Genomic DNA, 144,179 nt, shown 5'->3' on the forward strand with positions numbered 1-144,179 from the left:
GGTAAGTGGGCAGACCGATCCAGACAATTCAAACTAGACCCGCAATATTGGTCCGGTCCAATGTGTGAAATGTAAGGCAATTGACCCTATCGACAAATGGATCAAACTGACTAACATTAAACCGACTGGACTAATTGGTTTTACTTTCAAAGATTCATACCATTTTATACCAAATAGATGCGATCGTAAGGTCAAAATTATTTTGTCTGATCAAAGGTTCTATCACAATCAGGAGCAGACCCGTGACTAACATTTTTCACCTTCTTGGTTACTATAGACTTATAATGTAATTGGATTCAATGTTTCCCACCGGACTTAAGCAAATCTCAAAATTTTAGTCATGTGGTTAAGAATCAAACTTTCAGAATCAATGGTTAATCTTGGTGTACTTCCACTCAAGTGATAATTGGTCCCAAATATTCTAAACCTCCATCTGTACCATTTTGGGTCCGTGAAAAAGTCATATTTCTATAGTACCATTGCCAAGTAGTCAGTATTTGCCACAAAAAGAAACGAGTGCCATGGATGAAGCTGCGCTCCGTCAGATTTTAGAATTCTTTTCAAGCACATATTATTACTTCTATCCAAACACAAATTGAATCCCTGGAAATTTAAAAGAAAAAAATAAAGCTATAGAACCTCAGGCTATGTTTGACGTCGTCGAAGACAAGAAGATAATGAATTACTTGTTGACCCTATCTTAGCTCATCGAATAACTCAGGTTGAAACTACTGTGAAGAATATTAAAGATCCCGACGATCTTACTCTTGGATTAGGGGCAATGACCTTGTTTCCCACAGTCCGTCTGCTAGAGAAGTTCACAATGCCAGATATAGAGAAGTTTGACGGGATTGGATGTCCTAGGAATCACTTGTCAATTCCTTACAAGTGACCAACACCTCTTTCGCACTATCTCCTCAAGCCGCTCAGTCCTCAAAAAATAGGCCGAGGGGATAATTTTCCAATCTTAAAATGTCCCTTAGTGTTGCCTATCAAAAATTAATGAAAAATGGATTGTTGACACCACTGCAACCTAAGACTTTACCTAATGCCCTCCTTCCAAACTTGGACAATAGGCAATTTTGTGAATTTTATCAAATGCCCGGTCATGTTCTTGATAGGTGCATTACTCTCCATTATGTTATCCAAGACCTTATTGAGCAAGGAAAAGTCATCATACCCGTTCCTACTACTCTCAATGTTAGGACTAATCCTTTGCATATCTTTCAAAATCAACCCCCTCCTATTCTGAACCTAATATCCATATCCAAATTTGAATCAGTTGACCCAGTTTCATTCATTCACCCAATTGGTCCTAATAATGCGTTTGCTCCATGCTAGAATGAGCTTAACTACCCTAAGGCACTGAGAGAATTAAAGAACAGAGAAATTATTGAAGCAATGAGTTGTTCAGCATATGACATGCTCAAATTAGAATATGAAATTGTAGCAAAAGCGGACAAGTTCAAGTCACACATCGAAGATATCCAAAGTGGCAGAGACCTTAGAATTGTATCCTTCCATTCAGAATGATATCCTTGTTTTAAGTCTTCTTTTTTAACTTCAGTTTTCTTTAGTCTTTAAATTCAGTTGGTTACTTCAGTTACGTTAGTTTTTTCTTAATTTTGGATTTTAATCAAGTGTGTCAGTCTATGTTTTTTTATTTTCAATATATAAAGAAGCTTTTGATTATCATGCGTGTAATAATGATATGAACATAAAATCTAATATGAGGAATGACTCAAAACTCATTAATCAAACTTGATAAATATGGGAGTTAAAGAGCACACTCAAGAAGTACAAATCGGTACTACATTATCCTCAAGGGAATATGAGAGAATAATAAACTTACTTGAGAAATTCAACAATGTTCCTTCATGGTCTCATGAGGATATATTGATAGATTGCACTCAAATAGATCAAGACATAAAGTCAATGATGATTTTTAAAATCAAAGATTATCGATTAAGAATCATGCAGTTGAAACCATCGACAAAAGGTGCTAAGACATATAAGTGGATCTACTATGCTTTTCATTTAAGAGAGGAGAGTTCTCATTCATAAAAGAATAAAAGATTTTCTCAAGTTTTAGAAGAGTTGAATAGTCGAATGCAGAAAACTTGATGATACTCGATTTCACAAAATAAGACTGAAGAATATTCATTTTCAAAAAAAGATCGTACTCGACAGAGCAATCAAAACATCGAGTTCCTAGAATCTTGACCAAATTAATTAGCATTTCACCAAAGGATGCCTCCTTTGGTCGAACCATTTCCCTGTCTTACCAAAAAAATAAGATAACTTTCTTTAGCCTCTAAAAAAAATCAAATAGCCTGTTTCTTTCTAAACAACACCAACCAACCCCGGAAGGGAAGTCTAAGTATGAATTACGTTTTGACCTGATCCCAAAAGAAAAAGAAACATTTGGGGTACGTAGGCAACCTGAGAAGTTACTTCAGGCCCGATCACGCAAAAAAATGTGTTCTCTTAAGAAAAGTGTCATCCAAAAAGAAAATTCCTTATTGAAAGGTTCAAAAGAAGATAATGCCAAACTAGGGGCATTAGAAAAAAATTGATATGAAAGAAAAGCATGTCAAACTAGGGGCATTAGAAAAAAAGAGTCAAAAGAATTTATAGAAAAGAATGACAAAAAAAGGGAATACTAGACTATGGGCATTTTGGGAAGTCGATCATTTTACCATTTCTTTCTAAACCATGTCCTAAGCCCACCTATTAAGTCCTCCTGAATGCTAATTGACTCGGTTAAGGTGTAGGGAACTAAGAAGCTATCGAGTTGAATATTCAAGATCATTGAGAAAAAAAAAGAAGCCCGCTAAGTAGAAAATCCGAAAATGCAACTTAGGCAAAAGTTATGGCATAACCATAAAAAAGAAAGCTTGATAGGTTGAAAACCTGAAAAGATGAGCTAGGCAAAAATCAATGCATCTTTAGAAAAAGAAAAGAAAAACCCGCTAGGTTGAAAACCTGGAAAGGCAACCTAAGTAAAAATTAGGGCATCATCAAATGGGAGGAAAGGTCCATCAAGAAGAAAAATTCAGAAGAAAACTTGTGCATAAACTAGGAAATACAAAACCATTCAAGCCACAACATTCGTTTTTCAGCCAAGAGCTCACATCCGACGAAAACAATGTTGAAGTTGAAAAATTAAAAGTCATCTTGAACATTGTAAGATCTTTAAGAGTATGTTTACTTTTTCAAGTGTTCGCTAATGGAAGATGTAAAATCATCAATCACTTTGAAAAGAAAGATCTTATATTCTAATATTTATCAAGATTTTTTAAGTCCAACTTTAGCATTTTTTAAAAGAAATTCGAAAGAAAATGATCAATTCCTTATTGCATATATAATAATCTTTAGAGTCTTAAATTTAAGGGAATGTCAGTTCTTTTATCTGTCATATATCAAAGTCAATATTTTTCAAGCGTAATCCATTCCATCAGTTTCGTAGTCAAATTCTAGTTAAAGCCAACCTTGAAACTAGGGACATTTTTGAAAGTCATTTAATTCTAAAGTTTTATTCTTAATCATACGATAAAAAGGAAAATCTTACTTAAAAGTCGAATGAAGTCCAATGATAATTATGAATCTAGATGTATAATAAGCCAATAAAGATCAAATCTTTCAAATTTTGAGTTCGATTTTGAATCATAGAATGAATTAATAGGATTGTTTAAATTCCTATAAATCTAAGCCCGAGAAATGTGGTTTAGTGAGTTCGAGTTCGAGAAATGAGACTCCAACTTTTTTTGAATCATAGAATGAATTAATAGGATTGTTTAAGTTCATATAAATCTAAGCCCGAGAAACGTGGCTTAGTGAGTTCGAGTCCAAGAAACGAGACTCCAACTTTTTTTGAATCATAGAATGAATTAATAGGATTGTTTAAGTTCCTATAAATCTAAGCCCGAGAAACGTGACTTAGTGAGTTCAAGTTCGAGAAACGAGACTCCAACTTTTTTTGAATCATAGAATGAATTAATAGGATTGTTTAAGTTTATATAAATCTAAGCCCGAGAAACATGGCTTAGTGAGTTCGAGTCTAAGAAACGAGATTCCAACTTTTTTTGAATCATACAATGAATTAATAGGATTATTTAAGTTCCTATAAATCTAAGCCCGAGAAACGTGGCTTAGTGAGTTCGAGTCCGAGAAACTAGACTTCAATTTTTTTTGAATCATAGAATGAATTAATAGGATTGTTTAAGTTCATATAAATCTGAGCTCGAGAAACGTGGCTTAGTGAGTTCGAGTCCGAGAAACGAGACTCCAACTTTTTTTGAATCATAGAATGAATTAATAGGATTGTTTAAATTCCTATAAATCTAAGCCCGAGAAATGTGACTTAGTAAGTTCGAGTATGAGAAATGAAACTTCAACTTTTTTTGAATCATAGAATGAATTAATAGGATTGTTTAAGTTCTTATAAATCTAAGCCCGAGAAACGTGACTAAGTAAGTTCGAGTCCAAGAAATGAGACTCCAACTTTTTTGAATCATAGAATGAATTAATAGGATTTTTTAAGTTCTTATAAATCTAAGCCCAAGAAACGTGACTTAGTAAGTTCGAGTTCGAGAAACGAGACTCCAACTTTTTTTTAATCATAGAATGAATTAACATGATTGTTTAAGTTCCTGTAAACCTTATCCCAAGAAATGTGGCTCTAATAAGTTCGAGTCCGAGAAACGAGACTCCAACTTTTTTGAATCATATAATGAATTAACAGGATTGTTTAAGTTCCTTAACCTGAGAAGCGTGGTTACAATAGACTTGAGTCCGATAAACGAGACTCAAACTTTTTCGAACTCTTAAAAAAAATTTCAAATAGGATTTAACGAAATTCCTAAAATGTTATGACTCCAATTACCTCATTGTTCAACCTTGCCTGATTACTTTCGTTGCATAAACACATTTCAATCTTGAATCATTATTGTCAGTGAGATAAGATCCCTAGGACCTGACACATTTTTACTCAGTAAGCATCACACCATTGCACACACGTGCACTTTTGCATTAGTCAGGGAAATTTTTTTAAAATTCGAGGATCTGACATCGTCAGTGAGAGTTCAAGATCGAGGACCTGACAAACTTGTTTGGAGAGAGTTTTACCCTCAAGGATCCGAACATCCCGACGAATTGTTAAATCAGACTGCAAAATGAACTGTTACTAACTTTGGCATTCAAATATCGCACTATCTACGAAAATAGATTTGCTATTTAGTTTGCTTCAACCCACTGCCAAAGTGGGGCATCTATAGCACCCCATTTTTGCACTCGCCTGATTAATCAACTCGTCAACCCGATTGAGACGGTTCCCAATGATGGATGGTTATTCCAATGCTTTGTTTGTTACCAGATATATTTCAGAAATTCGGATGAGGTATCTCAAGCAAACAAAATTGTAGAAACCACGCTACGCTAGGAAAATGTGCCCAAAAAATATAGAAATCATCATTTTTCAGACAAAAAGAAGTTTCACGATAAAAATTACTAAAAAATGATCAAATTACCAAAATACCCTTGACATCAAAATATCCCTAGAGCCTATATTACACTTAGGAAAATCCTTTTAAACATATAAAACAACAAATCAAAATCAAATAAACCATTTCGCCAATTTTCACAAAATTTGATAAAATTACAAAAATGCTTCTCCTAAAGTTCACAACCATTTCGCATAAAAAATTTCATAAATGATACAAACCAATATTTTCATTGAATTCCTTACGAAAAAAATCTATTCCAAAATATCTTGGAATATTGAAAAACGACTTAAAACGTAAAAAATCCTCTCCGAGGACAAAACGGTAATTTTATAATTTTAATAATTAAAAATTCTGAAATTAATAATTAGAACATTAATTAATGTAAAGTGAAATTTTAATTAAAATTAATTTTTTTTTAAAGTCAAGTCAATCAAGTAAGACTTAAGTCAAAATCCTAAAATCTAGTCAATTAAGTGAGACTTAAGTCAAAACCCTAAAATCAAGTCAATCAAGTAAGACTTAAGTTAAAACCCTAAATTCTAGTCAATCAACTGAGACTTATGTCAAAACCTTAATCAATCTAATAAGACCAAAGTCAAACCCTAACCCTAATAGAATTCTAATTAAACTCTAAAACTATCTAAAAGAAAGATAATCTAACTCTAACTCTATCTAAAAAGTTCTTAAAAAAATCAATAAATAGGGGTCTCCACATCCTAATCTCGTAGGTCAAAATAAATCCTAAGAAAAGTAAGTGAAAAAGCTTCCCTAACCTCCTTCAAATCCTAATTTTGAAGTCCTAACTCCTTACCTAACATCCATACCCCAACTTTATCTCAAAAAACACCTAGAAACCCTTCAAAAACACCCAGAAATTCATAAACAAATAAGAAAGATTCAGATCTAAGAAGGAGGTGCTTCTTCTTGGAGATCTGAAGCGAATCCGTTGATAGAACGAAGCAAAGAATATTAATCAAGGGGATCTCTCCGCCAATTCTGAGGGAACCACTGTTGCGATCATCAAGGTAAATATTTTTTATTTTTTATTTAGGTCTTTTTAGCAATGTAGTCTTCTTGGGAAATAGTAGAGACCGGCGTTTGCCAGGCGGGGTTGGTGCCTAACACCTTCCAACCCCATAACTTGATCCCCAGACTTAATTTTTTTGGTAGATTAGTTGTTTTATCCTTTTATAATTGATGTTCGGTTCCTAGACTATAATTACTAGGTGACGACTCCCAAACCTCAAAATTCAAAAGCAGATTCGCGAACCCCCGGATTGAGGGCGCTTTCACCACCTCACTATGATTATCCGACTTTCTCCAATTACCTCTTACCTCCCTCAGATTAATTCAAAAGAACCATTCTCTTTAGAAGATGAGGCTCCTTACTTGTTGACTGAAAAATACAAACTCTCTTTCTTGTAATGAATTTGAACATGTGACTTGGGAAGAAAGAGTTATTAGTCCCTCGTATAAGACCATGGCTAAAGACCTATTTCATCATTACAAAAAGGTATGGGGGATTTCAAATATTCACCATAACTTGAAGGGGAATGTCTAAATTAACTTTTTTTTTGTTGTTTTAAATCCCTTTTATACATTTATCCCTGGATTATGATTTTAAATCAATTTTGAAATCGGGACGACTCAAGCAAGTAATTTGTCTTGGAGGCAACAGAACAAGAAAGACGATATGAATCAAGCATTACATTGACTCATTTGAGATGTTTGACTTGAAAATTTGTTACAAACGCAAGAAAAAAATTTGAAAATTTTGTTCAATAAAACACTTAAATTTGATAGAAATATTTTTAAGAAAAACAAACTTTTTTGTTAAACTTAGGCAACCAAGAAACATAGTTTAGATTGTAAGCATGAACAAAGTCTAATTCAACATACTAACCTAGAAACCTCAAGATATGTATAACTACTTGTAAAAATCAAGAAATTTTCAAATAAAAGATTTTGGAAAATTTGATCACATGAAAACGTAGATCTCGAAAAATATTAAGAATCATCCATAAATATGTTTAGATCGAAGACCCGATAATAAAAATGAGAGCTCACAAATAACATTTATCAGGTCAACTTATGTTGACCACGATCAATAGGTGAGTCACCTACTTGTCATGAGTCACACCATCAAAACATAAGGTTTTGACCCAATAACCAATCATGTGTCTTTTTTTGATTAAAGTAATAATAATAAATAAATAAAACTTTTGTTTTGGATTCCAAATCATTTTCCATTCTCTAAAAAACGACAACAACTGTTTCTCTGAAACTTCTAAACTGATCAAAAGTGATTTACAAAAAATAGACAGTCTATGATTCTTCAACTTATAACCCATATAAGACAAAATAACTTGCCTGGAACTTTGTCTCTTGAACACTACTCATTATATGTATATATAGGAGTATTCGATTGACAATCTTAGGATGACAAAGTTTGCTGACAAAATTTGTCCTACATGACTTAAAAGTTTTGGGTTGGACTGATTTTTTGTCAGGATGATCTATATGTTGAAGAAACCATCATCACCAAAAATCAGCCTAATATGAAAAATTCTAAGTCTATCAAAAGTGGTTTACAAATATTCAATAAAAAATAGATGGTTCACAATTCTAAAATAATTTTGATGAGGATAGAACTTTTAGAATGGGATGATTTTGGGTGAGGATGATCTCCTCACCATAAAGATCATCCTCACAAAACATTATCCCAATCTGAAACTGTTAATCCACATAGGACAAAAGCTTTGGTAGTGTTTGGTAATCCTAAGTTAGTAAACTGGGGCTAGCAATTTCAGAATGGGCTGGCTTTTTGCGAGAATGATCGCCTTACCATAAAGATCACCTTCACAAATCATCAGTCTGTTCCCAAACTTTTTTCTCATATAGGACAAAACATATTGTTTAGAATGTTGTCTACAAAACCCAACCCTATATATATAGGGTGCATATCATTGGACATAAGTAAAAACAATGTAATTACAATCATTTTTCAAAATATGGGTTAAAAGTTTTATATTCAATAGATTTTTTGTGAGGATGATCTCTATGATGAGAAGATCATCCTAAAAAAAAATAGCCCAATCTGAAACTTATAACCCCATCAAAAGTGATTTAGAATGTGGACTATCGATTTTTACCAATAATTTGTAAACCAGTTTTGATGGATTTAGAAATTTAAGATTAGGCTAATTTTTTTTTGTAAGGATGATCTTCTCATCATAGAGATCATCCTCACAAATAATTAGTTCAATTTGAAACTTCCAACCCATATTTTGACAAACCATTGTTTTTTTTATACTTATGCACCATGATCCGCCCGCATATATATATGGACACCGTTCAGTAAACAAGATTGTAGACAACCTTTTAGAAAAAGTTGTATTATATAGCTAAAAAGTTTTGGAATGGGCTGAATTTTTGTGAGGATGATCTCTATGGTGAGGAGATTACCCCCACAAAAAATCAGCACAATCTGAAACTTCTAACCTCATGAAATTTGGTTACAAACTAACTGTAAAATATTGACAATCCACGATTCTTCAACTTATAAACTAGGGTTAGAAGTTTCAGAATGGGCTGATATTTGTGAGGATAATTTCCTCACCATAGAGAATATCATCACAAAAAATCAGGCCATTCAAAAACTTTTAGCCCACATAGAACAAAACACTTAGTAGACAACATTCTAGACATTTTTGTCTTATAGGGCTACAAAGTTTTGGAATGGGCTGATTTTTATGATGATGATCTCTATGATGAGTAGATCATCCTCACAAAAAATCATCTCATTCTAAAACTTCTAAGCCTATGAAAAGTGATTACAAACTAACGGTAAAATATTGATGGTCCACAATTCTTCAACTTATAAATTAGGGTTAGCAATTTCAAAAAGGGTTGATTTTTTGTGAAGGTAATTTCCTGACCATAGAGATCATCATCACAAAAATCAGGTCATTCTAAAACTTTTAGCCCATGTAGGATAAAACGCTTTATCTCTTGAACAAAGTTTTGTCTTATATAGCTAAAAAGTTTTGGAATGGGCTGATTTTTTGTGAGCATTATCTATATGGTGAGGAGATCATCTTAAAAAAAATGAGCCCATTCTGAAACTTCTAACCCCATGAAAAGTGGTTACAAACTAACAGTAAAAAATTTACAATTCATGATTCTTCAACTTATAAACTAGGGTTAGAAATATCATAACGGGTTGATTTATTTTAGGATGACTTACTACTCATCATAGAAATCATCCTGAAAAACAATTAGGCCATTTCAAAACTTTTAGCCCATATAAACAAAACACTATCTACGAAACCCAGTCATATGGGCTAAAAGTTTTGGAATGGCCTGACTTTTTCAAAAGAACCTTCTAACCCCGTCAAAAATTTTTAGTGTTCTTTTGAAAAAATCACAAAAAATCAGCACAAATATCTGATCCATATGATGAGAAGACCATATGGGTACTGTTCTTTTGAAAAAAAAACTTTTAGCCTACAGAGATCATCACTTTTGATGGGGTTATAAGGCTCAGAATGGGTTAATGTTTTTTTTTTGTTTTTGTTTTGAGGATAATCTTCTCATCATAGAGATCATCCTCACAAAAAAAAAAAAATCAGCTCAATCCGAAGCTTTTAACCTATATTTTGAAAAATTATTGTTTTTACTTATATTTTTACTTATGTTCCTTGAGCACTCCACCTATATAAAATAATAGTTTATAAAACTTAAAAAAGTCAAATTAATATTGATATTTTTCAATAAAATTATTAACTTTTTATAATTTAGATATTTGTGTTCTATAGAAAATAATTATTTTATGATAGAGCATAAATTAAATAAACATTTTTATAACAAATGAATAATTATTTAAATAAACATATTTATAGATATTATTAGAAATCAGGTTTGAAAATAATGATACCATAATTGATTTTTTTCTTTATATTTTTTAGAGCTTCTATTGGCACCTAGCTTTTACTTTTTTCACTCCAATATCTCAAAGTATTTGGGACAATGACTGTGAATGACTCTTTATCCACCGAATATTCCTCGATAAAGAATACGAACCATTTAAGTCCCACTTAATAAAACTAGTAGAGTGTATGTGTGTTGCATGTGAATATTTATTTATTTACTTAAAGTTATATTCATTATCTTTAAAAAAAAAATCAAACCGCAAAACCACATACTTTATATTATTTTATTTTGCAATTTTAAAATTGGTGGAAATGTGCCTAGGGGTGTCAATGGGTACCCATTTACCCGGAACCGAACCGAAACCAAAACCGAAAACCCCGGTTCTGGTTCCCTTTTTATTGGAACCGATTAGAGTCGGGTCTAATATGGAATCAAACCGATAGGAACCGAAACCATTAGGTTCTATCCAATGGGTACCCGCGGGTACCCGTAACCGATTTATTTTGTCATTTATTTTTACATTATACATGATTCAAGGTAATCCTATATTTTAAAATTAACATATATGATATAAAATTCTTCAAATTTCATATAAACTAAATATTTGAGTTTAAGAAGAGTTATTTCTTTTTAAATTTATTACTCGAAAAGGGAATACATTTTAATATTTGAAAATAAAAGTCATTTAATCATCATTTTAGTGGAACAAATTATTATTAAGTTGATACTTTACAAATAATATATTATTGTTTAGAAGAAATTTTTTACCATAATGATTTTGAAATAATTTTTCCCATTCGATTAGCGAGAATCGGAACTGACGGGTACCCATGATTTTTTATGATTCCGGTTCCAGTTCCACTTATTTTAAAATCGGAATCAGAACCGACAAGAACTGAAATCAATAAAATATAAAGGTTATGGTTCCAAATATCATAGGAACCGACCCATTGACACCCCTAAATGTGCCCATGAAAATTCTCAATTTGGATATTTTTTCTTTCAGTATACTCAAGATACATGTAATGTGAAAAAAGAGTCACAATGGGTAAAAGAAGAAGCAAGCAGTCAACTAGTTAAAGATATAGTGTAGAAGCAGATTCTTGTAGCCAATGTGATTAGAAAGTCTTGTACGGCACAAGTTTAAAATTGGTAAAATAAATATCCTCTTATAAGAACGGTTAATATGTTTAGGTGTTGTTACAACTAGAATGATAGCTATATTCACCAAATCCAATACGCAAAGAGAAAATACATCTTCTGGATTTAAATGATAATAGCTTACTTCACATAAATCTAAAATCTCAAGTATTTCATGCATATTTGTCCAAATTTTATGACCTCAATATCAAATCTAAATAAATAAATTTCCAATTGAAAAAAAAAAAAAAACCATTGAAACAAATTGAAATTAAAACTCAAGACATCAAATCTGAAAATTTAAAGTTGAAGAAAAAAAAAAATAAATTAAGCTTTAACCTAATAAATTACAATTGCATGTCCTTGAATTCACGTTGGCTTGTTTTGAAAATTACAAAAACATCCATCCAATTGTCAAAGTCATCCATCTAATCGTCAAAATCATCTTTTTATTTTTTTATTTTTATAGAGAGATTTATTAGGCAAACTTATCTGTTGCAGTTTTATTACAAAAACTCTTTTACTTTATCAATTTTTTTATTGAACAAACTATACTGAATCAGGATAGCATGACTGACATAATAAAATTTTAAATCTTACTAAGGTTGGACCCACATGGATTATCGAATTGGCAATCCAACACCACAACCTTCTAGATTTTACGGAAAAACTCAGAATCTAAAGAAAAAAAAAAATGCTTTTTGAGCTTTATCAAAGGTATTGAAAATGGATGGCAATCGAGCTCCCAAAATTTAAAACCAAAATTCAATGGTGAAAATCATTTTTTTTTCTATAACTTTTTTCAAAATTCTAAGAATTTTTTTCCTTTATAACCCTAAGGCATCACATTATGTTTTTGGATGCCACAAATTGATTCGGTTAGGATCACTCCAAGATATGATAAGCAACAAATTAAACTCATCAATTTGAATTTTATGACATGGATCCCCACTCCAAGGTTTAGGTTCGGTAGGTAACAAACTTCATAAAGCAAGGTTCCGTTCGAGTTGTTAGAACTCCAAGGGAGTTTTTTTAAATAAAAATGCGACAGTTGTCTGCCAGGCAAATCACTCTTATTTATTTTTGAAGTTAATTTTTTCATTTTTCAAAAACCCAGAAAATTGCAATTGCACATCCCTGAACTCATGTTGGTTTATTTTGAAAATGACTAAAATATCCATGTTATCTTCAAAATCATCTTTTATTTTTTTTAAAACTAATTTTTTCTATTTTATAAAAACCCAGAAAATTGCAATTGCACATCCCTAAAATTAGGGGTGTCAATTCAGCCCGTCAAATCCGGGTTGGGCTAGGGCTTAATAATGTCCAACGTGGTCCGGCACTAGCCCACTAGTATATATTTTAGAAACATTCATAAAATATTAATTCGGTAAATATTTTTCTAACAAAGATAAAATATGTTGTATAGTTAGAATTTAGATCTCATATCTTACTACAATTATATGTTAATAAGATATTAATTGAAAAATTCAATGGGGTAATCTTCAAAAACAAAAATAAATTATTGTTTTTCATTAAAAAAATGAATTCTAGACATTTTATTAGGCCCGAATCAAGCCACAGCCCGTTAGGGCTGGGCTAGGGCTTAGTAAGATTGGGCCCGATAGGGGTATTGGGCTGGTTTAGGGAGAGCCAGCCTCTTTAGGGCTGGTTTAAGAATGACACATTAGTTCCATGGCTACCTTGCACAGTTGGAAAACATGATCTCAGATATCTCTGTTGTTTTTCTGTGTTATGCAACAATGACAGGATTTCATAGTATGGAATAAGTAGGGGTGTTATGAGCATAGTTTTCAAACTCGTCTGAGACCGAGACGTATCGCTTGAGTTAACTCGGTATCAGAGTTGAATGAGACCAACTCACAAAGTCATTTTTTGACCGAGATTTACGAGACACAATTCAATTTATTGATTTGTCTCACGAGATGTCTCAAACGTATCGGAACTGAACGAGACGAGATGAAATACAGAGTTTAAAAACCACGGTTATAAGCTCTACCACATCCAACAAATTACAGCAGATCTTATCTCCATGAATATAACGAATGGTTATCTAGAAATAAATGTTGAAAAGATTTTCTATAGTGTTATCTAGAAATAAATTAAAACATTTAAATTACAGAGACATAACTAAAAGAAAAAAAAAAAGGAAAATTACTTAGTTTTCTTGCTAAATAGTGCCTAAGTTTTTGATTGTTGCTTATCAGGACATTTAGTAAGCTTTTCCTTTCTAAATGGTCCCCTTTTCTCATGATCAAAGATTGTTGAAAATGATCGCAATCGCCGTTAAAAAACCTAACTATGTGAAGAAAATGAAAAAAGGGTAGTTTTAAGAATTTCAAATACCTTATACTATGAAATCCTGTCATTGTTACATAACACAAAAAAGCAGTAGAACATATTTTCTTTGAGATGTCTAGCAGTGTTTGGTGGCTTCAGGCTTGTAAAAATAAAGAAAAGGTATTCATTTTGCTGATTGATCAAACATCAATGAAACAAATAGAGAGAGAGAGAGGGAGATCACCATCATCACCACCCTGTAATAATAATAAAACCTTCACTACAGTGAGAACCCTTGTTCAATCTGTATGACTTACCAAGGGAATGACATGTTCGAAGTATTGTTCCATTTCAATCCGTTTCATCTCGTCGGAACACTCGGATTTAAACCATTATCATACTAAAATATTGAATATTTTGTATTGTCACAGAATGTTTTGATTGAGAAAATTTAAGGGGTGTTTTGTTCGGACTCTAGAATATGTTTATGGCTCTTAATCGGATTCTAGAATCCAATGCATCGTTTGGTTCTGATTATCAACCTGATTTTTTCTTAATCACGAATCAAAATCATGGAAAATCAGAAACAATCTCAGATCATTTCCCTTGATTCTCACACACTATTCACTTGGAACAATCTTGAAATACATCAAGCAATAATTACAATATTAATAAATTAATACAAATATAATTAAATATTAATTAATAATAACGACAACAACAATCATAATAATAATAACAATAACAATAACAATAGTAAAAAATATGAGTACAAATATAATTAAATTTTTTTTATAATTAATAACAATATTAGTTATAATAACAAACTACTATTAAAAAAGACTTTCAACATCACTTTTTTAACATAAACAAAATTTTTTGAAAAACGAGACATCCAAAATGCATTTTTCTGAGGTGGAGGTATAGTGTCAAAAAGTGCAAGACTTTTGACATTGATTTATGTTTGATCTTTAAACAATGATTTTGAAAAAACCGGTGTCTAAAAAATGCCTTTTATGTGCATTTTTCATCTAAAGAATAGACATCACTTTTTTCCCCTATAGACATCATTTAAAAATTGATGTCTAAAGTCTTTTCTATAAATAAAAAATCATCATAATTTTTTTTTAGGTGAGCTAAGCCAGCTCCTTAATGTACAAGTTACGTGAAAACTAATATAAAATGACCTAAATGCCCTCTTTTTCAATCTCTTTCCAAAAATCTTTGATTTTTTTCTTTAAAATATCCATTGTTTTGATTCTTCGGGACATTTAGATCTACTCTCATTTTCTATATCAAGATGTGTAATTTAGTATTAAAAAAATTCCACAAAATCTATTTTCATAAATAATGTTCGCCAAATGAAATTTTGGATTCTGAAAATTAGTTTTAATTATATGATTTTGACAATCCATAATCAAAATAGAGAATCAGGTTCTACAATCCCGAACCAACACCTCCCCCTCCCCCTCCCCCTCCCCCTCTTTCCTCCTCCTCCTCCTCCTTAGAATTCTCTCAACCGAAACATCATCTCAAAACAAGGTTTTAAACCTTGATGAACGCATTGATGACGTCTCCAAGAAAACAGACACAAATAGGGGAAGCCCATTTATATCTGCAAATGAGTTGCAGCCTTGCGTCACTGATCTAACCCCTGTTGCCTAGTGTCTCTACAGCACTAAAGCCAATCCCTGTAATCTACCTCAAGTCGGCCTCACCTCAAGTGCCCTAGAAATAATAACAACTCACTAAGACATGCACACACACTCGAGAATGCTCACAACAGGGTTCAGACCTATAGCTCAGTTGGTTTGACACGTTGCAAACCAACTTTGAGGTCGTGGTTCAAGTCCAACTTAACCATCAAAAAAAAGAAAAAGAAAAAAGAATGCTCACTCCATAGTTGTGTTTAACTTAAAAGTTTTATCCACTATTCTAGCTTGTTTAAAATGAGAAATTCCTCATTTATAGACTCGGGGAGGTGATTACAACACTTATCTAAGAAACTCTACTATACCCAACATCCTCTAGAACCTTCCTAAAATATCTACACTCCCAAAATTTAGAAGACTAGACTCCCTTTAGAAAATATGTAGACATTATCTTTAGATTATTCCTAGTAGTAAGAAGTCTCTTACTTTTTCCATGACTTGTTCAAAAGGGGACATCTCAGGTTGCAAGGCTGCAAAACAATTTATCCTACAGTTGTAGTCCCGTGCAAATAATCTACCTTAATCATCATGATAATGCGACACGAAACACTACTAAAGACAAGTTTCCAAACGCCTGTGATGATAAACATAAACACGATCGGGGTTGAGAGAAGAAGGATCAAACCCCTTCCTCTCTACACTACCATGCTAGCCAAAAATCCAAAATCAACTGAACCACTACATCCGTTGCCTCTACGTAGGAGCAACCTGCATTATTAACATCACATAATTATGAACCAACAGCTGTTATATTATAACTGACCTATGTCCTGTCACCTGGGTCAATCACGGCCCTGAAGATGTGCAAACCGAAGGCTTGATTTATTGGGGTGATGACTCGAGGCCTGCTTTTGGGGCTTTATTTCTTTCCTTTCCCTGTTGGAATGACTTCTCTGAATAGAAATGTATATTACCAAAATCTGTTTCTGACTTTCTCTTCGCTTTTTTCTTCAAGAGTGTGCCGTCCATTGCTTTCCTTGCCTCTTCGAGGAAGGCACTTGAATTTCCCTTCACCTTGTCTTGTTTTGGCCTATCTAGGCAAGAAGTGGATGACTTGGACATCCTTCCCAATGACACAAGGGGGTGATTGACGACTGTCAGACTGGAAGTCGTCCTGTTGGGTGAAGTTAAAACTTGGCTATTCTCCATAACCATCCTCTCTGACACGTATCGTGGATGAGCAGTCGAATTAGCTTCTCCACGAACAATATCCTCTGTCCTTGGTGTAGAAGACAGCTTTTTTCTCTTTATCTTTTCCTGATCCTGAAAAATATAATAAAATTAAAATAACATATTATGTAACACTTTTGATTCATTCGATAACAGAACAACTGTCTCAGAAATTATTGCAGAGCGTAGCATCTCAAGCGTATTTGCTAGGGTATAACTACACCTAGTTGTCCTTTTTTAGTCTAATAAGGATGGACCCTGTTTATGATTGACCATTTTTGACACTCATACACAGATGTCAAACACAAACCAATTATTGGTTTAATTTTTTTTCATTTATAATCAACTATTTTAGAAAAATTATAATTTGTCAAATGTAAGAACATAACTGAAATAAAAGAAGAAATGACTTTAGACAGAATTTAATGGAGGAAGAACATTTGTTCAGCCAACCCAAACCTTTTGGGATAAGGCTTTGATGATGATTATTTATCACATGTCATGCTATTAGCTATCCTTCATAGGTGAAATACATGGAGACAAACAGGTGTTGGCTTCAAGAAAAGTGAAGCCTTTATCAGAGATTTTTTAATGACATGGGCATGATGCTTTCACATTTGGTGAACTGGAAAAGCATCCGCATTCCCCAAAATCGGGGAGGATGGGGAGTTAAGAACCTCAAAATCATAAGTTTTGCACTTATTGAGAAATGGTTGATGATGATGATGTCGTGGAGATTCAACAAGGACTCATTGAGAAATTGGAAGAGGACCATTGCGACCAAATATGAGTTGAATCCTTGCCTCAGAGAAGCCTCCCCAGCACTTCAAGCTCTTACAGAAAAAAGTGCCCTGCAGGATTTTGTAATATAGGGGCGAGGACCTATATTTGAATCTTGACTTCAAGAGAAACTTGAACGATTGGGACATCACTTTTTAAGCCTTTCTCATTAGCTGCTCTGGATCCGACACCCCCTCACCAACTATAGAAGATTCTGGGCATTAATCAAGACAATTGCTTCTCGGTGAAGTCTTTTTACGTGGCTTTGATTCTTCTGATTCTGTTTATCACACTCCCTTAGTTTGAGGTTCTAGAATTCCCTCCAAAATAACCATTTTCTGTTTTAACTGCATCCTTAGATAAGATCCCAATGGTAGATAAGATGATAACCCGAAAGAAGATCATAGCTGATTTCTGCATGGTTTGAAGTTTCATAGCGTTACAGAATACCCTCGTCATAAACCAATGGACATTGATCTCAAAACTAAACAGTAGAAAAATTCAACCAAGTATTGATTCTTAAGTTGTAACCAGTAAATTATGATATAGAGAAGAGAAGAGAAGAAGATTTAGTAAAAGAAGATGGAAAAGGAGATGAACTTAGCTGGTTCCACCTCCTATAACATAATATTTATATTGAGTGGATTGAAAATCCTAATTACAACTTACGTGACCACAAAAGGACCAAAGATAACCAAAATGAATAAAAAATTCGACTAAGAAAATAAGGACCGATCGATTAGTGTTACATAGTCGGGCGATCGACCAATCTTGATCGATCGGAATTAATATCAGATCAATCGGATATTAATTCCAGCACTCCCCCTCAAGTTGATACGAAGATATCTATCATGCCCAGCTTGGCTATCAATACGCGCCCTTTATTAATTCCTTTAGTCATAACATCTTACAACTTGCTCTTGGAACTAACATAAGGAGTACAAATCATTCCTTGATGTAGCTTCTCTTTGATGAAGTGTTGATCCACCTTAATATGTTTGCTCCTGTCATGCTGAACTTGATTATGGGCAATGCTGATGGCGGCTTAATTGCCACAATAAAGACTCATCGGTATCTAAACTGTAATACCTAACTGTCCAAGAATAGTCTTAAACCAGAGTCCACATATACCATGTGCCATAGCACGAAACTCAACCTCAGCACTACATTTAACCACTATGGATTGTTTCTCGACAAAGCAAGAACTGAGATTACCTACCACAAACATAAATAACCAGAAGTTGAGTGTTGGTCAGTGAATGATCCAGCCTAATCTGCATCACTGCTGGTCTCAACTCTGACGTGACCATATCTACCATATAATATATCGCAACCAAGGGAGCCCTTGAGGAATCTCAATACCCTTTTAGCCTCAAGCTGAGGTATCAGTGGGGAATACATAAATTGACTAAGGACGTTGATCACATACATAATGTAAGGATGTGGGTGGGATAAGTAGACCAATTTACCTATTAATCGCTTAAACATCTCTGTGTCAGGGAGAGGATCTCTTTCTGAGTTTTCAGATGATGGTTCTAATCTACCAAAGTCCCTACAGATCTAGCACCCAGATGGCCAGTCTCACTCAACAAGTTCAGAACATATTTTCTTTGAGAAATGAAATTCCCTTCGGGGATTGGATGACCTCTATCCCCAAAAAATTCTTTAGAGAACCAAATTACTGTCTCAAATTTAGAAACTAGGAATGTCTTCAGTTGTCTAATCTCAGATGAATATCATTTACATATACAATCAATGCAGTGATACTATCTTGTTTACACCGCCCAAATAATGTTTAATCTGCCTGACTCTGTGTGTATCCAAACCATCTGACTGCTCTGCTAGATCTCTCAAACCATGCATGCAAAGACTGCTTAAGGCTTAAGCCCATATACCTTTTTTCAACTTGCACACACAATCTTGATTTCCTACAAGTTTCAATCCAAGTAGCAAAATCCTATCTACCTCTTCTGTCAAATCCCCATCTAGAAAAGCAATCTTTACCTCCAACTGATGTAGTTGGACGTAAAGACCATAACATATTTGCAACCAAGGAACGGAGCACTCTTACTGAGTTCATCTTGGCTACAGGTGCAGAAGTATCACGGTAATCTATTCCGTAGGTTTGAGTGAACCCCTTATCCACTGGCGTTGCCTTGTACCTGTCAATAGAACCATCAACCTTGTGTTTTACTGCAAAGACCCACTTACAAACCCACAGATCTTTTTCCTCTTGCTCACAAGTTCTTGTGATCCATTTTTTCAAATGCTCCAATTTCCTCCATCATACCTTCTTTCCACAGTGGATGAGTAAGAGCATCTACAACATTGGACGATAAGGAAACATAGGATAAGGCAGTAACAAAGTTCTGATAGGACGGAAACAATGTATCATCAAAAGACAAAATTAGATATAACGTGTTATGCACATGTACAAACACCCTTACGAAGACCAATGAGCAAATTCATATCAACAGAAATACTAAAATCAACAGGAGAATCAATATTTAGGGAAATTGGAGGAATATCCTGATTTGGATTCAAAGGCATACTATTGCGATCAGAATCTGAGGGAAGATAGAGTGGTGTTGGATCAATGATTTGCATTTCCTTCCTTCTCTTGTATATTTTCACCTCATTAGTAGAAGTGTCCATGTCAATAATAGGAGAGATAGGGACTGGCATAGGTTAGGGAATGGAACTCTTTTCACTGCTTTCATGATGTTCCCCTTAAGAGAGGGTTGAACACCAAAGAACTGAACGGATCCAACTATCGACAAATAACAACGAGTCACAGGATGATGACATTTGTATCCTTTTTGAGTTAGAGGAAACCCTAAAAAATGCATTTCAAAGCTGTCAGATCTAACTTGTCCTAATGGGGACGATGAATATGTACATAACATATACACCCAAAGACTTTAAGTGGCACCACAAAAAGTAGGATGATCAAGACTCATAAGGAACAAGGATGACAGGAATCCAAGGACACAAGAGTGCATATGATTGATAAGATAGAATGCAAGCAAGACATACCAAGACCCAAATATTTTAAGAACATGTATTTCAAAGCGGAGTGCAAGCTCAACCTCAAGAAGGTGATGATTTTTTCACTCAGCCTTCCCATTTTGTTGAGTAGCAGTATTGAAAAGTTAATGTACAATCCCATGCACAAGAAATATGACCGTAGATCATCAACCTCAAGAAGGTGATGAATTTTTTCACTGAGCCTTTCCATTTTGTTGAGTAGCAGTATCGGAAATTTAATGAACAATTCCATGCTCAATATAATATGACTACATACCATCATCTACATGTTCTCCCCCATTATTTGAGAAAAGAATTTTAACTTTTGTTTAACACTGGGTACACAACATTCTATAAAAAGTCTTAAAGTTGGAAAATAGTACATCTTTGGTCTGCATAAGATATACCGAAGTGTACCCACTGTAATAATTAAGAAAAGTCGCAAAAAAATGAAAGCCAAATAGAGAGGAAACTAGGTAAGGTCCCAAAACATCCGAATGAATAAAGTGTGTTAAAAGATTAGGGTTAAGGAGAGAAAGAGGAACATAAAGAGGAGAATGTGTAGGTTACTCCCAATAGGGTTTAGCTTCTCTTTTATATTAAAAACATGTGGTTGGTTGTGTGGCCTTAAGTATTTGGCCCACATGACATTAAATAAGAACTCTTAACACTCCCCCTCAAGTTGGAGCCCACAAATCTGACATGCCCAGCTTGGTACAAAAAGTAAGAAAGGGACTCCTAGACAATGGTTTTGTGAAAACATCTCCCAACTGATTTTCTGACTTGATATAGGGAATAGATATATTCTTACCCATCACTATATCACGAATAAAGTTGCAATTAACCTCAATGTGCATGGTTCTCTCGTGGAATACTGGATTACTAGCTATATAACTAACAACCTAATTATCACAATACATAGGCATAGAAGTAAGAACTTCAATCCCCATTTCCTTTAGAAGAATTTGAACCCAAAGCATCTCACATATAGTATGTGCTATCGCTCTATATTCTGTTTCAGCACTAGAACGGGCTACAGCTTGTTTTTTACTACATCAAGTAACAAAATTGCCTCCCATGAAGGTACAATACCAAGAAGTAGATCTATGATTAGTCCGGCTCCCTGCCCAATCAGCATTTGAGAAGCCAGTAATGGATATAAGGGGTGAAAGTCTATACAATAATTATTTGCCTAGTGAGCCCTTCAGATACCTCAGTATCCTAAACACAACATCCCAATGAGTTTGTCACGGAACATGCATAAATTGGCTAACTACTCCCACAACAAAGGTAATAACTGGGCGAGTGACAGTCAGGTAGATTTTTTCCAACTAACCCACGGTAACATACTGCATCATGATAAATCTCCCCATGTTCAACATCAAGCTTAGTAGTGAGATCCATATGAGTATCAACTAACTTAAAACCCAAAGTACCAGTCTCAGATAATAAATCTAGAACATACTTCCTCTGAGACAAACTAATACCTTCTTTGCACCGAGTTACTTCAATGCCCAAGAAATAACGAAAAAGACCAAAGCCTTTAGTGTGAAACTGTTTGGATAGATTAATCTTCAAATCTAAGATATCATTAGAATCACTTGTAGTGATGACGATATCGTCCGCATAAACTATTAACACAATAATTCTACCAAAAGAGTGTCTCACAAACACAAAATGATCAAAAGTAGACTTAGCAAATCAATAGGCGAGAACAACTAAGCTAAATTTATCAAACCAAGCTCTAGACAATTGTTTAAGCCCATAGATTGCCTTCCGTAGGCGACATACTAGTCCAATCTTATCAAAGGCAACATATCCAAGTGGGTGCTCCATATATACCTCCTCCTGCAAGTCTCCATGTAAAAAGACATTTTTAATATCCAACTAATGTAGAGGCCAAGCATAATACACTGCAATAGAAATAAGAACTCTAACAAAGTTCAGGTGAGCCACTGGAGAGAACCCCATAAGTCTGCATGTAAGCCTTGGCTACTAGACAAGCCTTCAACTTCTTAACAAATCCATCGGGAAGATACTTGATTATATACAACTATTTACACCCCACAGCCTGCTTGGTGGAAGCGGAGATAGATCCCAAGTATGATTATGATGAAGTGATGCAATTTCCTCATCCATTGCTAGTTTCCACCTAGAAGAGGATAATGCCTGCGTATAGGAAGTAGGAACAAAAATAACAGACAAGGAAAGTGCAAATTGACGAAATGAAGGTGACATCTGATGAAAAGACACAAAATCAACAATTGGGTGCTTAGTGGAAGATCTAATACATTTTCGTAAAGCAATAGGAAGATCACTAGAGGTAGAAGTAGAGGCTGGTGGATGTGGAGGAATCTCAAGTGAAGCTAATGATGGATTTGGGTTAGTAGAGAAGATGAATGTGCTAAAAAACGAGTGCGTTGATATACTTTAAGAGGCACATTGGAATGATCACCTGCAGGAAGAATTAGAAGGATAGGAAATGAGGAAACTGTAAAACACAACTCCCCTGATGAGAAGACATAAGATCCAAATCAAACGAGGTACCGACATAAGAAAAATAAGATATAGCCTTTAAGACGACTATCACATAAACACTTACATAGTATTGTTTAGTGACATGACAATAACACTGTAGGAGAATCCGGAAATCTGATCTCATAGAATCAGGAAAATAGGATATTCTTCTTGATTATTCTTGATCACTCTTGACTTTCTAGAATATTCCTGTAATCTTCTACAATAGGATAGTTGGTTGATTATTCTAGATTATTATTGAATTTCTAGATTATTCTTGTAATAGGATAGTTGGTCTATAAATACCACTATTGGGGCATTTGTAATGATCATCCAAGAATTCTCAATAACTTCATTTTTTCTATATGGTATCAGAGCACTAGGTTCTGATCTAGGGATTACCTATGGTGAGCAAAAATCTGTGGAAGACGGCTTTAACTGGTGCGATCAACAAGGACTCAACGGCGTCATGGGAAAGCACCGCAAGTTCGAACCTGAACTCCTCCATCTCGTTCAGTGGTTCGAAAGGGTCCATAAATTCGTTCCAATTGAATATCCACAGTCTAAATGAAAAAAACTACACGGAATGGTCGCAAATCGTTCGTTTGATTTTAGAAGGCAAGGGGAAGCTTGGATATCTGACAGGAGAAGTGACAAAACCTGCAGATGTAGATTCGACTCTCAAGACCTGAAAATCATAAAATTCTTTGATTATTGCGTGGTTGGTGAACTCAATGGAACCCGCAATTGGCAAGCCCTTCATGTTCCTGCCGACGGCCAAAGATGTTTGGGAAGCAGTCAGGGATACGTATTCAGATCTAGAAAATTCTTCGCAGATTTTTGGTTTAAAATCCAAACTTTGGCATGCAAAACAGGGTGACCGAGATGTAACCTCCTACTACAACGAGTTGATGACATTGTGGCAGGAGTTAGACCTCTGTCATGATGATGTCTGGGAGTGTGCGAATGATAGTGTTCGATTCATGAAACGACAGGAAAATGATCGTGTATTTATGTTCTTGGCAGGACTTAACAAAGAGTTAGACGAGGTGCGGGACCGAATTTTAGGGAAAACTCCTCTGCCAACAATTCGTGAGGCATTCTCAGATGTTCGGAAAGAAGAAACATGGCAGAGTGTGATGCTTAACAACAAATCGGTTCCTAGTACTACTAACTCGGAAGTAGAAAGTTTTGCCCTTGTAATTCGGGGTTTTCAGGAGGAGGTGAAGAAGGATGGTAAGCGTTCTGAACGGCCGTGGTGCGATCACTGCAAACGTCCGTGGCACACACAGGAAACCTGCTAGAAAATTCATGGCAAGTCTCAAAACTGGAAGAAGAAGTTTGGTGGAGAGGGGCATGCACTTCAGGCTAGTGTCTCGGATCAAGAGCAGCAGTCTTCTTCAAGTTCGTTTCCTTTCACCATAGAGCAGATAGACCAACTGTACAAGTTTCTCGAGTCTCAGAAAAATCCTTCTTATTCTTTGGCTCAAAAAGGTAATTACCTGAAAACAGCTCTCATTGGTATCAACCCTGATCGTTCTTGGATCATCGATTCAGGTGCAACCGATCATATGACAGGGTTGTCAAATCTTTTTTCTTCGTATAATCCTTGTGCAGGTAATCAAAAAATTAAGATTGCAGATGGCTCTCTTTCAGCCATTGCAGGAAAATGTTCTATTATAGTATCTCCATCACTCACTCTTCACGATGTTCTTCACGTTCCCAAACTTTCATGTAATCTTTTGTCTGTCAGTAAGTTAGCCCGTGATCAAAACTGTCAAACTAATTTTTTTCCAACTCATTGTGTGTTTCAGGATTTGACCTTGGGGAGGATGATTGGCAGTGCTAAACAGAGTGGAGGACTTTACTTCCTTTGATGATGGATCTGAATCGAGGCGACAATCTCAACAAATAAGTTCCTGCTTTGAATTTATTTCTTTTTCCAATAATAATATTATGTTATGGCATTTAAGATTAGGTCATCCAAGTTTCAAATATTTAAAACATTTGTTTCCTAAGTTGTTTGGCAATAAAGATCCATCTATGTTTCATTGTGAAATATGTGAATTTGCAAAACACCACCGTACATCTTTTCCTTCACAACCATATAAATCATCAAAACCTTTCACTATTATTCACAATGATGTTTGGGGTCCTAATAAGATAAGTACACCTTCTAACAAGAGATGGTTCATCACATTTACGGATGATCATACTCGACTCTGCTGGGTGTATTTATTGAAAGAAAAATCAGAGGCCGAATGCGTTTTTAAAATTTTTTACAATATGGTGCAGACTCAATTTCAAACTAACATAAAAGTTTTCAAGAGTGATAATGGGAAAGTATTTTAACATGACCTTGGAAAATTTTTTTCTTGAAAAAGGAATAATTCATACAGTTCTTGCATCGAAACACCCCAACAGAATGGTGTTGCAGAAAGAAAAAATAAACATCTGTTTTGGAGGTGGCTCGCGCGTTACTTTTTACAACTAAAGTTCCCAAGTATCTGTGGGGAGAGGCTATTTTAACTGCTGCGTACTTAATAAACAGAATGCCCTCCAAAGTTTTACAATTTCGAACTCCTTTCCAAGTTTTCACAAATTATTTTCCAACTGCTAGACTTTCTACTGATCTACCTCTAAAAATATTTGGTTGTACGATTTTTGTTCATGAACATCGAAAAATTGGAAAACTTGAGCCCAAAGCTATAAAATGTGTCTTCATTGTTTACTCCCCAACTCAGAAAGGCTATAAATGTTTTGACCCGATATCGAAAAAATGTTTTGTCACAATGGATGTTACATTTTTTGAAAAACAACCATATTTTAAGGATATTCATCTTCAAGGGGAGATTTTTAAGGAAGATTCATTTAACTCGGCCGATGTTTTTCTCTCAAATGATGTGTTTCTCTCGCAAGAGTCTGAGTCTAGTATCTCTGCACCTACAGTAAATGGCCAAGATTCGTTCCTTGAAACTCTTCCTACTATGAGTGATGTTTCCCCTTAGTCTAGGCTTACATTTGAAAAACAATCTAAAAATCAGAATTTTGAACAACAATTTTTGGAAATCGAAAATAAGGAACAGCCTACTATAATGTCACAACATGATAATAGATCCAAGGAAGGTGACCGAACTTGGAAAGGGATTGTTTACTTGAAGAAGAATCATAAGAAAATGAAAGACGAATGGACTCTACAACACAACCATGATTCTGAACCAAGGACGAATCAACAATCTTAGTCTGTTACAGGTAATTCTCTTTCTCTTCCCAACAGTCAGTCTAAGTCTTCTGATTTAGACATTCCTATAGCTCTTCGTAAAGGGGTTAGATCCTATATTAGTCATCCACTATCTAAATTTGTGTCATACTCAAAATTGTTTTCATCTTTTGCTGCTTTTACCTCTCAATTGTCCAATGTAGAAATTTCTAACAGTGTACAGGAGACTCTAAAGGTTCCAAAGTGGAAGGAAGCAGTACTTGAAGAGATGAGAGCTCTTGAAAAGAACAATACTTGGAGTGTTGAGGCATTGCCAGCTGGGAAGACCACTGTGGGTTGTAAATGGGTCTTCACTGTTAAGTACAACTCTGATGGTTCAGTGGAAAGATACAAGGCTAGGTTGGTGGCAAAGGGATTCACCCAGACATATGGCATTGATTATTCTGAGACTTTTACTCCTGTTGCAAAATTAAACACGGTGAGAGTACTTTTATCTATTGCTGCTAATTTGAATTGGCCTTTGCAACAACTAAATGTGAAGAATGCCTTCCTTAATGGTGACTTGGAGAAAGAAGTGTACATGGATAGTCCGCCGGGCTTTGAGGAGAAGTTTGGCTCAAGAGTATGCAAACTAAAAAAGTCCCTGTATGGTCTCAAACAGTCTCCAAGGGCTTGGTTTTAGAAATTCACACAGTCTGTCAGAAAACAAGGATATTCTCAAGGACAAGCTGATCATACCTTATTTTTCAAGTTCTCTCATGAAGGAAAGATTGCTGTGCTAATAGTTTATGTTGATGATATTATTCTCACAGGTGATGATGTGATCGAAATAGAGAGACTGAAGAACCTTGTATTAGAATTCGAGATCAAGGATTTGGGAGTGCTAAGATATTTCCTTGGCATGGAAGTTGCTCGTTCAAGGAAAGGAATCGTTGTCACTCAACGAAAGTATATTCTTGATCTTTTGAAGGAAACCAAGTTGAGTGGTTACAGACCGACTGAGACTCCCATGGATCCCAATATAAAGCTTTGGGAAAAGGGAAGTGTTCTTGTTGATACTGGTAAATACCAGAGATTGATTGGAAAATTAATCTATTTATCTCATACTCGACCGGATATTGCCTTTTCTGTTAGTGTTGTTAGTCAATTTATGCACGCACCTTATGAAGAATACCTCGAGGCGGTCTACCGAATTTTGAGATATTTAAAGTCTGCTCCTGGAAAATGTCTATTTTTCAAAAAGACAAATCAAAGGAGTGTTGAGGTACTTACTGATGCAGATTGGGCAGGTTCAGTGAATGACAGGAGATCTACTTCAGGGTATTGCACCTTTGTGTGGGGAAACTTGGTTACCTGACGAAGCAAGAAGCAAAATGTTGTTGCCAGAAGTAGCGTAGAGGCTGAGTTTAGAGCAATGGCTCAAGGGATCTGTGAGGTATTGTGGATATACAGAATCCTCGAAGAACTCAAGATAACTGTGGAACTTCCTCTGAAGCTGTACTGTGACAACAAGGCTGCAATAAGTATTGCTCACAATCTTATCCAGCATGATAGGACGAAGCACATTGAGATTGATCGACATTTCATTAAGGAAAAAATTGAAGTTGGAACTGTTTGCTTGCCGTTTGTGCCTTCTAGTCAGCAAACAACCGACATCTTGACTAAGGGGCTTGCTAGACCTAATTTTGAACATCTGATAAGCAAGTTGGGCATGATTGACATCTATGCACCAACTTGAGGGGGAGTGTAGGAGAATCAGAAAATCTGATCTCATAGAATTAGGAAAATAGGATATTCTTCTTGATTATTCTTGATCACTCTTGACTTTCTAGAATATTCATGTAATCTTCTACAATAGGATAGTTGGTTGATTATTCTAGATTATTCTTGAATTTCTAGATTATTCTTGTAATAGGATAGTTGGTCTATAAATACCACTATTGGGGCATTTGTAATGATCATCCAAGAATTCTCAATAAATTTAGTTTTTCTACAAACACATATACCCTTATTGTGTACGAAAGTAACCTAGAAAGACACACTTGATGGATCTTGGGGAAAGTTTATTCAACCCAGACTCAAATAAATGAAGAAAGCAAATACAACCAAAGACTCTACGAATAACAACAAAAGAATGAACTTAAGGATAAACCATAGAGAAAAGTGATTGACCATTTAAAATTGATGATGACATGCGATTAATAAAATGGCAAACTGTAAGAACAACATCACCCCAATAAGGTTTAGGTACATACATCTGAAACATAATGGTGCGAGCAACGTCAAGTAAATGACGATGTTTTCGCCCAACACCACCATTCTGTTGAGAAGTATTAATACAACTGGTCTGATGAATAAAGCCATTATCTGAACAAAAAGACTGAATAGAAGATTGCATGTATTCTAAGGCATTATCAGAATGGATAATTTTCACAAGTTTGCCGAATTGGACTGAAATTTCTTTGTAAAATGTAAGCAAAATACGAGGTAATTCAATACGATCTTTCAATAAGTAGAGCCATGTCATATGAGAATAATCATCCACAAACACCAAAAAGTAATGAAAACTAGATAAACTTTTTATTCTTGACGGACCCCAAATATCCATATGAATTACATAAAAAAGACTTGATTGACGACTCTCAGTACAATTAGGAAAAGAATTACGGTGATGTTTTCCCAATTGGCAAGCCTCACATTCTAAAACTGATACTGAACTCAACTTAGAAATAACACGACGTAAATTAGAAAAGGACACATGACCCAACCGATAGTGCCACTGAACAAGTGAAACGGAAGCACTAAAGGCAGAAGTAGGCACATCGCGTATTAAATAGTATAATCCATCTTTTTCATGCCCCAAACCAATTATCTTCCTTGTTTTGAGATCTTTAAAGATATAAAAAGGGAAGAAGGTTATGGAGCATTGTAATGATTTTGTAAGCTAACTAACAGAAAGTAGATTAAAAGAAAAATTAGGGACCAAAAATGTAGAAAATAAGGGAAGAGATGAGTTTTGAAAAAACATCACCTTTCCCAGCTACATTACGAGTAGACCCATCATCTAATACAATGTGAAAATTAAGAGAATGGAAATTAGGAAAGAAATGAGATATACCGGTCATGTAGGTGTTGAGTTTAGTCCCACATCGGACACTTATTTCCTTATCTTTCTCCTAATAAGTTCTTGGGCCTCTCCACTCATTGCCAATTGGTTTTGAGTTGGACCCAATTTATCATGGTATCAGAGCGGGCTTTTCTCTTCTCCACATCACCAACGGGATCAAAAAAAGGTTGTATTAAAGTTTCGATCGGTTAATAACATGGTAATTGCCCCTGCCAGTACCGGAAGTGATAATAAAAGTGGGAATGCTGTCACTGGAACGGACCACACAAATAGGGGTGATCTATGCATAGTCATTCCAGGTCCACGCATGTTGGAGATAGTTGTTATAAAATTGATAGAACCTAAAATGGATGAAACACCAGATAGATGAGGACTAGAAATTGCTGAATCAACTGCTCCTCCAGAATGGCTGGTAATACCACTTAAGGGCGGATAGACCGTCCACCCAGTGCCGCTACCCACTTCTACTAAGGCTGGGCTTAATAGGAGCAAGAGACTTGGTGGCAACAACCAGAATGAAATATTATTTGATCGTGGAAATGCCATGTGTCTCTCTCCTTATAAGTTCTTAGGCCTCCACATTCATTGCCAATTGGTTTTGAGTTGGACCCCCAAATTTATCTTAGTATCAGAGTGGGCTTTTCTCTCCTCCACGTCACCTAATTCATATCTCCACGTGTTTTGACCAAGTTCGGCTCACACGTGCGGGGGCGTGTTTTGTTTAATCCAATATCGGACACAAATTGCCTTATCTCTCTCTTTATTAGTTCTTGGGCCTTTACAGTCATTGCCAATTGGTTTTGAGTTGGACCCCCAAATTTATCATGGTATTAAAGCGGATCTTTCTCCTTCACGTCACCCAGTCCATATCTCCACGTGTTTTGGCTAAGTTCAGCCTACATGTGTGGGGCGTGTTTTGTTTAATCGCACATCGGACACAAATTGCCTTGTCTCTCTCCTTATAAGCTTTTGGGTCTCTTCACTCATTGCCAATGAGTTTTGAGTTAGATCCCCAAATTTATCATGGTATCAGAGCACTAGGTTTGTATAGGTCATGGGTTCAAATCTTTCCACCCTATTGGGTAAGGGGGAGTGTTGAGTGTATAAACTCTTGGTCTCTCTCTTTATGATAAATTTGGGGGTCTAACTCAACCAATTGACAATGAGTGGAGAGGCCTAGGAACTTATAAGAAGAGAGACAAGGCAATGAGTGTCCAATGTGGGACTAAAACACACCCCTGCACGTGTGGGCCGAACTGGGCCAAAACACGTGGAGATATGAACTGGGAAACATGGAGGAGAGAAAGGCCCGCTCTAATACCATGACAAATTTGGGGGTCCAACTCAAAACCAATTGGCGATTAGTGGAGAGGCCTAGGTGCTTATAAGGAAAGAAACAAGCCAATTTGTGTCCGATGTGGGACTAAATTCAACACACCCCCACACATGTCGGCTAGATTGGGCCAAAGCACGTGGAAATACGAACTGGGTGACTGGAGGAGATAAAGGCCCGTTTTGATACCATGACAAATTTGGGGGGCCAACTCAAAACCAATTGGCAATGAGTGGAGAGGCCTAGGATCTTATAAGGCGAAAGACAAGGTAATTTGTGTCTGATGTGGGACTAATCTCAACAACAGGTGCTAGCTCCTAAATCGGTGACCCAAAATGGAGACTTGGCAGCCATAAATTTATCATTACCTGTAGTAGTCATAATATCTATGGTAAGGTCAAGAAACGCAACGCTAGATGTAGTCTGAGAAATGGAATCTGTGGAACTTTGATGAGGTTCCTTTTGAGCCTGATTAGTCCAAACAGATTTACCCCATTTATCCCAACAAAAGTGCTCAGTGTGGCCAGTGTAGCCACAATAGATACACTTCAAATCACCACCACGACCACGAGGAGAGTCGGATGAATCACTAGAAATCCATGCTGATGACTTTTTAGGAGTTGTAGACAAGACATTCCCAAGAGAAGCATGTTGAAGATGAGATAAAGCATTGGCAACAGTTGGTAAAGACTCACTAGCAAGAATTTGACACTTCAAAGAAGCATACTCTGAATTCAAATTAGAGAGAAATAATGCAACCTGAAATTCTTCTCGTTGCCTTTTCAGGATCTTAAGGTTTGTACTCAAAGACTGATATTGTTGAAGTTCTTCCCACATACCCCAAAGAGAGCTATAATAGTCACTCAAGGATCGATTTTCTTGTTTAGTAGTAAACATGGCCTCTAATAGATCATATACCATAGAAACGTTTTTTTCTTGAGAGTACATCTCCTATATGGCTAGTCAGATCTGTTTTGTTGTATCCAAATACATCACATTGAAGGCAATAAAGGGTTCCATATTGTTCCACAACCATGTCATAACCAGGGAATTATCACTTTGCCAATCTTCATACCGTTTGTCATCCCGAGGAGGTGGATCCTCAATCAAGAACCTTGATTTCTTCTTAGCACAAAGCAATACTCTTACAGAGTGTGACCATGGGAGATAATTAGTGTCGTTGAGTTTGACAAAGGTGATCTGAGCACCAACACCATCAGAAATCCCCAAATTTTCCATCCGAGCAGGAGTAAACTGAAAATCCGCACAGAAATATAAAAAAAAAATCTTAAACAAATATAGAGCATCCCTTGGGATATTTTATGACATGCGGCTAGGGTTGAGAGGCCAATGAAACAATAATCAGGATAAAATCGCAAAACCCAAACTGAAATCCGAGCAAAATTTCAAACTATTCATCGAGAAGCTGATTTTTTTTTGGAAGAAAACATTGTTTACGTAGAAAACACTGTTCACACAAAAAACACTGTTCACGGAAAACTGTTCATAGAAAACAGTTTTCACGAGCACTATTCATGTGTTATTGTTCATGCGACACTACTCACATTTTGTTTTTAGAACTGAATTTTAGGCTTCAAAATTGTCCACCAATTCTCCAATTATTCATAAACACCTTAAACAAACCCAAACGAAGCCCTAGATAAAAGTTCGATAATAGAGAGAAGATTAAGTTATCATTAATTAGCCCTAATTAGGCTATAAAAGAGTTACATAAGATTAATAAATAAGAAAAAGACTATAATAACCCTAGACTTATTTAACACTCCCCCTCAAGTTGGTGCGTGGATATCAACTATGCCCAACTTGGATAAGACATCTTCAAAGGAAGTTTTACTAACTCCTTTAGTAAGAACATCAGCAAGTTGTTGAGAGGTAGGAACAAAGGGAGTACAAATCTGTCCAGAAACTATCTTTTCTCTAATGAAATGACGATCAACTTCTATATGCTTCGTTCTATCATGCTGAACTGGATTTGCAGCTATGTTAATAGCTGATTTATTATCGCAATATAGTAAGAAGGGGACCGGCACAGGAAGACATAAATCAGCGAGTAAGATTTTGAGCCACAACAACTCGCATACTCCAAGTGCCATAGCTCTATATTCTGACTCAGCACTCGATCGAGAAACTACATCCTGCTTCTTACTACGCCAAGTTACCAAGTTACCACCAACTTTAGTACAATACCCAGAAGTAGACCTTCTATCAGTCACTGAACCAGCATAATCTGCATCTGTCCATGCCTCAATGCGAAGATGACCATGGTTGTTGAATAAAATACCTCGACCAGGACATCCCTTAAGGTATCTAAGAATACGATAAACAGCAGCAAGATGAGATGTTCGAGGCGAGTGCATAAACTGACTTACAACACTAACAGCATAGGCAATGTCAGGGTGAGTCATAGATAAGTAGATCAACTTTCCCACAAGACGCTGATATTGGCCAATATCTGATACACACTCCCCCTCAGAATCAGCCAACCTATGATTCTGCTCAATAGGAGTATCAGCTGGACGAGATCCAAGCTGACCAGAGGCACTGAGTAAATCAAGAACATACTTACGCTGAGAAATAAATATACCGGACTGAGACCGGGCAACCTCAATACCCAGAAAATAGCGAAGATGGCCAAGATCCTTAATCTCAAATTGACGTCCTAAGTAAGTTTTGACCTCGGTAAGGCCATCGGCATCATCGCCAGTAATAACAATATCATCCACATACACAATCAGAGCAACAATTTTGCCTTGGGAGTGACGCAAGAACAAGGTATGATCAGCAGAACTCTGATGGAAACCAAACTGATGCATGGCCTTAGTGAAGCGCTCAGACCAAGCACGAGGAGACTGTTTCAGACCATAAAGGGACCGGTGAAGACGACAAACATGTGCAGGAGAAGCAGAAGAAAGAAACCCAGGAGGTTGGACCATATAGACTTCTTCTTGAAGATCACCGTTGAGAAAAGCATTCTTGACATCTAACTGAAAGAGAGGCCAGCCGCGGATAGCAGCAACAGAAAGGAGAACACGGATGGTGGTCATCTTGGCAACCGGAGCAAAAGTTTCCTGATAATCAATCCCATAAGTCTGAGCATAACCTTTGGCCACCAAACGAGCCTTATAACGAGCAATGGAACCGTCCGGATTATGCTTAAGCGTGAAGACCCAACGACAACCCACAGCTTTCCTTCCAGGCGGAAGAGGAACAATTTCCCAAGTTTGAGTCTTGTCAAGAGCAGTCAACTCATCAATCATAGCTGCTCGCCACTCAGGATGAGCAATAGCATCTGCAACAGTAGTAGGAAGAGAAACAGAGGAAACAGAAGCAAGAAAACTCCGATAGGAGGGTGATAGTGCAGAATCAGAGATATAATTTGAAATGGGATAAGTACAAGTACGCTTACCCTTACGAGTGGCAATAGGACGATCATCACAGGGAACCGACGGAGGAGGAACTGGAGGCGAGGAGGCGAGCTGGTCGGACATAGAAGTGATGGAAGTATCACGGGGACGTCGAGAGTAAACCTGCAATGGAGGAGAGGACGAACTGACGGGGGGTGGAGAGGGAGGAACAGGCATGGGAAGGGGAAATAAAGAAGGAAAAGAATCATCAGGTGAATCTAGAGGAAACCACTCAGATTGAATACCAACGGACCCACTATAGTAAGGAGTATGCTCAAAAAAGGAAACATCTCGAGAAATGAAACGCCGTCGAGAAGGAGGATGGTAACAACGGTATCCTTTCTGGGTGGAGGAATAACCCAGAAAGATACATTTGACAGCCTTAGGGTCAAGTTTAGTACGAGTTGGGGCAAGAATTTGAACAAAGCAGACACACCCAAACACGCGTGGAGGAAGTGGAAACACAGGACGATCTGGAGAGAGTTTAGAGAGGGGTGTGGCAAACTGAAGAACACTAGAGGGGGTCCGATTAATAAGGTAAACGGCAGTAAGAACTGCATCGGCCCAATAGGATTGAGGCACATTCATGCCAATAGAAATGGCACGAGCTAACTCTAGAATATGGCGATTTTTTCGTTCTGAGCGACCATTCTGCTGAGGGGTTTTTACATTGGACATTTGATGCTCAATGCCAGACTCTAAACAAAGTTTCAAGACTTCACTATAGGTGTACTCAGTACCATGATCAGAACGGAAGGTCTTGATGGTACAACCAAATTGGGTATGAATCATAGCAAGAAATTGCTTGAAGATCCCATAAACCTCACTCTTGTGTTTCATAAGATAAACCCAAGTGGTACGACTGTGGTCATCGATAAACAAAACAAAATAGCGAAAACCAAGAGTGGATGTGACCGGGGAAGGACCCCACACATCAGAATGAATTAAGTCAAACATAGTAGGTGTAGTAGTATTCATACTAATAGGATAAGAAGAACGCACATGTTTAGCTAATTGACAAGTTTCACAAGACAAATCAAACAAATTGTTATTATGAAATAAAGTAGGGAACATGTGTTTTAAATATCCAAAGGAAATATGGCCTAAACGTAAATGCCAACGCATTACAAGAGCCTTATTGGACTGACTACGACTACTACTAAGCTGAAGAGCAGAATGAGTGCTAGGTGAACCGGGAACGTCCAAGAGATACAATCCATTTTCTTCATGTCCAGTGCCAATCGTCCTCTTCGACTCCAGATCCTGAAAGACACAATGAGAGGGATAAAAAGTTACACTGCAGTTCAAATTTTTTGTAAGACTACTAACAGATACAAGGTTAGTAGTAAGTTGAGGAACATGAAGTGTGTTAATTAAGGATAAAGAAGATGTAACGGGTAAATGACCTTGACCAGCTATGGAAGACAAAGAACCATCAGCCAGTCGGACCTTGCGATGACCAGAACAAACACTATAGGTTTTAAAGAGGGAGGACGTACCGGTCATGTTATCTGAGGCACCAGAATCAATGATCCATGGTGAGGAAGTGGTAGAAACACTGTGTGCAGATGCAAAGGTACCTGAGTGAGCGAAGGTAGAAACTGGCTGAGATGAAGTCTCTATCTGATTGAAGAATTTTCTAAACTTGTCAAGCTCGTCTTGGGACAGAGAAACTGAATCCGATGAGGAGGTAATAGCTGAAGGAGGTGCTAAATCATTCATTTGCTGAGAAACTACATGAGCTGAAGACCGTTGAGACTGTTGACGATGCTGGTTAGGACGACCATGAAGTGCATAACAGCGAGCCTTCACATGACCTAATTTTCCACAATGATCACACTTATGTCGCTGACGGGTAGGCAGAGACCCACTGGGGGAGTGTGAAGAAGGTAGACGAGCAAGCATAGCAGAGTGATCTCCCGAAGAAAGGGGTATGACAGCTGCGCGACGACTCTCATCAGCCAATACATAGGAATACGCAGTCTGTAGGGAAGGAAAAGGATCCATTCCCAATAAATGAACCCTCGCATACTCAAACTCATCCCGGAGACCAGCCAAAAACTGAAAAACCCGATTCTTATCCAGAATTGACGCATACAATGTCTCATCAGGGTCCTTCCAAGAGTAGTACGAAGAATAAAATGTCAACTCTTCCCACCGAGCACGTAGTTGTGATATATAGGTAGTAACAGAAGAGTCACCCTGCGAGAGTCGAGAAATCTCACGTTCTAGGTTAAAAATGCGAACATTGTTTTGACGTTGCGAGTAAATACTCTTTGCGGAATCCCATATCTGTTTTGCTGTCGAGGAGAACATAAAACCAGCTGCAATGTGTGATTGCATAGATGTAACCAGCCAAGAACGGACCATAGAATCATTAGCAAACCATTGTGAATAAGAACTGTCGGTCAGTGCAGGTTGTTTGTCCGCCCCTGTGAGGAAACCAATCTTCCCTTTTCCACCAATGAACATTTCAACCGATCGTGCCCAAAGGAGATAGTTAGGACCATCTAATTTCACAGTAGTAATTTGAATGCCTGGAAAGTCAGTTGAATGAGAAGGAAGACCACTCGATCCATTACTAAAACCAGTGATAGAGGAAGAGGATGAGTCAGAAGCCATCAAATAATCCGAATACTTTGGTTTGAAGAGAGTTCACGAAGATGAGGGTACGACTTTCTAGGATAAAGTGATCGCAGCACCCTAAAGGTGACAATACACGATCGAAAGAGCTATAACGGTTGATTAAACACTGTTATGGATGGCCCACGTAATCATTACCGCAAGTAATCCTCTTTGCAGCCGGGTTGATTAATAAGTTGTGTAAACAGCCAAAGGTCAAGGGTTCGAGGGTCAGTAGAGAGGTGAGAACAGCCTTAAACAGCACTGGTTGTGATCGAAACCCTTCGTAGATGTTCAAGAACACTGCCGGAACCCTCATATGACCACTATGGGGATCGGAAAACTAAAACATAGCCACCAGCTGAGTCGCACGAACTAGAACAGCACTGATTAGGTTCGTCTGTGCAAGAAACAAGTCGCACGACGTCTAAAAAACCACCTTGGGTGTCGCCGGACCTCAATACAGCCACCTTAGGTGTCGCCGGACCTCAATACAGCCACCGTGGGTGTCGCCGGACCTCAATACAGCCACCTTGGGTGTCGCCGGACCTCAATACAGCCACTGTGGGTGTCGCCGGACCTCAATACAGCCACTGTGGGTGTCGCCGGACTGAAATATAGCTGTCTTAGGAGTCGCAGGCTCTAAATAGCATCGTTGCTGTACGTAAAACTGGATTGCAGCCTTCGAATATGGTTTAACTCCCTATCGCATGATGCGATTAGGGTTTGCAGCAACAGAGAACCCCCGTAGGGGTGATATAGGTTGAAGACAAGTAGTGTAGGGGTGTACGAAGTTGATTAAGGTCTGTTACAGGTGAAGAAGGAGGAGTTACAGGTGAAGAAGGAAGAGTTCGATACCAAGCTCTGATACCAAGTTCGATAATAGAGAGAAGATTAAGTTATCATTAATTAGCCCTAATTAGGCTATAAAAGAGTTACATAAGATTAATAAATAAGAAAAAGACTATAATAACCCTAGACTTATTTAACAATAAACATATAGGTGCAAACAAACAAACCTCAAACACCTAATCCCTTTTTGGAACTGAGGCTAAGGGATTTGGAAGTACCAACTTGAAGAGGGTAAAGAAAGGGAAGAAAAAAAGAGAGAAATCAAACAGATTTAAAGGTAGAAGTGTTCTGATACCATGTTAGAAGATTAGGGTTAAGGAGAGGAGGGACATAGAGAGGAGGAGTAGGTTACCCCCAATAGGGTTCAACCTCTCTTTTATGTTAAAAACATGTGGTTGGTTGTGTGGGCTTAAGTATTGGGCACACACGACATAAATAAGAACACGGTGAAAGGGAATTTTATTTTTATTGGCAATAATTGAAAAAGTAGTATGATACTGTTTAACGAGTTCACTACTTTCAAATGAAATTAATCAATAAAAATAGACAAAAAAAATGGGAAGCAATTGATTCAAAACACAATAAATGGCCCAGTTGATTATGAGATAGTAATAACTGATTTTTATTGGCTCGACTCTACTACTAACTACTAATATGAGACTGATGTGTAGATAAAGATGAGCTATCCAAGAGGTACAAGTCATCATCCTCACGATCACTATCAATTGTCTGTCTCGTTTCCAAATCCTAAACAAACAGTGAGATGGAATAAACGTGACACTACAATTCAAACTTTTAGTGAGAATATTGACAAATAAGAGATTAGTAGCAAACTTTGAGACATGAAGAACACAAGATTAGTGATGGGGGTGCATGAGCATCACCTTTCCCAGAGACAGGAAAAAATACCATCAACTATCCAAACCTTGTCACAACCAGAACATTTCATAACTAGTAAGATTGGGGGATATACCATTCATGTGATCAAATGCCCTTGAATCAATGATAAAAAATAGACCCTGCTAGAGTTCATATTTAATGTCGTGTAGGCCCAATACTATCAAGAAATGAATGTTTTAAGGGCGTATCTGGCAAGCCATATAGGAGATGTACTATCAAGAAAGGAACGTTTTTAGGGTATATGATTTATTATACCTTTCTTCAGGGTATGTGGTAAGAACTTCAGCATTATCAACCCTTGACTATAGATCTTGAGACCCAAAAAAGCAGTGAAGAATTTTAGATTGCATTATTTCTCTCTAATCTAGATTCATAGTATGTTTCTTTTAAGGGTCAGATTCTTACTAGTGAGTCTTTACCAACTGCAGCCAATGCCTTCTCTCGTTTTCAACGTGCTTTTTTTGGGAATGTCTTTTTCACAACTCCCAAAGAGTCGTCAACATTTGTTTCTAGTGGTTCATCTGACTTTTCTCGTGGTCGTGGTAGAGGAGGCTGTGATGGTGATTTGAAGTGTACCTATTGTGGCTACACTGAGTTTGTTGGGATAAGTACGGTAAACATGCTTGGGCTAATCAGGCTCATGGGAAACCTTATCAAACTACCATTGATTCCACTTCTCAGACTACATCTGGCGCTGCACCTTTCAATCTTATCATACAGTTGAGATAAATTCTTCAGAAGTTGACTACTTTGACTGTAGGACTTACTTTACCCACAATTACTATGGCTAATTCAGCCAATCCCACATTTCTAGCTGCTAAGTCTCCCTCATCTTGGGTCATCGATTTAGAAGCTAGTGCTCACATGTATGGTATATCTTGTTTCTTTTCTAGTTTTTATTATCTTCATTCTCACATTGTACTAACCGATGGGTCCACTCGTAATGTAATTGGAAAAGGTGATGTTTTTCCAAACTCATCTCTTCCCTTATCTTCTACTTTTTTGATCCCTGATTTTCCTTTAATCTACTTTACGTTAGTTAACTTACAAAATCAATGTAATATTCTACAATCTTCTTTCCTTTTTATTGTGTCTTTCAAGATCTCAAGATGAAGAAGATGATTGGTTAGGAGGCGTGAGAAAGATGGATTATACTATTTAATGCGTAATGCATCTGTTTCTGCCTTGTATGCTTCGATTTCACCCCTTTAATGGCACTATCGGTTGGGTCATGTATTTTTATCTAATTTACATCATGTTATTCCTAAGTTGAGTTCAGTGTCAGTTTTAGAATGTGAGGCTTGCCAATTGGGTAAGTATCACCGTAGTTTTTTTCTAGTCGTACTGAGAGTCGTCAATCTAGTCTTTTTATATAATTCGTATGGATATTTGGGGTCTATCAAGAATAAAAATTTATCTGATTTTCATTAATTTGTGGTGTTTGTGGATGATTATTCTTGTATGACAAGGGTCTTCTTATTGAAAGATTGCACTAAATTACTTTGTATTTTACTTACTTTTTATAAAGAAATTCCAGTCAAATTTGGCAAACTAAAGTATCATTTTTTATAAAGCCTTAAAATACATGCAATCTTCTATTTAATCTTTTTGTTCAAATAATGGTATTATCCATCAAACTAGTTGAGTTCATATTTCTCAACAGAATGGTGTTGCTGAGTGAAAACATTGTCATTCACTTGATGTTGCTTGCACCATTATGTTTCAGATACACATACCTAAGTCTTATTAGGGTGATGTTGTCATTACAACTTATCATCTTATTAATTGCATGCCATCATCAATTTTAAATGGTCAATCACATTTTTCTCTAATTGCTCCTCAAATTCATCATTTTGTTGTTACTCCTAGAGTCTTTGGTTGTGTTTGCTTTGTTCACTCATTTGAGTCTGGGTTGGATAAACTTTCCCCAAGATCCATCACATGTGTTTTTCTATATTACTCTCATACAAAAAAAAGATATAGGTGTTATTGTCATGTCACTCAATGGGACTATGTAAGTGTTGATGTGACATTCTTTGACGTTGTGTTTGGATTGAGAGAAATGAAGAGTAGAGAAAAGAAAATAAATGAGTCTCTCTCCATTTCTCTTGTTTGGATTGTTAAGTGAGGAGAGAAGATAAAAGAATTGGAAAGAAGAGAGAAACCCTTTAAAAATATTTTATATTTCCAACTCTGCCCCTAGCTCTCTTTTAAGATATTTTAAAATTCCAAAGTTGTCCCAAGTTTTCTCTTGTCCTGCTACTAAACTTGATGCTGAACAGGGAGAGATTTATCCTGATGTAAGGCATTACCATAGGTTAGTAGGCAAACTAACTACCTAACTGTCACTTGCCGAAATATTACCGTTGTTGTGAGAGTAGTTAGCCATTTTATGCATGCTCCACGACAAATTCATTGAGATATTGTGTCTAGGATACTGAGGTATCTAAAGAGGTCACTAGGCAAAAGATTATTATACAGACCTTCACCTCTTATATCCATTATTGGTTTCTCAGATGCTAATTGGGTAGGGAGTCGAACTAATCGTAGATCTACTTCTGGGTATTGTACCTTCGTGGGAGATAATTTGATGACTTGGCCCAATACAAAATAGCAAATTGTAGCTCATTCTAGTGTTGAAGCAGAATATAGGGTGATGGCACAGATTGCAAGTGAGATGTTTTGGGTTCAGAGTCATCTAAAGGAGACAGGGATTGAAGTTCTTGATAACCAGGCTACTAGTTATATAGCTAGTAATCTAGTATTCCACGAGAGAACGAAACACATTGAGGTTGATTGTCACTTTATTCATGATATGGTGATGGCTAAGAAGATATTTACTCCCTATATTAAGTCGGAAAATCAGTTGGGCGATGTTCTCACAAAACCATTGTCGAGGAGTTCCTATATTACATTTTGTACCAAGTTGGGGCATGTCAGATTTGTATGCTCCAACTTGAGGGGGAGTGTTAGAGTTCTTATTTAATGTCGTGTGGACCCAATACTTAAGCCCACACCACCAACCACATGTTTTTAATATAAAAGAGATGCCGAACCCTATTGGGTGGTGACATACTCATTATCTTCTCTAGTTTCCTCCTCTAATAGACCCATGGGCTAGGTGACAAAGAATGCATACCCGGTATTTGTGTGAGCAAAATTGAAAATAGAAGCTGACCCACTGAGTTGGACCATCATGCGACGAAGTCATTCCAATTCAGAAGCGGAAAAGTTCTCTCTCCCTAGAGGATGCAATCATTGAAGCTAAGATATAGTCACGAAATTAGCAACAGGTGACCCCTGACGAGATGTATTATCTTTTTGGGATCACTACCCTGTCTAGAGGTAGAATTACTAGAAAGCAGGCGAAGATGTAGACCCCAACAAGTATCTCGACTACGGTTCTGACGACTAAAATGATCATACTACAATCTTCGACCGTGTCTGTTTATTTGTCTATCTTCACCAATTTTTTTCGAGCCTATGGTGAACTCCTTTCGACCAACATATACCTAGGACAGAGTGTTAAGTACCGATTGTTGCCTTAGAATCTATACTCTAGCACTCTTAAAGCTAGGATTGAGACCAACAAGGAATCAAAAAACCTTAACAACTCAATTTTAGCCTGGTGAGAAGTTACATTGGCAACATACACACAAGTGAAATCCTCATAATGATCATCTCCTGCCACTTACTCAGTAAAGCACCAAAGTAATCAACCAACGGTTGTTCCCCTTGTCGAATTCCAAACAACTCTTGTTATAACTGATAGAGCTTACAAAAGTTCCCCACTTGCGAATAAGTGTAAGGCACAACATCCCAAATCTCTTTTGTATTTTTTTAAAACATGAAACTCTTGCTAATTTGTGGTTGCATAGCGTATCAACCATGAACTCACCTAAGGTTCTCCCCATGCCACTCATTGTAGGATATATCTATCGTAGAAGGTTCGAGAAGTTGTCTAATGAGGTAGTCATCGTAACCTTATCCCCAATATACATCTTAGCCGAAGTTTTCCACTCTAGGTAGTTCGTCACATCGAGTTCTATAATGGTGATGCATAACTGAGGGTTATGGTTTGTGTAAGTGCTATGGATACCGAAGTAGTCTCTGATAGTGGATCTAAAGAGGAGCACTAGATACTCCCTTAAAAGAAGACATCTCTCAAACAAATGAATCCAAACAAGAGGAAAAAAAACGAAATGGAAGGAAAAAAGAAAAAAAAAAACCTTGAGTAGATCTAGGGTTGGATGATTTTTGGTGGACTAGTATGTGACATCCATTAGAACTTTTTCAATCAATGCAGTGGATCTAGGGTTTGACAACTCGTCTTAGATTCCCTTGATAGACATATGACCACGGTCTGATACCATGTTGAATTCTTAGTTTGTAACTAGTAGAAGATGATTTAGAGAAGAGAAGAAAAAGATTAGGAAAGTAGAGAGAAGAAAATGATAGAAAAGAGATGAACTTCGTTGGTTCGACCACCAACCATATTATATTTATATTGATGGGTTAGAAGCCCTAATTACAACCTATTTGAACCCAAAGAACCAAAGACAACTAAAATGAAATAAAAAATCGACTATGAAAATAAGGGTCGATTGAACGGAATTAATACCCAATTGATCGGATATTAATTCCAACACTGATGAGGACATCATAATTTGTTAACCAACCAACTACTCTGAAAGATCGATTTGTTGGAGAGGGGGAGAACTATAGATATAAGAGGGTCAGGGGCTTAACTGGGGTATGATACACCTAAGGGTGGAGGAAAATATACACTCCCCCTCACCCAATGAAGAAGAGATCAAGCATTCAGAAAGAAATAAAACAAAAGAATGCGAAAAGAAGAAGTTTTATAGGTGGAATTGTAGGTTTTAACGAGCGTTGGTATCATATTGGTCCAGCCCACAATACCAATCTTTTTTCTAAGACAAAAGTTAAAAATTCTCCAATCCAAATATTTTTTATCCGTATCAATAATAGAATCTTCACTTAGATAATCACTAATAACTTGGGGTTATATTCAGTTAATCAAATAAAAAACTACTTTTACAACATTATGTGTCAAATGCATTATTTTGACGTTCTTATGATTGTTTCAAAGCATTTCTAATGTGTATCAATGTGAAAAACATTTTAGTTCTAACTTTCATTTTAAACCCTTAAAAACGGTTTTCTAATAATCTATTTATGAGAAAAACAAAAATTTAATGATTTAAAGTAAATGCTTCGATTACATTTCATTCTGTTTTGATTTTTGAATAAACAGAAATGTTCCAAGTCCATTTCATTCTGTTTTGATTCCATATAGAAAACACAATCTTTTAAAAATGAAAAGCAATAAAAAAATTTAAACAGACTATACAAAAATTTAAACAGACTGCAATGCAACTTTGAGGTCTTGGGTTGAAGGCCAGCTTATCCCCCCCCCAAAAAAAAAAAAAAAAAAAATGCCAAAGAAAACAGGATTATAGAATCTATAAACATGGTAGAAATAGAAAATATCAGTACCTTTTTCCTATTATACAGTGTCCTTTTCCGCTCCTTTGCTCTACAGACAGCACTTTTGATACCATGATTGTCCATGGATCCATTTGGCCATAATTCTGCAAGCTGGATGGGAGATAGAGCAAGGATAACCAAGGTCAGAGAAGACTACTCCAAATAACTGAAGAGCCTATACAATTATTTGCAAGTAATAAAAGAGTGGAATAAGCTGTCAACGATGGCTTTTATAGAGAAACTCTCAAAAAGGACAAAGGCTGGTAAAATAATACAAGAATTACATAAGAAACAAAATTGGCCAACTTCCATTATTAAATTATGAATGACGGATATTCAAGTAGCTTCTGAATGATATATATATATACATATTGGGAAGCGTTCGGAGGCCCTAAAGAGAGCCATAAATCAGCTCATTCCGAAACTTCTAACCCTAGTTTACAAGTTGAAGAATTGTGAACTGTCCGATTTTTATAAACCACTTTTGATGAGGTTAGAAGTTTCGGAATGGGTTGATTTTTGGTGAGGATTATCTCCTCATCATAGAGATCATCCTCACAAAAAATCAGCCCATTCTGAAACCTCTAACCCATACATTTAAAAAATGTTTGGCACAATGGTTGGCTCTCTTCAGGGCCTCCGAACGCCGCCCATATATATATATTTTTTGTGTGCATATATTGTTTTAAATTTTAATCATGGTCTAAAATAGCATAATGTAATGGAAATAGTGGCTACTATATGATAACATCTGAAAATTTGGGAGTTTTACTATGCATACTGTCCATTATTTTATTTTTTTAAATAACTGCCACTATGAAGTTTCCTAACTGTGTTATTTTATTCAAAATACCTGCTGTCATTTATGTTTACACTTCAAAATTTTAAAAAGGATATCAAATTTTATATTCAATTTCTTTATGAAATACATTATTTCAAAAATATATTAATATTCTTTAGGCCGATCACCATTATGTTGAGGTTATAATAGTAATAATGGTAATTTCTCCTGACAATTACAACAATGTAGGGCTGTTTGATAACCATTCTGATAGAATTAATTCCATTTCTTTAAAAAATTCTGTAAAAAACCATTCTAGAAGAAGCCATTTTGAAAGAATATTACCAAACAATTAAAAGTGATTCACGTGAAAAATCTTTTACATAGAATAAAATGTTTGGTAATATTTTTATTTTAGAAATCTTTGTTTTATCATGAGTCAATCAGTCACAAGTTTAAGTAGAACCACCCCCCCATCAGGTACTTAAAAATCCCATCATCAATTCATTGATTAAAAAGTATTTTTCCAACAAAATACATTTGCTACTAAATATTACCCTCTTTTAACTATCTGATGGGGATATCATAGATCATGAACCTATCATATTTGGGCCATAGTTTAGTTTTATTGTTTTACTAGAGTTCGCTTTTGCCTACATCACGGACATCCTCTCTTGGGTTAAGGGGGTAAAAGAGTAAAAAATAAAGTTGGAGGGGTATTATTGAATTTTTTTAAGGTTAAAGCGGCAAAAGATGGAAAATAATCAAGTGGATCAAAGGGGTAAAAAAGGAAATATAAAAAAGTTATAGGGGGTGAAGTGTAAAGGAAATAAAGTGGGTCGCACAAAATTATAGCTTGACACGAGGTTTATCCCTACACACACAAAAATGTAACACTAGGCCCTAAAGTTGGGTTAAGGGTGGTAAAAGCGGAAAAAACTGAAATTGGAGGGGTATTACTAAAAAAAAATTGAGAGTAAAAGGGTAAAAGATGAAAAAACAATAAAATAGATTAAAAGGGTAAAAGAGGAAATATAGTAAAATTAGAGTAGATGAAGAATAAAAGATATAAAGTGGGTCCCAAGAAATTATAGCTTGATGGGATGTTCATCTTACAAAACTGTAGGTGATGGGGGGTTTATCCTAATTGGATTTGTCTCTCACAAAAGTGGACCATACCATTGTCATTAAATTTTTTTGAGGTTAAGAGGCAAAAAATAAAAAAACAATAAAATGAGTTAAAGAGAAGAGATAAAATTAGAGGGAGTGAAGAGGAAAAACAAGAAATTCTGGTGTAGGTCTAATCTATGAGACATTTGAGGGGACATTAATCCCTAACTCAAAAAACACAAAACTATAGCAACTCAGTTGTATTTTATTATATAGATTTTATTTTAGTTATTGGGCTCTAGCTATGGGCCTATTTAATGTTTTGGATCATATTTGTTTTAAAATTAGATTACTATGTATTTTGAATTAGTATGAGAGTTTTTTTCGACTGAGAAAATTTTCTATTTTTGGAAAGTTACCTTGAAGTGCAAGGTAGAGTCAAATTAGAAGTCCATTAGGTTTTAACAAAGTAACTTTTTTATTTAAACAATGTAATAGATTGTTTTAGGAAGAATAGAGTTTATGGAATAAATAATTAGTTTCTATCAATGAGTTTTATGTGTGAATACTTTCCAATGGAGTTTCTTGGTGTCAGTTCTCCATTATCCGTGAGTGTGACTCCAAGGTTCTACCCTTTTATACCTTCTCTCCAGATGCAGAGACATGATTTTCTTGTAGTGGGGGGCAAATTATAGTTAATGGTACAATTGAAGAGCTTGAAGATGAATGGTTTTGGAGAAAAATATTGGAAGTAATTTAGTTATTTTAGTCCTAGTTGTTTTTAAGTAATAGCCTTTATTTTTCTATTTCTTATGTGTAAGGGCATTTTAGTCTATTTACTCTTTTATAAATATAAAAACCTGCCAAGCTCTTAGAAAGAGACTTGACAATTATTCTTCTCAATTCTTCTTGGTATTAGAGCCAAGGAATTTCATCCCCCCTCCTTGATTCCTCTCTTCATTTTTTGCCCCTCCCTCGTTTTCTTCTCTTCTTTATTCCCTAGACCTTAATATCTAACTTAGAGCATCTTTGTTAGACCCACTCCCTTTCGGGGGACTTTTGTTTCTTTTCGTTTCTTAGTCCCTTTATCGCATGTTGCAATAGGGATTTAATCACATGCTACAATAGTTTTTCTACGTTGTGTCTTTTACCCTATAATAAGGTTTCTGCCTTTGATAGGTTTTCTCAATGTTTTTTTGCCCTTTGTTAGGGTTTCTCTCCAAGGTTTTCCAGCTTTTTGTGTCTTTGGAGAGTTCCAGCAGCAACTACAAGAGTTATAAGATCTTGGAACAGCACCTAGGGTGCCTTTGGGAACCTGCGACAGCAATTACAAAGCCTGGGGAGGCTTGTGACAGCAGCAGCCACATCCAGCAAGTCTGTAGGTCGCTTTAAAAGGTTGCGGCAGCAATTATAAAGCCTGTGGAGGTTTGGGACAGCAGCACCTGTAGGTGCCTTTGGAGGCATGCAGCAGCATCTGCAAAACCTCGGAAGGCTTGCGACAACACCTGTAGTGCTCTTGGAGAGCTGCCATAGGCAGCAGCATCTAGGTCTAGCAGCACTTGTAGGTGCCTTTGAAGGCCTGCGGCAGCATCTGCACAGTCTAAGAAGGCTTGCAATAGCACCTGTGGTGCTCTTGGAAAGCTGTGATAGCAGTAATAGCATTTTTTGAGGACTGCAACAACAACTGCAAAGCCTTTGGAGGCTTACGGCAGCACTTAGGGTGCCCGTGAAGTTATGTGATTTTGGTACTGCAAGTTTCTCCTTTAGACCTCCCTTCAAACCAAAGCAATGACTTCGGAAAAACCAATTATGACCTCAATCACCCTTCTTGGGTCTAATTCTTCAGCCCAACGTATTACCATTGCTCGTCTCGATGGTCGGAACTTTCAGTCATGGTCTCGATCTGTGCGACTTTATTTGGATAATAGAAGGAAATATGGATGGTTCTTTGGCACTGTTACTAAATCACTCCTTACTGATCCTAAATTTGAATCATGGGAGATCGACAATTGCACTAGCCTTGGGTGACTATTTAACTCCATGGAGCAGCGCATCTATACTATGTTCATGTACCATGAGATTATCTCATCTTTCTGATCAGCACTTACTCAGACATATGCACATACCAGAAATGACTCGAGAATTTATGAGCTTTATCGAGACATTGCCCAGGCTACCCAAAAGACTCAGAGTGTGGCTGATTACTTCGGATTTCTTCCATCATGTTGGGAGAAACTTTCTCATTATGAGTCTATGACTGAATTGTCTTCAAAGGCAGCCGTGGTTAAGAGGATTGTTTGATATCAGACTTACCAGTTTCTTATAGGTCAATGTCTTGAATTTGAGGCACTTCGGACACAGATTCTCAACACCACTCATTTATCTTCTTTATTTAAGATATTTGCGACCATTGACAGTGATGAGGATCATCGTCGTATTGCTCCTTCTCAAACTCAGGATCGTGATCGTGACATTCTTTCTGCTCCAGCTATAGATCAGATGGCCTTAATTGCCAACTCGAGTTTCTCTGATTCTCGTACTCCAGGATCAAGAAATCGTGGCCGTGGCAACCGTGGTCATGGTTAAGAGAGTGGCCTTACTTGCAGTCATTGTGGGAAAACAGATCATGAGAAGGCCCGCTGCTTGCAACTCTATCCTCATCTGATGCCACGATCTCCTTCCATTCCATCTTTGGGTCAGTCTGCTCCTTGTGTTGCTACAATGGAGTCATCATCCATTCCCCTCATTGTACGCTATAGACTCAGATTGCCACTATTGTCCGGGGTCAAATCCATGCTCACACTCACTCCTTTTCGACTGTGGCCTCAGTTAATATGCCTCCAGGTCAGTCAGTTTGGCTCTACTCCTCTAACATGGGTTATTGATTCTAGTGCCTCTGATCACATAATCGGTAGGTCTAGCCATTTTACTTCTACTTTTCCTACTACTCATAGGGAGGTTCACCTTATTGATGGATCTCTTGCACCTATTCACAGCAAGGGTATCATCCCCTTATCCTCTAGGATTTTCCTAGATTTTGTGCGTCATGTCTCACCTATCTCTTAATCTTGTCTATGAGTAGTATTACTAAATCTATAAATTGCTCAGTTACCTTTTTGTTTTACTCACTATAATCTTTAGGACCTGACTTCGAAAAGGATTTTTGGCAAGGAGTATGAGAAGAATGGGCTGTACTTACTTGGATCTCAGCCTATTGTTGTTCCGACTTCCGTGCTTCCTTCCTCTGAGAGCCACACATTTTCATCTCAAACTCAAGATTTATAGCATGCTCGCTTAGGACATGTCAATTTTCAATACTTATGTTACTATTTTCTACTTTAAAAACTACTTGTAGTGGAAATAAATTTCAATGCTCTGTGTGTGAACTTTCTAAACACACACGTACTTCTTATATTCCTTGTATGCATCAATTGAATGCAATATTTGGTTTAGTTCATTCTGATGTGTGGGAGTCTTCCCTTGTTACTGCTTTTAATGGTCATAGATATTATGTTACATTTATCGATGACAATTCTCGTTGTACTTGGATTTATCTAATGCATTCTCATTTTGAGGTGCTTTATATTTTTGTCAATTTTCTTAAAATGCTTAAGACTTTGTACAATATCCTGTTAAATCTCTTCGATCTGATAATGGGGGGGGGAATTTATATCTGATGGGATTTGCTCCTATCTTCATGAGAATGGTATGTTTCACCAGTTGACTTGTCCTTATACTCTTTGAGCAGAACGAGGTGGCTGAACGTAAGAATCATCACCTCATGAGCATTGTTCGATGTCTTCTTTGAGGAATGCATATTCCTAAAGCATATTGGAATATAACAGTCCTCACTGCAACTTTTCTTCTTAACTGTGTTCTGAGTCGCACCTTAGAGGGACAAATGCCTCTTCATATCCTTCAACTCGATAATATACTTTTCCTCATTACACCTCAAGTCTTTGGGTGCACGTGTTTTGTTTAGGACAAGACTCCTGATTGCACAAAATTGGATGACAAAGCTATTTTGTGCATTTTCTTGGGTTAGTCTTCTGTGTCAAAAGGATATCGATGTTATGATCCAGTTTCTCATCGTGTCATACTTTTAATGTTGCTTTCATTGAAAATGTTTAATATTTTCGTGCCACATCTACTTTGTAGAACTCTTTTACTTTGCAGGACCTGTCTCCTATAGTGCTGCCTTCTCCAATTTTTTTTCCATCTTCGGCGACGCTTAAGGTCTACACTCATCGCCCTCACCTTCCTCCACCTTTGCCAACCTCTTCCTTGGATTCAAGTAAATCCTCTCCTACCTCTATACATATACCTATCCTTATCCCTTCCATTTCTGACTCTCACTTGTTTATTGCCATTCGCAAAGGTAAGCAGGGGTGTGTGACTGATCATCCTATTGCCCAGTTTATTTCCTATCAAAGTCTTTCTTCCTCTTATCAAACCTACCTTGTAGTCACTGATTCTATTCGCGTTCCTTGATCTGTATTAGAAGCTTTGTGAGACCTTCAGTAGACTCTAAAGCTATGACTATTGAGATGGATGCTTTGTAGAAAATAATACTTGGGAGCTCATTACCCTTCCATCTGGGGAGAGGACCATTGGTTATACATGGGTCTTCATTATGAAATATCTTGTTGATGGGACTGTTGATCGGTATAACACACGCCTAGTTGCTAAGGGGTTTACACAGATTCCAAGAAAAGATTTTGGTGCCACGTTTGCTCCCATCTCCAAACTTTCTATTGTTTGACTTCTTATTTCTTTAGTTGTATGTCACTCCTGGCTACTTTACCAATTCGATGTGAAGAACGCCTTTATGAATGGTGATTTGATTGGGGTTATTTATATAAACCCCATCCTGCTTTCGTCTTCAGGGGGAGTATTCTAGGAAGGTATGCCGCCTTCTTAAATCTCTGTATGGCTTGAAGCAGTCCCTACGAGCCTGATTTCAACGTTTTTTCCGAGGTTATTTTATCTATGGAGTTTTCTAGATGCCACTCAGATCATACCTGTTTTGTTCATTGAGGAGTAGATGGTTGTTGCACAATTTTCTTGGTTTATGTAGATAATATTATTGTGACTGGTGATGATGCACAGTGAATTTATAGAGTTAAGAAGTTATTGGACCGTGTTTTTGGGGGTTAAGGACTTGGGTCCACTCAAGTACTTGGGGATAGAAGTGGTTCACTCTCGTCGTGGTATTTCGCTAACTTAGTGTAAATACACTTTGGATCTTCTTTAGGACACTGGGATGCTTGGTTGTTGTCCTACCTCCTCCCCTGTGGATCAGAATCATCGTCTGCATGCTAAACTCTGGTGATCTTTTATTGGATCCTTCTTCTTATTAAAGACTTGTAGGTTGTCCGATTTATCTAACACTAGACCGAACTTGTCTTTGCGGTTAGTGTGGTCAGTTAGTTCATGCATACTCCGCGTACTTCTCATCTTGATGTTGTTTATCGTATTCTTCATTAAATTTGGTTAGAAATTTAAGAAAAAGATGTCATTTTTAATTAGTCTAAAGAGAAGGTCCAATAAAGAAGCAATGTCATCTTCAAAAAAGTTGGGGGGAGGGGGGGATTGGAGAGAGGCAAGGGGGTGGGGGGGAAATAGGGTATGTAAGTAGTTGAAAATACAATGTATCTCAAACGTTTGTGGGGGCAATTGTCCCCCAGTACCTCCTTACTAGATCTGCCCTTACTTCTCTTTCTCTCTTCTAATCTTATTTCTCTTTTCTTGATTTTATTTTATTTTTCTAGTTCTTGATTTTCTCAAATTCTTAATTCCCCAAACTTATTTATTTTGTTTTCTTTATCTTAAACCTTTTACTCTATAAACTCAAACCACTAACCTTAATTGAAAAACGTCGCAATTAAACTCCACAAACCAAACCATGTTGGGTTTAACCTATATGATAACCCTACAGTAACCTAAATCCAAACCAGATTCCCTACCCCCTGACATATCTTCTTCCTTACCGTCTTGCATAACTACCCAAAATTGGAATCACTCTGCTAACACAATTGCAACCTATCATTCCCAAGAGTAACACCAAATAAGATCTCACTAGCCCTTTCAAGACCTTAACTCAGCCACCAAGTCACCAAAGTAACCTTTCCAAGCCTCAAACGTAATGTTCTCTAAAAATTAAAAATATGCTTTTGAATAGACGATCTCATTGTTCATAGTTCATGCAAAGTATGAACTATGAAAAATATGATCTCACAAGCCCTTTCAAGACCTTAACTCAGCCACCAAGTCACTAAAGTAACCTTTCCAAGCCTCAAATGTATAGTTCTATAAATATTAAAAATATGGCTTTTGAATAGACGATCTCATTGTTCATAGTTCATGCAAATGTTCTTAGAATAGATGTAAGTAGGGTTTATAATATATATAGGTCGGGTTCCGTTGACTCAAGAAATGACACAAGATCTTGACCGTGCAAACACAAAATCTAACGGTAGCATTTAAAGTATTTCTACAAAGAACCTAAACAATCACAACAATTCAAACTACAATTCAACCATCACTCTCAAATGAGTTGTTTTGTGTTTCTTGTTTTTTTTTTTTTTTTTTTCTGCTTTTACAATGATATATTGTATTTCTTTTTTCATTGTAAAATTATTTATTACATGCTATTTTACCAAATTCCATCAACAACTCTCATAATTGTATTATGAGTTTGATACCTCATAATCCATTATGAAAATGGTTACCAAATGGTCACAAGACCTTGGTTTTTAATTAAAAAGTAAACAATTAAGAGATCGGTCCGGTCCAGCTAAGCCCTCGACCATGGACAATTACATAATTAAGACAACAATCAAGAAACAAGTATGTATGAACTACCTCCACATAAAGTTTTCTGATTTGCGGACCCTTGTCTTCATCCATCCCCTGGAACCAATCAACAAATAAGATACCAAGAGAACAGTTTATAAAAGCAAGGGCTTTTTAAAAAAAAAATAAAAAAAAAATCAATAATTAGAGACCTCCCTAATGAAAATCAGTACCTCAACATATAGATCATAGAGATCGCATATCTTGTCCTCCACTGCGTCATCCATACTATGCCTTCCTTCACTAACTTGTGTCTCGTCCAAACCAAGTACTTCTTGAAAGTCATCAGAAGCTCCACCTAGTTGCTCTGCAACCTATGAAAATGATACACGAAGGCATTAATTTGCAGAGCAGTGGTTCGGATTTAATTATTACATAAGATAATGGAAAAAAAGAAAAAGAAAAAAACACATTTATGGTCACATCAAAGGAATGCCCTTCACAATATAATAAACTAGAGTTTGCCCATTCCCTTGGGGGTTAAAGGGGTAAAAGAGAAAAAATAATAAAATGAGAGGGGTATTATTAAAAATCTTTGGGGTTAAAGGAGTAAAAGAAGAAAATAGTAGTTAGAGGGGTATTATTGAAAAAAAGGGAGGGAGGAGGGGGGAGGAGAGGAAAGACAATAAAGTTGAGGGGTGAAGAGGTAAGGTAATTAAGTGGGGCTCACAAAAAGGGGTGGATGGGACGTTTATCACCCATAACAATAGCAACTGTGGGACCCACAGTTGCGTTTTATTATATAGATTAAATCCTCCAAAATGACCTTCAACTTTCCAAGTGTTGTTAAAGCTGAAATTTGTGAACAATCCATAAAAGAAAATAATGTTTTCATCCATGACCTACCAACATTAAAGCATAATAGAAATAACTTTGTTCATTATCTACCTCGGACTTTAACAAGGGGCTCCGTGTTCTAATCATTTCGACAACCTCTTTTTTTATTTGTTGGAACCTATCATCTTTCTCTTGCTTTGCTGACAATCCCAACTCAACCATCTCCTTCAAATTTCTCTATGCCAACAACATGTAAGGTTAGTCCATGTCAAAGCATTAAGCAGTAGCAAACCCATAATCTATTAGAAGTTGGTTTTATCCCTTGGGGAAAACTCATTAAAAAAATATTAATAACAGAAATGAAAAATAAAGTGGAAGTTATCGATGAGCCATCAGTTCATTTCTTGTAATAGACTACCTTCAATGTTTTGAGCTGCACTATGTGGCCAAGTATACTCATAAGGTGCTTAATTAGCTCATCTGATATTTTTCCTTGGCTTGACTGCTGCAACGGCCAAAAGAAATGGCTTAAAATATTTCCAAAGACTTCATGTGTAGAAGAAATAAACTCCGAAAACAAATCCGTGAGATCCTAGAAACAATATCTTAAATTGAACTTGAAATACTCAATAAACCACTTTCCAGTACCGCTAGTCTAGCAACTTTTGCAAGCTTCAGTTTTACTTCACGAGGCAATCTCCTTTTGACTGCTTGGGATGAAGTATCAGCATCCTGTACTTCCAAAATCTGTGGTCTTGCTGTAATGAAATCATTGTTTCATACATAGGAGAAACTAATTTACATGGAAATAATCCGTAATTAAGGATGATTATAAATTCGCAATTATTTCAAAACTTACATTCTGCAACTATATTTTCCAATTCCCTAATGGCTCTTTCAAGCATTGTGCCTTTGGGCCTAACACTAGAACCTTCCTTTACATGCATGGATGGAGTCCTCTGCAGAAGATAAGATTAAAAATTAACACCAACAATATAGCTTCCAAGCCACAATAGAAGGCATTATATAGACAAGTATCATAGTAACAAAATTCGGATTTGGCAATTATTCGGTAAGGGATCAATTCTGTTAATTCAGATAAATTTCGGTGACTTAAAAATGAATTTTTTTTTAATGTATCTTTCAAATCAGTTCATTTTTCATGTATTTCAATAATTAAATCCAAATTAAAGAATTTATCATAATAATAAAAATAAATTTTTTATTGATAATATGTAAGATATTAATAGTTAGAAGTTTAATAGGAGGATTTAATTGATCCATCTAAATCATTTGAATCTGAAGAAAAATTTCCTGGGTAAGGGGCATTAAGACCATTTGAATTTTTATAAGGGGCATTATGAAAAAAAAAAAAGATTTTCGTGGGTGAGGCAATAAGAAAACATTTTTCTTTTTTCCTAAGTAGTTAAGAAACTGCTAGCAATGGCATATAAAAGGAAGTTCGTACCATAGCCTACAAGGTCTATAAAGTAATTGCCCCTTAGTTTCTTACCAAGAGAGAAGAGCATAGAAGCGTAACATAAGCCGAATTTACCAACTATTGTTATAAATCGGGCGAATTAAGGATTTAATTGGTGATTCAACTACTAGTACGGTTAATCGCTGATTTAATCGGTCGACCTTTAATTCTGCGCATTTATCCGAATTTTATCGGAAGTTCGACGAATTTTGTGACTATGACAAGTACACAGTTTTAAGTGGAAAAAAAAAGGGCATACATTTATAAATTTCCAACTTGCCGGGTGTGGACACCGGAATTTCGTCATTTCGAAATATCCCTCCACTTTGGGGGGTTTTGGAGTCGCCACCTTTGAGGGCCCAATGCAATTTTTACAAAAATTTTTTAGGCATTTTGCGTCGAGGGCCCGGTCAAATTTGGGTGTTTACACCGGGGGTGTTGAGTAGATTAAAAAATACCAACAATATAGCTTGTCGGAGGCGTTGAGTAGCATACATTAAAAAACTTCCAATGCTATAGTGACGAAGGTGTTAAGTAGATTGATCTCTAGAGTGATCAATATAAGGGCCTTGCCAGGGTTTAGGATTAATGAGGCTAAGCCTTTGGTTTCCCATCTACAGTTTGTTGGTGACACGTTAGTGTTCCTTGAGGAATCAAAGATCAATTGAGATTTTTTAGAGCTCTGTTGTGTTTCTTTGAGGCAATTTTGGGTTTTGCACATAACCTCCAAAAAAGCAAATTGTTTGGGTTGGGGCAACGTCTGATCTCCCAATCTTTAGCAGCCATTTTGGGTTGTCATTCTGAAGTCCTTCCTTTCTCGTATTTAGGTTGTCCTCTATATGCCCCTTATACTAGCACTAAGATTTGGGATCAGGAGATTGAAAGATTAGGGAAGAGGATCAATTCATGGAAAGCGAGATATCACTCGAAAGGGGCCAAGTAAACTTTGATCAAGAGTACATTAGCAAGCATTTCAATCTACTTCCTCACATTATTTTTGATTCCGAAGGCGGTCGAGGCCAAAATTGATAAACTAACGCTGCACTTCTTATGGAATGATAACGATGGGAATCAAAATTTCATCTGGCAAAGTGAAAAATCATTTGCTCCCCAAAAATGAATGGTGATTTGGAAATTAGAGTAGAAGAACAAACAAGGCCCTTTTGGGCAAGTGGCTTTGGAGGGTTTAGTGAGAAAAGATGAAGTTTGTGGAAGACAGTTCTAAGAGCGAAATATGGTGATAAAAAGTTTAGATGGGAGAGTGGGGAAGCAAATTCTTCCTATAGTCATAGTGTGGAAAGGAATTCTAAAAGTGTCTTAAGAGTTCAACAAGGGGATTAATTTTAATGTGGGGAAAGGTAACAGTGTGAGATTTTGGGAGGATATGTGGTGAGGTAACTCGTCTTTATCTCTTCGATACCCTTCTCTTTATGCAGCTACTTTTAAAAAAAACCAACGGTGCAAAATTGTCTGATTCGCAATGGGCATGAATTTTTCTGGGACCTAGGTTTTTGAAATATTCTAATGACTGGCAAATCAATGAGGTGTCATCATTTCTTGACCTTATAAACTCCGATCATTTTGCTGAGAATGAGGAAGATCGCAGAAAGGTGTGTGAGAAAAGACAACAGATTCATTGTTCATTCATTCCATAACGTAAAGCCTTCTTTCAATTTTACATTCCCAGAAGATGCAATTTGGTCTCCTCTTGTCCCATCTAAAATTACATTCTTCATTTGGTTAGCTTCCCTTGGGAGAATTTTTTTTATTTATTTATAGATTAATGCAATTTGTATTAAACGTGGTCGAGATGACCGACAAGAAAGAGTACAAAGAAAGTAGACCAACCTTACAACTAATGTAATCTACAAACCCAATCCGATCTCCCCATAAAGTCCTCAAAGAAGACTCCTTCGAACTCTTCAAAAACTTTACACCAAGAAAAAAAACAAACCTTTGGTAGACACTAAAATTTCCTCGAAAGAGACTTCCTTCCCATCAAAGACGTGACGATTCCTTGCTTTCCAAACACCCCAACAAACAACAAATGGAGTAATGGACCAAAATATGTGTTTTGCCGATGGAAAAAAGTAACCCCTACTCAACCAAGGCTCGAAGAGAAATTTCTTCGAACCGGGAAGGCAACCCACTACACCAAAGAGATCCCAAAAGTATTGCCATAACTCTATAGTCATCGGACAGTGCAATAGTAGGTGGTTCCCCTACACATGGACCAAAAAATCAAAGTGCAAAAACCCTTATGAATGAGCCCATCCAGCGAAAGAATGTTGTCCCAAGCCACCATCCAAATAAAAAACACAATCTTCAAAGGAACTTTCAGCCCCCAAATAGTTGTCACAGGGAAGGCAAGCCCTCCATCCTCCTATAAAGATCTATAATAAGAACTCACTGAGAATAGCCCATCCTTTGATACACTCCATACCCTCATATCCTCCAAGTCAATGGGAGTGGAAATCTTCGTTACTGAACATGTCGAGGAGGCTAACTCATCCACCTCCCTAAAATTAAACGCCCTTCTGAAAACGTAATCCCAGCCAACCATCCCGTTATTTACCACCAAGAAATTAGAGATTGGAGCTCCTTTCATTGAAGACAAACTCAAAAAGAAATGAAAATCTGTCCTTTAAAACAACATCCCCACACCAAAGATCCTCCCAAAACCGCATTCGTCTACCATATTCCACCTTGAACCTGACTATCTGCTGAAACAAATGCAGAGTCTTCAAGGTCCCCTTCCACACTCCACACCCAAAAAAGTCCCGATTCAACCCATTTTCCCACCCGAACTCACTATCCCCAAATTTTGCCGCCACCACCTTCCTCCACAAATTATTTGTTTTCACCCCAAATCTCACTTACCCAACAAGGCTTTATTCATAACCCCTAGCCTATACATCCCCAAACCCTTTTTACATTTAGGAGAGCAACCCCCTTTCCAACGAATGAGATGAAATTTTCTCATCGCGAAGGAAATCCTGAAATCGTTTTTCTAGTCTGGCTTCATCACTGGCGGGCATTTGAATAGAGAAAGGAAATACACCAGGTACTAGATAATGTGCACTTTAGCAGTGTCAACTTACGCCCTTTAGATAAGAACTTCATTTTCCAACAACTCAATCTCTTATGCAGCTCCCAACAATCAGATCCCACAATCTTACTATTATAAGAAGCACCCAACGAGAAGCCCAAATAGGACGAAGGTAAGGTCCAAACCTAAAACCAATGGTTGTCGTTAACTACTCCAGATCATCAACTCTCCTAACTCCAAACAATTTTCTTTTCTGGAAATTAACTGGACCACTTGGGAGAATTTTAACTCTTGACAATCTAATTAAGCGCAGTCTCTCAACTACAAACTTTTGTTTTCTTTGCAAAAATAACAGGGAATCATCTCTTAATTCATTGTCCCTTCTCTGTCGGGATTTGGTCATACTTACATTCTCTTTTTTAGTTGGAGTGGGTGTTTCCAAAGGAGGACCCATCTCTTTTCTTGGATGGACTCATAATGTATTCTCCATAAGAAGAGATTTTTGTGGGCTATTCTTCCCTTCGCCGTGTCTTGGGGGCATTGGAAAGATGTGAATAGAAGGGAGTTTTAGGGTGAGAAAATAGGGTCCCTAAAGAGGTGAACCTGGATATTTTGGTATTATTGTTCTTTTGAAGCAAGTTATGCAAAGACTTCAAAGGAATGTTTTCGTGGATTGTCTTTAGGTGGGAGGCACCATGTAGTGTCTAATTAGTTTGCGGGTTTGACGGCATTTTGGCTTTGTTTTTGTATTTTCTTTTATTCTTTGGTTTTGTTTTGTACCCTTTTTTGAAAAGAAGCCATCTCGATCTCTTGTTTTTTTGTTTGACAAAAATTTACACTCATAAAAAAAAAAAAAAAAAAAAATTCCAACTTATCCAAACATTTTTGAATTTTCAAGAAATTAGGAAAAATATTTGAAGTATAACATTAACATTAGGAAATGCACATAAACCAATATAATCAGGCATTCCAGCTGGCCACAGAACATCACAGAGTCTACCAATGAACGTTTTCATCTACCCTACACAAAATAGATTTTTAATCAATAAAATATATGAAAACAAATCTCCCCAAAGGTTCTAAAGCACAATAAATAAGAATCTCGCTAGAAACACCCAAAAAAATTTTCTCAAAAAGGAGAAATCCTTCTAAATAGCTTTTCTTAACTGAAGACAAAAGTCCACAAAGATGGACGACCAAAGATATTGGGATTTAACCTTCATCATAATCGTCCTTAAGCAGTTTTCCTTATTCTTGAATATCTAGCTATTCTCAAACTTAGATATGGTCCAAGCACACAAGAAAGGGAAGAGCCTTCCAACGTTGCCTTTATTTGAATATGTTATGTTTAGTTTTATGTCTTTATGTTATGTTTCTAGATTTTTCCCTGTAAGGGCATTTATGTCCATTCACTCATTATTATAAATACTCTGCCGAGCCCTCATTGGGACTTGACAAGTCTTCTTTTACAATTCATCTTGGTATCAGAGCCCTAGAGGCTCCATCAACAGCCCCTTCTTGGCTTTTCCTCTTCGGTTTTGAGATCTTGAAGCATCAACTCCACCCACCTTTCTTCTCTTCCCTTCCTTTCTCTCATCATTTTTTTAGACCTAGAGACTAAACCAACCTAACAGGAGTTTCGTTAGGGTTCCCCCTTCGGGTTTTTTTCCTTTTTTTATTCTCCTTGGTTGAGATCTCTTCATCGCACAATGCAATAGTAATGCAATAGAGGGTTTCTTTTTTATCCTCGACAAACCTAGGTGGCTGCGATGATGGCTGAGATGGGCTAGGCTGGGTTGTGCAATAGTGCTGCCAGCTATTTTTGTGAGGTAGACCTGTGGTCTGCAATATGGCTGAGGTGTGCGACAGCAGCGGTGGCTGCTTTGGATGTGCTTGACTGTATTTGCGATAGGGATGAGTTGTGTGGTGCTGTTTTTTGAGATAGGGATGGGGTGGCTGATGTTTGCGAAAGGGCTGGGATGTTGACAACAAGATTGATTGCTGGTTTTTGCATCTAATAGGCAGCTCATTATCCCTCCTTGATCTCGCATCATGACTTGCTGCAATTGCTGGTTTTTGCTCCGGCTTCTATGCTTCCTTCCTCTGGGAGCCATATTTTTTTTTTTTTTAGTCTTTAGATTTGTGGCATGCTCACTTAAAACATGCTAATTTTCAACACTTATGTTCTTTATTTCCTACTTTAAAAAATTCTTCTAGTGGACACAAGCTTTAGTGCTCTCTGTGTGAGCTTTCTTAACACACATAATTTTTATATTCCTCGTATACATCAATTTAATACAATGTTTGATTTGACTCATTTCGATGTGTGAGGGTCTTCTCCTATTATTGTTTTTACTAGTCATCGGTATTATGTTACATTTATAGATGACTATTCTCGTTGTACTTAGGTGTATTTGATAAAAGTCTCGTTCTGAAATGCTCCCTATTTTTGTTAATTTTCTTAAAATGACTCCGACACAGTACAATATCACTGTCAAATCTCTTCGGTTTGATAATAGAAGGGAATATAATTTTTATAAAATTCGCTCTTACCTTTATGAGCATGGTATGCTCCATCAGTTGACTTGTCTCTACACTCCTGAGCAGAACGGGGTGGCAGAACACAAAAATCGCCACCTTATGAACATTGTCCGTTGCCTTTTTCATGGAATCCATGTTTTTAAGTTATACTAAAATATGACAGTCCTGATTGAGGCTTTTCTTCTTAATTGTATCCGAAGTCGCACCTTAAGGGGACAGGTGTGCCTCTCTATGTTCTTCGTCCTAATAACACCCACTTTCCTATTACACCCAAAGTCTTTGGGTGCACTTGTTTTGTTTAAGACAGGACCCCTCATCGCACAAAATTAGATGACAAAACCATTCAGTGTGTTGGGTTACTCATCTACCTCAAAGGGGTATCGGTGTTATGATCCTGTTTCTCATCATGTTATACAGTCTCTTGATATCACTTTTTTTGAAAAAATACCCTACTTTTGTACATCTTTGCAAGACTCTTTTTCTTTGCAGGATCCTTCTCCTATAGTATTGCTTTCTCTGGTCTTCTACATCTTTGTTAACGCTACACGTTTACTCTCATCGCCTTCGCCCCTCTCTAACCTTGCTAACCTCCTCCTTAGACTCATGTATATTCTCTCCTACCCCTGCCCCTATCCCTTATGTTTTCGACTCACTTACCTATTGCACTTCAGAAAGGTAAGTGTGGGTGTATTATTGATCATCCTATAGACCAATTTGTTTCCTATTAGGGACTCTCTCCTTATCAAACCTACCTTACTGCCATTAATTCTATTCAAGTTCCCCGGTCTGTTTCAGAGGCTTTACGAGATCCTCAGTGAATTGTAACTATGACTGTTGAGATAGATATTTTGCAGAAGAATCCTACCTTGGAGCTTTTTCCCCTTCCCTTTGGGGAGCGGACTGTTGGTTGTAAATGGGTTTTCACTATCAAGTATCTCGTGGATGGCACCATTGATCAATACAAGGCCCACATAGTAGCTAAGGGATTTACGCAGACTCCAAAAAAAGATTTTTGTACTACATTTGCCCCTATAGCTAAATTTTTTATGATTCGCCTCCTTATTTCTTTAGCTGCATGTCATTCATGGCCTCTTCATCAATTCGATGTAAAGAATGCCTTTCTAAATGGTGATCTAACTGAGGTCATCTATATAGATGACCCCCCTCCTGGGTTTCTTCTTCAAGAAAGGTATTCTAGGAAAATACGTCGCCTTATCAAATCTCTGTATAACCTGAATCAGTTTCTACGAGCCTGGCTTTAACGTTTTTTTGAGGCCATTTTATCAATGGAGTTTTCAGATGTCACTCAGATCATACATGTTTTGCTTGTCAAAGTTTGGATGGTTATTGTGTTATTATTCTGGTTTATGTGGATGATATTATCCTAACTGGAGATGATGCCCAGTGGATTGACAGGGCAAAGATGATATTGGGTCGTGCTTTTGAGATCAAGGACTTGGGTCCTCTTAAGTACTTCTAGGGATAGAAATGGCTCGCTCTCACCGTGGGATTTTGCTATCCTAAAGCAAATACACATTGGATCTTCTTCAGGACACCTGTATGCTTCGTTGTCGTCCAGTTTCCTTTCATAAGGATTAGAATCGTCTTCATGCCGAATCTGACATACTATTATCTAATCTCTTTTCTTATCAAAGACTCGTAGGCCGCCTGATTTATTTGACTAACACTAGACAAATTTGACTCTTGCGGTCAGTTTGATCAATTAGTTCATGCATACTCCACGCACTTCTCACCTTAATGTTGTTTATTTGCTGTTTGAAGTCGCGTCCAGGTCTTGGCCTCTTTTATTCAACCATTGTTCTACTTCATTTGTCTTACTTCACTAACGCTGATTATGCTGGTTCTATTATTGATAGGAGATCTACTTCTGGTTTATGTACTTTCCATGGTGGTAACATAATCTCGTGGAAAAGTAAGAAATAGAATGTGATTTCTCGCTTTTGTGCTAAAACTGAGTATCGAGATATGGCCCTTGACAGAGCTGGGATTTTCCGTTTCTAATTCCTCCATATTATTTTGGGATAACAAGTCTACTATTATACTTGCTTTTGACTCTGTCCTTCACGAGAGAACCATGCTTATTGAGGTTGATGTTCACTTTCTCAGGGAGAAAGTTCGATCTAATCTGTTTTAGACAGTATTTGTATCTACTTTAGATCAACTTGCCGATATGCTTCAGAAGTCTATTGGTCCTTCTGTCACCAACTCTCATCTTGTAAAGCTAGGCTTAGTTGATATATTGGCACAAGCTTGAGGGGGAGTATTGGAATATGTAATAGTTAGTTTTATGTCTTTATGTTATGTTTCTAGATTTTCCCCTTTAAGGGAATTTATGTCCATTCACTTTTATTATTATAAATACTCTACCAAGCCCTCTTTGGGACTTGACAAGTCTTCTTTTACAATTCTTCTACCTCTTTCAAAAAAAAGCCTTTGAGAACCAATCTTCAAACAATTCGACCACTATTCTAAGTTAATCTTCTCAAGGAAAGTTTCAATCAGAAGAAAACATGAGATAGTCTCGACCGAAGCATTCAACGTTTCGGGGTTATTATTCCGTTACAATTTTGGCTGAAATTGGAATGTCCTACTTACACCAAAAAATTCTAAAACTGCATGAAATTCTAACCATGATTGCCATGGCATTGATATCCCAATTAATAAAATTTCTCTTGGTATCCAAATTCAAAGATATTTCATTTTCTTCCTTACAAGGCACTAACTGATGGTTGCAACTTTTCAATTGGAAAAGACATATATTCAGAAAATTTCCAAATTGAATATATAGTCTGCACACAAAATGCCCTCCCAAAATCTATCCAAGTCTGGGAATCAACTTCAACGGTTTCCATCACAAAAAATGCCATGGCGTTAGCAGTACACTGTTTAAAACATCACCCCCACAAGAGGTAAATGGGAAAGTTGAAGAAACAATTATTATCACAAGCATGACATTTATAATCAATCACCATTCTTCAACATGCTCTTTGTTTCCTCCCCAAACCTTGAAGAGCATTATTCATTCCCTTGCAACGCTTACAATACCCCCCCCCCCCCCCCCCCCAAAAAAAAATATATATATATATATATATATATAAGAAAAGAAATCCCCCAAATGAATAAATCTTCTTCCAAAAACACCAACTGTCCTCTTGAACATCAAAATGGTTGGATAAAGTTCAATTCCATCTTGTAACATGATTCAAGATGAAAACAGACGGCAACTTTCATGTATGGCAGCCCAAGCATTGCACACTTCACACTACTCACCAATTACTTATGGACCAAATTGATAGACTCAAGATAACTTCAAAGCCCTAAGAACACATTTCAAATATAAGAGATGATCCCCTAAAGCATCCATCAAAACAATAATGTCATTTGCAAACTTAAGAGGAAACACAACTGGCCCCACTTTACTGACCTTCAAATTACTTATTATTCCCCCAGAAATAATCTTGCATATCATCTACTCATTCTTTTTGCCAAACTTTGAAGTATCAATCCATTTTGCTATGTCTCGGCTAGATGCTAAAAAACCCAGATTTGTTTTTAAAATTTAGTGGGATTGGGGTAGGGAACAATACAATTGGAGATTCTCCAGTTTATACCATACTGTTTCAGTCAAGATGTCACAGTTTTTCAACTGATTGGAACATACCTCGAGAGTCGAGAAAATTCCATAAAATTAGAGAGAAGTCAATTGTACAAGAAACTTGGGAGTTGACTAATTAAATTCAAAAGATAGGCGATGAGAAGAGATCTTGGTACAAGACTTGAAGGGGATTAAATAAAAAAGAAAACTTTGAAAAACATTTAAGTGATCCAAAAGAAAGCAAACAAAGTAGTAACTCAAGCACCATAGAAATAAATCGATGACAAACTATGGGTAGGTTATTAACAAGGGTTACCAAGATCCGCTCACAAGAAGAGGAAATAAGATCAAGTTAGATGTGTTGACAAACCATTTATCCCGAAAGACCAATCTATTGGGGAAAGGCGCGACTATGAATATAAGAGGGTCACGGGTCAAACTGGGACACGATACGTGAGCACGTGACACCCGGGAGCAGAAGTGGATAACACAACACTCAACACCCTCCTTCACCCATAAGGGTGGAAAATTCCTTCAAGGGACCTATACGAACCTTGCGCTCTGATGTCAATTTGCAATCCTTGAAATTCTTGCTTAGTTAGGGCATTTCCCTACTAGCTTTAATATTAAGAAAAAGAAAAGATTACAGATTTGGAGAATTTACAAGTATATCATTTTTTTATAGGTAAAAAGAATGTATTAAAGAAGAAAAGAAATGTACAAAGGGAGGACGAGACATCCCGCCTGAGAAAAAAGAAAACAAACAACAAAGAAAATGGCTAATCCTCCAAGCTACAAGTATACCGTCATACTCTACAAACACCAAAACTACTAAGCACACACCCATAGACAAACACCAAATGCCTAACAACACTCCCCATCAAGCTAGAGTATAAACATCAAACATGCCTAGCTTGACAATGACATCCTGAAGGATGGAAGGTCTAATTGCTTTGGTGAATATATTTATGAGCTGATGAGAGCAAGACACATGTTGCAACCTAAGTGAACCATCCCAGAATTTTTCACGAACAAAGTGTACATCAACTTCTATATGCTTGGTTTGCTCATGCAAAAAAAATAAAAAATCAGAGGCAATCTTTTCAGCTACTTCGCTGTCACAATATAACTACATAGATCTCATAATAGGAAATCCTAACTCACACAGAAGAAATTGAAGCCATAGAATTTCACATGTACCAGGAGCAATAGCCCCATACTCAGATTCAACATTGAACCAACCGAGACACCACTGGTTGCTTTTTACTCTTCCATGCAACCAAATTGCCTCATGGAAAGGCACAGTATCCTGATGTCAAACAACGATTAGAAGCAAATCCTGCCCAATTTGCATCACTAAAAGCGATGAGATCCAAATGATCATGTGAACGATATACAAGTACATGACTTGGATTAGACTTGATATAACAAAGAATATGATGAACTATTGCGAGATGGGTAGGACGAGGACCGTGCATAAACTGACTATTCATGCTATCAACAAATGCAATATATGGTCGTGTGAGGGTGAGATAAATCAATCAGTCTACAAGACACTAATAGGTATGTGGATCAGGAAGAAGATCATTTGCATTTTCATGTAAATAAGGCTTCGGATTAATGGGTGAACTAGCCAGTTTGCAACCAAATTTTACTAGTGTCATGTAAGGGATCCAAGGCATACTTCAATTGCGAGAGAAAAATGACTTTCTTGGAACGAACAAACTCAAGCCCAAGGAAATATTTTAAGGTACCCAAATCCTTGACTTCAAATATACGACCTAATTCCTTATTCACATAAGGGATGAACGATGAGTCATCTCTAGTGAGAATAATGTCGTCAACGCAGACTAAGAGGATAGTACGACCTGTAGAGCCAGAATGAATGAAAACAGTATGATTAGAGTGACATCTTTGAAAACCCATGCTAATAACCACTCTGTTGAAGTGATGGAACCAAGTTTTAGGTGATTGCTTCAAATCATAAATACTTTTTTAGTCTGCAAACATTTTTCGTGGACTCCTACTGAAGCAGAAACTCAGGTGGTGGATCCATATACACCTCTGCGAGATGCCAATAAAGAAAGGCATTTTAAACATTTAACTACTAAAGGGGTCAATCTTGATAAGCTGCAATGGAGATAAGGACACGAACTGAAGTCAAATTTGTCACAGGAGCAAAGGGTAGCATCATAGTCAAGACTATAAGTCTATGTAAAACCATAAGCAACAAGATGAGCTTTATACTGAGCAACATTACCATTGGAGTTATGCTTAATAGTAAAGACCCAGTGACAACCCATTGTTTTCTTCTCAGGAGGAAGAAATACCATATCCCATGTCTGATTATTTTGCAAGGTAGACATTTCTTCTAGCACTATAGTTTTTCAAGCAGGGTCAGAAAGAGTAGCAGAGACCGTGCGTGGAAGTCACAAAGTGACAAGTAAAAAGAAATGCTCTACAAGGAGAAGAAACAGCTTGGTAACAAACATAGTTAGCAAGCAGGTAAAAGGTAACACACTTACACACTCCCTTACGAAGAGCAATAGGAAACTTGAGAAGAAGTATTAGTGGGATGCATATCACAAGAAGGAATAAAAGAAGCAGTAAGTTCACTAATAGGGTGATAAATACCTATCGGAGGTGCCTGCGTGGAGAAAGGTGGCGGTGGTGCAAGAGAAGAGGAACCATATTTGATGTAGGACGATGATGGGAAAAGAAAAATAGGGTGTTTAGGGAAATTGGGTTGGGGATTGGGTTAAGGATTTGGTTGACAATAAGAAAATGATTTCCAAAATACCATTTGGCTATATGTTGAAATGTAAAACACAATTTTTCAATTACAACATTTTGAAATTACGATTAGGGAAAGGTTTAGGGTATTTAGTTATGAACTTTTGCAAGTAGGACCATAATCCCAATTAAAATGGTTAAAAGTTTGTAGGGTAAGGAAAGGATTAAGATTTGGAAAAGAGATTAATGAAATAATGATTAAAGAAATGGGGAAAGGAATAACGGTAGAGGTTTGTAGGTTTCAAGAATCAAGAATCACACAAGGGGTTTCAAAAATCAAGAAAATCAAGAACAAGGGACTAAAAGAAAATCAAGAAAAACAAAAGAATATAAAAGAAAAATAAAGATTAGAAGAAAAGAATGTTATATTGGACTTACTACAAAATGGCCTCACACCACACCCATTGTTGTGAAGATCAAGCTCAAGCTTTCTTTTTACTCATCATTTATCATTATTTATATAATAAAAAAAACCCTAATACAATCTATATAAAGAAAATAAATCAAGAATCCTAACCAAACTAAAATACCAAATAAATTAACCTTATTTTCATAACTTTCTCTCTCCTAATTTTCAAACCCTAATAAACTAAAATAAAAGACAAACTAAAAATTACTAAACTGCCCTTAAATATTATATTAAGACAATGGGCCAATAAAACATTAAAATAAGCCCAAAAAACATAAAATTAAAGCTCTAAAACATAAATCTAAATAAAAACTAAAATCTACTCTTCAAGATTTGATGGCCCCATCAATATCGTTGACGACGAATATAAGTGAGATACTCCTTCGATTGTGGAAGATCAACTGGAATGGGCAAAGTTAATGATTCATGAGGTGTAGACGAATCTCTAAAAAAGTAAGGAACATTCTCAAAAAAGATAACATCTATGGAAGTAAAAAACCGATGAGATGCAGGATTATAACACCGATATCCTTTAGACATACTAGAATAACCACCAAAAACACAACGAACTGTGTCATCGTCCAACTTGTGACGACTAAGATGAAGATCCTAAACAAAGCAAGTACAACCAAGTACACGTAGCTCAAGGGAAAACATATGATGTTCAGGATGAAGGGTCTGGAATGGAATATGGGTATGAAGAATCTGAAAAGGGATCCGATTGATCAGGAAACATGTAGTAAGAATAGACATGGACCAGTAGGTCTTAGGCATGTGCATACCACGTAACAAAGAGCGAGCAACCCCAACCAAATTGACGGTTTTTACGTTCAGCAATACCATTTTGTTGAGGGGTATAAGGGCAGGTAAATTGATAAATAAATCCATGGTCTAGTAGATAGTGAACAAAGGGAGTGGACCAATACTCATCACCATTATTGGATCGAAGAGCTTTAATCGGAGAACCAAACTAAGTGGACATCGTAGCATGGAATTCTCGAAATTTAGAAAAAAAAACTTCATCCTTAGATTTCATAAGATAAACCCAAGTGACACGACAGTAGTCATCACTAAAGGTAACATAATAGCAAAAACCATCAAGTGATGTGGTTGGGGAAGGACACCAAAAATCAAAGTGAAACAACTCAAACATGAACTTACAACGATGCATGCATGAAGGATAAACATTTCTAACATGTTTAGTGAGTTCACAAACCATACATTTTAAGTTAGATGAAAAACAAAAAAACGAAATTTTGAAATTAGAGCACATAAAGTTTGAAAGCCAACATGCCCAAGCTTGGCATGCCACAAATGTAAAGTATCCACATTAGTATCTATAGAAAAATGAAAAATATTAGAAAGGTCACCATCAATAGCATTGGCGGCAAAAGTCGCATGGCTAGCATCCAAGGAGTATAGGCCTCCTTTCTGGACAGCCCTACCAACAATCCTCCTTGTAGACAGGTCCTAAAAAACACAATAAGTAGGGTAAAAAATAGTATAACAATTTAGGTGTTTAACAAGACTACTGACTGAAAGAAGATTAGTAGAAAAATGAGGAACATGTAGAACATGAGAAAGATAAAAAGAAGATATAGGGATGATTCATATCCTAGTGACAGGAGTAGAAAAACCGTTAGGAAGGCTAACCTTAGTGGAAGAAGAAGGTGGAGTATATAATGAATAACTATGACTCACCGCCATGTGGTCAGTAGCTCCTAAGTTTATGACCCATTGAGTGGGAGAGCATAAGCTGAAGAATCATGAATATCTAATGTTGCTAATGAGGATGGATCAATTGTAAGGTGGGATGAAATCCGACTCTCAACACAAAGCATCGTAGTGGCACGCATTATCTCGACCATCTATGCTTTCATCGAGCTCAAAGCATCAACTGTAAACTACGGTTGGGAAGCATCAACAACAGTGGAAGCACTAATAGCAAAGGCAACAGAACGAAAACGGTAACCCTCAAGATAACCATGGAAACGATAACATTGAGCACAGTCATGCACCACAATACCACAATGAGAACATATCACACTAGAGTGACCATGGCTACGATCATCACGACCTCTACAATTCCCTTGAGCACATCCGACAAAGGAAGGAATGGTAGAATGAGAGGCACTAGCAAAATCAATGTGATCTGGAGTAGAAACAAAGGATATCACTGATGACATAACTACACGACAACGTTCCTCACTAAAAACAATGGCATATATAGTGCAAAGTGGGGTAAGAGGAAATGTCTCTAGAATCTGAGTGTGTAACTGCTCATACTCATTGCGAAGACCCCCTAAAAAATCATATATCTAGCAATGCTCAACTCGCTTAACAACAATCTGAGTGGACTCGTATTGGAGCTCAGAAAGAGGCTCATACTGGCCCAGCTCCTCATAACGGTGCTAAAGGGCACTATAATAATCAGAAACAGGATAGTCTCTCTATTGAAAAGTAGCTAAACTTGTGAATAAGTTGGTAGATTTGTGCATCATTCTCAACTAAGGCATACGTCTGTGAAAGTGAGGTCCACACTTGATGACTTGATGAGCAGTCTCATAAAAAAAATATAGTTGGCGGTAATTTGGAGCTCCATAGAGTTGAGAAACCAACTCAAAATGATGCAATTCTCATAATCCACTTAGCAATAGCACTAACATTAATAGAGGTTGAGGAGTATCCCTTGTAAGATAACCCTTCTTCGAATGGCACACAATGTAGCTCGACGCCATGCGAGAAATTATCACCATCGAATTTGAGATTGGTGATTGAATTAGCAATAAGATCAAAGAGGGTGCAAGGAAAAAAGAATTTTGAATCCATTGGAAAACACAACCACAAAATTTTTTATGGTAGAATAGACCAACTGAATACAAAAAAAAAAAAAAATTGGAAAAGATCGAAGGATGTAGAAACACAACTGTTCTATCATGGGGCAGCAAGATAGCCTCAAAGATAGATAAAAAAAACACCAAAACAAGTGAGAACAATGGACATAAACCAGGTGAAATAACTTTTCTGCCCTAGAACAAGTAAAAACAGTCCGTTATAACCCAAAACAGTGATAACAAACTGTTATGCCCAAGAATAGTGAAACCAAACCCCCAAAAACTGATTCAGGGTGAGCAAAACACAAAAAACCAACCATTGGAGCAAAGATTTGAGGCCATGGATGCATGGATGGGTTTTAAAGAAAATAAAACTTCTCCTTCATGGGGGTTTGTCGATCTGAAATCTGGATCATCATCGAATCAAGAAATACACATATTGAGGAAATTGTCCAAACAAGCTTCAACATCCAAAAAACAGCCTTCAAAAACATCAAAAGAGAACAAAAAACAGTCCACAAGATTCACTAAACAAAACTATCTCAGAAATAAGGGCTTGATGAAGGTTTAGACATGGTTGATGATGTCATGCTGACATCAATAAATTCAAAAACCCTAAAGCAATGGCTCTGATACCATGTTGACAAACCATTTATCCCCAAAGACTAATCTATTGGGGAAAGGAGCAACCATGAATATAAGAGGGTCACATATTGAACTGGGGCACAATATGTGAGCATGTGACACCCGTGAGCGGAGGTGGTTAACACAACACTCAACAAGATGACTTAGCAAAAAAAGACCAGGTTAGATACATTAACTTCAATAATTATAAAAACACAGTAAAGGGCAAGAAGAATAAATTAAAGTGGATGAACTATTTCAGAACATATTGAAAAGAGATTACATGGAGAGAAGGGGACTTAGGAGTAAACCAAAAAGAATGAGAGAAATTCCAGGAGGACCCAAGGACATAGAATTAGGAAAATAGAAAATAAAACATTTTTTCATGGATGAAGAATGGGATAAATTAATTTTCCCTGATTAACTTAATCATTAGTAAGATTATGAAAACAAAGAAAATGCCCAATGAACAAAATAATGTTGTTGTACATATATAGGTACAAATGAGTACAAAACTGCTACCACAATCATTGGATAAAACTTGTAGGTCACACAAAGGAACTAAGTGAAATTGTGATTTAAGCAAAGATTAAGATGAGAAACAAGGATATTACAAGAGTAGCTTGCCTGCATGCCAAGGTCAATAATAAAGGCTATCTTCTATGTTAGACATGTTGAGAATTGTGCTATCCGCCTCCGCTCTTGGGTATCACGTGCTCATGTATTGTGCCCTAGTTCGGCTTGTGACCCTCTTATAATCATAGTTGCACCTTCTCCATATGATCGGTCTTTTGGGGTAAATGGTTTGTCAACATGGTATCAGAGCGCTAAGTTCATATAGGTCACGGGTTCAAGTCTCTTCAAAGGAATTTTCCACCCTTATGGGTGAGGGGGAGTGTTGAGTGTTGTGTCATCCGCCTCCACTCCCAGGTGTTATGTGCTCACGTATTGTGCCCCAATTTGACCTGTGACCCTCTTATATTCATAGTTGTGCCTTCCCCATCCAATCGATCGGGTAAATGATTTGTCAACAAGACAATTAATAGATAAGTTCCAATGTAAATTTCTTACAAGTGCGTCATGAATATGGGTTTTACAAATTAAAATTTGAGACTAGCTGTACAAAATTCCTTTTTCGCAGTGTTACATTGAATTGGAATTCAATTGATAAAAAAAAAAAAAGGAGATCATGATATTGCTTAATAACAAAGACACAAATTCGAATTACATTCCTATAAAACTTTGTAACAAGTTATATCATGTGATTGTGAAAAAAAATCTGCCCAAACAATGATGACAAAAGATTCTAAATTCCATATGGAGCTCAATGTAAACTATTGCAATTTGGACAAGATGAATTGAAGTTAATTTCAGTATTAGGCCACAAGACAATTATCATCTGATAAATCAGTGACTATCAACTAATGCTAAGAGCACAATGATTAGAAAAGTGAAATTGTACGAACAGTCAATTAGCTGGGGATTTCAGAAATGGTGAGCACTAAGTGCCATTTGCTTAGAATACATGCTACCTTTGAGACTAAGCTCAGGCAATTCACTACTGCTCCTTTCCTCCCCCAGCTGAATTTTGGTGGATGGGTTTAGCTCATGTGTATCATTAAATAAGAGAGCTACTATTGGCACCCCGACTTTTACTTATTACACCCCAATTAAAAATTAAGTTTAACGGTTGAGAATAAGTAAAAGTTGGTGTGCCAATAGAAGTGCTCTTGGTTTTTCTCTAGATTTTCTATTTTTAGGATTTTATATGAGCCTAATCATAATTGTAAACAATTACTGAAATTATTTAAACGAGTGATATAATGTGGAGATAATGATTTGAGCCAAACCTTCATAACATTTGATTAGTGTGTTTTAATCTTTAATTGGGGTGTAACAAATGATTTAGAAATTGGGGTGTAGTAAGTAAAAGTTGGGGTGCCAATAGCAGATCTCTTAAATAATTTCCTGGATTGAGGTTGGAAATGAGTAGCACCTTTATCCTGATATACCTGATGTGCAGCATCAGAGGACTCACTTGCAACCTTCAATTTATTACCAAGGTTACTCGAGTGGGCAACTCCAGTATTCTCTTTTTCAATATCCTTTGCATCCATAGGAAACAGAGGCATCCCTAATTTGGATTTTTGTACTGGAGGTTGAATCGGCAGACTTGTTTTTGGAATGTCCTATTGGCACATTCAATCGATTCTGTGATTTCCCATCTTGCCAATAATCACTTATCGCAGCTAAATTTTGAGAGGGACTAGAAGATTAATTACCCACCGATGATGAACTCCTTGAGGAAGCTTTCACCCGCATATTGCCCATTTTTGAATATTTATTTGGTGCAAGCTCCCCATTCTTCTCTCCAAGATCTTTTGTCAAATTTTTCCTCCTTTTCTTTTGTTGGTGGTTCTGTAATGAAACAGATTCATTTCTGGTAGAAGAAGAAAAACAAAAGGAAACAAGAAAAGGATCAAACCCTGGAAATTATGAAAAAAATGACTTAAAAACTTTTTTCTTGAATAGAATTTAATGGCATGAAATCATCATTAACAGTCATGAACAATACAGAACTGTGCATATAAAAAAATGATGAAAACATTTTCAATATGGCAAACAAAATAATAGAAATTGAAATAATTTTTCAATAACAAAAAGTAACATTTTAACATCACTTTTAAAATAAAAGCATTACAAGAAGTATGAAATTTATAAAGTTACATATCCAAGGTTTCATCAACAAAAAACAAAAAATGCAGCTAGTTGTCATGGTCCTGCTGTGCAACACGGGGGTTTTTCACTTCGGCAAATCTGCTGGAATTTAAGAAGTTCAGGAATGGCACTAAAAGCTCTAGAATTCCTTATAGAAATAAAGTAAACATAAGACGTGTGAAAGGATCTACAAAAAATCTTAGGGAATCTCTAGTGTATCATAAGAGTTGTATATAATATTGTATACCATGAGAATGTTTGAGGGAAGGGGCATTCTAGAGTAGCTATAATTATCTTAGGAAGAATCCACAAATTGTTAGTGGTGAAGTCTTCTAAAATGTCATCCCTGAGTCCATGTAAGAGAGAGAGAGAGAAAGAGGGGGGATAAGTCCACATTTGGATCAGTATCTCTAGAATCATCCAAGTCACTCTAACTAGAGAAGATAACAAGTCTTCCAAATCTACTGTGTTCCCTTCTACTTGTTCTCTCTCGACAGGGTGTCTTAGGTAGTTCAAAGAACTCCGAGTACTAATTAAGAAAGGCTGAATTTGTTTTTATTCAGGGATTGAGTGCCATATGGGCACTATCCGTGGAGAGGCCAGGTGCGTGACATGGTGCTCTCAAGTACATTACTAATGGCCTTTCCTAGCACTTATATCTAGCTTTTCCTATGGTGAGCAAGATAAGGATGTAACTCTACTCTATATTCCTTTGGCAAGGAATAGAGGTACATGAAAGGCAACTAATTGGCTTCTTCCCTTTGGAAATTCTAGGGATACACTTCTCACCCTAGCTACTTATAGAGGTCGGGCCTTACTTTATTCCTAGTTAGGATTAGTGGTTCAGTTAAGCAACTTACTTGAATCTTCTACTTGGGAAAATCAAGGAGAGGCTTCTATCTAGTGTTGGTCTAGCAAACCTTTCCAACATTTAAGCAACTCTCATAGAAATTCTAGATCTCCTTGATGCAGTCTGAGTTTATTAGTTGTTGGAGGGAGTTAGTTAATTATTTATTATTTCTGTTGGTAACAACCTGACATAGTTAGTTGTTGGAGTTAATTGTTTGTTGAAGTCAGTTAATTAGTTAGTTGTTATGTTTATGTTTTGCCTATAAATAGGTCATCAAATGTAGTTGTAATCCAGTTTTTAGTTGAATGAAATAGATTCTAGAGAGAGAGTTTCTCGTCCAACGTCACTTCTCAACTTCTTTTGAAGTTTTCACATAAATAAGTCCAAATTTCCAGATATAGTTGCATCATTTGGTATCAAAGCAAAGGGAATGTGATCTAATTTGGAGAGAAGTTAATCTAATTTTTAGATCCATGAAAAATTGCAGATTTTTCAGATCTGTTTTAAATTTCTGATCTATTGAAGTTGCAGATTTTCAGATCTGTTTTTCAATTTGAGATTTGAAAATTTTGGCATTCAACTATTGAAGTTGTGTCATCAGGTGTTCGAATGAATCGAAAACCACGAGGACAAAATCAACGTGATCGGGGACACGCCAATGCCACTAGTAATCTGGAAGGAAATGGGGCAGCAAAACATCCTAATCTGCAAGATGATATGGAACACCTTCGAAGACAAGTTGGGGCTTTAATTGAAATGATTCAACACCTTCAACTTCCATCAGAGCAACTTCAAAGGCCTCAAACTCCTCGTTCTATGTCTAAAGACGATGATACTTCTAACTTGAGCACCTCCGACTTCGAAAACCCTTTTGGGATGGATCAGAATAGTAATTTTCGATTTGAGAATAATATAAAGGTAGATCTACCGGAATTTCAAGGTAGCCTCAATCCAGAAGAATTTGTTGATTGGCTTAATACTTTTAAATGTGTCTTTGAGTATTATGAGATTTTTAAGGAGCGTAAGGTGAAATTAGTTTCCATCAAGCTCAAGGGAAGAGCCTTCACATGATGGGAACAATTGCAAGTGAGTTGAATTCAAAGAGGTAAAGGGAAGAGCAAGGATTGGTGCAAGATGAAAAAGAAGCTCAAGGAGCAATTTCTTCCTTTCAATTACTTGCAAACCATGTATAAAGCCTTGCACAATCTTCGACAACATGGGTTTGTGGTTGAATAGACTAAGGAGTTCTATCAATTTATAGCAAGAGTTGATTTGAATGAAACCGAAAAACAAATGGTTGCAAGGTATCTTAGTGGCTTGAAGCCTTTAATTCAAGATATCCTTAGTCTAAAAAATTTGTGGACTATTTTGGAGGCTATAATCGAGCTTTGTTAGTGGAAAAACAACAAAGTAAGAGTATACGAAGGTATGAACAATAGTCCTAAGGTCACTTTAGGGCCGGACAACCATTTCGAGTTGATTCCAAGGTTGGCAACTCGTCGAGTATGAGTAAGAGTGATGTTGTCAGGGTTGGACAACGAGCAAAGTCTATTCTTAATGCACCTAATCACTCCCATACAAATTGATTTGGGACTGGAAATCAGTTCCAAGGTGACACCTTCAAGTGCTACAAATGTTGTGAGCCCAAGCACAAGTCTTCAGACTATAGGAAGACCAATGATCGTCACGATAAGGCACTTTTATTGGAGGAAATGGTGGAATCGGAACCAAATGAAGAGCTAACCATCTATGATCAACCTCCCAATGAGAACATTGGTGGAGATCTTGATGAAGAAGAGGGACAAGCACTCATGATGAAGAAAACCCTTCTTACTCCCAATTATGAAGATGAAGAAGATTGATTGAAAACTAATATCTTTTCTACAATTTGCAATATTGGTGGAAAAGTAAATAACTTGATCATCAATGGAGGGAGTTGAAGGTATCTTTCGATTTAAACCTTCAAGTAGTGTAAAGATTACAAAGTTCTATAAAGTCACTGGTAGTCTTGTCTTTAAACCAAATACTATTTACAATAGAACCAGAAATACAACACACATTACATTATCTTGTTCCAACGAGAAATTTCAAACACCTTAGCACTGTTAAGGGGGTGAAGTTGAAGTTACCAAGAAGTGTTTATTACTTTCCCCATTTGAAAGAAGTATTTTCATGAGGTGTGGTGTAATGTGGTTCTTATGGATGTATGTCATCTCTTACTTGGAAGACCATGGCAATATGACCGGCAAACAATTCACTATGGCAAGAAGAACACACATACTCTTCACAAAGGAAATCAACAAAATACTCTACTTTCGATGAAGGAAAATGTGTGTTCTACACCTACTTTACTTGCTGTCAAAAGTTTTATTTAGGAAAATCTTACTTTTGGTGACATTGTTGCTTTAATTCCAAAAGAAAAAGTTGTTGATTTTCATAAGCCAATAGTTGTGGAAGAACTTCTAGAACACTATGCTGATGTTTTTCCTGTTGAATTGCCTCCTGAGTTTGCCTCCTATGCGAGATATCGAACATTGCATTGATCTAGTACCCGGTTCAACCTTTCCAAACAAGGCAGCCTATAGAATGACACCTAAAGAGAAGGAAGAGCTTCTCAAGCAAGTGGAACAGCTCTTGGAACGAGGGTAAATACAGCCTAGACTTAGCCCATGTGCAGTCCCAACACTATTAACTCCCAAGAATGATGGTTCTTGGAGAATGTGTGGATATTCGGACAATAAACAAGATAACTATCAAGTACCGTTTTCCGATTCCTAGGTTAGATGACATGTTGGATTGCTTAGTGGGTGCAAGCGTGTTTTCCAAGATTGATCTCCAAAGTGGGTATCATAAAATTAGAATCCAGTCGGGGGGATGAATCGAAAACTGCTTTCAAGACACACAATGGGCTCTTTGAATGGCCTGTTATGCCATTTGGACTCACCAATGCTCCTACCACTTTCATTAGAGTGGTGACTCAAATGTTTCAACTTCTTTCGGGAATGTGTGTGGTGGTCTACTTTGATGATATATTGGTTTATAGTCGTGGATTGAAGGAGCATCTATTCCATCAAGATGAGTGTTTGATTTGTTGAGGAAAGAAAAGTTATGGTAATTTGAAGAAATATAGCTTTGTTGCTGATTGAGTGATTTTCTAAGGGTATGTGGTGTCCTCCAGTGGAGTAGTCATGGATGAAGATAAGGCCAAAGCAATTGTGGATAGGCCTACACCTTCTAACATTCAAGAAGTGAGAAGTTTTCATAGTCTTGGCACTTTTTATACAAGGTTTATTAGAAATTTCAGCACCTTAGCCCTCTCACGAATTGCCTTAAGAAGAAGGTATTTGAGTGGACACAAGAAACCCAAGATAGTTTTGTGCTTGTGAGAAGGTGCTTACCAAGGCTCCCGTTCTAACTTTATCTGACTTTGATAAGACTAGTGAACTAGATTGTGATGCATTGGGAGTTGGAATTGGAGGTGCTCTTAGTCAAGGACAGCCCATTGCCTTTTTTAGTGAAAAGTTGAATGGTGCCAAGCTCAAGTATTCAACTCATGATTTCGAGTTGTATACCATAGTACAAGCTATCAAGCATTGGGGGTACTATTTGGCTTACAAGGAGCTCATTCTTTATATTGAGCATGAAACTCTTAAGTACACCAATAGCCAATCTCATCTAAACAAACAACATGCCAAGTTGGTGAATTTCTTACAACAATTCACTTTCTCTTTGAAGCACAAATCAGGTATTCTTACTAATGCAGTTGATGGGTTAAGTCGAAGAGCTACGTCATTGATAGAAATGAGGAATGTAGTGGCTGGTTTTGATAGTTTTAAGGATCATTATCAAGAGGATCCTTATTTCACTCCGATTCTACATACAGTTCAACAAGGTAAACATGCTGATTTTTCACTCAAAGATGACTTTCTTTTCAAGGGTTTGAGGTTGTGTGTGCCAAAATGTTCCCTATGAGAGAAGCTTCTTGTTGAGTGACACAATTTGGGTCATTTTGGTTAAGATAAGATTCTTGCATTGCTTCAAAATGATTACTTTTGGCTGGGAATTACAAGGGACGTTATAAGGTACATTCAAAGGTGGGTGTGCCAAAAGGGCAAGGTTATGGCTACTAATGCGGGGCTCTACTTACCACTTCCAGTACCTAACAAACCTTGATTATGCATTAGTATGGACTTTGTGTTGGGTCTCCCACTCACTCAAAGAAAGAATGGCTATCAAGGTGATTGTGGATCGATTGGCGCACTTTATTCCGTGCCAGAAAACTATGGATGCTTCACATATTGCTAAACGCTTCTTCAAAGAGGTTTACAAGTTGCATGGTGTGCCTCCTTCTATTGTCTACGATAGGGATGCCAAGTTCCTTAGTCATTTTTAGCGTACTCTACAGAAGTTCATGGGAATTGAATTAAATTATAGCACTTCCTTTGACCCTCAAACCAATGGGCAAATGAAAGTTATCAATCGAAGCCTAGGGAATTTGCTCCGTTGTCTAGTTGGGGAGCATATCAAGGGCTGGGGTAATGTTCTTCCTTTGGCTGAATTTGCTCAACTCTTTAAGGAACCATACTTCTAATACTTCTCTTTTTGAAGTGGTTTATGGTTTGAATCCCTCTAGTGTTGATTATTTGGTTCCTTTACCTACTAACAAGAGGACCAATGCTAGGGTTGAACATATGACAGCATTTATGAAGGATTTTCACGCACAAATCAAATTCCATATTGAGAGCTTGAACAACAAATATAAGGAAGCCACTGATCTTCACAAGAAGAGAGTTACATACAATGTAGGTGACTTGGTTTGGGTGGCTTTAAGCAAAGATAGGAAGCCCGGTGGCTTACACACCAAACTTAAAGCTCACAAAGTGGGATCTTGCAAGATGTTGCATCAATGATAATGCTTACAGGGTGGTGCTTCCTCCACATTTAAACACATCTAATGTGTTTAATGTACAACATTTGCTGCACCATTATGTCACCTAACTCGTGGTCAAGTTATTTTAAGGATGGGAAAATGATGCAGTCCAAAATAGTTAATTAATTGCTTGTTATTTCGGTTAGTAACAACCTGAAATAATTAGTTGTTGGAGATAGTTGTTTGTTGAAGTTAGTTAGTTAGTTAGTTAGTTAGTTGTTATGTTTCTATTTTGCCTATAAATAGGCCATAAACTGAAGTTGTAAACCAGTTTTTAGTTGGATGAATTAGATTCTAGAGATTGTTTTTCTTCCAACTTGACTTCTTAACTTCTTTTGAAGTTTTCACACAAATTAAGCATGTTTAAGCCTGCATCACTCTTTTTCAAGACTATTTATTTTCCACCAATCTGCCCCCAACTTAAGCCTGCTTATGCAATTAGCTTTCATACTTGCATTAATGCAAATGTGGAAGAACTTCAAGTTCTTGTCCCCCTACTTGAAGCCACTGAAGTCTCGGCTTTTGACCCAAAACAATGCATGTTCTAGCATGCATCACACTAGCAGAGAAATCCCTTCTATGTCGGGACTTATTAGCATGTGTTCTCTCATGTTAGGGGAGGGAGAGTCTTGCTTAAAGTGTATGCAAACTCCATTCTTGGTCTGAGTGATTGCGTGCAAGCCGTTTGTTAGCACTTCCTGCTTTCGAGAGTGTCCTGAATCAACTTGCAAGGAGTTGAAACTAGAGTTCAGCCCTTGATCCTTTTATACAAATGGTCCCGAGGTGGGAAGACAATCGGATGTCGTTCCCTAGATCTTGAGATACCACCCGCCACTTTCGTAAGGAGGAACTTTTTCCAATCCCAACAGGTCTTCATGTAATCAAGATTCTAAAATAGCTTTTGGATTGTGTTCATCCGATTTTTAATTTAATATTTTTTATGTTTTGGATGACCATACATTGTAATCGAATTTCTTGAAGTTGGTCTCAAACACCTACACACCTTGATACTTGACACCCGTTCCAATTGTCTATGTAACTCTGCATATTTCAATAGGTATACTTCTATCACTTGCTCATGGTAATCTATCACATTGTTCCGGAATCATCTCACATTTAGGTGTCAGATTGGACCTTTCAATAGCCACCCCAGCTCTACCAAGGCGATAAATTTGTACATGAAGAAACTTTCTAAAGAAGATACCGATCATATGTCACCAGGTTGGGATGCCTACAACCAGCAAGTTGACAAACCACGTCCAATCTCACCCTTTAGTTACTTCGAACACTCACATAGGCTCAGCTCAACATTTCATTCATGTGTAATTAACACCTCCAAAAAAGGTGAGACATTCAAGAATTACCTTGCTGTTATATATAAACAATGGCGACATATACCCAGCAAAATAGGGCTTATGTTGTAGTTCATGTGGATAGTGTGGCATAGATCGTACATCTTCTCATTAACTGATTCTTAAGATGGTCCTTCTCTAGGAAATACCTAAGGTAAGCGAGAGTCGTGAACACTACCCTTAGAGGATACAACATTCATCGATGGGTCAAATGGTACAGGTTTAGGGCTAACCCTTTGAATTCCTTTAGAAGGTTATACTAGAGTTACTTCTATTGCTAACTTCGACACCCCGCAAAGTTCTAGAATTCCGTTTGTCGTAGGTAACACTGTGAGGGTTGCACTAGTTGCGATGTTTGAGCCATGCGCTATAAGAGCATAAGGAAAATTTTATTGGTTTATATAACAACATGGACTACAGCTTCCAAGGGTTGAGGAATTTCTTCGGTTTGTTTTCCTGTTCCAACATTAGTTACTTCCAAGGCATTATCGATGTGCCAACTACACTTTCTTGGGGTAATCTTCTTTCACTCTCGTCACTATGTTGACAATCATTTCGGTGCACCTTTTTGTCATATCTCATACAACAAAAGTCAGGTCCTCAATAGAGTCGCCAAATGTTGGGGGGTGATTAAGGCATTGCACATGTGAATATTAAACGTCCATGTAGGGTATAGGTTTAGTGGTTAGCAAATGAAATTGGGTTCAAGGGGGTTTGAACGTAAGACGTGGGAACAACACTCCACACATCTTACCACTTAGCTAAGTTGGCACTTCCTCGCACATGGGAGGAGCACGTGTTGGACTAGGAGGTCGGGTAAGATAGCTTAGGTTTACTCCTAAAAGAAGTTGATGATCATTAGGTCACCATTGCAACAACGAGGGACAATGAGCAAAATACACGTAATGGAAGAGGTAAAAAAGTTTAGAGAAGGGATCAAGGTTAGTTGTAATAACCTAATATTTTATCACAAATCCCGAGGAACAGTTTGAATATTTTGTCAAATCAAACACCTAAATTCTGATAGAAAAGATTTAAAAACAATGATTTCGCCATTAAGAATCTTAAAAATCGAGAAATATAGTTTCGATTGTAAGTACTATCAAACCTGAGTTCAAATAGATAATCACAATAAGCCTCAAAAAAACGTGTAGTTAGTAACTAAAAGGTGAAATTTTGATAGAACAAGTTTTAAGACGAGATGCATACCATTGGGACCGTCTCAAAAAGTGATTTATGTTAGGATATAAGTTCGTTTAAATCTTAGTTAAAATGAAAAAGATAGAAAATCTCGAGGTGTACGTAACTTTTAAATCGAGATTTTTCTAAAAATGAAAATAAAAAATCTAATCACATATCCATAGATCTCAAAAAATTATTAGGAATTGATTATAAAAACATCCAGGTCGAATGTTGTATGATTGAAAACAAAAGTTCACAAACAATGTTGACTAAGTCAACCAAGTCAACTCATGTTGACAAGGATCAGCAAAAGACTCGCCTGCTTGTGGTGAGTCACACTACCAAAGCCAAATCAGTTGATACCTCATCCACCCCATGTATCACCTCCACAAATAATGAACGCATATCATTAGGACTCTCTCGAAAAGTGATTTATGTTACACTTTAAGTTCATTTAAATCAGAGTTAAAACAGAAAAAAAAAAAAAGATAGAAAATCTTGAGATGTGCGTAATTGTTAAATCGAGATCAAATGTTGTATGATCGAAAACAAAAGTTCACAAAAAATGTTGACTGAGTCAACGAGTCAACTCATGTTGAGTATGGTAAGCAAATGACTCACATGCTTGTGGTGAGTCACACCACCAAAGCCAAATGAATTGATACCTCATCCACCCCATGTGTCACCTCCACAAATAAAGATAATAAAAATATTAAAATAATGAAAACATAATAAACAAAAGAAAACCCTATTTTTCGTTTTCATTTCGTTTCTTCTTTCTTATCCAGAACTTCTTCTTCTCCTAAGTCCTGTAAAAAATCAGTAATCATCTTCTTCAATTCTTCAAATATTCATCTTCTCCAACTTGTTGCTAGCCAGACAACAACAACAGCCAGCCATTTTTTTCAATCACTTTCTTCTCCAATCAAATATACATACCTCCAACCTTAAAACCAATCCCATACCCTGCCCAGGTCTCTGATTATCATCACCCAAAGACTACCAACTAAGCTAGCAGGCACTTGCCATTTTTTATAATCACTTTCTTCTCCAATCAACCTGAAGTATGGCCACTGTCCTTGAATTGATCCAAACCCAGTAAAGCTTTCCCTTTATGAGTAACTTCTGCCCATGATCTGTTTGTGACAAAGACCTTCTCCTTGTCCTTGGCTGCAAAGTCCACCATTTTCTCCTCTTCCTTCAGAAACATTTTAATGTCGAAGATTAGGGACCTCTACCCAATGCCATCCTTACCCTTTGAACACATGACTAATCTGGATCGAGCCTGCGCAGAGAACTGTTGGAGCTTCACAAATCTTCCAAAACAATTCTGATCCCCTCTGACAACTAATGTGCCCTACCCCAAAAAACTTAGCCTGAAAGCCCTTCAACAAGTCAACTGCGATGTCAAGTTGTTTGTTGACCAGATTGTTTCATCCTCTTCCAGAATAATACTCAACCCCATCCTCTTACCAAGTTCAACTACTTCAATCCCTCTATGCCTCTTCACCCAGCACCCTCGTAGTCCAAAGTTTTTCCTCTCAACCTTGGTGACAAACCTCCACTCGCTCCACTCCATCGATATCGAGAGGAAAACAATTATTTGGGCTTCACACCCCTTTGCAATTTGTTGAGGCGTGTGGAAGGAGAGAAATTGGAGAATCTTCTCGAGGGTGGAGAATTCTCATCACGACTTGGTTTTGTTGATCCTCAACTTATTATTTCATTGGTCAAAGTTGGACGGGGCTTTCAAAGGGTTTTTTTTTAGGAAGTTGTTTCTAGATGGGAAGCCCTTTGTGAGTGTGTTTTCTTGTAATTTTGGCCAGTCCCCGCACTGCCTTTATTAGGATTGAGAAACATTTTGGAGACACTTGTCTTGTTTATTCATGTTATGTAAATGTTTCAATTTTGAGTACAATTATCATACAATGGCTTGTTAGGGACTATGGATAAAGGTCAAAAAGGAACATTTAAAAAGGATTTTTGTCGTCCCACCGAGTAGAGCAAGCTATAAGAAGAACAAACAAACACAAAATAATTCTGAAACAAGGAAAGACTGCTAACTGGAAGAGAACTATAAGAAACTCACATATGCTCCAGCTTCCCCCTATTAACGAAATATCCCTCATGTTTTGTTCTCGACTTGTCAACTTGAAAATACTCATCCTGCACAAAAGACTAGAGGACATTAGTGGTAGTGAATTAATGATTAAAAGTTCATATCCAAAATTCACAATTATAAATAAATGGGCAATTGGTGCTCCATAATGATAAAAAATAGTGCTCATGCAACTAATACACATGAATTACTCTACAAAAATAAGGAAAGTTGATCTTAATTATTTATATGTATGAAATGGTAGAAAGATGAAGATAGGTAATTTGGAGACTTTTGTGACAGTTGTAGAGTTCACTATTTTAAGTTAATTAATGTTTGTAGAATAATTAAAAAGGGAGGCTTTAGGGTTGGTTGACAAGAAATCAGTTCTTTTTTTATAAGTAAATAATTTATTAATAAGAGATGTGTGATCGAGATGACCAAACCAAAACAAGCTAAAACGACTTATCAAAAGACGCAATTACACAGAAATTGATACAACAACAGATATTGCAACAAAAGGATTGTCCATGTTAAATTAATTATAATGATGCTAAACTTAGTATAAAAACCATGAAACCATCAACTAGATTTGACTTCATAATTGTTTTTACAATCCAATTTAATACCAAGTCCACAAAAAGCAACTACAACAAGAAAGCCACAAAAAACTGGACTGTGGTACCAACCAGATCAGCATCATCTATAAAAGAATCCTCTGTATCATATTGATTATCATCAGGACCGTCATCGAGTTCTTCCTCGCCACTACTTTGTTTCCCCTAAAACCATGAGTTGCCAAGTTTTATTGAAACATATAAGAGTGTATAGAATGAAAAAGAAATACAAGAAGGAGATCGAGGAGACCTACCTGGAAAGTTGGGAAAGCAACAGGAAAAAATACAAACAAACCTCATAACAACTCTTCCTCCCCAATCAGATCCCACCAATGCGCAAAATCCCCCACACACAAAAAAAAAAAAAAAAAAACCTATTTGAAGAGCTTCTATAAAATAAAATAAAAAAGATGAAACCTAGAAATGTTAATGATGACTTCCTTAATCAGCTACTCCTTCCCATCAAAAGTCCTCATGTGCTTCAATCCAAAAAGCTCCAATAAACCACAAATGGGAATAGCCCCCATAAGATTTCCTTTTTAGATTGGATGCCATAGTAACCCAACTTTGGAAAAGGGAGAGAATGGAACTAGAAAGGGAATAATAAATGAAACAGACAGCTTGAGCGAAATGACAATGAAGAAGCATGTGATTGACAGATTCCCGCTAACATAGTGGTCAACTTACACCATCAATGGCATCGTCATCATATCATCATCATCAAACCCTTATCCCAAAATATTAGTGTCAGCTAAAAGTATATGGTAATGGTAATTCCATTCAATTCTATCTAAAGTCATGTCCGGTCAAGTTAAAACTCATGTTCCAAATAACAAAATTAAGCAACAAAAGAAACAAATACACAAACTCCTACATCTTAAATATTAACCATGGTAGCTATGTGGGAGTGCACAAGTTCTCTAGAGACATGATACACGGTAAGGAAATAGGTTAGGTTTAGGTTTTGGAAAGACAATTGATGTGGGGCTTCTCCTTGTTGAGGAAAGGTCAACCAAATTTTTTTATGGTATTGACTGGATTTAAGGCTAATTCTTTGCTTGAGTGCAGTCTCATTGACCCTTTGAAGGAAGACAAAAAAAAAAAAAAAATCGTGGGTTTGGAATCAGAAAGGTACCTTCTTGGTGAGTTACATAGAGTGATTTTCTTCTATGTAACCCCTCCTTTCTTGCAAGATCCAATTTTCCTACTTTTGTTTGGGAGTCAAATGTACCTTCTAAAATTGCAATCTTTGTTTGGACCAGTTGCTTTAATCGCAGATAACTTTGATCAAACACAAACGGAGTATTATTGATTTTTGTTATATGTTCCATGCTAACAGAAAACCTAATAACCACCATTTATTACACTGTAATTTGTCTCAACAAATTTGGGGCCTATTCTTCCAGTTGTTTGGTATATTATGGACTATGGTGGGCTTGATCTGAAGTGCTTCAAAGTTGGTATACCTATGGTGGGCATTTGTTGTGGATATTTCTTCCCTTTTTTGTGATTCTCTAGGGCATTTGGAAAGCAAGGAATAAGCGAATTTTTGAAGGGGAAGTTGCCAACATCCATATTACTATTTTCATAATTTCATCACTATGGACCTCACATTAAAGTGGTCATCGATTATCAAAGGGTTGCACTTTGAAGTGTTTGTGTTTAGATTAGACTTGACTGTTAATGGGGAGAGGTAATTTGTATTACTTTTTTTTCCTGTTGGTCTTCATTGTTCTATTTTTGCAAACTACAATAACCCATCAGAGGCACAGCCACTCTGGATTGGTTGTTATTATTCTCTGCTGGTTTCTAATAATATTGCTATACTTTTAAAAAATAAAAAAACAAAAAAAAAAAACAGAATCACCATACATATACGAGCCTCCAAACAAGAAAAATAATTAGAAAGCATAATAATACCATGTAAAGGTGTTCAATCTTCTCAATAACAGCACTAAAACGACTTGAGGGAGGTGCATCCTCCAGTTCACCTTCTGCAGGTTGGCCCTACAAACATGAAGAATAGCTAAGACATTTACTACAATTAACAAGGCGACTCAAAACAAAATCCAAAAAAGAAAAAAAAACAAAACCATTAAGATTTGACAGGCATAAAAAGGCACTTGCTAAACCAGCAATCATATCCATGCCAACACGCATCAAAATAGAGAGATGCAATTTCATATCAGTATTCTATATATTAGAAGTCTTCTATAATCTTAAACAAGCACACTAGAGCGCATGCATCCAAGTAAACGTCTAGCTAAAATATCAATACTCTATTTAATGCATACCTGTGTATGAAAGCATGAAGGCAATGTCAAAATCATAGTTGTCAAAAGTGGGGCCTAGGCGCCAAAGTGGCCACCTAGTCCAAGGGCAGAGCCAGGATTTTCTTGTAGTGGGGGCAAGCTATGGTTAGTTGTACAGTTGAAGAACTTGAAGATGAATGGTTTTAGGGAAAAATTAAGAGGTTTTTGGTTAGAAGTTGAAGAAAAGGATATTTAGGTTATTTCCAATTAGTTTATGAGAAGGCCTAATCAAGAGGAAATGTCATCAACAAAAAATTGAAGGGGCAGGAGGGGCAAAAATTGGAGGGAGGTGAGGGTGTGCGGGCAAATGGGGAGAGAGGTGAGGGAGTGGGGACAAATGGGGCATGTAATTAGTTGAAAATATAGGGGTGTCTCAAAGTTCTGTGGGGGCAATTGCCCCCACCAGCTCCTTACTGGCTCCGCCCCTGACCTAGCCTATTCAGTCACCTACGCACCCAGCGCTTAGAGCAAGATTTAAAAAAAATATCATTTTTCCTTTAGTCTTTTCAAAAAGGCCATGGTCTAGGATGTCTTATTAGATTTTTTTAAAACATAGTGAAGTTTAAAATATTCACCAAAACTTTGACGGCTTTATTAAAAAAATCTTTTTAGTATTTATACTTCAAAGACTTCTCAAAGTTGAAAGCTAGGGCTCACTTTCAAGTGGAGAAGGGAGATGATGACGACGATGATGGTGGTGGTGATAATCCCCGGTCAATTGGAGGGATTAAGACATTATTGATTTCAGATTAGAGGATTTTTGTTAACTTAGTTGATATCTATGAAAACAAAATTGAAATACTCCATTTATATACATTTCTTAATTGTTATATTGATGGATTTTAAATTACAAATGTAAGGTTGACTTGTTGGGTTATGGTTTTAATTGATTATTAACTTGCAAGTTTGCTAATTAGTTGATGTTACCCTTGGCAATTGCATATGTCATTATTTTTTTTCCAATTTTTTTTTTTTTTTTTTTTTAATAAATTGGTTTGGTATCCCATCTTAATCTACCCTATCTAAATGACTAAGATTTCCCGTAAATCTATCCCATTTTTGTTTCTCGGGTTAACCAGAAGAGGTTAATTACAATTACATGAATTTCAAACTTGAATGTTGATTCAAAATTAGTTTCATCTTTTCTCCCATCTTCAGAAGGATGAAGTATATGCATCTTCTACTATCGTTAGAATTTTCTGAAAGGTAACTATCTCGATTTCATATAAAAATTCATATAGAATCCTTGAAAAAGACTTTCCTACATAAGAAAGGACTTACTATCTGTAACTTTTGAGAAGAAAAAATAATTATTCTACTTAAAAAAATAATGAACTAATACATAGATTTATAGTAAAACAATAGTACCAGTTCTGGAACTAATTTTGCTATAAAAAAAGAACAACTAATTACAAAAAAAAAGGAGGAAACTGCCTAACTAAGATTTAAAATTTGAAATACTAATTTCAAAAGATAAACATCCCAACTACTTACTAAAATTTCGACACCTCCCCTCAAGTTGATGCATAGATATCAATCATGCTCAACTTGTTAACAAGAAGTTCAAAGTTAGGTCTGAACAATCCTTTGGTAAGGATACAGGCTATTTGTTGCGTTGTTGGAACAAACGGCATACAAATAGCTCCACTGTCAATCTTCTCCTTTATAAAGTGCCTATCAATCTCCACATGCTTTTTACGATCATATTACACTAGATTCTATGCAATGCTGATGGCGGCCTTGTTGTAACAGTACAGTTTCACTGGCATGTTCAATGGTAACTTCAACTCTTCTAGTACCCTATTTAGCCATAACATCTCACAAACCCCATGAGCTATAGCACGAAATTTTGTTTCAACACTGCTTCTTGCAACCACGTTTTGTTTTTTACTCCTCCACGTGACTAAATTACCCCATACATATATGCAGTACCCTGATGTAGATCTTATGTCAGTAATTGAACCTACCCAATCTGCATTAGTGTAGGCGTCAATGCTTTGCTGTGTAATCTTCTGAAAGAGCAAGCCTTTACCTGGTGTACCTTTCAAATATCTCAGGATTCGATAAACTACTTTAAGATGTTTCTCATAGGATGAGTGCATAAACTGACTTACTAGACTCACGGAAAATGCAATATATGGCCGTGTATGTGATAAGTAAATCAGTTTCCCTACCAATTTCTGAAATCGAGATGTATCTACTGGATCACCTCCTTTGTTATCTCCAAGTTTCTGATTGGGATCAATTGGGGTGTCTACTGGTCTACAACCACTCATTCCGGTCTCCTTAAGTAGATAAAAAACATACCTCTGTTGTGAAACAACAATTCCCTTCTTTGACCGAGCTATCTCCATCCTGAAAAAGTATCTTAGAGACCCCAAATCCTTGATCTCGAACTCTGATGCAAGAGACTTCTTTAATCGGTTCATCTCAAGCAAATCATCCCCAGTGAGAATTATGTCATCTACATAAACGATTAATACAGCAATCTCCATCTTGCGAGTGTCTTACAAACATGGTTTGATCAACCTCTCCCTGAGTGCACCCTTAGCTTTTAACAAACTAAGAAAACTTCACAAACCAGACCTTTGGTGACTGTTTCAACCCATACAAGGATTTCTTCAGTCTGCACACCTTCAAACCAAATTTTTCATCGAAGCCTGAGGGTGCATCCATACATACCTCTTCCTCCAAGTCTTCATTAAGGAAAGTATTTTTCAATCTAATTGTTGCAGGGGCCAATCAAGATTTGCTGCAAGTGACAGGAGAACTCTCACAGTATTTAACTTTGCTACGGGTGCAAAGGTTTCTAGGTAGTCAATGCCATAGGTCTGAGTAAATCCCTTAGCAACCAACCTAGCTTCATACCTTTCAAATGATCCATCTGACCTATATTTAATTATAATAAACGGTAACTTCACGATCACCTTGCTTTGACTGCCAGAGTCATGTCTTCAAATCAAAAATCTGTGATGAATTCTCCAAATCAGAATAACAATCTCGCACGGCCTCCCAAACTTCATTGGTTGTCGGTAAAAACAAGTAGGGCTTCCCAATTGCTGGCTCCATCGAATTGATGAGCCATGCAATTACAAGAGAATTTTCAAATCGCCATTTTTTCAGGTATGAGTCAGTCGCTGCAAGTTGTGTTACTTCTCCTGTCAAATATCCCAATTTACCCCTTCCATTGATCGCCAATTTCACAGATTGCGCCCATTCGAGATAATTTTCCCATCAAGTTTGTGAACTGTGGGTTGCAGGATAGAAATTTGGGAAAGAGATTTGCCAGATGATGTTGATGTCGTCAATTGGGTAATCTCGGACAAATCTACCGAGGCAGTAGGGTTTTTCATTGCACCGGTCATCGCCATCTTCGCCATGGAAAATCAGATCTAGAGCACAAGGCTGTGATACCATGTAACTTTTGAGAAGAAGAAATAATTATTCTACTTAAAAAAATAATGAACTAATACATAGATTTATAGCAAAACAGTAGTACCAGTTCTGGAACTAATTTTACTATAAAAAAGGAACAACTAATTATAGCTAAAAAAAAGGAAACTGCCTAACTAAGATTTAAAATTTGAAATACTAATTTCAAAAAATAAACATCCTAACTACTTCCTAAAATTTCGACACTATCTTTGGGATCTGATGCTACACCGTTGCTCAATACCTTAATTCTAAAAAAATAAAAAACTATTTTTTTGTCGCCTAGGCCCCAAGGGGGTCTACCGCTTAGCGCTTTTAACAACCTTGGCCAGAATACATTACCTCAAAGGAAAACGTGTCAGAAGACATTAACTATATATAGAAAGAAAGAAAATGAATCATGAAATTCAACATAAATTTCAATACGGGATTTTTTATGCAATACATAGCCAAACGATCATCGAGCTAAGCCTTTCCCTTTTAATCTGGTAACTTATCAAACAAAAGCAAATAAACATTTTTTGGAATCATACACGATACAAAGTTTCAAAGACATTGACACCCACAAACCTGACACCTACAAGTCCGTATCGTTCATTCCTTATGTTGCGAGGTAATTTTTTTAACACTTAGGTTCATGTTCAGTACAAAAAAAATTGTATTTCATAGATGAAATAAATTAATATCATACGAACGATATATAAGTAATTGAAAACAAAAATACTTGACTAAATTAAAATTTATTTCACGGGCTCAATTATAAAGGGTTTAGGGGCTATTATTTTTGGATGGTATAGCTAGATCAGTTCTTAGATTGTATTTTTCTTTGTTGATCTGCCTCTTTAGTAAGTCCCTTTATCACTAGAGAGTTGTTTCATTTATTTTCCTTTATTGATAAATAAATGTATTAATAAAGTGGTAGAGAACTCGAGATGACCAACTAGGAGTACAATAGACAGCCAAAAGGCACATGGACTCCCAACCTCACCTTGGAGCTATACTACACACCCACTCCCATCTACCCGAGAAATCCAGTTGTTTCATTTACTTGTTTCCCTGCCTATTTTTTCAATTAAGTATCAGTTTTTATATTTTGGAGAAGTGTTCGCATGTATTAGATTGTTGTATTACAACACGGCGTCCAACATGGTAATTTCTTAGAAAATGGAGTGCACTTGTTGCATAACTAGTAACTTACAAGAACTGATGAATAAGCTTATTAGAGAAAACCATGTTGAGATGGATCAGTTAGAAGCTCCAAAGACAAAAATAGAATGAGCACATTTGGGTGAATCTATAAATGGAAAGTCGTGGGAGTTTGGGCAAGCATTTACAAATTACAACACCAAGAAAGAGTGCTTTAAGTGCAATTTGAGGATTATGAAGGGCAAAAGAATGCCTAAAGATCAAGTGCATTGAGTTAGCATGAAAAGCTATGAAGACACATCTTGAGAAAAGATATAGCTCTAAATAGAGTAAAATGGCGAAATCAAATTCCTGTTTCCAATCCCAAAAAGTTGGGATAAGGCATGGATGACGATGGTGCTAACTTATCAATGGATAAACCTCTAAGCCAAAGCGAACACAAGCATTCCAGTCCCTCCAAGGATAAAATTCAAGGCTAAACGAGATTGACATAAGGACTCATTGGTAATAATGCACATCATGGTCGCACTAAAATCAGCATCCTAATGTTTTTAGACGTGACCAAAGGACTTAAACTTCATAGACTGCTAAAAAAAAAATTAAAAATAAATAAAATGAAAATGGTTTGGGTTCTTAATGTATTATCTTTATTGCAAGAGTAGATTTGTTATTTTTTCTTTTCTACATTTTCCATTAAAAATTTGTGTATTATTCAACTAATGAGAATTAAGGTTCTTTGGCATTCTTCCTCATGGCTGCTCTAGATTTTCATAGACCATGCATACTACTTCCTGTCTTCGCTCCTCGCCAATCTAGAATATGTAATAAAGCAATAAACAAAACCTGAAAAACATCTAACAGCGATTATTTACTACACATGGAAGCCCAATTTCCCAATTATCTACAGTTCAGCCCAATTCTCCTACTCTATTAGCAACCATGATTGGAGGAAACACCATCAACAGATTGAGTGCCCAAACCAGATTATTTTTCAATTAAATTCTATAATAGAAAGTGCGCCAAATACTGAAACATGACAATCAAACCGAATTGCAAACTGGGTAATAAACCAATGAATAAAGAATGAAAATTTAGCATTTTTTCCTTCTAATATAACAGAAACAATCCAAGAGACGCTGAATTATGTAATTTGTTCAATCAAAAACCAAAGTCAAAAGATAGAAAAGAACCCACAGAACAACCATGATTGTAAACTCTATCGACCAGATTGAGTGACCAAACCAGATTAATTTTCAACTAAATTCTATTATAGAAAGTGCGACAAATACTTAAACATGACGATCGAACCGAACTGCAAATTAGTTAATAAACTAATAAATAAATAAATAAAAGAATCAAAATTTCACATTTTTTTCCTTCGATTATAACAGAAACAATCCAAGCGACAATGAATTACGAAATTCAAAAGATAGAAAAGAACCCTAACCGTAGTGATTTGAGATTCGAGAGCAGAGTGAGCGACAAATGAAGGAGGCTCCACTGCAGGAGGAGGAGATGGTTGATTCGATTTCTTAGCTACGTTCTTGATCAGTTTTCTCCACGAAACAAAGGTGGTCTCTCCGGGTCTGAGCTCCACAGTAAACCTCTGCCTGTCCTTGGTTGCAGAGACGGATGGAACGAAAGAGGAAGAAATCCTAGATGAGCTATCTACACCTCCACCGATCATCTCCTCCTCTTCCTTCATGGAATCCAATGGATTCTAGCTAGGGCAGTGAAATTGTATTCTCTGTAAACAGCATTTGCTGTCTCTCTCTCTCTAAAAAAAAATTATTGTAATTTTTGGAATGAATGCATTTTTGTCATTTCAGCATTTTCCGAATGATTTTTCTTTCTAAAACTAAGTCTACAAATTCACTGTTTTTAACTTTTATTTAATGCGTACCGTTATAAGGCCGAAACGGCATTTCAACGCCCATATAAAATGACTAGATTTTTTTTTTAATGTATAAAACAGGATTTTATAAAGGGAAAATTACTTAAAAGGACTATGGTGTACTGATTTCTTTCTAATTAATCCCTAAGTTTTAGGGTTTCTTTTAATAATCTATTTAGTAAAATTTTCATTTCTAATCAATCCTTGAATCGTACTCCACACATTTGTCGAAACTTCCCTAACCATTCGAATTCACCATTTTTGTCTAAAAAAAATGGATTTTTGACATCTTATTCTAGTTTCGAAGACTCCATTCCAATTGATAGGATTTGAGAATGTAGAAACAAAATTATTTTCAAGTATTTTAAAGATGTATGTAAAAAGTCAGGGTTTCTTTCAATTTTTTATTTCATTTTTAGATGAAAATCGGTGAAGAATGATTCTTTTGGTTTTAAATCATCTACATAAATCGTTATGTCAAGTTTTTAATCGATATTTCCAATTATTTTAGTCTAAAAACTCGAAAAAATCGAAAACATGTAGGTATTACCAATGTTGAGCTCACCACTTTTTATTTTCAGGTTCAACATTTTTATTTTCGAGTTTGACATTTTTTTAAAAATTGTCAAACTCAACTATAAAAATTGGAGAGCTCGACGATAAATAAAAATTGGTGAGCTCAACAGTAAAAAGTGTTTAGCTCGACAATAAATAAAGTTGGTGAACTCAATAATAAATAACAATTGGTAAGCTAAATTGTAGTGCCCCCAAATCTTAATATGAATCCCCATGATTTCATGTTATAATCTTAGTGCATTAAACAAAAATCCTCATAGTTGATAATAATATAAATAGAAAAACATGTTTAAAAGGTAATAAATAATAGTGGAATAACATAGACTAAATATAATGCATGTCCAAAATCCCACATAAACATCAAAGTATCATAATGTACTCAAAGATGAAAATCAACGTAAAAATAATTGAAAGGAAATCGCATAACATCGCCAAATATAAGGAAGTCCTCTTACTAACATCAAATCCTACCCCTCTCACTCAAAAAGGAAAATGAAAGACCTTAAACCTAAATTGCAATTAGACTAGTAGGTATAGTCCTGATGTTCTCCTAAAAGTGTGTTGTAGGACATCTACAGTTCTAAGTAATTTTCTAATTCTATTAGGTTTTATTTCTATTTTTAGTTATAGTAGGATTTTTATTTCATAGTTAAATTAGGAGTCTAATTCCTAATTAATTTCTAATTTGTTTTAAATTCATTTTTATTATTTAGACCATAATTAGAAATGTTTAGAAGTCTCCAATTTGAGTTCTAATAGAATTAGAAATTTAGTTTTATGTTATAAACAAGTTAGGAATGTTAATTTTTTATATTTTAGTAGGATTACAAGTTTTTATAATGGAGTTATCTATATAAGGAATTCCAAATCCGAAAATCAATAATCAATCAATTCATAATCAATTCAATTATCTACTTTATTTTAATTACTTTTTTAGTTTTATGCTTTATTTTCTTTCAAGCTATTGCTTGTTTATCAATTGAATATATTGATTTAAATTTATTTTAAGTGTTCTATTGAACATAATTTATCGAATTTATTGATTCACAGGCTTCCGCTACGTCAAGTGGTATTAAAGCTCTTCCTACGATCTACATTCATGGTTGGTGAAGGAGAATTCATTATTAAAACTAAATTAGAAGCCCAATTCGAGAAATTTGAAAAAAATGAACATCTTATTTGTATTAATCGTAATTTATTGCCAATACAACATGTTGATCCTTTAACTCGACATAGTCTTTTTTGAACTACATGCAAAGTGCAAGGCAAGTCGTGCAAATTAATTATAGATAGTGGAAGTTAAGAAAATATAATTTCAAGTTGCATGGTCGATGCATTCAAGCTACCTATTACGCAACACCCTACACCTTATTCTATAGGTTGGGTGGACGATATGTACAAGAAAAATGTGACAAGCCAATGCTTTCTTTCTTTTAATATTGGGCAATATAAGGATGATGTTATTTGTAATATCGTCCCAATGAGAGCATGCCACATCCTTTTAGGAAGGTCTTGTCTTCATGATAATGATGTATCCTACTAAGGCAAAGCCAACACCTATTCTTTCATACATAATGGAGTCAAACTGATCTTACACCCTTCCCATTCAAAATCCAAGGCTACCCAATCAGTCAAGAAGAATGAAATATGCTTTGTTTTTACCAACATCAACAAGGACTTAAAGGAAACAAGCCAAGTGTTCTCGATGATAGTGCAACCTTCCAACCGAGATCCTCCTACTCAAGTTTCTCATCAAGTGCAACCCTTCCTTGAAGAATTTTCTTGTGTTTTTTGTGGAAGCCAATTTTGGGATAAATCATCCTCCATCATGATTTTCACATTTTATTCACAAAATGGTAATAAAAACATAAAAAAGAAAATATAAGACAGATTTTTTACGTGGTTCGGCAAACGTGCCTACGTCCACGGGCTCGAGGAGCCTTTCCACTATCAAACTCGCGGTTACATGACCTCTTTTCATCATTTTTGTCTCTACCTTCCTCTCCCCTTTTCCATGGCCTCAAGGCCTATTTATAGAAAAACCTTAAAAGAGTTATAACCCTTACTTAGAATACAATTGACCAGATTACCTTTACCTAAATTAGTTATTACATTAAAGAGGAAAATAAACATCTTCAAATGATGCCACGTGTCCACCTCGGAATACGTGTTGATATTGCAAATGGATAATCCCAATGAGAGACGACTTAATCCATTTTGATCTATTCTCTGCTTTTCTCCAACTGAGATCCTAACCCATGGTTGATTTGTGACCGAGTCACCGAGCTTACCCTCGTATCTCTGTACTTGAATCGAATCCCTAGGTGTCACGTGTCGCCCCTTGATACCTAGCAATAAATATCATCCACAATACCCCCTCTCGAGGGTTTGGACTTTTAGTCCGAGCGCCCGAGAATAAATGAATGGTACCATGTGACACGTGGCAACGCACCTCATAAATTGTCATTTTTCACTTATCGATCGGATTTTGTGCCATCATCCTAAACCAATAGATATAATCCCTTATGGTCAGGTTTGAAACATAAATCAATTAAACCCACCCCCAATGGATGGACACCAGTCGTTAAAAAAAAACAAAGACGAGTTAACCCGACCCTCATTGATCGGGTTTGGTTTCCTTCACTCGCCAAGATTTTCGTTGTGTACCGACCCCCTTACGATCGAGATTTGCTCCTCTCACGAACCAGAATTTTCGTTAAATAATAGAAGAACCAACCGAAGTCCCAGATCGGGTTTGGATCCTGAAATGATCCAAGACTTAGATTAATAATAGAAAAACTGATCGAAATCTCAGATCGATCTCACAACAATCCAAGACTTTGATAAATAATAGAATAACCGATCGAAGTCTTAGATCGAGCTCGACTCCCAGGCTTTGATAAATAATAGATAAACCAACCGAAATCCCAGATCGGGCTTGGATCCCAGAACGATCCAAGACTTTGATAAATAATAGAATAATCGATCGAAGTCTTAGATCGGGCTCGGCTTCCAAGACGAACCAAGGCTTTGCCAAAAGAACCGATCGAAATCCCAGATCGGGCTTGGATCCCAGAACGATCCAAGACTTTGATAAATAGTAGAATAATCGATCGAAGTCCCAGATCGGGCTTGGCTTCCAAGACAGGCCAAGGCTTTGATAAATGATAGAGTAATCGATCGAAGTCCCAGATCGAGCTTGGCTCAAATGATGGGCCAAGGCTTAGATTAATAATAAATAAACCGACCGAAATCCCAGATCGGGCTTGGGTCCCAAAATGATCCAAGACTTTGATAAATGATAGAATAACCGATCGAAGTCCCAGATCGGGCTCGGCCCCCATGACAGGCCAAGGCTTTCCGTTATACCAACCCCTCGGTTGGGCTCGGCACCAATGAAGGGCCAAGGCTTTCTTTGTAGGCCGACCCCCAACGATCGGATTTTGCACTAAGTGGACCGACTTAGGATTTGACCGGACTCCCCATATGAGTCAGGTGTGGCGCTAAGTGGTCCCGTACGACCGACTTAGGATATAGACCGGACTCCCCATATGAGTCGGGTGTGGTGCTAAGTGGTCCCATACGACCGACTTAGGATATAGACCGGACTCCCCATACGAGTTGAGTGTGTGTCAAGTTCTTCTGCTTCCTGCATTTTTAAAGTAACAATAGACACGCAACAATAATAATTGCATAAACTAATAAGGCAATTAGTTCTCAATCCAATGTTGTCGATCTACTTCATTGCTTAAAACATCATAGTTTGATCGAATCCAATGTATAAATCAATCTCTTAAGTTTAACCATTCGACTCGTTGAGTCGAGGTCAATGAGTTGGGGTGGTCGATTTCCCATATGCTTCGGTGAGTCGGGGTTAAATTGAACCCTCACATACATTTTCCATTAATCCACTAAGCTATTTAACTTGGCCGAATTCCTAATTATTCGTTACACTATTCGACGGAGTCACCTTGTCTCGATCAAAATTTGAATTACAAACTTAGTAGCTCGACTTAGTGGAATCCCTCAACTCATCGAGTTTCTAATTAATAAATCCAATTCATAGGAGTCTAGTGACTCGGCATGTCGGGCTTAGTTAAGCCCCCAATTTATACCATTTTACTAACTTAATTGGGTCCTGACGACCATCAACATAACATTTGATGCAAACCCCTTACCTTTATATTACGACTCTACTTATACCATACGATTTGGTAAGTCGGATTCGGGTTAAGTCTTCAAATTACATCACTCTACTTGAGCAAAGTCCTAAAATTTGACTCTTGAGTCGAGCTTGCACTTAACCCCCCGAGTCACTCTTATGTTGAATTAACTAGAGAGATAAATTGGGTCACATGGCACCTTACTATAGGCGCGACTTAAGCCCCCCCCCCCCCGAGCAATATAATCACTCGGCACAATACACTAATTGACTCGATTGAGTCGACAATTAAGTAACTCAGTGTGACTTGGTGGGAATTAGGAGTCCTACATTAGACTCAAATTATTTTTCCCCCTTTTTTATTATTATAGAAAATGTGCCCACACCCCAATATTCTTTAACCACTGACCTTACTGTCCTCTTCCAATATTAAGAAGAGATTTTCATACAAAAATGATGTATTATCTATGCATCGAATCTAACCCAATTCCCACTTAAGCCTTTTTTTTTATGCTCCTGCTGTGTTTTTACCAAAAGGTTGTTGATTTTAAAGAACATCAACAATTGATGTGGATGCATCACAGCATCACTCATCAACTCTTGATGAGCTGTATACATCAAACCGACTTCCATTCTTTTTTGTTTTCTACTTACCATTCAAAATGCTTTAAATAAGAGGTAAGTAAAAGTACCTGCACGTCATTGATTCACTGTACCACTCCTTAACACATTTCCTATAATTTGGTCATAAATCCTGACGATATCATTGCTTCAACATTCCTTGTAGATGAAGTCACCAAGGTTGGAAACCGCCATTAATGGCTTCCTCTTCTCTAGCAGCCAAATCTATAGATAAAAGAAAGAAAATGCCGATGCCTACGTCTTCAGCCTCTCAAGTTGAAGCTCCACAAGAAGTCCGAAGGTTAGTCTGCCAACGTGTTTGATTCATCGTTCGCAGCACTGCCAACGATGGGGTTGCCATTGTCTTCCATCTTGGGCAAAAGAGGAGGGGGAGGGCATTTGAACTGACGATCTTGCATGCCTCTCTTCCCCTTTGCTTGAACCACCAAAACATGTTGCCTTTGTTGCTGTTGTTTGACAGACCGCCTCCATTAATTCTGTGAAAAATATTGAAAAAATTTCTTTCTCGCAATCTCGTTTACTCTCTTTGTTTTTACGTTTTTTTTCGATTTAAAAGGTGGATCACCATACAAATTATCAAAAACGACTCTTTTTCTGTTTCTCCCGAACACAGCAACCACTTTTTCGAAATCTTCCCCTGTCCATTAACCCCATTTGGTGAAATCATGGTTCATATTCGAGATTCCCACAGACGGCGCCAATTGTGGAGGTCGATTTTGGGATAAATCATCCTCCATCATGATTTTCACATTTTATTCACAAAATGGTAATAAAAACATAAAAAAGAAAATAGAAGATAGATTTTTTTACGTGGTTCGGCAAACGTGCCTACGTCCACGGGCTCGAGGAGCCTTTCCACTATCAAACTCGCGATTACATGACCTCTTTTCATCATTTTTGTCTCTACCTTCCTCTCCCCTTTTCCATGGCCTCAAGGCCTATTTATAGAAAAACCTTAAAAGAGTTATAACCCTTACTTAGAATACAATTGACCAGATTACCTTTACCTAAATTAGTTATTACATTAAAAAGGAAAATAAACATTTTCAAATGATGCCACGTGTCCACCTTGGAATACGTGTTGATATTGCAAATGGATGATCTCAATGAGGGACGACTTAATCTATTTTGATCTATTCTTTGCTTTTCTCTAACTGAGATCCTAACCCATGGTTGGTTTGTGACCGAGTCACTGAGCTTACCCTCGTATCTCTGTACTTGAATCGAATCCCTAGGTGTCACGTGTCGCCCCTTGGTACCTAGCAATAAATATCCTCCACATTCTTCTTTCAAAATTATTGGATTCATTACCTCCAATGAAAAATATCCAATACCACATTGATTTGGTGTCCGGTGCAAGTCTCTTAAATTTGTCCCATTATATGATGAGTCTGAAAGAGTATGACACATTGAAAAAACAAGTGAAGAAGAACCTTAAAGCTTCTATTGGAAGTTCAAAGAAAATGCCGATAAGTAGAGAGGATTCAAGAGCTATGAAGAAGAAAACTTGGTTATGATTTATCTTAACGAAGCTCATTTTCTCGCTAGAACTTACAACAAGACTAAGTTGAAGAAAATTGAACCTCTTCATATCTTGAAGAAGATACACAATAATGTTTATGTGAAGAATTTATCTGATCATAATCTATAGTTAATTATATTCTCTAATCTAAATCTGAATAATGGATATCACTGGAAGTAGATTAGAACGAGGGATGGAAAATAAGAAAAAAATGCCTTTAAGAACAACTCGAGGACAAGTTTTTTTAAAAAAAGGGAGCCGGATGTAAGACATTGTAGACACCCCATTTTTGGATCCGCCTAATTAATCAACTCGTCAACCCGATCGCAATGATTCTCAATGATGGATGTTATTTCCATTGCTTTATTTTGTTATCAGAAATGTTTCAGAAATCCGGATGAGGTATCTCGAACTGATAAAGCCTTAGAAATCACGCTACGCTAGGAAAATACGACTTTAGAAATATAGAAATCATCATCTTGCAGACCCAAAAAGAAGTTTCACGATAAAAATCACTAAAAATTGACCAAATTATCAAAATACCCTTAACGTCAAAAAAACCCTAGAACCTACGTTACGATTAGGAAAATCCTTTCGAACACATAAAACAACAAATCGGAACCAAATAAATCATTTCACCAATTTTCACAGAATTCGACAAAATTACGAAAATACCCCTCATGAAGTTCACGACCATTTCACACAAAAAATTTCATAAATGACACAAACTAATATTTCGATTGAATTCCTTACGAAAAATCGATTCTAAAACATCCTAGAACATTAAAAATCGACTTAAAACGCGAAAAGTCCTCTCTGGGGGCAAAATGATAATTTCACAATTTTCATAATTAAAAATTTCGAAATAAATAAATAAAATATTAAATAATTAAAGTGAAACATTAATGAAATTAATTTAAAATTTTGAACTAAAAAAATCGATCAATCGGGCTCTCATGAAAAATTGTTGAGGGTTCGTGAGATATTTCTTTAAGGACCCCTCCATTTGGGGGGTCAAAGAATTAAAGATATAATAGAGGAGGGTTCTCCAAAAAATTAAATTCAATCAAGTAAGACTAAGGTCAAGGTATTAAAGTCAATCAAGCAAGACTAAAGTCAAAAATAAAGTCAATTAAGCAAGACTGAAATCAAGATATTAAAAGTCAATCAATTAAGACTAAAGTCAAAATATTAAAAGTCAATCAAATAAGACCAAAAGTCAAAATCATAATAGAGTTCTAATTAAATAATAACTCTATCTAATAGAGTTCTAATTAAAACACAACTCCCCCTAAAACAATTCTAATTAAAACACAACTTTACCTAAAATAATTCTAACTAAAACATAACTCTAATTAAAATAACTCTAATTAAACACTAACTCTATCTAAATCAACCCTTAAAAAAATCTATAAATAGGGGTGCTCACACCCTATTTTCGTATCAAATCATAAACCCTAAGATAAGTAGGTCTAAAAGCCCCCCTAGCCTCCCATAAACCCTAGTTTTGGAGTCTCCACTCCTTACCTAACATCCCTATTTCGATTTTAGCCTAAAGAATACCTAAAAGCCCTCCAAAAATACTTCAAAATCCATAATAAACTCGAAGAGTACAGATAAAAAAAAAGGAGATACCTTGCCTCGGAGATCAGAAATCAAATCCGGAGACAAAACGAAGCAAGGGAGTACGGTACAAGGAGTAATTTTTGTCGGATCTAAGGGAACAAAGTCTTTGCTATCAGAAAGGTATAATATCTTTATTATTATTATTATTATTATTATTATCTAGGTTTTTTAGCAATGTAATTTATTTGGGAAGTTAGTAGAAACCGGCTTTGACCGGACGGGGTTGGTGCCTAACACCTTCCAACCCCGTAACATGATCCCCGAATTCAGTTTTTTCTGTTCTAGATTAGTTCTTTATCTATTTAGAGTCATTGATCAGTTCCTAGACTATAATAACTAGGTGGCGATTCCCAAACCTCAAGGGTCAAAAGTGGATCCGCGCACCCCGCGGATCGAGGGCGCTTTCAGTGGCGACTCCACTGGGGACTATTGAGGATCAAACTTGAAAAACCCCAAGTATGGGAGCATTGCCAAGATGACCTAGTTTTTTTATTTATTATTTAGTTGGATTTATTTTATTTATTTTTTCTATTTATTTATTTTTTTGACTTGATTGTAGATGATTTTGGGTATTGCATTTTTTTTTCTAATTAAGGATCACTTTTTGATGACCTCTAAATAATGAAAGATTAAAATTGACATATGAAAATGATGGAATGATGAAGGTTGGGATAGTAATGTTCAAACGTTTTTACAAAATATTCTAATAAGAATTAAGTCTGGGAACCTTTAATAAAATGTAGATCTCATTGAGTAGATTAATTTAGAACTTGAGTTCACTCAATTTCGTTATCGGAAGCCTTGGATATCATCGATGTAAGTTCAATTTGTAAATCTGGAATTGTTGCTGAATGAAAGTTGAGACAGTAATGTTAAAACATTTTTACAGAATATTCTAGTGAGAATTAAGTCTGGGAACCTCTTAATAAAATGTAGATCTCATCGAGTAGATTAATTTAGAACCTGAGTTCACTCAATTTCATTATCGGAAGTCTTAGATATCATCGATGCAAGTTCAATTTATAAATCTGGAATTATTACTGAATGAAGGTTGGGACAGCAATATTAAAACATTTTCATAGAATATTCTATTGAGAATTAAGTCTGGGAACTTATTAATAAAACGTAGATCTCATTGAGTAGATTAATTTAGAACCTGAGTTCACTCAATTTCGATATCGGAAGCCTTAGATATCATCGATGCAAGTTCAATCTGTAAATCTAGAATTGTTGCTGAATGAAGGTTGGGACAGCAATGTTAAAACGTTTTTACAGAATATTCTAATGAGAACTAAGTCTGTACACCTATTAATAAAATGTAGATCAAATCGAGTAGATTAATTTAGAACCTGAGTTCACTCGATTTCGTTATCGGGAGCCTTAGATATCATCGATGCAAGTTCGGATTGTATTTTCCTAATTCACAGAAAATCCGAATTTATCTAATGTTAGTACAATTAATGTTCTTGAGAGTGAGCTCATCTCAACCATTGTCATTCTATCATCAATGTAACATCTATTGGAATCTCGATTTATTTTGGATCACCCAAAAGTGATCATTGATTGGACCTTAAAAATTATAAAAATTATGCCTATTGCAATGTTTGTTTGATCAATTATTATATGTCATGTTCATTAATTGATTTGCCATGATCTTGATAGATATTTTTTTATGTGCATGCTTTGATCTTAATCTTGATGTGATGAATTATGTGGGTAATATTCATGTTGTGATGGTTTGATTAGGCCTATGGACCCATTTATTTGAAAAGGTCCCGGGCACACCCCACCCTGTGTTGCACACACTACATGCACGTTTACTGTTTTGCACACTTACACGTCCTATATAGCCAACATGGCACTAGTGCGTGGCCCGGTCTCTTCAGAGATGCGATGTCATTCATGAAAATCACAACTCCAGTCACGTACCTTAGGGTATATCAAAGTGGGGCATCAATACCATCTGATCAGGTGATTCTGAGAGGTATATTGATGCATCCAGGCTGGAGCGACCTGAGCCTTTTACCTATTGTGAGCCACATAGTCACATGTCCCGATTGCCAACGTAGTACTAGTACGTGGTCGGTCCCCTCGTGGGATGCCAAACCATTTATGAAAGCTACAACTCTTGACTCGTACCCATAGGTATGTAAAAGATAATCTAAGTATATCAATTGCACTTATTGGTCGAAACCAGTGCCTAAGCGAGATCTTGCCCCGCTGTACCCTACTGTACAAGGGGGATAGACTACGTCTATTCTAGACGAGAGATATTTAAGTGGGCCCTTGCTCAGCATCGTGTGCCACCTCTCAACTGAAGATCAAATTGATTGTTTTTTACTTCAGATAAGTGAGTTGAGGTTTTAGATTATCATCTATACGGTATATCAAACCAAGTCACCACGTATCAAAAGGTATATAGGTGTGCTTGGGCAAGGGTGGCCAGATAAAAATGCATTGCACGTAGTAAGCTTAGAGTATAGAAACCTTTCCTGTAGGTCACGACTCGAACTTATCATGGGTGTTCCCGGGTTGTTTATTGAATGGAACCTTGGATTGATGAATGTATGTGAATGATGTGAATGATGAGATCAGAGTGTATAATTGTCCCTAAGGATCAAAAAATGTTATTTTTGAAAATTAAAATGGGTGCACCAACGCAATAAAAAATCCATTTTAAACTTGACCCAGTCCATCTCGATCCAACGATCATTATGGCCCGAGCCATTTGAATCAAAATGAAATTCAAACTTTTTTTCTGATTCGGATTTTAAACCCATTTTAAAAGAAGAAAAATGTTTTCTAGAAGAGAAATGCTTTTCAAAAGTAAAATATTTTCCGGAAGAATAAGATTTTCCAAAAGGAAATGCTTTCCCAAAAATTTTTCTAAAAGAAAATGTTTTCTAAAAAAAAGAAAAGGAAGAAAAATATTTTTCAAAAAAAAAATGGTTTGCAAAAAATCTATTTTTGCATGAAAAATTATTGAAATATGTTTGTGGAAGTTGTTATTCAATGAAAACATTATTTGTCAATATTTTTCAAGAGTGTAATAAAATTATTTTTCTGAATAATCATTACATTAATGAATTGTTTAATGGATTGGTGCACAGAATTCAATAAAATCTCAGGGTTCGTTTAAAATGTTATCAAGGGTGTAATCTTGGAATTGATTAAATTCACCTTCAATGAGGTTTAAGGGTTATCATTATATCTAAGCTCAATCGTCCATCGTCTAGCTAGGGTTGTAAATTCGGTCAGTTAGAGTAAACGTCAATATCAAGTTAACAATGAGAAATGACCTCAAAATTTCTCAACATCGCCCAGTTGTTCTTTAAAGATCACAGTGCCTCAGTCATGCCGGTTGTAAGCAATGTCTCAGTCCTCAGTCCTAATCAAGCCCGGTGTGGGTAGTTGTCTTGAGTTTTCATGAGTCATTTGGGTTAGCTCAAGTCCTTTTTTTCAGCAAGGTCATGTTTTCTTTAAATTGAGTCTACTCTTTTCCTGTTGAGTCGAGTTAGTTTATCGAGTTTATATAGATGTCTGTCGTCCTTTCTGAATTTGATTGGATAAAGAAAATTTTTGAATACCTCGAGCGCATTAACGAATTAACTAATAACTGGCTTCAAGGAGAAATTCCTCTAATAAGGAACCCCCTCTTAAATGAGAAGATAAATGTCTTGCTCGAGGAAGCAAAGGTCATTGACTTCGGAACAAAAATAATTCCCGAGAAATTCAGATTAGAACTAACTTATCCCCAGAGGAATACAAAGAGATGATGAATTTATTTAGAAAATTCAAAAGACTTATTTACATGGTCCTATGAGGATATGTCAGTTAAATTTGGAGTGTTGTTCAACATGAAATATATACCTATCCTGTGAGAACACCACATAAACAAACCAAAATTGACTGACATAGTCAGATGAAGGATTATAAAATGTATTAGTGCTGGAATTTTAAAATCGATGGAATAGTTGAAGCAGCCAGTAAAAATCTCAAAACAATCATCAAGACAATGTGTCAATCACACCAGGATTAGTTAAAGAAGTTATCATTCACACTAGGGGCACATCATACTTCAATGCAGTCTTTCGCTAGCGTTATTCCCAGCTTTCTAGTGTATGGCATGGAAGTAGTCTTGCTAGTTGAAATGGAATTTCCATTCCTCGGGGCCTTGTTGGAAAGTCAGTTGTCAGAAGCAGAATAGGTTCGTCATTGGGTACGAAGAGCTAAACTTGATTGAAGAAAAATAACTTTGGGTGCAAACTTATCAAAGAAGAATCGCTCGCACGTTTGACAAGAAGGTTAAAGTTCGCTACTTACAAGTCAAGGATTTAACAATCAGACTTCAAAGAAAACTAAGTACTCCTCCTCGATCATAGGAGGAAGTCTGAACTTAATTGGAGAAATTCATCTATCAGCAAGAAAACACTACTTTGGAAAACCATCAGATTTCAAAGAAAATCGAGCACCTATTTTTGACCTTAGAGGGAAGTTCAAACCAAATTGGGGAGGTCCGATCATCATCAAGAAAATATTACCAGAAAAAGCTGTCAGATTTCAAGATCATGATTGAACTACAAGAGTCAACCAACCTTGACCAGATCAAACGGTAATGCATTTAAGGAGGCCATCTTTGGCAAAATCAATTTTCCTCTTACCTAGTTCAATATCTCCTTTCTCAGCCCTTTGTAGTCTTTTAAAAAAAAATGATGCCTTTTTCTTTCTCAGCCCAATCACTTAACCTAGGAGAGGGAAGATTTCGAACTACGTCTTGGTCTGATCCCAAAATTCTGGGGTACGTAGGCAACCTGAGAAATTACTTCAGGCCCGACCACATCAAAATAAAAAAAAATAAAAATAGATTCCCCGACAAAGAAAAAATCTAAAAATTAAAAAATTCAAAAGAAAAAAATTGTCAAAGTGGGGAAGAAAATTCAAGGAAAAATAAAATAATTTAAAAGAAAATGCCACACAAGGGGCATTTGGGTTTTTGAGCCTCAAGATTCCTTTCTTTTTATACCCAGTCCTAAGCTTACCCATGAAAGTCCTCCTAAGTACCGTGCGAAAAGTCAAGGAAGATAGCCAAGCATGATCAGATAGCAACCCCAAAAGTTCAGACATGAAGAAAAGAAAAAGAAAAAAAGGGCTTGCTAGGTTGAAAACCCCAAAAGGGCGACTTAGGCTAAAATTAGGGCAAGCTCGCAAGGTTGAAAATCCGAAAGGACAACTTTGGCAACAATCAGAGTAAAGAAAAAAAGAAAGCTCGCTAGATTGAAAACCTGAAAAGGCGATTTGGGCAAAAGTTAGAGCAAGCTCGCTAGATTGAAAATCTGAAAATGCGATATAGGCAAAAGTTAGAGCAACTAAGCAAAACAGAAGAAAAGCTAAGAGCGGTCCGAGTTGAAATATCAGAAGTCCGAATAATCAAGTTCAATACTTAAATCAGGCACAAACTCAGAAGTCACAAGTATCTCGTCTTTGATTGATCTGAAAAGTTTCATGTCACTAAGCGAACCGACGGGGAGAAAGAACAAATTCTATGATGAATTTCAGAAAGAAATATTTTGTTCTAATTTCTTTGAGCCTGACTCAAAATCTTCAATATAAAAAGTCAAAATTAAAAGTTAAACCTTTATTGGACTTGCGGTAATCAAGGATTTCAAACTTTCATAACAAGGGCACTTCCTTTTTTTAAAGAGTACAGTTTCCCCCCTTACACTAGGGGCATTTATTTTTAAATTATGTTCAATTATCCCCAGTGCAATGTTCATTGTCAAACTAGGGGCATTTTTGTTCTGATGCCTGGTCATTTTCAACCCCAAAGGATAAGGTTAACTTTGAATTAAATGTTACCCTCTTAATAGCAATTTTGAAAACTCCTCAGATTCAAAGAGAGTTAAAATGATTATCGGACCTTCATAAAATCCAACTTTTTATTAAAAAAAAAATAAAATGCGAGGTTAATCCCCTGTTTGTTCCCTCAAAGCTTAGTTCATTATTCTTTCACCCTGGGCAGGTAGAATATAACTTCCCAAAAAAATTAGTTCATTACTCTTTCACTCCGAGTAGGTAGAGTAGAACTTCCAAAAAAAAAAATTAGTTCAATACTCTTTCACCCTGGGCAGGTAGAGTAGGACTCCCAAAAAAATTAGTTTATTACTCTTTCACTCAGAGTAGGTAGAGTAGAACTTTCCCAAAAAAAAATTAGTTCATTATTCTTTCATCCTGGGCAGGTAGAGTAAGACTCCAAAAAAAATTAGTTTATTACTCTTTCATTTTGAGTAGGTAGAGTAGAACTTCCCAAAAAAATTAGTTCATTACACTTTCACCCTGGGCAGGTAGAGTAGGACTTCCAAAAAATTAGTTTATTACTTGTTCACCTAGGGTAGGTAGAGGAAGACATTCAAATTTTACTCAGATTATGCTCACTTTGCTCAGATTATGCTCAGATTATGCTTAGTTTTTTTCTCAATCTTTGCTCAATTTCACACAACACATACACTCACACTTGCACTTTTTAGTCAGGGAGAATTCTCTAAAATTCAAGGATCTGACACTGTCAGTGAGAGCTCACGCTCAAGGACCTTACAACTTTTTAGTTCGGGGAGAGTTTTACGCTCAAGGATCCGAACATCCTGACGAATTGCTAAATCAGGCTGTAAAATGAACTGTCACTAACTTTGGCATTCGGATATCGCACTATCTACCAAAATAGATTTGCTATCTAGTTTGCTTCAACACTCTGCCAAAGAGGGGCATCTATAGACACCCCATTTTTGCTTCCGCCTGATTAATCAACTCGTCAACCCGATCGCAATGATTCTCAATGATGGATGTTATTTCCATTGCTTTATTTTGTTACCAGAAATGTTTCAGAAATCCGGATGAGGTATCTCGAACTGATAAAGCCTTAGAAATCACGCTACGCTAGGAAAATATGACTCTAGAAATATAGAAATCATCATCTTGTAGACCCAAAAAGAAGATTCACGATAAAAATCACTAAAAATTGACCAAATTATCAAAATACCCCTAACATAAAAAAATCCTAGAGCTTACGTTACGATTAGGAAAACCCTTTCGAACACATAAAACAACAAATCGGAACCAAATAAATCATTTCACCAATTTTCACAGAATTCGCTAAAATTACGAAAATACCCCTCATGAAGTTCACGACCATTTCACACAAAAAATTTCATAAATGACACAAACTAATATTTCGATTGAATTCCTTATGAAAAATCGATTTTAAAACATCCTAGAACATTAAAAACCGACTTAAAACGCGAAAAGTCCTCTCTGGGGGCAAAATGATAATTTCACAATTTTCATAATTAAAATTTTCAAAATTAATAAATAAAACATTAAATAATTAAAGTGAAACATTAATGAAATTAATTTAAAAATTTGAACTAAAAAAATCGATTAATCGGGCTCTCATGGAAAATTGTTGAGGGTTCGTGAGATATTTCTTTAAGGACCCCTCCATTTGGGGGGCCAAAGAATTAAAGATATAATAGAGGAGGGTTCTCCAAAAAATTAAATTCAATCAAGCAAGACTAAGGTCAAGGTATTAAAGTCAATCAAGCAAGACTAAAGTCAAAATTAAAGTCAATTAAGCAAGACTGAAATCAAGATATTAAAAGTCAATCAATTAAGACTAAAGTCAAAATATTAAAAGTCAATCAAATAAGACCAAAAGTCAAAATCATAATAGAGTTCTAATTAAATAATAACTCTATCTAATAGAGTTCTAATTAAAACACAACTCCCCCTAAAATAATTCTAATTAAAACACAACTCTATCTAAAACAATTCTAACTAAAACATAACTCTAATTAAAATAACTCTAATTATACACTAACTCTATCTAAATCAACCTTAAAAAAATCTATAAATAGGGGTGCTCACACCCTATTTTCGTATCAAATCATAAACCCTAAGATAAGTAGGTCTAAAAGCCCCCCTAGCCTCCCATAAACCCTAGTTTTGGAGTCCCAACTCCTTACCTAACATCCCTATTTCGATTTTAGCCTAAAGAATACCTAAAAGCCCTCAAAAAACACTTCAAAATCCATAATAAACTTGAAGAGTCCAGATAAAAAAAAAGGAGATACCTTGCCTCGGAGATCAGAAATCAAGTCCGGAAACAAAACGAAGCAAGGGAGTACGGTACAAGGAGTAATTTTTGTCGGATCTGAGGGAACAAAGTCTTTGCTATCAGAAAGGTATAATTTTTTTTATTTTATTATTATTATTATTATCTAGGTTTTTTAGCAATGTAATTTATTTGAGAAGTTAGTAGAGACCGGCTTTGGCCGGGCGTGGTTGGTGCTTAACACCTTCCAACCCCGTAACATGATCCCTGAATTCAGTTTTTTCTGTTCTAGATTAGTTCTTTATCTATTTAGAGTCATTGATCAGTTCCTAGACTGTAATAACTTGGTGGCGACTCCCAAACCTCAAGGGTCAAAAGCGGATCCGCGCACCCCGCGGATCGAGGGCGCTTTCAGACATCTACAGCTCTAAGTAATTTTCTAATTCTATTAGATTTTATTTCTATTTTTAGTTATAGTACGATTTTTATTTCTTAATTAAGTTAGGAGTTTAATTCCTTGTTAGTTTATAATTTGTTTTAAATTCATTTTTATTATTTAAACCATAATTAAAAGTGTTTAGAAGTTTCCAATTTGAGCTAATAGGATTAGAAAGTTAGTATTTTGTTATAAATAGGTTAGGAATGTTAATTTTTGATATTTTAGTAGGATTATAAGTTGTTATGATGGAGTTATCTATATATGAAGCTCAAAATCTGAAAATCAATAATCAACCAATTCAATTATCTTTTCTATTTTAATTATTTTTTTAGTTTATGCTTTATTTTCTTTCAAGCTATTGTTTGTTTATCAATTAAATCTATTTATTCAAATTGATTTTGAGTATTTTATTAAACATAATCTATTGAATCTATTAATTCACACACTTCCACTATGTCAGAGTGGATTCTAGTCATCGGTGTGTCCCATATAAGGTTGGAACTCCTCTAGAGGCCCCTCATAGTACACCTCAACTGAAAATGGATCTGCAACTAAAATGGTAGGGTGTATAATGGAAGAATGACCTAACATGTAACAACTATCTAAACTAATAGTCCCCTAATTATGAATTTATAGTCATTTTAAAATATTTGAAACATGAGCAAATGTTTTAGTGTAAACAAGAGTAAAATTTGTTAGTTCCATATTTGGTCAATCTCGAAACCTAAGTTGTGTGTCGGACCAGTTTACAATTGAAGACATATGAAGACTCCGGTAAAATCGCTCAACCTCAAGCACATCAACAAAAAACTCATAGTGTTTCTGCATAAAACCTAAAAAGTAATGGGATCACCTAGACCATTCCCCAATACTTAGATGATTGGTAGGTCGACTCGCATTAGTAAGAAAATCTTATATCTTGACCCATTCATTTATTGAAACTTTTGGGAGTTCAAAATGATCATAAATGATATTTTGATCATTTTACCAACTTTAGACCTTTGGTGAGTGTTTGGGGATCTTATATAGGTAAGATCTACTAAATCCCTGAATTTTTTAGTGACTATTTGATACTGTTTTTAAACGCGAATTTTATTGCGTTTGCGTTGAAAAGCAGAGTTTTTCGTCGTAGTCACCATTTGATTGAAAAAATTATGTTTTTAAACGCAAATTTGATATACTCCTCAAAAACACTTTTTTTTGCATTTGCGGGAGACGCAATCATCGAATAACTGTTCAAGCAAAAAGATGTAAATACCCCCATCTTCTCTTCTTTTCTTCTATGTTGTTGATGAAACCCTCACTCTCTCTTGCATAGCTCTCTCTCACTCAGCACTCTCTCACACACATTACTCACTTTCTTTCGTATAACTCTCTCTCTCTCTCGCACATATCTCTCTCTTTTCTGCTCTTCTTCTCTTCATTGTCGACAATTTTTTAATGGGAATTGGGTCCCATTAACAATTTCTTATCATTCCAATTTTTTAAAGGTTTAGACTTTAGAAAGAGCCTTTCGCCTCTGTAATTTTTTGTTGTAGAGAGAAGAGAGAGAGATGAAGACATCTCCATCTTCATATTGTTCGTCGGATAAATTTTCTAAGGATTTCATTATAAGGGGAGTTGCAGCAATAATATCAAAGAGTGCAGTGACGCAAACCATCAGTTTTATCTCATCTTGTTGCAGCAATGAACTTGTAAGACATTTGGAGAAATGGTGTAGCCCGCAAACCATAAGTTTGATCTTGTCTTGTTGTCAAATAGTTCTTAGCCCGAGTATTTAAATGTGTCATCATTTTATTCCCACATTTTTTCCTTTGAAAAAATACTCAACAACTTTCTTTCGAACCTTTAACACTAAAGTAGTGATTGGCAACTTTTTTGCATGTATGAAGACAATATTCAAGCTCTTAGATAGATTTGTAGTAGTGATATCATATTTTCAACCTTTGAAGTATGCAATTGCCTAAAGTTTTCATTCTATTTTGTCAATCCATTCGCATGCTTTAGGTTGAATAGTTTGGATCTTGTCTAATATCTCTTCACCTTCTTTTTTTCTTATAGACATTCTCTACTGCAAGTAATAGAGACCTCAAATGGTCATCTTTTATTGTATTGAATTTTTTTTTAGCATAATGTCGTAAGCAAATTGAGTGATGAACTCCAAGAAAGAGAAGTAGGACAAATCTTATCAACCCCTTGTGTTGATCGATAATGATAGTCAAATGCAACCACAACGACTATAATTGACAACAAATTTACTCAAGCAACTTAAGTACCATCTCCACCAATGTGAATTTTCTATCGGGACAACTGCAAAGGCTAAAAGGTAAAATGTCATTCTACCTATCAGGTGCTGAAGCAACCATTAAACACCTTTGTATTTCAGGGCCTAAGTGAGTACCATCAATGGAGAGTAGTGATTGAATATGATTACGAAACACTCGTATTGAAGGTCCAAATGCCCCAAAAAATTACTTCAAATCTTCCTTCATCACTCAAGACTAGATCAACTCGTTTAAGTTCAGTTGATAACCAAGGAAGTAAATTATAATATTCGGTGAAAAAACCATAGATCATAGACATAGCCTTGGTTTTTTGCTTCCACGATCTTATAGTAAGATATTTTTATGCCATATGTTGTGTTAATATCCATTATGATCACAGAAGGGATGGTGGTATGATGCTCAGATATCTTGGTGACTATCTTACTTGCAACCCACTTTGTAATAGTTTGTCTATGGGCACTACCTCTCAATCTCTTATGTATGGAACATATGTGTGGGTTTTTGCAAAAAGTCACTTTAAACTTTGGTAAGCCTCTCTGTTTTGTTCCACGAAAATAACACTTACAACCTTCAGCCTTATATTTAACTACAATCCATAATGGAAAGGTTTTCATGTGTATGATCTCTTTTTTCCTCCTTACAGCATATATAGCTATTGCATGCTTAAAAAACATCATAATCAGCAAATGTTTGACCCTCTATGAAATCGAACGTATCACTAGGTCCATTACTTGTGAAGTTGACATTAGGATGTACTACTGGTTCTGTTTTCTCAATAGCGCGATGGTTTTGATCGATATAGTAATTATCATCTATGTTTGTTGATATTGAGTTAACTGAAGCCACACTGACTGGTCAAACCTGAAGTGAATGTACATATTAGCACAAATTAAATTTGGAATGATCTTAATCATTAATTAATAAATTTATTTGTGTCACCAACCTTTGGGACTCATCAGTGAGATTACTTGGCCCATCCATTTCTCCAATGCCCATGTTTGTGTTTTGATTTCTTCTTCTGATTGGAACCACGTCATGACATATTTTTGAATGATTAGCTTGCAATGTTGGACTTGCAACATCATACGTATGATTTTCATTCAGATTGACATGTTCTTCATTCCTTCATAATTGGATAATATTCTCATGATTATTTGTCCAATCAGATTCAAATGTTGGATGAAACTGAGGATTTTTAATTTCCATAGTGTGAGGTTCAGGTAAACTAGCTCCCTTTTCATGTACAATGCTTAGTGTTGGTTGTACATTAGAATGTCATAAATAGTCATTACTATAATTAGAGGTTATCATGGATTTTTAAAATAATCACATTCAAATTTAAAGCAGTTTAGCTATGATTCATACCCAATACATCTCCACCAACATTCCGATTGACTTCATGATGTTGCCTACTTGCCACAGAAGACCTTGTAGAATAAAATCGATTTTTCATAAATATAAATAAAAGTGTATAAAATATTATATAATATCAAGGAGATGTAAACACGTCAATTACCTCAAGCTTTGTAGAGTTGGATGATGCACGCTATGTTCATTGATATAAAACATCAATGAAGTACATAGATGTCCAACTAGATGTGGTACAATCTTAAATGCATCGACTAGTGAAGCATCGTCTATTATGTCCAACTTAATAAAACTACTAGCCATTGCAGTAATAGGGTACCTACAAATGACTCTAACCTCCGAATCTTTTTTTATACCGAAAGTATTCATCAGTCTTATACAAAACTCTGATTACTTTATAGTTTTCTCTACTTGTAAAAGCCTACTTATGCCTCCAATGTAATCTGCAGTGATGCCCTCGCCAACCTTCCCACCAAAATAACAAGCAATGAACACCTTGTCAGTGTTCATTTCGTTCGTTGAACATGTTAAAAATATATATCAATAAAAATATTATATAAAAGACACACGTACTACCTAATCTTATATCAATGAACACCTTGTACTTTTAGTATCAAATAATACCACTCTTAAGACTTTTGGGTAAAATACACACATGATAAAAACACAAACCTTATTCCCTAAGGAATGGTGACAAAATTACAAACCTTATATACTTGATTCCCCCAAAGACTACTACTACTACTGTTAAGACTTTTGGGTAAAGGTGGACTGACTTGCAATGTTAGACTTTTGGGGAGAGGCCCACCACTAGCATAAAGTGGATATCTTTTGTAAAACCTTGAGTTTTTTATTCGTATCTCGAGAAAATAAAATAGTAAAACTTGGAGAAAATTGTGAAAGTGGGACTTAGAGTAAAAACTTAGGATTTTTTTCTAATCATTTTTAATGAAATCTGACATCATCATTGGATTTAAAATGATCGAAAAATATATTTTAACTTATAAGCACGCTTAAATGCGAGTCTGAACAGAAAAATTATAAAATCCTCGATTTTCGAATCAAACCAAGCTAAAATAATGACTTTTTACTGGAGTAAGAATTTTTAAAATTTGATCACACCATTGGATTTGTAACGAAAAATTATAGAAAATTGACTATTTACTTGTCATTTTTGAAGCACAAAAAGTCAAATTATCGTAAAAAATGAAAACGACATCAATTTTAGGGTCCCATTGAGCCGAAAAAGTAAATTTTGTTAGAAACATAATTTTTAGAATTTAACCACACCATTAAATCTAAGATAAAAAATTAGAGAAAATGAAGTATTCATTTATCACTTTTGGAGCCCGGACGGTCAAGTTATCGTCAAATGAAATAATAGGTAAAATACCAATTTCGTCTCAAAAATTTATATAAATAATTTTTCAACAAATTTATTATTCATCGTCATTCAAATGCATCAAAAATTTGTCGAGACTTGTTTTAAAAAATTTTGATTTTTTCCCAATTTTCAACTATAGATTCGTCGCAAACGGGTCGCTGTTGGCTTCCGCTGTAGAAGGAAAAAACGTCGGTAGCCTTGTCCTCTAAAAAATCCACCTAGTTTCCTTTCATTTCCTTTTCTCTTTCGTCCCAGTTTGTTAAAAATCAGCCATATGTAATTCGAGGGTTTCGACTTTTAAACCTCAAATTTCATTAGTTTCGAGGTCAAACCGTCCTTCGTCGTAGAAGGGAGAATGGACGATGGCATTGATATCTTAGAAACCACCAGGCTAGATTCAAAAATTAACTACCTCAAAGTTTGATCCATCTTGATTTCCGTGCTGATCATCTCGATTTTCGCGCACGCGTTTCTATCCTATCACATAGACATTGTAAGGACTCTTAATTTCTATTGATAATCGTAGATTGTAAAAATTGAATATAAGATTTTAACGAAAATTTGTTATATGTTTCAAAAATATTAAATTTTTTTCGTTATTTCAAATTCACACCAGAACTTGCATATTTTATATGTTTAATTGTATTTTGTAACAAATTATATATAGGTAGGATATTTTACCAGGTTATTTCCATCAGTTGGGTTTTGTGAACTGCTCGGATCCTGTTTTGATATAAGTTTTGTAAAGTTTCAATTTAAATGATAAAAATAAATATTTGAGTGAATGAATCTAAAAAATGAATGATATGTTTGAAAATGTAGAAAGTGCAGTAATAAAAAAAGGATAAAACGGTAAAATGTAAGAGTCACACCCGAGGGATGATGTCTGTATTTTACATTGTAATGCTGTGTATAGGTTGGTGAAAGGATATCTAGGGATAACGATATTGGTTGTATGTTTATTTACTTTCTGTAGCGCGAAGCACAAGTTATGTGTTTATTTTGTTATTTATTTTAGGCCGCATGACCACAGTTGCATGGAAGGAAATATGATATCCATTCTCAACTCTGTAATGTTAATTTCTTATTTGTTTTCAAAGAAAATTTCCTATTTGTTTTCAAAGAAAAGTAATGATACATACATATATATATATATATATATGGCTATTTTGTAAACTGTTAAAGAGCTTGGGAATACCTGAAAGGATAGTCTCTCATATTATCCAGAGTGATATATTATCTTGGGATGTACAGTAAAAATAATCAAACTTATACATGGTATGGGATGCGTATGAGAGTGGAGTCACAATTGAAATACAGGTTTATTCCTTTCTATCTTTACCAATGAACTTGTAATGTAAAGGTGGTTGTATACGAATAGATTGTATATTTGGGAATCACATACATGCCTGATAGGCATAGACGAAGATGATTACTCAGTGATTACTAACAATTTATAGTAGTCGAATATTTTGACACATCGAAAAGAGACCTATTGCTTACAATCACGTCAAACGGCTAGCTTGAGCCAGATAAATAGTCCCGCAAGTGTGGTAAACAGTGACCAGCCACAAAATTAGAAACTAATATTTTATTATGAAACATCATGTCCTGACTGGGAGTGATTCAGTCGTGAATCCCAACTCTCTAATTCCACTACTCGACCATTGTGTATTATGTATTTGTTGCCTTATTTTGATATATAAAATAAAATGTATGTTTAATGTTTTCATTTAATCAATTAGATTTGAATAAAAATAAAATGTTATAGTGAGTACTGCTGATTGATGTAATGTGAGTTATAAAATATTTAGTTGCTCATCCCTGGTTATATGTACCAGTTAATTGTAGTTTCTTCTGTAAAACTTTGCATATGTTAAAATGATTCAGTATGTTTATTCGTTAATGTTAGGAGAGGTTATTGGTAGAAATTATTTGCTTTCCTACTGGATAATTATTGTTACTTACCATTTCCTTATTCTTTTTTTTAGTTTCAGATTTAAAGCTTGGCAAGACAGGTGTAGAGCATGAGTAATGATTATTTGATAGGTTAGATAGACAACCAAAGTCCTTGTCATGGTAAGCATTGGGCTATACTTAGCGGCGTCAGGTTATCTAGGTAGTAATATATATTTTGGTTTTTAGCGTTAGAAATTTTATTAGAGTGAGGAGTTTCTGTATAATCTTGTATATAAATTTCTTCTTCCGCACTCTGATTTATCATATGTTATTAGATGTATATAGGCTTCCGTTATTATTCTATTTTGTATGTATATATGCAAGATATAGTGTATGTCGTTTAGCAGGTGTAGGTATTTAGTGCCTTGGAATGCTAACATAAACATAGGAGACCATGCCGAAATTTTGATGTGCCACCTAGTGCCTCGAGATCTGACATGGGGCTTTGTATTAGCATTTTTTGGGGGGGAGGGAGGGGGTGTCACATATTTGAAATGATCAAATTCAATAAATATGTATATGAATGGAATATGAATAGCCTAAAAATAAGTTGAATAAATCTTGGGATCTCAAAAACATCATTACCCTTTAAAAATACTCACAATAAGTCTTAAACCATACTAAAAGAATTTGCAATGTTATAAGTGTAGTAGAGGATCAAATTTAGTTTCAAGAAAGCAACAATGTTAAGCAAATAATAATAGTTCACAAATTTAGTTTTAAGAAAGCAACAACATTAGGCAAATACTAATAGTTCACAAATTTAGTTGTTTAATTAGAAGTGATCAAAGACTTGTATAAATCTCATTAACTATTTTCGATTTAACATATACATTCTTATCTAACAAAATAGTTATGGAGACACAACAATTTAAAGATAAATAAAGTAACAAAGAATGTCAATTCATAAAAAACAAATTAAATCGAAGAAGTTGATGTCAAGGGGTCAGGGCAGAAATGAACTTACGAATAGGTAAGGAATTTGTGGGCCGAGGTTTAAATGGATTGAATATCGATGATGGTCAACACGCGACAATGAAGACTTCTAATCGTAAATGGCGAAAAAACCCTTTTTTTGTTTTATTTTTGCTATTGAAAAATGAAACAATGGAAGAAAGAAGAAAAATTAAAAATAAATCTGTGCAAGTGACAGAGAGAAACTTACGTCGAGATTGACGACTAAACAATGGTGAGATTTCGATCAATTTCAACAAGACAATTCATAAACTCACTCTATGTGATAAGTATCCATGAGGAAGATAATGGTAGATCAGAGGTTTGAACAATAATGATGAAGACGATGATGATTGGGTGATTGAGCTCGATAAGGTTTTGATAGCTATCTTCGTTTCTTCAAGTTTCAATCGATTCGTGAGTTTAGTTTAAAGTTGAAAAGTGAAATGGATAGAAGATAATGAAGTTAAGTCATTCAAGTGGACAAGGGTATTTTAGTCAAAATATTGAGGTCACTATAGCAAACTTTCCAATTTGTTGTATTAAGATAAAAATGAGGTCGTTTCTTTAACAAAACATACTTGTGGAATTTGTTTTGGCAAAATTCCTAAAAATCAATAACAAAAGAACCCCTCCCCCTAAAAAGAAAGAGAGAGTATAAAAAATACTAGAAGAACAAGATAAAACAATGGAGTTTTAATGAAGGATGAAGACCTGAGAATATCGGAAAAACCCCATGTAGCACCCAAAACTCTAGTGCTATCAACTATGATTCATCCATCTTCGCATGACTGAGAAAGAAAAATCCCCATAGATTTTCTATCTTACACAAACATACTTACATATAGTTTAAGGATTATTGAAGGGCAAAATAAAATTTTTATTTTTAAATACTTTTTAACAACATGGTTGTCAGTTTGAGGGGTAAAATTAATGAATTAGAAGATAAAGAAGAAGAATAATGCAATGTTGATAAACATGGTCACTTGCATTTAGAAGAAAATTGACAAATGGGATCTGTTTGAATTCTTATATTAATAGGTAATCCCACATTAGCTATAAAAGAAATCTCCAATAAAAACATCATTTAAAAAAAATTATTGTTATTGTATTTCATTTTTATACCATGAAAATATGGCCTATTAGTATTCTTTTTATTATTTTATTTATCTACTTCAAAAAGAAAATTTTATGTAGGGAAGAATTTGTGCACTTAATAAAAATAAGGTAATTTACACATACCCTCCATATGTTTTGCTGAGTATTAGAGATACCCCCTATGTTTTGAAAATGATGACATGCATCCCTTGACCTCAGTCTTTTAAATAGACTAAGGGAAAAAGATTCAAACGCCCTCATCTTTAATCTCTAGCCAAAAACCCATAGTTTTTTCTCCAAAAATTAGTCATCTTCAATATCTTTGGATAAAAAATTTAACCCTTGTCATCTATCTTAAGATCATGGGCGGATTTAGAGTGGGGGTACTTGCCCCCAGAAGAGGTTTCAAATTCTATGGATTAATATGCTATTGAAACAAATTTTAGCGGCGGATAAAGAAATTTGCCACTATTGTCCTCACAATTTTATTTTCCACTCTTAGTTTCTCCTACAATTATTTTTTCACTCTTAAATATCATCACAAATTTTTTTTTCTACTTTTAGTTGCCCCCACATGAGCAAAATCTTGGCTTAGACCCTACTTAAGATTGTATCTACTTCAAGTTTTCAACATTCAAATCTCAAGGAAAGATACAATTTTCAGGAAGTATAAAATAATGAAATTTTGAATAAAAAAATCTAAAATGTTTTTACAAAAGGAGGCAAGATAGAAAATGGTGAATGAAAATAAAGTTGAATATATTAAAATTATCTTAGAGGTTGAAAATCTTGAAGATGATTGGTTTTGGAGGGAAAAAATGGGTTTTTGACTATAGATTAAAATTAAGGGTATTTTAGAAGACTGAGGTCAAGGGATGCATGTCATCAGTTTCGAAACATAGGGGGTGTGCGATCAAAATCCGATGGACAGTGCTGATGGATTCTACCTCATTGATCCTAAGTCGCTCCTGTCACCTCCCTCCTCATGTCGGTGTGGTACTTGCCAAAATCACTTCGACGCTCAAGTTAAAGAAGTAGATGAATAGTCTAAAGAATTGGTTAGACCTCTAATCCATCAAAAGATCCCTTCTTCTATGCTCACTATGCTATTTATGGATCCTTATTGCGAATCAGGATTTTCCCCCTCTCACAGGCAGTGATCTTAGGGAATCTCATGATTCTATGGATCCACAAATGGAAAAAGGATCTTCTGGATTGGTCGTACTTAAAAGTGCCCTCGATCCGCGGGATGCGCGGATCCGCTTTTGACCTTTGAGGTTTGGGAGTCGCCACCTAGTTATTACGATTTAGGAATCGAACTTCGACTCTAAAAAGCAAATAAACTAATCTACGAAAGAAAAATACGAGTCCGGGGATCACGTTACGGGGTTTGAGGGTGTTAGGCACCAACCCTGCTCGGCAAATGCCGGTCTCTACTAATTGCCAAATAAACTACATCGCTAAAAGACTTAAGTAATAATAAAAAAAGATTAAGAAATTTATACCTTTTCGAAGACAACGTTCTCGTTCCCTCAGATCTGACAGAGTAACTCCTTGTACAGTATTCCTCGCTTCGTTCTGTCTCCGGATCTAACTTCTGATCTCCGAGACGAGGTATATTTTCTTTAGATCTGGATTCTTCGAATTTGTTTATGGATTTCAGGGTGTTTTTGAAGGGCTTCTAGGTATTTTGCAAGCTAAAATCGAAGTATGGGTGTTAGGTAAGGAGTTGGGGCTTCAAAATTAGGGTTTATGGGAGGCTAGGGAAGCTTTTTGACTTATTTCTCTTAGAGTTTTTTATTTGATACGAAAATAGGGTGTGAGAACCCCTATTTATAGATTTTTTTAAAGTATTTATTTAGATAGAATTAGTGTTTAATTATAATTTTTTTAGTTAGAATTATATTTTAATTAGAATTATTTTAGGTAGAGTTATATTTTAGTTAGAATACTATTAAATAGAGTTATTATTTAATTATGATTATTTTAAATAGAATTATTATTTAATTAGAACTCTATTAGGGTTTTGATTTTTGATCTTATTTGATTGACTTTAAGATTTTGACTTTAGTCTTACTTGATTGACTTTAATATCATGACTTTAGTCTTACTTGATTGACTTTAATTTTGACTTTAGTCTTATTTGATTGACTTTAATATCTTAACTTTAGTCTTACTTGATTGACTTTAATTTTTTGGACCCCCAAATGGAAGGGTCCATGAATAAATATCTTGGCAACCATTGACAATTTTGCTTAAGAGCCTAATTGATCGATTTTTTTGGTTCAAAATTTTAAATTAATTTTATTAATATTTTATTTTAATTATTTAATGTTTTATTTATTAATTTAAAAATTTTTATTATAAAAAATATAAAATTACTGTTTTACCCTCGGAGAGGACTTTTTGTGTTTCAAGTCGGTTTTTGATGTTTTAGGATGTTTTAGAATCTATTTTTTGTAAGAAATTCAATGGAAATATTGGTTTGTGTCATTTATAAATTTTTTTGTGTGGAATGGTCATGAACTTTATGAGGGGTATTTTCGTAATTTTGTCGAATTCTATAAAAATTGACAAAATGATTTATTTGATTTTGATTTGTTGTTTTATGTGTTTGAATGGATTTTCCTAAGCGTAATGTAGGCTCTAGGGATGTTTTAAGGTTAGGGGTATTTTGATAATTTGATCATTTTTTAGTGATTTTTATCGTGAAGCTTCTTTTTGTTTGAAAAATATGATTTCTAAGCTTTTGGGGTTATATTTTCCTAGCGTAGCGTAGTTTCTACAGTTTTGTCAGTTTGAGATACCTCATCCGGATTTTTGAAACATATCTGGTAATAAAATAAAGTATTGAGATAAACATCCATCATTGGGAACCGTTGCGATAGAGTTGACGAGTTGATTAATCAGGCGAATGCAAAAATGGGATGTCTACAGATGCCCCTCTTTGGCAGAGGGTTGAAGGAAACTAGATAGCAAATCTATTTTGGTAGATAGTTCGATATCCGAATGCCAAAGCTAGTGACAGTTTATTTTGTAGCCTGATTTAGCAATTCGTCGGGGCGTTCAGATCCTTGAGCGTAAAACTCTCCCCGAACTAAAAGGTTGTCAGGTCATCGAGCAAGAACTCTCACTGACAGTGTCAGATCCTTGAATTTTAGAAAATTTTCCTTGACTAATGTAATAAATGTGCAAGTGTGTGCACTTAAAATCTGAGATAAATTTCAAAGAGTTTAAGTTGGAACTGAGTAAAATCTGAGCACAAAGTGAATATAAATTGAGCATAAACTGAGCATAATCTGAGCATAAACTGAGCATAAATTGAGCATAACTAAGCATAATTTGAGCATAAACTAAGCATAATTCCGAGAAAACCCTCGGCGGTTACTGAGCATAATTCTGAGAAACCTTCGGTGGTAACTGAGCATAATTCCGAGAAAACCCTCAGCGATAACTGAGCATAATTCTGAGAAAACCCTCGATAGCATCTGAACATAGTTCCGAGAAAACCCTTAGTGGTAACTGAGCATAATTCCAAGAAAGCCCTCGGCGGCATCTGAGCATAGTTTCAAGAAAACCCTCGGCGGCAACTGAGCATAATTCCGAGAAAGATCTCGGCGGCATCTGAGCATAGTTTCGAAAAAGCCCTCGGCGACATCTAAGCATAATTCTGAGAAAGTCATCGACGACAACTGAGCATAATTCCAAGAAAGCCCTCGGTGGCATCTGAGCATAGTTTCGAGAAAGCCCTCAGCGACATCTAAGTATAATTCTGAGAAAAACCTCGGCGGTAACTGAACATAATTCCGATAAAACCCTCGACGGCAACTGAGCATAATTCTGAGAAAGCCCTCGACGACATCTAAGCATAATTCCGAGAAAACCCTCGGCGATATCAGGCTGAGTAAAACTGAGAATGAAGGAATAAATCTGGGAAAGAATGATTGAAAATGAATCTGGAAAAGAGTGGTTGAATCTGGGAATGAATAAATCTGGGACATAATGAATACCCTATCTCCTATGTGAGATCCAAAATGCGTTTGTTTGAACCTCAAGGTTTTATCCAAAAGTTTTATGAATTTAAAACCTGAGTTTTTATTTCTTTTGAACCTCAAGGATTTTTCAAAAAACTGTTATCAAGAAGGTAACCTTAAGTTTGGGGTTCCCATTTTTAGGATTAACATTGTTAAAAAATAAAATGCCCTTAATTTAACAATAAACATGGCATTAGAGATAATTGAATACATCATGCAAGGAAAAAAAATGCCCCTTGTATAAGGGGGAAACTACATATTTAGAGGAAAAAGAAAATGCCCCTTGTATGAAGGTTTGAAATATTTGATTACCACAAGCGCAATAAAGATCCAACTTTTAATTTTGATTAATTTTATAAAAGATTTTGAGTTAGGCTCAAGAAAATAAAATATTTCCTTTTGAGACTCATCATAGAATTCACCCTTCTCTCCCCTTGGTTTACTTGGGAAGTAAAAATTTTCAGATCGATCGTAAACAATACACTTGTGGCTTCTGAGTCTCCGCCTGGTTTAAGCTAAGTGTTGAATTTGATTATTCGAGCTTCTAATGTTTAGCTCGGACTACTCTTAGATTTTCTTCTTTTTTGTTTTGTTGCTCTAACTTTTGCATAGATCGCCTTTTTAGGTTTTCAATCTAGCGAGCTTTCTTTTTTCTTTGTTGTGATTATTGTCAAAGTTATCCTTTCAGATTTTCAACCTTGCGAGCTTGCCTTAATTTTTGACTAAGTCGCTCTTTTGGGGTTTTCAACCTAGCATGCCCTTCTTTTTTTCTTATGGAATGACTGTCTGATCATGCTTTTCTATCTTCGTTGACTTTTCACACGGTACATAGGAGGACTTTTATAGGTAAGCTTAGGATTGGATATAAAAAGAAAGGGATTTTGAGGCTCAAAAACCGAATGCCCTTTGTGTGGTATTTCTTTTATTTTACCTTGAATTTTCTTTCCCATTCTGAAGATATTTAATTTTCTTTTGAATGTTTTCTTTTTAGATTTTTTCTTTGTCGAGGAATCTATTTTTTTAATTTTGATGTGGTCGGACTTGAAGTAACTTCTCAGGTTGCCTACGTACCCCAGAATTTTTGGATCAGACCAAAACGTAGTTCGAATCTTCCCTCCCTTAGGTTAGGTAATCAGGCTAAGAAATAAAAAGGTATGATTTTTTTTTTTGTAAAAGGCTGCAAAGGGGTTGAGAAAGGATATATTGATCTAGGTAATAGGAGAATTGATTCGGCCAAAGATGGCCTCCTTAAATGAAGTACCGTTTGATTTGGTCAAGGTTGGTTAGTTATAGTAATTCGATTCCATCATGATCTTGAAGCCTGACTGCTTTTCTTGGTAATATTTCTTTAATGATGAACGGACCTCCTCAATTTTGTTTGAACTTCCCTCTAGGGTCAAAGATAGGTGCTCGATTCTCTTTGAGTACTAAATCACCAACTTGTAAGTGATGAGACTTGATCTTTTTGTCAAATACACGGACGACTCTTCTTTGATAAGCTTGCACGTGATACAAAGCTCTCAGTCATTTTTCTTCGATCAAATTCAATTCTTCATACCGTTGGTGAACCCAATATGCTTCTAACAACTGACTTTCCAACAAGACCCTGAGAGACGGAATTTCCATTTCAACTGGCAAGATTGCTTCCATGCCATACACTAAGGAGTAGGGAGTAGCTCCAGTAGAGGATCGAATTGAAGTTCGATATGCCCATAGTGCAAATGGCAGTTTTTCTGACCAATCTCGATGTGATTGACACATTTTCCTCATGATAGTCTTAAGATTCTTATTAGCTGCTTCGACTACTCCATTAGTTTGAGGGCGGTAAGGAGATGATTTGTGGTGTGGGATTTTGAACTTTAAACACAATGTAATAACCTCAGCTTTAAAGTGTGACCCGTTATCAGAAATCAACTTCGAAGGTACCCCGTATCGACTGATGATGTTTGTTTGGATAAACTTTGCAACTCGAGACGTAGTGAGGACATCATAAGAGGCAGCTTCGACCCACTTAGTAAAATAATCGATAGCAACTATAATGTATTCATGCCCGTTTGATGCCTTAGGCGATATTTTACCAATAATGTCAATTCCCCAAACTGAGAATGGCCACGGTGAAGTCAGACCAACTAATTGGGATGGTGGCACATGTATGATATTTGCATGTATTTGACATTTATGGCAAGTTTTGACCATGTGATGACAATCTGTTTCCATTGTGGGCTAGTAATACCCTTGTCTCACAATTTTCTTAGGTAACATTTTCCCACTCATGTGGGGGCCACATTCTCCTGAATGTAATTCAATCATTATCTATTCAGCTTAATCTTCATCAACACATGACAAATGAATCCCATCATAAGACCTTTTGTATAAACTTCCTGCGCACAAGATGAATTGAGATGCTAATCTTAGTAGTGTTTGTCGTTCCTTCCTCGATGCTTCTTCTAGGAATTTTTATTTTTCTAAGACTCTTTTTATATCTGTGTACCATGGCTTTCCATCGGGTAGTCAAGTAGCAATGTTGATCTGATGGCAATATGCGGGTTTGTCTTTGACTTCGACAGTGATCGGCCTCAATTCCATGCTAGAGGGCAAATGGATCATTGAAGATAGAGTGGCTAAAGAGTCAACAAATCTATTATCTTCCCTTAACAAGTGTTGGAACAGGATAGCTTTAAACTTACTCACTAAGTTTAACAGATACTCATGATAAGGCTTCAACTTTTTATCCCTAGTCTTCCATTCTTCCAATGACTGATGTATGACCAAGGCTGAATTTCCAAAAACTTCAATTTCTGTAATGCCCAGGTTCAGAGCAGCTTCGAGCCCCACGATGCATGCCTCATATTCAACCGTGTTATTGGTGTTCGGAAAGGCTAATTTAATAACGATAGGAATGTGACATCCTTCTGGAGAAAATAAGACTGCCCCTATTTCATACCCATTTTGATTAGCGGTTCCATTAAAGTACAACTGCCATGTTTAGTTCTGCGGTTCTTCTTTAACATGCAAGATGTTCTTATCTAGGAATTGATCAAGATGCCTTATTCCTTCTACTACAGGGTGATCTGCCAAGTATTTTGCTACAGCTCTCCCTTTGATAGATTTCTGTGTAACATGTATGATATCAAACTCTGATAACAATAATAACCATCGCGCGGTTCTCTCTATCAACGCCGACTTCTCGAAAAGATACTTTAGAGGATCTATCCGAGATAACTTGAATGAGATAGCATATAGTATCGGAGTCTCTGAGTAGTCCATACCAGTGCCAAACAAGTTTTTTCTAGGGTCGAATACTTTCGTTCATACTCTAACATCTTTTTGCTGATGTAGTACATAGCCCTTTATTTCACTACGTCAAAAAAGCCCAAATTCTGCACTTATTTAACGTTAAATTCGACGGCCCAAATCTCACGTTTATATTCGCCGGCCCAAAGCTCGCATTTAAGCCCAACAGACATATTCGACAGCTCCAGCCCAACGACCCACTGGTATTTTATATTTTATATTTTATTTTTAATAAAATTATTTCGATTTTCCTTCTCTTCTCAAGGAAAACCATCTCCTTTCTGCGCTAAAATCCTTTCGAAATTTCTTCTCAATCTCCAATCTCCCTCTTCGATCTACTCTTCTCAATCTCCCTCTTCGACTCTGAATTTCTTACCAAACCAGACTTTGCAGAGGCATTCGAGCTGCATTCGAGAGGCATTCGAGCGGCATTCGAGCTGCATTCGAGAGGCATTCGAGAAAACTGATCACCGATCAAACCAGACATTCGAGAACACCGATCGATCGATCGATCACTTCGTTGATAGATTTTTGATCTGCTTCAAATCCAGAGATCTTTAGTGTTTCTGCAAATCAGATTTTCTTCCTGCCTCGTTTAGCCTTTTAAGAGGTACATTTTATAATTTTCTCTATAATTTTAGTTTAATCTTGTTAAAATTCTGCTTTAGATGCTTTAATCTTGTTTACCGAGCTTGTTTGTGCTAAAATGAACTTCTAATCGTAGAGTTATTAGCGAATTTTTTTGTAAATACCCTAATTTTCTAGTCGGCCATCTTCACTTCTTTTTATTTCTTATATTTTTATTCTAGTTTCTTTACTGCTTCTATTTTTCACTTTAATATTCTCTAATTATTATGTTTTGATGGTGATCTATAGTGTTTTTTGGAGCTTTTCTGATAAATTTGGATCTAAAATTGGAGAAATCTAACTGGATGCACTTTTCTATGAATTTAGCTTAGATGATATGAATGTAGTTTCTTTGATTTGAGTTTAGGTTGTTAAGGGTCTATTTTTGGAGCTCTCTGTCAACTCTGTGATTTCCCTCTATATGTATAATGTGACCTCTTATACATGCCAATGGTCCATCTCACTGTCTTCTTGTTAGCCATGTCCAATGGAGATTGTTTTTTGAATTTTGTTTATCTTTGGACTCTTTCGTTAAGGGTCTATTTTTGGAGCTCTCTGTCAATCATCTCTTCACCGTAGAGATCATCCTCACAAAAAATCAGCCTATTCCAAAACTTTTAACCCCATCAAAAGTGATTTACAAAAAATGTTTGGCACCAAACTTGGCAAACTTTAGGGCTGCCGAACCGCTCCCATATATATTGCATAAGGGTTTGATTCTATACAATCATGATCTAAGAACCGAACCAAATTGATTGATTCTCCATTTTCGTAACCCTGATCCGAACCGCAACTTATTCCGAACCACCCCAAATCGATCGGTTTGGTTTGGTTCTCAGTTTGAACCAGACCAAGTTGCACCCCTATTATTGAACAGACACACTCCTCTGTCATCTCTTATTCTTGTAATAGAAACCAAACATCAAACTCTCATAATTTCACAACAACAATATAGTTACTCCTGCTTCAAGCCTCCTAGTTCCATTTAGCATTCCAAAAAATGTCTCACCTTGTACTCTCAGATTCTGTATATAAAAGCAAGCACTTTAATTAAAAGCCATTACTAACACAGATACGCCAACACCAACAAAATTTGTCCACTTCTTTAGCAATCACCTAAGAGCCATGCCTAAATACCTCTTTGAGTTCAAGTTCATGACACAACCATGCCCACTTGAGCAACTAAACTTCAATCTTCCGTCATGTGTACCATGTGCATGGTCCACCTACACATTGAGCTAGACACATGTGACCCACCCACTCATTGAGCTAGTCAAATAAATATAAATTTAAACTAATTAAATAGTTATAAAGTTTTTTTATATATTATATTCTGAATAAGAATTGTATTTATTATTATTATTATTTTGGATTGACATTAAATATAACTGCATGACTTGGCAGAGTTTATAACCTGACCTGACCTGTTAAGTTTTCGAGTTGACTTGGCTGAGTTTCTGGCTCAAATGAGTTTTAGCCAGTTATTCTGAAATCCAATCGAATGAAGTTGACTCGGCCTAGTTTTGACTTAGCTTTCTTTTGTGGGTACTGTACCTGAATACGCCTTTTGCTGTTAAAAAATTTATGTGCTAAGCTGATGAACCAATGGCATTACGCCACGTGTATTGGGAAAAAAAAAAGAACTTAAAATGGGAAGTCCAAACCGTACAGAAAAATTTTCCCTATGTTTTCTCTGCACCAACCAACCAATCAATCACGCTTGCATATTCAATTCATGTGGCATAATGCCATTGGTTCATCAACTTAGCACAAAGATTTGTTAACAGCACTCCCATTTTCATGGGGCTGTTTAGTGTCTCGAGTCTTATTTGATCTTTTTTGAGCCGGCAATGTCTTGGACTTTCATTTCCCTTTGCCATTTATTAGGGAATTTGGAAGGAGTGGAACGGTCACATCTTTGAAGAAAAGGAAAACTCTATTTTGAATCTAATTATCTCAATTTTTGGGTGACTTTTCTTTCAGTGCAAATTGTAAATTATTCAAGAGTTTAAAAAGCAGTATTTCATAAGTAGATGGGATTGGGTTGGTTTAATTTCTTCTTGGTGTGTAATGTAATACTTTTGGTTTAATTGCTGCACCAGCAGCATTGCTGCTTAGTCGGTTTGAACCAGTCTACAATGCATATCGGAATTTTTGCAGTTGATAGCAGAAGTCCACACTTATTGGCCAAACTACCACATCTTTACAAATGCCAACGATCTAATTAGACAAAGAATTACTCAGTATTACTTGTCCATCTGGAATTCCATTTTTTTACATATGTTTGAGAATAAGAAAATATTACAAGAGAATAGGGGAGATTATCCTCAACTTACACAAGAAGAAATGCAAAAGCTTCAAGATAAATAGCTATCAAATCCGAGCTCCTTTGAAAGAAAAACTAGTACTAGAATATCTAGAATGCTAGAATGTGGGATAATATTAGCAAACATACTTGGAAACTCAAGGTTTGTGATTGTTAAACCACAAATTAGAACTACTATTTGAATCACTGTAATTCGAGGGCATTGAGATTCAGTTTGTATTTATATGATTATATATAAATTATATGTTTGATTTGATTTGGTCCTTTGGTCAAAAGGCCGTCGTGTCTGTTAAGGAAAGGGATTCGAAAATATTTTCCATTCTCTTTCTCTATCAAACACATAGAGTAGAGAGGCTTGGCAGCTACGCATGTCAGGCTTCACGCAGCAGGAGTTGTGTCTTTTTTTTTATATATTTATAGTTCTTTATCTTTATCTTTTTTTTCTTTATTTATTTTCTTTTTATATAGTTTTAGAAGTCCTAACCTTAGCATTATTTTCTTTATTTAGTTTTAATTATGGTTTCAGAGAAACTCTACAAAATCTGAAATACACCATCATTAAAGCAGATTCATGCAATTTGGTGACCAGATTATTTTTTTAATGTAGTTTACTGATGAAAAATGCTAGTAAACCCATTATCAAAACATGAATGAAATGAATTTTATAAAGATTACCTTCCCTTCTTACTCTTAATTGGTCTAGTAAGGCCATTTATTGGTTGTTATATGGTTTAAAGTTTTGGTTTGTCTTGGAATGTATTGTATTATTTCGGAATGATTAGAGTCGTATCTAAAAAATTTGAACCAATTGAGAATAAAAAACAATTTAGTTTCTCAAAAACCTTAATCAAAGCAACATATTCACTTTTGTAACTTACAAATTTCATGACCATTCTCATTTTTGTTTTTTCTTTCTTATTTGTTATTTGCTATTTATTATTTATTTGTAGTCTTTGTTTCTATTCTTATTCTCAATTAGATATATTTTATGGTTTCCATAGCTTTAGTATTGGTTTAAATCTCAAATTAGATTAAGAATTTAAGTACCCATTTGAGAATTGAAACCAATGGTTATCCTTAATTTTTAACGGCATTAGAAGTCCAACATCATTAGTTCATAGAAGTCTACTGATTTGATGGTCATGATCACATCAAATGATGTGAAAGACTATGATTAATGACAGTACCAACAATATATTTTATAATTAGCTTCGACATCTTTCTAAAAATATGTTGTTTTTTTTTCCTTTTACTTATCGGTTGTATGCTTGATGGAGAGGTTTGAAGTTCCAAGCAAAGAGTGGATGTCGAAACCTAGGCTATCAGCGGAATACATTGATGGTGTAGTGTCATTTATTGAGTACTTGAAAACGAATAGACATAATTTGGGTAATGATGATCATTATTTTTGTCCTTGTGTCAAATGTCGTAATACCTTATCGATGAGGAAAAATATAGAAACAATCGCAGAACATTTAGTCTGTGACGGTATAGATACTTCTTACAAGAGATGGACATTCCATGGAGAACATTGGAGGGATGGGGTTCATGCAACAGTCGGAGCTAGTACGTCTGTTCGTCAATGTGATGAAGATATGATCCCAAGAATGACAGACATGTTGAATGATGCGCTTGGACATTTTTCCAACGAAGAAGATGAAGTTACTTGTATGGATGAGTGTTCTGATAGAAACGATGACCAAGTTCATGATGATTCAACAGATGATACTCAATATCGCCAAATGATAGAGGAAGCGATGCAACCCTTATATCACTCATGTCGAAAAGAGGATACAAAATTGTCTGTTATAGTTGAGTTGCTGAGTATGAAGACTAGACATCAATGGTCTCAGAAGAGTTTTGATGAATTATTGCAAATGATTAAAAGGATATTGCCACATGATAACTCCTTACCAGAAAACACCTACTCCGCGAAGAAAATAATCAAGACTTTACGGATGAAGTGTGAGACTATTCATGCGTGTCCTAATGATTGTATATTGTATTGGAGAGAGAATGAAGATAGAGATAGTTGTCCAAAATATGGCGAGAGTAGATGGAAACCGATTAATGAAAAGAAATCGAGGAAAAAACTTTTACCGGTGAAAATATTGAGGTATTTTCCACTAATGCAAAGGTTGAAACGAATGTATAGTGTGCCATGGATTGCGGAGAATATGAAATGGCATTTTAAAGGAGGTCAACAACGAAAAGAGTTTATGTGCCATCCAGTAGATTCATCTTGTTGGAGAGGAGTGGATAGTAAATGGGAAGATTTTGCTATTGAGCCACGCAATGTTCGGTTGGGACTTGCAACAAATGGATTTAATCCATTTGGGATGAAAAACAACTCATACAGTTGTTAGCTTGTTATGGTTGTTCCATATAATCTACCACCATCTTTATGCATGCGAAAGGAGTTTACAATGTTGGCACTTTTGATTCCTGGGAGAAATGGTCCAGGACATGACATTGACGTGTACTTGCAACCACTTATTGCAGAGCTAAATGAGTTGTGGTCTACAGGAATTGAAACATATGATGCAAGCACTAAACATATGTTTACAATGAAAGCAATTTTGTTATGGGCTATACATGATTTTCCAGCATACGGTCATTTATCGGGATGTAAAACAGCGGGAAAATTTGCATGTCCTGTTTGTAGTAAAGGAACAGATTCAATGTGGTTAAAACATGGTGGAAAATTTGCTTATATGGGGCACAGGAAATTTTTAACTGATATCAACCATCCTTTTAGAAGTCAAAAATCTCAATTTAATGGGTATGAAGAAAAAGAGAAGCAGATTCGTCGGTTGAGCGGAGTTGATCTATTAGCCAAGTTGGAAACAATTCATACAGAGTTTGGAAAATTATCAGGTAAGAAAAGGAAAAAAATCTACGAATGATGAGACTCCATGGTCGAAGAGATCAATATTCTTTGACTTGCCTTATTGGAAGGATTTGCCACTTCGTCACAATCTTGATGTGATGCACATTGAGAAAAATGTGACTGAAAATCTCTTCGCAACAATTATATCTTGGCGACCATTAACAATTTTGCCTGAGAGCCTAATTGATCGATTTTTTTAGTTCAAAATTTTAAATTAATTTTATTAATATTTAACTTTAATTATTTAATATTTTATTTATTAATTTTGAAAATTTTAATTATAAAAAATATAAAATTACCGTTTTACCCTCGGAGAGGACTTTTTGTGTTTCAAGTCGATTTTTGATGTTCTAAGATGTTTTAGAATCAATTTTTTTATAAGGAATTCAATGGAAATATTGGTTTATGTCATTTATGAAAATTTTTGTGTGGAATGGTCGTGAACTTTATGAGGGGTATTTTCGTAATTTTGTCGAATTATATGAAAATTGGCGAAATGATTTATTTGGTTTCGATTTGTTGTTTTATGTGTTTGAATGGATTTTTCTTAGCGTAACGTAGACTCTAGGGATGTTTTAAGGTTAGGGGTATTTTGGTAATTTGGTCATTTTTTAGTGATTTTTATCGTGAAGTTTTTTTTGTCTGAAAAATGATGATTTCTAAGTTTTTGGGGTTATATTTTCTTAGCGTAGTGTGGTTTTTACAATTTTGTCAGTTCGAGATACCTCATTCGAATTTCTGAAACATATCTGGTAATAAAATAAAGCATTGAGATAAACATCCATCATTGGGAACCGTTGCGATCGGGTTGACGAGTTGATTAATCAGGTGAATGCAAAAATGGGGTTTATACAATACTATTCTACAGAGATCTCCTCCGAGATCTCTAGGATTGATGTGTGTATATCAAGATTACGATTATTCTAAGATTAGGTTGTCCCTGTTTGACAGACCAGGTTTCATTCAGTGTTGTGCTGCCTTTCTAGCCAGACTAAAGAGATTTTTGCTTTGACCTACCCTGTTGAAGGATAGCGTTTGTATACTAATCTGCGCATGGTACCATTTAATCGACTTGGACACATGTACAACTCAGATAATTGTGCAGTTATTTTCCTCTACGATTATCCCTTTTCGAGGAGACGTGAAGTCTCTCAGTCTTCTCGAGACACGTATCTTTTTTCTCATTGATTGCCTTGATTCTCTATAACTACTACTACCTTTAATAAATTGACGCATTTAATGCAATGTCTTTTCAAATCATCTCTGACGACTAAGATGAATCATTCTTTATCTATGTTTGTCCATGTCTCCACTATCATCTGTACTACCCCCAAACTACGACATTTAGGTTGGACTTAAGTTGTCCTCTTTGGCGTATGTACACCTTTACTTATTCTTATAAATAAGAGACTTAATGCTCGTTCTACCTCTTATTGTGATTTCGTCTCTCTATATTTTGCAAAAAATTCTCTGTCGTTTTATTTTTGCTTCACTATTATTCATACCTCTTTCAAAATGAGGTAATCTTATTTCTTTGTCTTCTCTTTTCTGCAAACTTAGTTTCTCAATGGCTATTAACATAACCCAACTTCGACGAAGACTTTATATCCTTGCCTCTATGTCTCTACGGGTCAGTGATGACCCCAATAACACTGGCCAATGTCGTTAGGGAGAAATCTTGGTCCATGCCGACCAAATTAAGATTAGGCCTAGTTTTCCCCTATTTTCCTTCCTTAGGGAGGTGTTGAGTACGATAAATTGGGCTCAGGCCAAATATTTGGGAACTTCTACCATTTAGTGGAGATTGTGGAGAAGATGGGCATAACCCCCAAATCAGAGGCTAATGGCAGTAGACCTCCAAACCAAAGCTGTTGAAGGGGTGGCGGTGGAAGATTATATTTGCCTTCTTCCTTCTATTTTGCCTCGGCCACTTGCACGACGAGCGTTATTTGATCAAACTTCCTTAGATCAGACCGAACAGATCCTGGAAGATCTTGATGCTCCCTCGGCCTCTATTTTTAGTTTTTCTTCACATCTAATTCTACAAAGGTCCTCCGACGCCATAAACACTGACTTCTCGGAGTTCCCTTTTTCCTTTTCCCCTACCATTAGAACTATTCTCCCCACTGACCTAGCCAAGAAGAAGAAGAAAAAAAGTTTGGCCTCTTGAAGCTCCACCCTCACTAGAGAAGTAGGCCAACTGATATTGGTGCATAAGAAGCAAGTTGGTTATGTTTCTACTGCGACTGTTGTTGTTACTGTTGCTACTACTGTAGTTATTACTATCCCTATTGGGCTTCTTGAGGAGATTTAGACTCAGGCAGGACAGAGCTCGGATGCCATCAGGAAATACAGTCCTATACCTTATATTCAATCGAGCAAGAGGCATAAGCTAATCAGAAGAAGTTTGAGGAGTCCTTTCCCTTTAGAGGAGTTTGAGTAAGAAGGTCCCAATCATCGCAGGACTCCTCTAGAGGTAGCTACATTCTCTTGGAGGTCACGGGGCCTTCCTCCAAGATAAAAATGAGAATAAAATTTTTTGACCCCATTTTCACATTCATAATAAGAATTGTGGGGTAAAAAACCCTATTGCCGTTGCCTTTCTGCTCTCCCAATCCATTTCTCCCAAAGACTAGGATGTTGCGGATTGAGTTAATGCTGACCTAAGCTTCAGTCGGTTTGTCCACGACCTCTATCAAGTAATTTTTTATTCTTCCTGTTTTGCTATTTGCTTTGCATGTTTTACTCACTTAACTGCTTTGCTCTTCTTCGCAAGCCAACGTCTATGGAACCTTGACGTGAGGCTGATGACCAAGCAACTACTCTAACTAAGGAACATGGAGAAAAAATAACCTGTTTCAGGCTAAGATAGCCTCTTCTAGCCAATTTTCCCAAGAGGCTAGAAAGAAAATGGAGGCTAACTTGGCCCAATTTTCCAAGGAAAACTTGAACTTGGAAGCCACCAATAAGAAGCTGATAGATCTCCAGGGTATTCTATAATTAGAGCTGGCCAGCAACAAAGAGAGTACAACGGAGAAACGCAGAGCTGGCGGATCTTCAAAAGAATGTATGACAACAAGAACTTGAGCAAGGCTCCTTTAGGATTGGTATTGAGACGGTTAGGGTTACTTTGGCCAAGGAAGATTATATCAAGATCAAGAGGCTGCAGGGACAATTGCAAGCCTAATATTCTCGGTTGGTAGAGGAATCCTTTTATAAGGCTTATCATGAAGGTTTTGAGGTTGATTGGCTTCAGTACAAGGAGAAGGAGGACGATGAGGACAAAGAGGATGAAGATCCTACTGGTTCTCCTACCTAGGATTTCTCCAATTGGTTTGGGTGTTATGGGTGAGTCCCACCCTTCCAACTTGATGAGGAGGGGAACCCCATTGCTATCCTGAATCAAGTTCTTGGTGAACTCATGGAAGCTGGGCGTATCATAGACTTGGACCAGGCCAGAACGACTGATTCTTCTGCTCAGGCTAGTGATCTACCCACCCCTTATCCTTCCGCCTGATTTGCCTCTTGCCCCTGTCATTGACATTGATGAAGACGAGACGATAGACTCTCCAAACCCTCTTGTTGAGGTTGACCCTCCAAATTCTATTGCTGAGATTTCTGCCAACCAGTCATCTACCAATGAATGAAGATCTGCTCTTTGGTTTCTGTTTAAGCTATGCTTTTATTGCCATTTTTCTATTGTCCCATCTTTGGGGTTTCTCTTGTACTTTTTCTTGCTATTAATGAGAATTTTTTTTGTTTTTACACAATTGCTATTCTATCTTTGATATAACACATTACTTCTTCATACTACTTACGTTGCATACATTATATGCTAGTATAAACAATCTATTAACCTACTTTTTAACTTGGCATAAGTTTCACCATTATTTATATATGTTTTTTTTTCATACTACTTCATACTACTTAAGCCAATTGCTAATCTACCTTCAATGTGAACTCTATTCGACCTGTTTGCGCTGCATATTCCACTACTAAACTGCTTGAACTCATGTTTACTACCTCTTCCCCTCAGGTTCTACCTTATATAAATTCTACTTAGGTGGAACCTTTTAGTAAATGACTACATTAACTTTGGGGAAGTACATTTGAGTTATTATCCTTTAAGAAGGCTTTAACTAAACTTTTATTTCTTGGTCCTTGAAACGACTAATCTTCAGCACTTTTATTATTCTATGGCAAAATGTGATCTTTCAGCAACTTCTCTTCTACCCATAGGTAGATGTTTTCGGGGATCTATGTTTTTGCTAAACAAATATCTTTGCTCTGTCACTTAAGATAGAGCCTGGTCGTTCAGTTCTTCAATCTACTAGTTAAAATAGAGGAGACCTACGAGAATCAGATTCTAAAATGAGCCCAACTTAGTGCTAACTTACTCGTGCTAGAGTAGGGCCCCGATCAGCTTCTTACTCTGTCAATTAAGGTAGAGAAGATCCACGTAGGCTTGGATCTAGGTGGGATCCATCTTTAGTGCTATTGTACTTGTGGTAAAGAAGACCCACGTAAACCCGGATCCAGGTTGGATTCGTTTTTAGTGCTCTTGAACTTGTGACAGAGTAGGAACCTGACCAACTTATTATTCTACCAATTAAGGCAGAGAAGACCCACGTAGGTTTGGATCTAGGCGGGATCCACATTAGTTATTTGTTACTTGTACTAGAGTTGGGCCCCAACTGGCTTCTTACCTTACCTATTAAAACAGAGAAGACCCACATAAGCTTGGATCTAGGTGGGATCTGTCTTCAGTGCTAAATCATTCTCATCAGAGTAGGGGCCAGACTAGCTTCTTACTCTGCCAATTAAGGTAGAGAAGAATCACGTAAGCCCAGATCCATGTGCGATCCAATTTTAAGTGTTATTTTACTCTCATCAAAGTTGAGCCTTAACCAGCTTCTTGTCCTATCAATTAAGACAGAGAAGACCCACGTAGGTTTGGATCCAACTTTAAGTACTATATCCGCGCACAGGCTACTGGCGATAAGAAAAGATTTATTTATTGAAAGTATCTTTTTAAGTTACATGTATTCCACGGTCAAGACAGCTCTTGACCGGTCATTATAATCAAGTAGTAGACTCTCTTCTGGCCTACTCTTACTACCCTATACGACCTTCCCAATTTGTCATTGTTCTGTTCTTCTGTATTCTAGAATACCCTACACAACACTAGGTCTCTTTCTTTAAACTACCTTTGGTGTACTTTCTTGTTGAAGTAGCTTTGCAGCTTCTTATGATAGGTTTTTAGTCTTATTAGCGTTGCTTCTTATTTCTCTTCCAGCAAATCTAGCTTTGCAATTATCTGCTAGTTATTTTGGTCAGTCTGTACTACTCTGGATCTGATTGTAGGATAGTTATTTTCTATTGGAAACATTGCCTCCATTCGATAAGCCATAGTAAATGGAGACATCCCTGTGGATGTCCTAGTAGTTATCTTGTAGGTCCACAACACGCCATGCAAAACCATTGTCCACCTTTCCTTTGCTTTTCCCAACCCTTTCTTTAGCGTGTCTATCAATACCTTGTTGGTAGCTTTAGCCTGTCCATTGACCTACAAGTACTGTGGTGTGAAAAATAATTGCGTTATTCCATGTTCTTTACAGAAATCTTTGATCTGCTCTCCTGTGAATTGTCTCCCATTGTCTGAGACTATAGTGCAAACAGACTAAATCGGCAAATTATGTTTTTCCAAAAGAACTTCTAAACTTCCTACTGACGTATTCTGGCTAGAGGGAGTACTTCTGCCCACTTGGTGAAGTAATCTATCGCTACTAGCAAGAATGTCAGGTTACCTAGTACCCTGGGCAACAGGTTTGTTAGATCAATTCCCCGTTATGCAAATGGCCAAGGGCTGATGAGAGAGTTGAGCTATACTGCTGGCTGGCGGATTATTCTTCCATATCTCTAGTACTTGTCGCAATGCTTGACGTGCAAAGCTACGTCTTTCTACAAATAATGCCAAAAATACTCTTGAGAGAATACTTTGTGGGCTAGAGATCTTGCCCTTGAATGACTCCCACAATCACTTTCGTGGACCTTGCTCAGCACATCATTTGCTTCCCTTGACGTTAAGCAACACAGGAGTGGCCCTCCTACTGACTTTTGGTACAACATTCCATTTAGGATAATGTACCTCTCTGCCCTACTTTTGACTCGTCTTGCTTTCTTAGGCTAGGGAATTTTCATGCCTATTATCTACCTGCGGTATGTGCTCTATTTTGATTTTTCCAATTCAAAGTATGGCAAATCTAATTTTCTCCAGGTAGAGCTGCATCCTAGGAACACATATGTTTATTGTGTAGATCAAAGATCAAACCATCAAATTGGGCCCCAGAATCAGAAATTAGACGTTGCATTTCAATATGGAGGACCAATCAAGCATCCTGGCCAAATTTCGAGATTAAAAGTTTTAACCCAACTTCGACGCGATGAGCAACTTAGGCGACGGGGTAGGCCTCGGTTGGAGTGTCCTAAAATTGTGTAAGTGTGCTTCACACGTGATCTTCTTGGCTATAATAAATAAGACTAAGAATGGATCCTTCCAGAACTTAAGATATCTATAAATAAAGCATTTCTAAATGTAGAAATGGCTTCATTCTTGGCCCCTTTTCTTTAGTCAATCTTGGTTTCTTGCCTCTCTTCCTTTAACCTAAGTCCCTTGGCTTTTTCTTATGTATTTTCTATTTTTATCTTAGGTTTTTTCCTTAAAATTCTATAATTCTTGTAAGTGAGAGAGTGAGAAGAAATTGTAATGACTTTTGTTTAATGAAACAAGGCTTATTCTTCTCCATCTATCTTTTTCTATCACTTGCAATAACGTTAGGCTAATCTTCCCTCAATTTGAGAGTGCAAAAACTTAGAACAAGATTACTTTGTTGTATTTAATTTATTTCCTTCTTAATTTCCTTTAATGTATGAGTTCTCTTCAAGACTTATCCATTCCTATGGATAAAGGCTAAAGATGAACTCTTACACTTTTTATGCTAAACCTAGATGCTTCATACTTAGATAAGATCAAGATGTAGCATTCTTAATCTAGATATTTGATAGTAAAATGTTCACATGTTAGAGATTGAAGAAATTCTACTTTAATATTATTTAAATTTGATTTTATCTTGCTAAATACCAAGCCTTTATGATTGAGTTATCAAAGATGTTAAGAACTAGATTTTAGCTTAATAATTTTCTCTAGGTGGATCACTTTCCAATGGTATTTCCATCCATAATTTTAGCTTTGTTTTCAATTCTATTAGTTTAATTTTTCAAAAACTTTTATTTTCTTTTAGTTACTTCAAAAACACAAAAATAAATTTATTTGTTGGCTTAAATTAATTTTACAACCCTAGCTTGATTTTATCCCCTTTGTATTGGGTTCAATCTCTTACTTGCACCACAAGTCAAGGAAATTTACATTTATATGAAGTTCTATGGGAAGGAAAATTATAGTTTCATTAAAGTATTCGTCCCCTAGTTGGAATCGTAGGTCTAGTCGGTTGGCGTAAATACCAACACCAACCACATAGTTAGGAATGACATTGGAATCTGAACTTGCAAAGATCCGAAAGATCATGGCAATCTTTGCTACCGACATAAACTATATCAAAGGAAAAATTGAAGTGTTAGTGTAGACACCCAAATTTGATCGGGCCCTCGATGCAAAATGCCCCAAAAATCGTAAAAATTGGAATGGGCTCCGAGGCCCAAACCTATAAAAATCCAATGAATTTTGTAATTCATTTTTCAATAAATGGCCCAAGGCTTCTTACGTAGCCCACGGACCAAAAACTAGTCCACTCAACTCAATCCCCAAACCCATTTTTATTTAACCAAACCCAAGCCCAATCTAACATAAGCCCAAACCATTCAACCTAAACCCAATCCAACTTAAACCTAATCCAACCTAAGCCCAACTCATAACCAAAGCCCAATCCACTATCCAAATCCAATCCAACCCATCATCATCACATCAAACCAATCACCAAGAGATGACACATGTCATCATCCCCTTCCACCTCCCTCATCTAACCAACCAACCAACCAACTCCATTACTTCCCTCCAAAAATTAATTCAACCCATAACCCTACCCTAACCTATCCTACCCATTCTCTCAAATCAAACACTCATAACCTATCACCCTCCCCTAATCTACCCCCATCATTTCCTACAAAACCCATCTCTACAATCTACACCTACACCTATCATCTCAAATCAAACACTCATCCTTTCATATCAACTCATCTCAACCCTTCATTTCCACCCACTTTGACACATGTCATCATCTCCCTCACCCTCCCAAAATATCATCAACCACCTCATTAAATCATCCATTCTCTTAAACCAAACACCATTTAATCACAACTACTACCTTAAACTCACCTCACCAAACACTCAACCCAAATGGGTTGGGTTGGATCCAAACCATTTGGGTCAAAACTCACCCATTTAACCTTCTTACACAAATACCCCTCAAATCCCATCAATTTACACATACCCTTCTCTTAAACCCCATACCATTCTACCACTTCCCAATCTTTCACCCAACTCTACCCCTAAAATAACCCCACAATCTCTATAAAAACCCCATCACTCTCAACTCTCAATCCCTAATGAAAACTTGATAAGAAAATCCTCCACAATCAAAACTCTCTACTCTACTCTCAACACCTCACCCTCAACTCAACTCACTCTCCTACAACTTCAAGCAAGTCCAAGCCAACTCAAAGGAAGGTCAAAGGAAGTCAAGGAATGGTCAAGGTGGGTTCAACAAAAGGAACACCCCCTCTACATCCCCTCTTCTACTTCCCCTTTTCCCACACTTTGCACACACCACAATGATTTGAGTCCTTCAAGGGCCCCTTTTTCAATAAGGGTGCCCTCAATGGACTAAATCTATATCAAAGCCCCTCACACTTGAGGGCACACCTCAAACCATTTTTGATTTTATTTTCTTTATTTTAAAAATGACCGGATCCGAGGTTACCACCTATGGTGGGTGGAGTAGGATGCCTAACACCTTCCCTACTCCATAAATGGACCCCCTTACCTTGAATCAAAGGTTGGACCACGTGCATTATCCTACGAGAGTCATCACATCAAAAATGACTTAATTTTCAAAAAACGAGACATCGGGTGACCATTCACACCCAATTCCATACTTGAATGGTGGCGACTCCAAAACACCCCAAAGTGGAGGGAGATTTGAAGAACACTCAAAACCCCGTGTCCACAGCTTGGCGACTCCACTGGGGAGTACACACTAGTGGGTCCAACCCTCTTCCTTGATTCGGTTATTTCAAAAAAAAAAAAAATTGATGTTTGTTTTCCTTTTGTTTGTTTTCTTTTGATTTATCTACTAACGTTTGCCTTGTTTCTTTCTTTCCTTTTTATTTTTTTTACAAGTTTCATATGGGAATGTTTGTAATATTTATTTACATGTACATTTTGCTTTATTTTTATTTTTGGACAAGGGATGTAAGGATGGATACGATTCAAAGAATGCACGTACATGCACTTGCGATTCACACCCTTATGCATAAGCCACCCCCCTCCTCTTTAAATTTCTAACCCCGGATGCCGGTACTCTCAAGCCCCCGAGATCGCTATTTTGGGTGGCTGGGAGGAGAACATCCACCCCATTCACCAACCTAAGATGTGTGCACTTTTGTGTCCATCAAGGTTTGAAGAATGGGTAGCCGAAAAACCACCCACAAACCGCATGCATCGAAGCGTAATTAATAGACAAAGGACACTAAGGCTTACAAAACTAATTCCGTATCCATCCCATGTTCATATGTAATGTATATTTTTTTTTTTTAAGCCCACGAAGGCAAGTTGTATAGATTTTAGGATTTTCTACTTTGTTCTCGTTCATATGTCCCCCTAGGTAAAAGGGGGAAATCTGTTTTTTTTTTTATGCTATCATGTGCATCATCAAAAAAAAAAAAAAAAAAAAAAGTGACATTTTTTGTGGCCCAAGCCAAAAAACAGAGGCTATGTGCCTCAAAATCCAGAAAAACATGGCCAAAATGGGATGAGGATAAAAAACAGAGCAAGATTGGAAGGCCAGAAAAGGTTCTGGTCCGTGCTTGAAGCACGGACTCAAGAAATTTTGTCAAGTCCGTGCTTAGAACACGGACTGGGCAAATGTTCTTAGGTCCGTACATGAAGCACGGACCAGTGGAAATTTTTTATGTTCTGGTCCGTACTTGAAGCACGGACCAGCCAAAAAGTGTTAGGTCCGTGCATGAAGAACGGACCAAAAAAAAAAAAAAAAAAAAAAAAAAAATTTGATATTCTGGTCCGTACTTGAAGCACGGACCAGCCAAAAAGTCTTAGGTCCGTACTTGAAAAACGGACCCAAAAAAAAAAAAAAAAAAAAAAATTTTTTTTTTTTTTTTTTTACTAATTTCGTTCCTTACGTCAGTCTTAACAACTTTTCTTCTTGAAGTTTTTTTTAGTTTTGAGTTTTAAAGCTTGAAAATGATCAAATGATTAACTTTACTAGAAAACTCAGGGCCTACCACTTGTAATCGATCTCGCTCCAAACGAATTTTGCCCAACGCGGCTCACTATCAATCTCGATCATAATCAAACTTGTCCTTCATCGAGTATCCATAGCAAACTGGGTCCACGACCCAGATCCAATCAAATTGGGTCTACGACCCAGATCCACATCAAACTGGGTCCACGACCCAGATCCGCATCAAACTGGGTCCACGACCCAGATCCAATCAAATTGGGTCTACGACCCAGATCCATATCAAACTGGGTCCACGACCCAGATCCGCATCAAACTGGGTCCACGACCCAGATCCAATCAAACTGGGTCCACGACCCAGATCCAATCAACTGGGTCCACGACCCAGATCCATGTCAACTGGGTCCACGACCCAGATCCAATCAAACTGGGTCTACGACCCAGATCCATATCAAACTGGATCCACGACCCAGATCCGCATCAAACTGGGACCACGACCCAGATCCAATCAAACTGGGTCCACGACCCAGATCCATGTCAACTGGGTCCACGACCCAGATCCAATCAACTGGGTCCACGACCCAGATCCAATCAAACTGGGCCCACGACCCAGATCCATGTCAACTGGGTCCACGACCCAGATCCAATCAAACTGGGTCTACGACCTAGATCCACTTCAACTGGATCCACAATCCAGATCCACAACAAATCAAGTCCACGACCCATAGCGAATCAAGTTCATGATCCATCTATGATCTAATAAAGATAACAACCAATCAATCGACTCAAACACATTCAACTTTTTCAAAAAAAAAAAAAAAAGATGTTAACAAGCACCAATTGCAGTCCTTGATCAAAGTCGGTGCCTAGAAAGATCTTACCCTGTTGATACGAGGGGGATAGACTACGTCTATTCAGGGAAC

General features: G+C 36.3%; 2 protein-coding genes across 7 annotated transcripts; one reads left to right on the forward strand and one right to left on the reverse strand.

Moving 5' to 3' along the window:
- Positions 1-16,118: 16,118 nt before the first annotated feature.
- Positions 16,119-93,431, reverse strand: LOC147409838 (ubinuclein-1-like). Of its 6 annotated transcripts, none has more exons than XM_086431908.1 (14): positions 93,027-93,426; positions 86,610-86,696; positions 84,762-84,854; positions 84,064-84,140; positions 73,229-73,382; positions 72,955-73,131; positions 54,456-54,555; positions 54,245-54,354; positions 54,015-54,098; positions 53,708-53,833; positions 52,993-53,133; positions 52,829-52,876; positions 44,083-44,184; positions 16,119-16,852 (listed from the first exon to the last, which is right to left on the reverse strand). In XM_086431908.1, exons 1-14 carry the CDS (start codon positions 93,282-93,284, stop codon positions 16,412-16,414), a joined length of 1,998 nt encoding a protein of 665 aa, XP_086288034.1. In that variant the 5' UTR covers positions 93,285-93,426; the 3' UTR covers positions 16,119-16,411. The 6 variants fall into 6 exon arrangements, with proteins under 6 accessions (XP_086288034.1, XP_086288033.1, XP_086288035.1 ...); XM_086431907.1 differs by having other exon boundaries at positions 54,015-54,101; positions 93,027-93,425; XM_086431912.1 differs by lacking the exon at positions 16,119-16,852 and adding an exon at positions 16,913-17,953 and having other exon boundaries at positions 54,015-54,101; positions 93,027-93,431.
- Positions 93,432-131,315: 37,884 nt separating this feature from the next.
- LOC147409839 (uncharacterized) lies at positions 131,316-132,239 on the forward strand. The gene has a single exon (XM_086432020.1). It carries the CDS (start codon positions 131,316-131,318, stop codon positions 132,237-132,239), a length of 924 nt encoding a protein of 307 aa, XP_086288146.1.
- Positions 132,240-144,179: the final 11,940 nt, after the last annotated feature.

The sequence above is a fragment of the Akebia trifoliata genome, chromosome 2 (assembly GCF_017979445.1).
Source record: "Akebia trifoliata isolate Shusen 1 chromosome 2, ASM1797944v1, whole genome shotgun sequence".
Taxonomy (NCBI): domain Eukaryota; kingdom Viridiplantae; phylum Streptophyta; class Magnoliopsida; order Ranunculales; family Lardizabalaceae; genus Akebia; species Akebia trifoliata.

What these genes read in the sequence shown, in the direction of transcription:
- LOC147409838 (XM_086431907.1), bottom strand. Translation starts at nt 93,284, where the DNA reads ATGAAGGAAGAGGAGGAGATGATCGGTGGAGGTGTAGATAGCTCATCT. An exon ending in TTATAGATGATGCTGATCTG is followed by an intron (nt 84,141 to 84,761) that starts GTTGGTACCACA and finishes TCTTTTGTGCAG; the next exon opens with GATGAGTATTTTCAAGTTGA. An exon ending in TGCAGCTCAAAACATTGAAG is followed by an intron (nt 53,834 to 54,014) that starts GTAGTCTATTAC and finishes TTGTTGGCATAG; the next exon opens with AGAAATTTGAAGGAGATGGT.
- LOC147409839 (XM_086432020.1), top strand. Translation starts at nt 131,316, where the DNA reads ATGAGGAAAAATATAGAAACAATCGCAGAACATTTAGTCTGTGACGGT.